Source organism: Heloderma suspectum, chromosome 5, assembly GCF_057233095.1.
Source record: "Heloderma suspectum isolate Gila_16-S chromosome 5, 16-S_ref, whole genome shotgun sequence".
NCBI lineage: Eukaryota > Metazoa > Chordata > Lepidosauria > Squamata > Helodermatidae > Heloderma > Heloderma suspectum.
This window is the reverse complement of record NC_139462.1, coordinates 229,233,391-229,334,506: the sequence shown is the minus strand read 5'-3', so window position 1 is coordinate 229,334,506 and position 101,116 is coordinate 229,233,391. Positions and strand designations below refer to the sequence as shown.

General features: G+C 48.3%; 1 protein-coding gene across 3 annotated transcripts; it reads left to right on the top strand.

Annotated features, from left to right (window-relative positions):
- Nucleotides 1-16,338: 16,338 nt before the first annotated feature.
- Nucleotides 16,339-98,754, top strand: ALS2CL (ALS2 C-terminal like). Of its 3 annotated transcripts, none has more exons than XM_084859484.1 (27): nucleotides 16,339-16,619; nucleotides 40,516-40,624; nucleotides 43,212-43,389; nucleotides 44,404-44,469; nucleotides 48,450-48,615; nucleotides 54,276-54,404; nucleotides 57,153-57,272; nucleotides 60,011-60,078; nucleotides 61,837-61,903; nucleotides 64,024-64,220; nucleotides 66,572-66,637; nucleotides 67,816-67,914; nucleotides 70,627-70,788; nucleotides 75,307-75,418; nucleotides 76,584-76,661; nucleotides 77,208-77,335; nucleotides 81,021-81,194; nucleotides 84,029-84,119; nucleotides 85,416-85,573; nucleotides 88,870-88,932; nucleotides 90,618-90,791; nucleotides 91,778-91,820; nucleotides 92,901-92,962; nucleotides 93,854-94,003; nucleotides 95,049-95,145; nucleotides 96,852-96,878; nucleotides 97,169-98,754. In XM_084859484.1, the coding sequence occupies exons 2-27, from the start codon at nucleotides 40,519-40,521 to the stop codon at nucleotides 97,421-97,423; spliced, it is 3,036 nt and encodes a 1,011-aa protein (XP_084715610.1). In that variant the 5' UTR covers nucleotides 16,339-16,619; nucleotides 40,516-40,518; the 3' UTR covers nucleotides 97,424-98,754. The 3 variants fall into 3 exon arrangements, with proteins under 3 accessions (XP_084715610.1, XP_084715612.1, XP_084715611.1); XM_084859485.1 differs by lacking the exon at nucleotides 16,339-16,619 and adding an exon at nucleotides 29,656-29,730; XM_084859486.1 differs by lacking the exon at nucleotides 97,169-98,754 and having other exon boundaries at nucleotides 96,852-96,998.
- Nucleotides 98,755-101,116: the final 2,362 nt, after the last annotated feature.

The window sequence follows — 101,116 nt, the reverse complement described above, 5'->3', positions numbered from 1 at the left end:
GATTCCTTTTGTGCTGCTTATACAGTTCCCATTTCTTCAAGGGTTTGCATACATGCCTCTCTAGAAAATGTTCACCATGACACAGATTCCACCTCCACCATTCTCCCTCCTCCTGGGACTCTCTAGGGGCAAACTTCTTAACAATCCAAAACAAGGACATGCATACAAGTATTACAGTACAATGCTCCATTTGTGTTCTTTTGTGGGCGTTTCGGAATGCAAAGAATGCCCAGTCTTTGTGTGGTCCCCATAAGCCGTTGCAAGGGTCATGTGACAAGAGGCAGCCCAGAGCGCATGTTCTAATACAGATGGGGACCCTCCGTAGTAAATTGAGATTCTCAGCATGCCCATAAAGATGGCCACTTCCAGACTGGAAACATCAAAATATTCCAACTAGAATGGCCATTATAGCTAGGGATGATGGGAATTGTAGTCTATGGATGGAACCAGGTTGGGGAAGGTTGACCTGGAGTAGCTGCCCCAACCTGGTGCTTTCCAGATGAAAGGTCCTTTTTTCCTGCCCCATTGAAGAACACAGAACACAGAATATGTCTTCCCTGGATCTGCTGCCCATCAATGCCACAGATCAATGTCGAAGTCATCAGCTGCCCATCAGTGCCAAAGTCATCAGCAACCTCAGGTTTGAGAATTAACAAAAGAGAGGCTTCTCTCTATCTGCTTTCTCCACACCATGCATGCTTTTAGACATCCCTGTGGTTTCCTTCATCAGGCTGCAGTCCTACACTCACTTACCTGGGAGAAAGACCCATTGAATTTAATGGGATTTACTTCTTAGACATGTCTAGAATTGTTCTGTTGGTTACCTTTTTTCAAAGCTAAAAATACCTGCACACAGACACACACACCCTTTACTTATTTATTATTTAGACCGCAATCCTATCAGGACAGGCGGACGCCTCCGAACTTGGAGGTGGCCACCTATCCAATGCAGGGCAGGAGCAGCGCAGAGGGGATCGTCCTCTCCGCACTTCAGCCACCCTGCATTTGTGGCTAGACAGCTGATTTCAGCTGTCTAGTGATGGGAAGTCGGAGTGGAGGGGATGGACGCTGGATGACGCATGCGAAGTGTTGCAACGTCACTTCCGCCCTTCCTGCCCTCTTATGAGCGATGAACATGGGGCCGAGGAGTTGGAGGTCAGTTCTCAGGGAACCAACCTATCCTATGGCCATCAAGCCACTAACTAGTGGCCATAGGACTGCACCCTTCATTTATTAAATGCTTCACAAATTTCTCTAGGTGCCGTACAATTTAAAACATAATCATAGCAATATAAAAAATACAAATAAAATCCCAAACAATTGCAACTATATAAAACCAATAAATATGTGAACACAGCAGAAGTGATATTACGAAATGCAAAAACTAAAATGCCCATCAGGTAAAAAGTTAAGACTACATTGCAGGGACTAAAGTTATAGGGCAGTATTGTAAGAAGAGCAGTGCTGGATCAGACCAAGGGTCTATCTAGTCCAACATTCTGTTCACACAGGGGCCAACCAGCTGACCGCAGGAAACCCACAAGTAGGACATGAGTGCAACAGCACCACACTGCCCACATGGACGCATCAGCTGCCCACAGGAAACCCACCAGCAGAAGTTGAGTGCAAGAGCGCCCTCCCACCCATGTTCCCCAGCAACTGGAGTACATAGGCATCCTGCCTGTGATACTGGAGTTCGCATAGAGCCATCCGGACCACTAGCCATTGACAGCTTTATCCTCCATGCATTTCTCCAATTTTAACGCCATCCCAAGCAATGGCCATCACAACATCTTGTGGAAGTAAATCCCATACTTCAACTATGCGCCACATGAAGAAGTCCTTCCCTTTACCTACCCAATGGTGGGGCAGTGCCAGTGCGAGCACTAATAGCATTACACTGGAGTAAACCAATGCCATCAGCACTTGCTAGCGCAAAGGGGAAAGCGGTGATTTGCCACTGAAATGGGTGCTTCCACTGTATGTCCATGGTCAGTCACCGCTTTCCTCCTTTGTGCTAGCAATGGTCAATGATGTTTGGTTTAGTGCAACATCATTAGCGCTAATGGTGTGCTTGTCAGGAGCGCCCTTGCTGCCTTCTGAAATCCTCAAGTAGCCAGAATCAGCACACAGACAAAAGGGCTCTTTTCCAAGGCTTTATTTCTATTCAACCTAATGGCTCTTACAGATGCTAATTGCTGGTGACTAAGTGGAAAACTCAAAGGAGCAGCCTACCAGGGGAGTCTAAGCTTCAGGAAGTCAGTTGGTCTCCATTTGGAGAAAAAGCGCGGCAACTCTCTGAACTTAAGGAGTAAGAGGGGAGACTCCCCCCCCTTTCCCGTGGGGCATCAGGGCGCAGCTGTTGTCATCATGCCAAGCAGGCTGAGCACCTCCTCTTGGCACCCGCAACCTCTCGCTTGTCTCTGCACCAGCGCCTCACGTCTAGAAGCTCAAGGTGTCCCTCCCTCTCCATGACAGGGTCACTGTCGCTCCCAGGAATGTGAGCAGGGGCAGGGCTCTCCCTCCAGCTGTGCCTCTGAAGAGTGAGTGGGTTCCTCTCCCACAGATTGTGTCTCTTCCTCAGAATCAGAGCTGTTTTGGGACTCTATGGGCTCAGATCCAACCCTGACAGTGCTAGTATTGGATACCACCCATAGATTTAAACACTAACAGTATTTTAAAAGCCTGGGGGAACAGAAAAATGTAGGATAGGAGTGTGGGTGCCAGATGAGCTCCCCTAGGACCGCATTCCAGAGGAGGCCCTCCAGCACCTTGGAGAGCTCCTTGAGAGTTCTGACTGCTTCTGACTGGAACCTGGTGCGGATTCACCACCCCAATGACACCGAAGCCACCAGCCTCCACCGCTGTGTACCCCTTCTTCATAGGGAAGCGTTCCACAACGTCCAGAAGTTTTGGACTACAACTCCCAGAATCCCTGACTGTTAGCCATGCTGGCTGGGATGGATGAGTGTTGACGCAGAAAACATCTGCATGGCCCCAATTTGTGGAAGCTCTGCTAGATCGGGTCAGTCACCCTTCTCTGCTCCATCTTTAGCTCTGCGCCACAACATCTCTTTTCGGGGACGGGGCAGGAGAGAGCAGTCCTGTACACACAATGTCCAAGATGTAGGCGCACCATAAACCAGCAGCACCCGGTGACCAGCTCATGTCTGCAGAGGAAGCCACTGTGAAAGGCGCAGAAGCAGGCCAGGGTGGTAAAAAGAAAGACGTTGGCAATTCCTAGGAAGTCTGGAGTTTCATCTCTCAAAATGTCTGTCTGTCTGTCTGTCTGTCTGTCTGTCTGTCTGTCTATCTATCTATCTATCTATCTATCTATCTATCTATCTAATCAAAGAAAGCAAACCCTTTGAAGGAAACATGTGCTGTCCTTAGATCTTCTCCTCAGGAGTGGGGATTTAAAATGGGATACAGCTTGGAACAACCTAACTGAAAATAAAACTGAAATAAATATTTCTATCGTATCTTCCTTGCATATGAGATACGTATACTGCGGCTTTCCAGAGAGTCGTGCTTGCCAGCCCAGAAACAACCAGCAATGCCTTCCCATGAGCAGGGATGCAGCACCGTCTCCTGCTCATAATGGGTATTGCAGCGGAGGAAACACCAAGCACAGGAGGTGGTTTTTCTCAGTTCAGAAACCTTTCACACATTTTAATTCCTGTTCAGTTCCCACTAGCAGGCAATATGCATGACTGAGAATGCAATGCTATGTATGTGTAGACAGAAAAACAGTCCCACGACTCCCAGCATTCCCCAGACAGCAGAGTTGGCTGGAGCATGCTGGGAGGTGTAGGGATTTTTTCCTGTCTAAACGTGCATTGGATTGCACTCTAAATTGCTCAGCTATTGATTTGTTCGATCCTCAGGAGGATTGAAGGAAATGTGATGGTGTTACAAATTTGTTGTTTATTCGTTCAGTCACTTCTGACTCTTCGTGACTTCATGGACCAGCCCACGCCAGAGCTTCCTGTTGGCCGTCGCCACCCCCAGCTCCCCCAAGGTCGAGTCCGTCAACTCCAGAATTTCATCCATCCGTCCATCTTGCCCTTGGTCGGCCCCTCTTCCTTTTGCCTTCCTCTTTCCCTAGCATCAGCATCTTCTCCAGGGTGTCCTGTCTGCTCATTATGTGGCCAAAGTACTTCAGTTTTGCCTTTAGTATCATTCCCTCAAGCGAGCAGTCTGGCTTTATTTCCTGGAGTATGGATTGGTTTGATCTTCTTGCAGTCCAAGGCACTCTCAGAATTTTCCTCCAGCACCACAGTTCAAAAGCATCTATCTTCCTTTGCTCAGCCTTCCTTATGGTCCAGCTCTCGCAGCCATAGGTTACTATGGGGAATACCATCGCTTGAACTATGCAGACCTTTGTTGTCAGTGCGATGTCTCTGCTGTTCACTATTTTATCAAGATTTGTCATTGCTGTCCTCCCAAGAAGTAAACGTCTTCTGATTTCCTGGCTGCAGTCAGCGTCTGCAGTAATCTTTGTGCCTAGAAAGACAAAGTCTGTCACTGCCTCCACGTTTTGTCCCTCTATTTGCCAGTTATCAATCAAGCTGGTTGCCATAATCTTGGTTTTTTTTTAGGTTTAACTGCAATCCAGCTTTTGCACTTTCTTCTTTCACCTTCGTCATGAGGTTCCTCAGCTCCTCCTCGCTTTCAGCCATCAAAGTGGTATCATCTGCATATCGGAGATTGTTAATGTTTCTCCCAGCAATTTTAACTCCAGCCTTGGCTTCATCAAGCCCAGCATGTCGCATGATGTGTTCTGCGTACAGGATGAATAGGTAGGGTGAGCGTATACAACTCTGCCGTACTCCTTTCCCAATCTTAAACCAGTCTGTTGTTCCGTGGTCTGTTACAAAGTAGCTGTCTACTATAATGCAGCATCACCTCTTTCCCCCTAATTTTAACAAGAAACTAGAAGAGTGAGAGGGAAAAGTGCATTGTACTAGGGGTGTATGAACCCCGTTACGTCCGGTCCAGCAGGGTCCCTGCGGATTCCACTGGAGCCTTGCCACATCCGCCCCTTCTTCTCTGCAATGGCTGTTAAGAAAGCCCTTGACAGCCAGTGCAGAGAAGAAGAGCCTTGGGGTCACCACAGCGCTCTCTCCCCAGGCTCCTCGAGAGGAAGCCAGGGCAAGAGCACTGGGGGCTGGGTGCCGCCGAGGCCCTTCTTTGCCACGCCAGCAGTTAAGGAAGCCCTGGACAGCTGAAGCGGGAAGGGGGGGGCTGCCCCATGGGAAATCCGATGGACGTGGAGCTGGGTGGGGTCGGTCCGCTGTGGACTTAGCAGGTCGGATTCTTTGCTCAGGATTTTGTAAGAAAAAAAGGACCAACCATTGAACCAGACCTAAGCCAAGGGTGGTGGTGGTGACTTTGTAACTGTTCTCAGCACCACCTCTTTGGGTGACTCTTCAGTGATTGCTGCAAAAGAGCTCCCAAGTGTTTGGCAATCCAGAAAACATTGTCCTCACTGAGAACTGGCTTTGTTTGCCCACTGAGAGCCAAAGCAATTAGGAGGGATGGAAGAGAATTTTGTTTGCTCCGCTTTTTTGAAGTGAACTAACTTGCTTGCACGTCCTGGCCTAATACGGAGATTGGAACACAGTTATCCTTCAGACTGTGCACTTCTGTGAATTTTGAGAGGACGTTCTTGGCGTGTGTACAGAAATGTGTATACTAGCGAAAATTACGTGCAGACATGCATATATTGAGTCGGATCCAGGTTTACACTGGATGAACTGTGCTGATGGGATTGGACTTCCCAGCCCCCTCCTTCCTATGTGTGTGCGTGGAGGGGGGGACAGGAGGATCCCCCCAAAGTCCCTTCCTCTTGCAGAAGGCAGATCCTGGATCCAACCCATTAGGAGAAGTTGAGCATGAAAATAAATTTGAATGTTTTGGAATTTTTAAAAACACTGAACTGATATGGACATTGAACAGAATGGGCTGAAACTCATATGGATCAGAAATAGATGGGCTCATCCATCCCTAGTGATTAGCTATGTACTCTTGAGACGTTATCCCATTTACTACGTAATCCCCAATTGGCTGGAATCACCGTGACAGCCAGTGTGGTGTAGTGGTTAGAGTATTGGATTAGGATCAGGAAACCTGGGTTCTAGTCCCCACTCAGCCATGAAGCTCACTGGGTGACTCTGAGCCAGCCATTGACTCTCACGCTCTCACCCTAACCTACCTTACTCCCCTGTATTTAAACGAGAACAACGAGCAATAGAGTGTGCTGGATGCAATGTCTTTCTAAACCAGAATGCTTCCTTCTCTTGTTTCTTTATTTGGAATTATAAACTTGTTTGGACTTCTTCTGTATTCTGAACATGACTCTGTCTAGATCTTATTTATTTATTTATTTATTACATTTATATCCCACCATTATATTTATATCCCACCATTGGGTTCTTTAAGGAACCCAAGGTGGCGTACATAATCCTCCTCCTCTCCATTTTATCCTCACAACAGCAACCCTGTGAGGTAGTTTGGGCTGAGAGACTGTGACTGGCCCAAAGTCACTCAGTAAGCTTCCGTGGCCAAGTGGGGATTAGAACTCGGATCTCCCGGCTCCCAGTCCAACACTCTAGCCACTACACCACACTGGCTCTCACTGCCCCAAAGCTAAAGGTCTCTTTTACTGGGAAAACCAGAACCTGAACCATATTAAGGAACTGCAATGTAACTGGGATGCTGACATTTTATTTTTTATTATTATTATTAAATTTATTAATCGCCCATCTGGCTGGTCACCCAGCCACTCTGGGCGATGTACAACATACAATAAAAACAGTTTAAAACAATAAAATTCTACAATAAAAACATTTTCTAAAATACCCTATCCCACCCCAAATGCCTACCTGAACAGCCACGTTTTTAATGCATGACGGAAGCTCATTAAAGAGGGGGCATGGCGGAGTTCCCTAGGGAGGGAGTTCCACAGAGTGGGGGCCACCACAGAAAAAGCCCTCTCCCTCATCCCCACCAGTCTAGCTGTCCTGGCTGATGGGACAGAGAGAAGGCCATCCGAGGCTGATCTTGTTAAGCGGCCTGTCTGGTGCTGCTGGAGGCGCTCCTTAAGATAGGCTGGGCCGGAACCATATAGGGTTTTAAAGGTCAAAACCAACACCTTGAATTTGGCCTGGAAAACAACTGGTAACCAGTGCAACTCCTTCAGCACTGGAGTGATGTGATCTCGCCGGCGGCTGCCTTTAATCAGGCGAGCCGCCGCGTTCTGTACCAGCTGCAACTTCCAAACTGTCTTCAAGGGTAACCCCACGTAGAGCGTATTACAGTAGTCTAAACGAGAGGAGACCAGGGCATGTACTACCAATGGGAGCAGATGGTCGGGAAGGAAGGGGCGCAGCCGCCGTATCAGATGGAGTTGATACAGTGCTGTCCAGCTCACAGCTGACACCTGAGCCTCCATGGACAGCTGGGAGTCCAAAATGACCCCCAGGCTGCGGACCTGGTCTTTCAAGGGTAGCCGTACCCCATTCAACACCAGGTCAACATCCCCCTTGTCTCCCACCGAAAGTACCTCGGTCTTCTCAGGGTTCAGCTTCAGCTTATTCCTCCCCATCCAGCCACTCACCGTCTCCAGACATTTGGACAGGGATTCTACGGCCAACCTTGGTGAAGATTTAAACAAGAGGTAGAGCTGCGTGTCATCCGCATATTGATGACACTGCACCCCAAACCTCCTGATGATAGCCTCCAGTGGCTTCACATAGATGTTAAATAGCATCGGGGAGAGGATGGAACCCTGTGGCACCCCACAAGTAAGTGGCCACGGGTCCGAAACCTCCTCTCCCAGTGCTACCTTCTGGTACCTGCCGGAGAGGAAGGACCGGAACCACCGCAATACGGTGTCCCCAATGCCCAACCCCTCCAGGCGGTCCAGGAGGATACCATGGTCAACGGTATCGAAAGCCGCTGAGAGGTCGAGGAGAACAAGGAAGGAGCATTCACCCCTATTCAGAGCCCTCCTCATATCATCTACCAAGGCAACCAAGGCCATTTCTGTCCCATGCCCAGGCCTGAAGCCTGACTGAAATGGGTCTAGATAATCAGTTTCTTCCAAGTGTGCCTTCAACTGCACCGCCACCACCCGCTCAATCACCTTGCCCAAAAATGGCAGATTTGATACTGGGCGAAAGTTGTTCAAAACTTGAGGATCCAAGGAGGGCTTCTTTAAGAGCGGTCTCATCACTGCCTCCTTGAGGGCTGATGGCATCACTCCCTCCTCAAGGGAGGCGTTCACCACCGCCCTGATCCCCTCACCCAGTCTCTCTCTGCAGCTCATAATGAGCCAACATGGGCAAGGATCAAGTAAGCAGGTGGTCGGCCTTACAGATGAAAGCACCTTGTCCACTTCATCAGGAGGAAGAAGCTGGAACCGATCCCACAAAACCGGTCTGCCACAGGCCGCCTCTTGCTCACTAACTGTATCCACAGCGTGCAGAGTAACACACCTAATCTGATCCATTTTATCTGCAAAGTGCCTTGCCAAGGCCTCACAGGAGGCCTTAGAATGCTCCAGTGGTTCCGGAGCCACAGGACCGACCAGGCTCCGAACCACTTGCCACCCTGTCTTCAGAAGGGCCTTTCCCCTCTGAGCTTAGCTGTAATCCTCACAGTAGCTGGTGGGGTCAGGGATGTACCGTTTGTGTAAAATCCATTCTGTCTGTGTTTTGCAGATTGTCAGGCACCTTTCATTCCGTCACCCACAGATCGATTGAATTAGATTTTTCCCAAAGTTGCGCAAATGCACTTTGTGTAAAAGCACATTTGCGCAAATTTGTACGTGCATAAATGTGCAAATTCCCCTGAAATGTGCATTTTCACACTTTAGCCTATGGGAGAAACGCACATTTTTGGCTGGCTTTTTAAACATTTTGCATATTTTTCCATGACAATTCAAGGAAGTTAGAAAAACAGTCTGCAAGTCTGCGGAATCTGCCCAATAGGGAAAAAGCCGGTCCGCTCTGCAGGTTGGATTCATGAAAATCCGAACTCATTTGGTTTCATTGTGGATTTCTCCACAATCCCTAGGTGGTGGAGGGAGTGTGCAGGGTGGACGAATTTTCCCAGCATCAGCATATTGTTCCTTGTAATGCAGAGTCTTTGGGGGTGGCTTGGTCTTGAATGAGCAATCAAGACCCATTCGCTTTCCCAAATTCTTGTCCCTGGTGGAGATGAAAACTGCTAGAACTGGTTTGTTGATATGGATCAACGCAGTTGCCTGCATTTTTGGACTCTCCTCGGGGAAGTGGCTATAGGGACTGCCATGATGAGTCCCTGCACCGCCAAACTGACGACTACACCACAGGATGGGGACTGAACCTGAGACCTCCTGCATGAAAGTTCTGTGCTTTGCCACTGAGCTACAGCTCCCCTCTAGGTCATGGCTCTCCCTCCTTTCCCTCAGATCATGGGCTTGTCTGGGAATTGCACCCATGGTCATCATGATAATCCTGTCCCCTGAGTTTAAAAAAAGGGGGGAGCTTGGTTCATAGTCCTTTACACTTTGTCAATATCCTCAGTATGTCACCGGCACATTTTGATCTTCTCTCTGCAAACCCATGAGGGCTAGAAAGTTGCTTGTTTGTTTTTAAAGCAAAAAACTAAGCCATTGCATGGACAGGGGAGGGAGGGAATATACACAAGTCTGCCAAAGGCATTTGCTTTCTAGGGAATTCAAATGCCTGCAATTTGATCTCCAGCATTGCTTTTTATCTCTTGGGCTGATGCCAGTTTGTTCCTAATTCTAGTAGCACAAGATGGGAGCAGAGGGGGTGTCAGTTCTCCACAAACTCATAATGCATCTTTGGGCAACAGAAAATGTTTCACGCGTGCCAAGTCTCTGCTAATCATCCTTTTGCACACACTGAGCTTTCCCTCCCCCTCCTCCTCCTCACAAACTCCATTTACAATCCATTTTCAAAGGATTACATTTCTTGCTGCGTCCCTCCGCTCGGAATACAGCTTGACTCTCGCTAAGGATGGAAACAGAAGCCTAAAATCCATGTTCTTTGCTGCTTAAAATGCCCTTTGCTGCATAGTGGTGGCTGAAACATCCCCCCGCCCCTCCATTCAGTGACAAATGTTGCTGAAGGATAGATCTCTTTGTTAAGAGAATGCAGGACCCAAGAAAGACTGAAGAGCAAACTACAGATGAAAGCATAAAAGTGGGCCAGGCTTTCTTGGTCAGTTGGCAGTCTTGAACGCAAATCCCCCACCCCCACCCCCACCCCACAACAGCTTACTTCCAAATCTGAAACGCTGATCAACCACAACTCTCTTTTGCCGCTGGGGATGATGGGGGAATGTTAAACTTCCCCACCCCCAGTCAGTTGAATGTCCCTTTAGATGTCCAAATCAGATCCCAGGAGGGATGGGTGAACCCGCTGAAGTCCAGTCCGGGGGTGTGTGGTCTGCTGTGGGGAAATCCAGGCCATTTGGTTTCACTGGAATTCTCTACACATTCCCACCAGATTTCACAAGGTGCCTTTCAATTTTTTAAAAAGCAGGGTCTGTAAATTTGTGGACTTTGGGAAAATTACGTATTTCACACCAAAGAACTTACATCTATGTAAACTGCAGCCATAAAAGCACTTTTACAGCAGCTGTGAATGTAGATGTAAGTATTTTATGGCCACAAATGGCATAAAATATGCAATTCATGGCCATGATTTTCCCAAGGTCCACGAATGGCAGACCTTCTCTTTCTAAAGCCAGGAAGCCATCCCACATGGGGTCCAGCCAGCACAGAGGGAAGGGGAGCTGGTCTGCTGTGGACCCCACAGGTTGGATTCTTGGGGATTTATTTGAGTCCACAGTGGATTTCTCCAGCATCCCTAGACCCCAAACCCTATTTTGACACATAGATGGGGCAGCCGCATACAACAGCAAGTGCGGCTGCTGCAGCCAATCGCATCTACTTTGCCCCTGTGGGAATGGGGGTAGGGCAGCCCACAGAAAGAGTGGTTGCTGACTCGGAGGCTCAAGGCATATCTACACTGCCTATTTAAGCCAGTTTCAGTTTCCCCATTAAATACATTCCCTCATTCTCCCCCCAACCCCACCTAGGGCCTGGTTTCCTTTTAGCAGCTTAAAAAGCTCCCAAGTGAAGCTTTCTCTGCCCTTGGATCTCCATGCTGGAAAAGGAGGCCTGTCTTCCTGATGTCCAACTACTAAAGGTGTAGGAGCTCTCCCAGTTGAAAAAAAATAAAAGGTGGCAACCTTGCGTTCTAGCCATACAGCATTAGGAGATATCCCTCACAAACACAGACTTTTTGAGGAAGTAATTGGCTACCTTATTTATTTATTGAATGATATCCCACCAGCTCTGCTGGCAGTTTACCTAATTCTTTTTTCTCCCCTCCCCATTGCCTTTTCCTTGTGTGTCTTTTTTACATTGTAAGCCTGCGGGCAGGGACTGTCTTCTTTGTTCATTGATTGTAAGCTGCTCCGGGAGCCCTTTCTGGCTGAGGAGTGGGATAAAAACACAATCAATCAATCAATCAATCAATCAATCAGTATCCCACCCCTTTACCCAAAATGGCACTGAAGGAAGCTAACAATAATAAAAGACAGGTTAAAAGCAAGGTATTTATGAAAAGATAAGGCTGTCAATGGCTACTAGTCCTGATGGCTACATGCTACCTCCAGTATCCGGGGAAGTGAGCTTATGTACACCAGTTGCTGGGGAACATGGGCGGGAGGGTGCTGTTGCACTCCTGTCCTGCTTGTGGGTTCCTGTGGTTGGCCACTGAGTGCTGGACTAGATGGATCCTGGGTCTGATCCAGCACGGCTCTTCTTATGTTTTTATGAGGAGGAGGACTCTGCAGGTCCATCTTCATATCAGCGATTGGCTAGAGTGAGTAAATGTCACATGACAGCATCATGCAGGAAGGCCACATGATGCAAACAACCAATTAAAAAGGGGGTTGGGCAAATCCATGGAGGAAAAGCTTATCAATGGCTACTAGTCCTGATAACTATATGGTGCTACCTCCGGTATCAGAGGCAGTGTGCCTATGTACACCAGTTGCTGGGGAACACGGGTGGGAGGGTGCCTGTTGCGCTCATGTCCTGCTTGGGAGTTTCATGTGGGCAGCTGGTTGGCCACTGTGTGAACAGAATGCTGGACCAGATGGACCCTGGTCTGATCCAGCAGGGCTCTTCTTATGTTCTTATGTTGAATGGGGCTAAGAATTTCACAGAGAAACCTAAACCTTAGATCAGCCTTCCCCAAGCTGGTGCCTCCAGCTGTGTTGGACTGCAAGTCCCATCATTCCCAGCCAGCACAGCCATTGCCATCCAACACATCTGGAGAACACTAGGTTGAGGTGGAGAACATTAAGCCTGAGGGCCAAATTCAGCCCTCCAGGGTTTCCAAGGTGCCCAGACATTTTTCCTCCTGTCTGCCAATCATTTGACGGTTTCCCAGTTGCTGGATATTTTTCCCAACATTCTAAAAAGTTCAAATGCCTCTCCTAAGCCGCAATTACGGACAGTAAGAGCTTTAAGCTACAATCTGCCATTTTTTGTCATGTTTACCTTTACTTCAGCCTCTCCCACCACTGGAATGTGGCCTTTGAGAGCTTCTCCATAATTTATGTATTTATTTAAAACATTTCTTGGCCACTTTTCAGGGAAGAAGCCCTCCCAAGGCCACTCTCAGAAGTAAAATACATAAAAGCAGTTAAAATATTAAAAGCGATAAAAACATAAACACAATAAAAACAACAATAAAACCCAAGAATAAAGCCAGCAACAACAATAACAGCAGCAACAGCAACAACAGCAGTCATGATGGAGCATGGCAGACCTCCGATGGCAACTTGTTCCAAAGGTGAGGGGCCACTGCAAAGGAGGCCCTCTCACATGTGGTCACCCATCTGACTGCTCTAACGGGTGGCAAATGAGAAGGGCCTCTCTTTCTGATCTTAAAGTGTGGGCAGGCTGATATGGGTGAAGGCCATCCTTCAAGTCATAATTGAATTTGAGATTACAGTTCCCCACCTCTGGCTTAGAGGGTCAGGAAGAGGGTGGGGGGGTTGTATACCTTCTTGAAAGGCTTGCCCCAGGATGGCAAATTTGGTTCACAGCACAATCCTATACATGTCGACTCTGGAGTCATCCCTATCGCATTCGATAGGTCTTACACTCTGACAAGTGGTGGAGGGATTGTTGCAGCCATAGGGCCTGATCCTATGCATGTCTGGACAGAAAAAATGTCATGGCTGGCTGAGGAATGCTGGGAATTGTAGGCCATTTTCTGTCTAAAATATGAATTGGATTGTACCCTAAGCTACAATGTGCTGATTTTTTTTGTGTATTTTCAGCCCCACCCCTTTTGATTTTGGTCACGCCCACCACTGGCATGCGGCCCCCCCGAGCTTCTTCGAAATTGAACTCGGCCATCAGGCTGAAACAGGTTCCCCATTCCAGGTCTGGGATTACAGCCTTACTGGCTGGGGTTTCTGTAACAGATGTCCCTGGTGAACAGTGCCCCAAACTGGAAGAGAATACGATTGCTGAGAATTCTTCCATCTCACCCTCCACTCATAATATACAGGATCCCCATAAAGCAGAAGTAGGATAACCGTAATTTTTACTAGGTTTGGGATCTAGGGCAGAACTTGAACAGAACCAGAACAGAACTTGAACACTCCAATGTCAGCAGGGCAGTGAGTCTGCTCCGAGTTTCAGTCAGAACCACTCAGAACTCTCAAGGAGCTATCCAAGGTGCTTCACACCTTAGATATCACCTTCCGAATTCTGACTGGTTCCAACTGGAACCCAGAGCAGATTCACTGCCCTGCTGACATCGGTGCCACCAGCCTCCACTGAACAGAATCCACAAAACAACAACACCGACATCCAAACCAGGATGCTGGGGTTCAAACCTATCTGGAAGTCAGACCCACTGACCTGAAATCTCAGCCCCTAGGGGCAGGCTGTATTCCTGTGGTAGCGAAGAGAGTGCCCTCTGGACATTCTCAAGGATGCTCTCTTTTATTTCACAATGCCCTGTGAAATCCTCTTCCTCTAAAACGCCACCCCGTAGCACTGGGGCATCTACAAGCTTTCTCTCGCAGCTCAGTCATGAAGGCCGGGAGCTTGATTTCTGAATACAAAGAAACGGCCCTGACCCGGACGCATTCCACGCTTGGAGAAGGCGACCCACTTTGGCTGAGCCTCTGGCTTCTGTATCCTTTTCCTTAGTGCCGGATGCCAAAGGGGTTGGCTCAGCTCAGCAATGCTGCTGGGTTGCCTTGAATGGGCCACTGCCCCCCCGCCCCGTGCCTTGACAGAAGATGAGAAGAATGATCGCTTTCTGTGCAGCCTTTGGCAGCTTTGGGTCCCTTGCCGTTCAGCCTTTGGGTCTCTCCTCTTACCTGAATCATCTGGCTCCAGGCAGTTCTGGAATAACACAGCAGCAGGGAAGGAAAAAGGGGTGCCGAGAGCGCTAGACCCATGTCATCGTCTTTCCCCCCTCTCTGTATCTCTCAGCTGTCTCGCTCTCCCTCTGCAAAGCAGAACCTCGGAGGGGTGGTTGACGGATGGCCAGCTAGCTCTCTTGTCACCCCCGCCTGCCATGCGACATCTGCCAGCGATGGCCACACACCCTCCTTTCGTCTGCAGCCTCAAATGCAGCCCTGGGGAGCCATTAATTAATTCATTAGGCCGGGTTCGCTTACAGGCAGCTTTGGTCTGTGGAGCTGCCAGCAATGGACGGGGGGCTGATCTCCCAGGCTGTGGTGGGGCGAGGTTGCTGGCAGAGGAGAGTCTGCTGCTGCTGTTACTACCCAGACTGGGCTCCCTGGAGAGCAAAGTTATTCACTTAGTAACAGGCCTGCTTTCTTTCCAGCGGATGACTGGGTCCGGATCACCTGGCGTCATCCTCCTCCTGACGGTGCGGATGGGGGGAATGAGAGATGTTTCTATGAACTGCAGCGAGACATCTTCTCTTCAGTTTTGGGAATAGCCACTCGCCTGATTACCAGTGGCAAGCCGCAATTACCTCCAGGTGACCAGACTTGGATGCTGCTTTTTTTCTTTTTCTTTTTAAAGGTTGGTTATCTTTTTCCCTCTTTCTTTTCCTTTTTTACATTTAGGAGGGTCAGGAAAAATAGGAAAAAGAGCTCTAGGAGGCCGTGGCAGGAGGGAGAACACCACATTTTGACTTGATTTAAGGTGCAATGCTAGGCATTTAGACAGAAAAGAGTCCCACAGTTCCCAGCATAACCCCAGCCAGCCATGCTGGCTGGGGAATGCTGGGAGTTGTAGGACTTTTGTTCTGTCTAAACATGCATAGGATTGTTGTACCCTTAATGAGCTAACCAATCTTCAGCATCAGAACTCTGGTAGGACCAAATAGACTTCAAGTTAAATGTAGGGATGTCTGTTGGTGGGAAATCCCACCCTTTGGGGACTTTGTGGATTTCTGAAGAGCCCGGCCCCTGACTTGGCTTGCATTTGTGAGCCAAGCTGTGGGTTTCTTCCTGGAATCAGGGAACGTGTGTGTGTGTGTGTTGGGGGGGGGGGGGGCGCAAATTGCTACTTCTGCAAAAAAAATCACAACCCTGGAAATCTGCGAACTATCCCGACTCAGTGCAGCCATCCCTAGATAAATGCTATTGCACTCTCAGTAACACCATCTTTCTTACATTCTTGGCTTGGGCAGGCCCCAAAATCAATTTAGAAAGAAATCTCGACAGCTCGGCTTGGCAAGCTTTCCCCAATCTCTTGATAGAGCATTATAATTAAATTTTGTGTTTTAAAAATGTACTTTGTAATGCAAACCATGCTGCCCTTGTGGTGTTTTTATTTTATTTTTTTAATGTTCGGGTGCACCATTCGTTTAGCTACCGTTGTTCTCTCTATCCTCCCTTTTGTCTGTATATAGATGGTTTGGGCACAGACCTGTTTATCCTCTTACAAAACCCTTGGTGTAATTTGGATCCTAATATTAGACCCGTCACCCACTTCTTTATTTTGTTAGTGGTGTCATGTTGGTGCATTGTTTCCACCGCTTAATCCCTAAATCAGCCGCCGACCCAGCCCCCTCCAGATGTGTTTGGCACAACTGGAGGCGACTAGGTTGGCAGAAGGCTTCCCTAAATGAACGCTTGCTCTCTCGAATTTGAAAGCCGGTGCGGCTTCCTGCCAAAGGCCTCCTCCCGGTTTGGCAGCCATCCAAGCCGTTTCCATGAAAACCAGGAATGTCTTTGCAAAGCATCATGGGACGCGGGGATGTGCCTCTTCCTTGGGAGCTTGGCCAGTCCCCGAAACCAAGAACAGACGAAGGGGTGGCCAGAGCAACTTCCGTCAACAACTTCGGCTGAAGCATGTGAGTGAGGAAAGAATGCTAGGTATTTCTGCGGGGGGTTGTGAACCAGGGAGGAAGAGAGCAGGGCCCGTGGTGCCTGCAGAAGCGCATTATGTGGAGCCCGACGGACGCTTGCTTTCAAGTAGCTTTGTCGGCGTTTCTTGCAAAGAGACAACATTCTAGCGGAAAGTCAGCTGGAGAACTTTGGCTTCTGAGTTGTCAAGGAATTGTTGTTTTCCCTGCGAGTGGGTAAGTGGTGTTACGGCCTTTACAATGCTCAATTTCATCTCCCTACATTCTTTTTTTCCATTCAAACATAAAAGGAAAAGGATATAGCACAATAAGAGTTGGAAGTTGATCCAATATTTATTATTGTTATTGATTGCAGTCCTAGACTGCTGAGGAGCCGAAGCTCCCTGGGCAGTTCACTAAAACAAAACTTTAAACCATGAAATACGACAACATAGTAAAAGATTATTATTTTTTTTAAAAAAAAAAAACTCTTAAGTTTAAAACAAATTCAAAACCAAAGAAAAAAACAGAGTAATCGCCAGCAACATTGCAAAGTTCTAAAAATGCATGAACACACTACAATTGCATAATATGTTTCTCACTTTTATGAAGGTTTTTAAAATATTTTTCCTATCTTAAAACTTGCCATCAGTTTATTCTTCTCTAGACATCTTGAAATAACTCAGCGTGATCACATATGCATTGTTCTCTCTGTATTGGGTTGAGTGAGTCATCTGACAAAAGCTACAAATAACTTTCTGGTTTGATGACTTTGAAATGTTTGTTTTTTATATATATAGCTCTGTGTGTCACACTTTGCAGAGGGCAAGTTGACAGATCCCTGCCCCAGGGAGCTTACAATCCCAAGTCTGACACAAGGGAGACAAGAGACAAACTGTAGTGAAGTGGGGGCAGGAATAACCAGGGAAGCAATACAGATTTGTTCTGGATGCATGTGCTTAGGCAGTGTGGTATAGTGGTTAGAATGTTGGACTGGGACTTGGGAGATCTGGATACTAGTTCCTCTCAGTCTAGTCTACCTCACAGGGTTGTTGTGAGGATAAAATGGAGAAGAAGAGAACAATGCAAACCAACTTGGGTTCCTTGCAAGAGGGGAAAAGGTGGGATAATAATAATAATAATAGGCTTTGTTACCAGCAAAGTTACAGGAAGCCAGGCTTATCCAATCTGGTTACTCCAGATGATTTGGACCACAAATCCCATCATCTCTGTCCATTTGCCATGCTGGCTGAGGATTATTGGAGTTGCAGTCTAGCACATCAGAAGGGCACCAGACCGGGGAAGGCTGGTCTAGGAGGAGACAACCTGATGCCCTACAGATGTTTTTGTTTACCACTTTCACAAGCCCCGGGCGTCATGGCTAGAAGCATAGAACAGTAGGGTTGGAAGGGGCCTACAGGGCCATCAAGTCCAACCCCCTGCTCAATGCTAATAGCCAGAGATCATGGGAGTTATAGACCAAAACATCTGGTGGGCACCAGGATCCCTGCCCCATTCTAGTATCCTTACTCACTTTACACACTTACCTGCTGTGTGCCTGATGGAAGGCTGACCAAGAGAAAAGGCGATGGGTTTCCGTAACAGCAGCGACAGTTGCGTCCTCCGGCCACAAGAGGCCGCTCTTGCAGCTTGCCCCAGTGAATAGGGTTCTCTGGCTGTGAACCGGGATGGGTCAGACTTTTGTTTGTCTTCAGTTTTGATCAGAATTTAACAAAATTCGCAAAGTTCTTCATATTCCGGTCAAAAAGAACGTGAGATTTTAAAAAATCAAATGTGGGAGAAATCAAAGCTGGCGGATTTGTCCGTGCAGGCCCAGGGCTTTGAGTGCTTTGCTCTTAAAAGGGTGAGTTTGGATCACTGCATATTCAGCCACATGAGTGCTGAGTTACGGCTGCCACCTGTTTTTTTAGACAGGCTCCTCATCCATGGCTGTCAGGTACATCAAGGTCCCTTTCATGCTGGAAATAGCTGCACCTATTGAATTTCGCCAGTGCACATGGATGAGCATTTTGTTTCCATTCATTTTCAATAATAATCTACCAATATTTGCAAAGTTCTTCATATTTGGGAGAGAAAGAACTTGAGACTTTAACAATACGAATGTGGGAGAAAGTGACACCGACAGATTTGCCTATCCCTTTCTGTAAACAAAAGGGGAATCCAACCGGGATTTGACTATATATCTCTCTGCTATGTAGGGAGGCATCAGAAACTCTCCTCATTGAAACTTCGCCCTGGACTTTGGACTTCTAAATTACCTGGCCTTGTTGTTCCCAAAGGAGAATGGTTGCATTAGGAATCCTCCTCTGATTCCAGCATTAATCTTAGAAATTCTCTTAGTTAGACCAGAGCTCAAGAGGAGTGGGACACAGGATAGAGCAAACATCTGAAACAACAAAGGAGCTAAACAGGGAAAACCTGTTCATCCCTAAACCTTGGCAAAAGCCACTATGGTGATGTTTCCTTCTCCTTCCAAGCTCTGCTCATTTTCACCTCCCTTTCCGGGTTTCTGGCTGCGGAGGGCTCTGGGTAGGTAAAAAAAGAAAAGAAAAGCCGCCGCCATTTGTGTTCCTTCTTTTCGGCCGTCTTAATCTACGTAAATATTTACGTAGACTGTGACGGTGAAAATAAAGGGGAACGCAAATAGTGTAGCGGGTGCTATTTGCGTCCCTTTTTCATCCACCGTTTTAGCCTACATAAATCTTTACGTAGGCTAAAATGGCGAATCAAAAAGGGACGCAAATAGCGCCCGCTACACTATTTGCATTCCCCTTGATTTTCGCCGTCATAGTCTACGTAAATATTTACGTAGATAAAGACGGTAAAAAGAAGGAACGCAAATGGTGGCGGCCGTAGCTGCCGCCATTTGCGTATGCGTTTTTTTTTTTTTAACTCACCCAACCACGATAGGCTACGTAAAGATTTATGTAGCCTATCACGTCTTTTTTTTTTACACAAGCCTGGACTGGAAATGGCGGTGGTGGCAGCCGGTTGGAAGACCGGCCGCCGCCACCGGAGCCGCTGCCACCCGGAAGATCTACCCCACGTGACTCTCATCGGGGGGCAGGCCGTTTCGCCAAGGAGTTCGGGGGGCCGAATGTACTGGCATTTGGCCTCACCGAGATCCGTGGCGGAATTCTCTGACATCCCTACAGAGGAAGGATGTTTGTACTCAGTCTCCTTCCATTCCCAAAACCGTTATGGGAAGGGCGTGTGTGTAGAAACTGACTTGGACATCTTGCGGTCCCAGGGCTTTTGCCTATCCATTGGCCCCCACTGTTGGGGAGCATTTCCTGGTGGCGTGCGGGAAGCATACATGCATGCACAGCTCTCATTAGGGAAGTGTGGGCTGTGTATGGGTGTATATGGGAAGGGGGCAGTGGAGGCTGATGGCTTTGATGTCAGTGGGGCAATGAACCCACTCCGGGTTTCAGTCAGAACCAGTCAGAACTCTAAGGAGCTATCCAAGGTGCAAAGCCACCAGCCTCCACTGGAAGGGGGTGGCTACCTTTTCAACTCCTGATAATTTTCTGCAAAGTTAGCGGATGGCTACCATGTATAGAGACACCCCCCCCCCCAGTTCCTGCCAAACTTCTCATTTTCGGATGTCCTTTTTTGGCATGCAAACACTGTATTCCACTAAGATGTTGTTGTTGTTCAGTCGTTAAGTCGTGTCTGACTCTTCGTGACCCCATGGACCACAGCATGCCAGGCCTTCCTGACCTCTGCTCTGATAAATAACACGGCGGCTTGCTGCCCGGGCTTTGTGGGGGGGGGACGCTGCAAGCCCCTTAAGGGCTAGCACTGTGGAGAGCCTGTCTGTCAACACTGATTTGGGACTAAGAGGACTGGGTGCCCATTCCTAGAATTCCTAGCACAGGAGGGGCTGTAGCTCAGTGTGAGAGAGCACATCCTTGGCATGCAGGAGGTTCCAGGTTCGATCCCCGGCTTCTCCAGGTAGGGCGAGGAAGGAATCCTGCCTGAAACCCTCGAGAGCTGCTGCCAGTCAGTGTCGACAATACTGGGCTAGATGGGCCAATCGTCTGACTCGGGATAAGGCAGCTTCCTCTGCTCCTAGAACTGTGTGGATGTGGTGGAGGTGGCTGGCGTCCTCCTTCTCTGCCCACAAGGAGCTTCCAGTGGAATAAGCGGCATGCCTGGCAGCACATGAGGGATGTAAGCCACAAGGTCTTCTCAAGGTTGTTCCTTCCCATGAGTTAAGCAGCTGTTCCTGCTCACTGACTCGGCACGGCTCCTTCAGCAGTTCTGAGCCTGCAAGCCATCGCTGCTGCGCTTCCAGGAGGAAATAAAAATAGCGCATCCGCAGCGTGGAAAATTCAAGGTTGCTTCGGGCTGCGTCAAGGAACCAGAGAGTCCCAGTAAGGGAAGCTTTGGGGCTGCCTGTTTCGTGTGTGTGTGTGTGTGTGTGTGAGAGAGAGAGAGAGAGAGAGAGAGAGAGAGAGAGAGAGAGATTTGTCGCTATGTGTGGGAGCTCATCATGCATGATGCATGTAATGTGTGGATCACATTTGACATGGTCCGCTGGGGAGACTTGAGTTCCAGATGCTTGCTCGCCCACACAACCCACTGGGTGACTGTGGCCAAGTTGCTTGCCGGTCGGACTTGCCCAGTGGTGTCATGACAGTCCCCATAGCCACGCCGCTAAGGGGAGTCCCAAAATACAGGCAGCTGTGTGAATACCTATCAACAAACCAGTTCCAGCAGTTTTCATCTCCACCAGGAGGGTTGTTTTTTTTTTTGTAAACCTATATGGCAGGGGGCCAAATATGGACCACCAGTCAGGCCCTCCAGTTGGCCATCCCCTTCCCCTGGCCCCATCCCTGGACCCCCAACCGCCAACCATTTGGGGGTTTCCCAGCTTTCATGCAGTTTTGGGCGGGATAGCTAATACTTTGGAAGACAGAAACAAAATTCAAAGTGATCTGGATAGACTGGAGCGCTGGGCTGAAAACAACAGAATGACATTGAACAGGGAGAAATGCCAAGTTCTGCACCTAGGAAAAAGAAACCAAATGCACAGTTACAAGATGGGGGATACATGGCTCAACAACACAACAAGCGAGAAGGATCTTGGAATTGCTGTCCATCACAAGCTGAATATGAGCCAACAATGTGATGTGGCTGCAAAAAAGGCCAATGCTGTTTTGGGCTGCATTAATAGAAGCATAGCTTCCAAATCCCAGGAAGTACTAGTTCCCCTCTACTCAGCTGTACTTAGGCCTCATCTGGAGTACTGTGTCCAGTTCTGGGTGCTACATTTTAAGAAGGATGCAGCCAAACTGGAGAGGTTCAGAGGAGGGCAACAAAGATGATCAGGGGACTGGAAACAAAGCCCTATGAAGAGAGACTGAAAGAACTGGGCATGTGTAGCCTTGAGAGGAGAAGACTGAAGGGAGACATGATAGCTCTCTTCAAGTCCTTGAAAGGTTGTCCCAGAGAGGAAGGCCAGGATCTCTCCTTGATCATCCCAGAACGGAGGACAGGGAAGAATGGGCTCAAGTTCCAGGAAGCCAGATTCTGTCTGAAGATCAGGAAAAATGTCCTGACCGTTAGAGCAATACGACAATGGAACCAATTACCTGGGGAGGCGGTGGGCTCTCCCACGCTGGAGGCATTCAAGACGAGGCTGGACAGCCATTTGTCAGGGATGCTCTGACTTGGATTCTTGCATTGAGCAGGGGGTTGGACTCGATGGCCTTCTAGGCCCCTTCCAACTCTACTATTCCCCCCACTTAAAAGTTGAAAGGCCTCTCCAAAAGCTAAGTTCCTGGCAGTAAGAGCTTTCCACTGAAATATGCTAATATTTTGTTACGTTGGCCTTGCTCTTTTAGCCTTTGGCCCCACCCTCCACTGGAATGCGGCCCCCGAGAGCTTCCCCAAAATTGGGATTTGGCACTCAGACTGAAAGAGGTTCTGCACTTCTGACCTAAGGGGTCTTGATTGCCCATTCAGGACCAAGCCACCACAAAATGCTTTGCATTGCAACAGGGATATGCAAATGGGAAATACGTCACTAATTTTTACTTCCCAATGTTGTTTAACATCTATATGAAGCCACTGGGAGCGGCCATTGGGGGAGTTGGAGCCAAGTGCCATCTATCAGTACGCTGATGACACACAGCTCTGTCTCTCTGGGACATCTGAGAGGCTGTGCAAGTCTCAGTAATGGGCTGAAGAACTCAGTAATGCGCTGGATGAGGGCCAATAAACTGAAACTGAATCCTGGCAAGACGGAAGGCAGTGGGCGAGAGGTTCCCGAGTCCGGGAGATAGGCTCATTGCCTCTTCTGGATGGGGTTGCACTCCCTCTGAAAGATCAGGTTCGTAGTTGGGGTTACTCCTAGATCCATCACTGTCGCTGGAAGCCCAAATGGCCGCTGCGGCTCGGAGTGCCTTCGGCCAGCTTCGACTGGTTCACCAGCTACAGCCTCTCCTGGACAGGGAAAGCTTGGCCACAGTGGTATAGGCACTAGTAACCTCAAGACTGGATCACTGCAGTGAGCTCTGTGGGGGGCTGCCTTTGAGGCTGCTCTGGAATAGGGGTGGACGAAAGTCACTTACCTGTCCTTGAAGCTTTTCGCGGTGGGGGGGAGGCGCTTCGCTGCTCCCCCCGCAAAGTTCAGGCCGGGGGGGGGAGGCTTCCCGCCTCGCCCAGCCGAAATTCAGGCTGGGGGGGAGGCTTCCCGCCTCGCCCGGCTGAAATTCAGGCCGGGGAGGAGGCGCCTCGCCTCGCCCGGCCGCGAACTCAAAAGTTTTTTTTTTTTTTTTTAAACACCCCCGTGATAGGCTACGTGACGATTAACGTAGCCTATCACGGCTAGATCTGCAAAGTCAGCCGTGATAGGCTATGTTAATCGTCATGTAGCTAGGGATGGCGGAGAATTTCTCCCCGAAACTTCGGGGGGCCGAGCGCCAACGTGTTCGGCCCCCCGAACAAGTTTCGGGGAGAAATCCTCCGCCCCCCTGCCCCCTGCCCCCCCCCCGGGACGGGACTTACCTTCCCTGAATGTCCCTCCCGGCGGCGGGTCCGGCTGGCGGTTTGTCCGGTGTTCGAGTGGGGCGGGAGCGGCAGCCGGTCTTTCGACCGGCTGCCGCCCCCGCCATTGCAATGAAAGAAAAAAAAAAAACAACGTCCCCTGATAGGCTACGTGACGATTCACGTAGCCTATCACGGCTGACTTTGCAAATCTAGCCGTGATAGGCTACGTTAATCGTCACGTAGCCTATCACGGGGGCGTGTTTTTTTTTTTTCTTTCATTGCAATGGCGGGGGCGGCAGCCGGTCGAAAGACCGGCTGCCGCTCCCGCCCCGGACGAACACCCGCCGAACCGCCGGCCGGACCCGCCGCCGGGAGGGACATTCGCCAAAGGTAAGTCCCGTCCCGGGGGGGGGGTGCGGGGGGCGGGGGGGTGCGGAGAATTTCTCCCCGAAACTTGTTCGGGGGCCCGAACACGTTGGCGCTCGGCCCCCCGAAGTTTCGGGGAGAAATTCTCTGCCATCCCTACTCTGGAAGCCGGAGCTCGTGCAGAACGCAGCAGCTCGGCTCTTGCTGGGAGCGGCCCCTTTCCACATGCAACTCCTTTGCTGAGGGAACTGCACTGGCTGCCTATTCACTACCGGGCCAGGTTGAAGGTTTTAGTACTCGTGTACAAAGCCCTAAACAACTCGGGACCAGGATACCTGAGAGAGTGTCTTCTCCCTTACCAACCTGCCTGCTCTCTGAGGTCATCGGAGGGCTTGCTCCTGGTGGTTCCATGTGGACCTATGGCCTGACTGGAGTCCACCTGGAGAAGAGCCTTCAGCATGGTGGCCCCCTTTCTTTGGAACTCCCTGCCGCTGTAGGTCAGGCAGGCAGCAACACTGTGCTGACTCCAGCACCTCCTGAAAACAGCACTGTTCCAGAAGGCATTCCTTAATTGACCAGTCACGGTTTCTATTGGTATTCTGTTTTGTTTTGTTTTTTAAATAGCATAATTTTAATCTGGTATTTTAATCTTTTTATCCTTCTACTGTTTTATCTCTTGTGTTCACCGCTCCAAAATCTGTTCTAGATATAGAGCAGTATATAAATATTATAAACAAACAAACAAACAAATAAATAAATTTTCAAAGATGAGGCCCCAGTGCTGTATCACTTCTGGGCACCCCTCCTTGAACTGTGCTATGGAAGGATCCTTCTCATGTTGTGACAGTGTGTCTGTCTTCCCTTTCTCTCCCTGTCACCCATACTTGAGTTTGGGCTAGTCAGTCTATGAATGTTCTGTCCAAAGTTACTGCTTTGGGGCTGTAAAGTGTGGAGTGGCCTGGATTCATAACCCATCAGAGTGTTGGGGGATAGAAAGAGCCTGTTGTTAGGGCTCCCTACACCTTTTTGATGCCAAGGGCAGCAGTGGGTCACTTTTGCCAAGCCACATTCTCTCTTGAGGGGGAATTCTCAGTGGCCGCAGCGGGATGATAAAAGAGTTTTGAGTCTTTTGGCCAACGGTGCGGTTTTGACCAACAGTACAGCTTTTGTCCAAAGGGTTCTGGCATGGTGGGCTCAAAGAGCTGAAATGAATTTGCGTGGGGCTAGAATTCTCTGGCAAATGTTTTTCTAAAATGATAATAATAATCTTTCTCCTAATCCGAGCCTTCCTCAGCATTCCGAATAATGGATGCCCTTGGATCAGGGGTGAGCAACGCACAGCCCATGTGCCACATGCAGACCCCCTGGCCTCTGTATGGAACCCGCTGCTAAATTTGCTACTTTATCAGCAAAAAACACGTTGGGGTTTGCCACCGAAATTTGGCAGTGGCAGCGAAAAAGGCCCATTTAGCTTCAAAACGACGGTAAATAGGCCCTTTTAGTTCTTATTTATTTTTTATACTGCCATTTTAAACTTTTATTTTGAACCTTATCATCTTGTATTTTATGGTTTTAATTATTGTAAACTGTCCAGAGAGCTTTGACTATTGGGCAATATAGAAATGTAAGAAGAAATAACAACAACAACAACAACAACATACATTTTGTGCTGCCATCACACCACTCAATGTCAGGGTCAAGCCATCCATTTTCTTCCTGCCCCTGACGCTGAAGTTTGGCAGCAAAGTTAGTGATGTTGTCGGTGTGTGTGTGTGTGTGTGTGTGTGTGGAGGGGGGATGAAATTAGCCCTCAGAACCCTGGTGGTTGCCTCTCCCTAGCTTAGGTCTTAGAGATCCAAAGGCTGGGCCCATCATTCAGTGTCCAAGCAGACATTTTGAACACAGGAGGATCCTAGGTTCTAATTCTGAGCATCTCCAGTTAAAACATCCCCAGCCACAAGGCTGGGAGAGGCTGTAGCTTCGTGGCCATGCACGTCTGGTGCTACCTTGAGGATGCTGCAAGAGGCCAGAGGTGATGAGCCAAGGATGCAGGGGTGGGTTGCACTTTGAACAAAGGATGTCCAACTGCTTTAAAGGGGTGGCTCCCACCTTCATGCATGCACATGAAGGTACACTATACTGGATGATGTGGAGCCTACTGTCTGGACTGGCAAGGGATGGGAGAAAACATCCCAGAGAGTTTCGGCTATTGGGCAGTATAGAAATTAGCGCCATCCTTTTTTTCTTTTCTTTTTCTTTTCTTTTTACCATTCTCATTCAATTGGATAGAAAAGAAATTGCCTTCAAAAAGAAATTCAAGGAGAAGAAATTTCAGAGAAATTCTCATGGGTTGGGTTCAGGGTTCTTGTGCTTACCATACTTAGGAGGTGGCCAAGGGGTGTCCGCAAGTGTCCTGTCTTTCCTTGTATAATCATCTCTGGCAGCCTGTAGCCTCCTCAGCTTCCCACCCTTCAATTAAAGCCCAGGGGGAGACATAACAAAACCATTCCTGCCATAGGGCTTTTTCAGATCAAGAAGCGCAGGCAGCCTGGGAGGCTGCAGAGCAATGGGGAGACGTGTGATAGAAAGAACAGAGACAGACAGACAGACAGACAGACAGACAGAGCACCCTTCACAATGATCAGGTAAGCTCAAAAACACCACCAAAATAAATTATAAAATGCCCTGAGAATGATGCAGAAAAATGGAAACCTCAACACTTGGGCTGAATCTACACATAGCAGTTGTACCATTCTCATACCTGGGGAGGTGGCGGGCTCTCCCGCACTGGAGGCATTCAAGATGAGGCTGGACAGCCATCTGTCAGGGATGCTCTGACTTGGATTCCTGCATTGAGCAGGGGGTTGGACTCAATGGCCTTGTAGGCCCCTTCCAACCCTACTATTCTATGATTCTATGGTTCTATAATTATGGATGCCCATCGGTATCATGTGTACCAACAGTTACAATAATTGTATGATAACAGTATAACTGCTATGTGTAGATTCAGCCTTGCAGTGGAAGCAGAACAAAAACCCTTAGGGAAAAAAAAGAAAGGACCTGTGTACAACCCCGGCCAATTGTGAGTCCTATCTGTGAGAAACTGTTGGAGAATTTCTCCTCCCTTTGGAGAAATTCGGTGAAAATTTCGCTCCAATTTCTCTGCCCACAAATACTCTGGAGGACTTTGAGAGGCCATTTTTGCCCACAGCTCTAATAGAAAAGTAATCAAGAAAGAAAGAAAATAAATAAACATAGGATGCTTGCACTTACTGGAATTCTCCGAACTTCAATGCTCGGTTTGGCTTGCTCCCATTGTCACAAGTGATCTGTTTTCTGTTCATTAAAACAGGAAAAGTGTGCACTTTTCAAAAGTGTGCACTTTTCCTCCATTGACTAAAGAGTGAAAATGTGATTTATTTATTTTTAAAGTGTGCATTTTTCAAACGTGAATGCCAGTTTGTGAATTTGCAAACATTTTTGGACATGTTCCCCCATTTGTGTTTGAATTTGGGGTTGCATTTTTGAATGATTTGCGAACTGAAATGAAATTCTTGTACATCCCTAAAACTGGCTCCATTTCTTTTAAAACACACACACACACACACACACACACACACCTGTTGGAATTCTGTCCCCAGACAGAAGATAAAATACTCTCAGGCGGCTGAAAAAAAGTTTTTAGTATTCCCATCGCTGTTCAGAAAAGACTTTCCTTCCTCAGGGGACAGTTAACTTTATCCAAACATGTTGCAATTCCCCCCTCCCCAATGGTTCTCTTGTCTTAAAATGTACAAAATAAGCATTGGTCGTAATAAAAAAAAAAGTTTTTCAGGCATCTGAGAATATTTTCTCTTCTATTTTGGGACACATAAGTGCCTTCCCCCCCTTGCTGTTTCCTTACATCTTAAATTCTGCCCATCCTGATTTTCTCTCCTGACCGTAGACTTCAGAATTACCCAGTTCTGTTTGTGGTGCAGCATCACTAAATCAGGAGGGGATCTGCCAATCTTCCATTACATTTCTGGTCGATTTGATACAGAGCGCTGCGCATGCAGAAAACTCCAGAACATTCAGTTCCTCCAATAATTCATCCCTATCTTCCCTGCCACCTCTGATGTACATTACCGACACGTATGCACATATCATAGAACATTCTGAAGGATCGTAACATACAAAGGTCACATGCAGAAAGGTAACATACTACTTGGGCCGGTAACATGAGCCTTCTTCAGATGTTTGTTCATCCACATGATCATGGCTAGCATCATGGGTGGGCCTTGTGGGCACTTCCAAGGCCCACCCGCCTACATGGGGCCCACTGCCAAACCCCAGAGCCTCTTTGCTGCTCCTCTTCCTTGCTGTTGCTGCCTGTTCACCTGCTGTCTCTGAGCGTGCAAGCGGTGACCAGAGTGATGAGTTGAGTTCGTATCCTCTACTTGTCTTCCATGCTCCATCTGGTCAAGTGTGGCCAGAGAGGGATGGAGATCAAATGGGCGGTCACAGTGATGGTGGTGAGAAGAGCAAGTGTCTGGGTATCCTGTCTGGGGATGATTGGAATTGTAGTCCAGCACATCCAGAGGGCACCAGATTGGGGAAGGGTGGTAAATGGTGATAGGTCTGTGATGGCCCATTCAGAATGAACATGCATATGCCAAGCCAACCAGCAACCCTCCGTTGCAGCCCTACCTTTCCCAGCCCAAAAGTGTCTTGTGTGGTACCTTAAAGACTACTGTGGCATCAGCTTCCAACGGATGCATGAAGTGTTATCCTAAGTTGGCACTGGTGTGTGTGGGGGGGTAGAAATGGTAAGCAGTGAGGCCAGATAGAAATGAAATGGGGGGAGGGGCCAAACTGTGATGATTATATTACAGCTTAATAAAATAAGCACAGTGAGCAGTGTTGATAGCACCAACATTGTGGCGATGATTACTTAACACCTGTCTTGGGATTATTTTTTTTTAAATCACACCATTATCCTGATTCAGGCCTCAGGCAATAAAATTGAACTTGATAAGCTTCATTCAGCAGTTTCACCTTGGAGCCTCCCTTTGACGTCCATTCATTCATTCATTACGTTTCTGTACTGCCTAATAGCCAAAGCAATTTAGGTGGTTCACAAGAATACAACACAATAAAACATGAAAGAAAACCTTCAAAAATAAAACCGTTTGAAAAAGTGAAAAACAAACAACAATAAGCTACCAGTCCAGGGCCCAATAAAACAACTCACGTTGTTTTGGGGGGAAAGCCCCATTATATGCTGTCAAATGCCAATGAGTAAAGGAAAGTCTTAACTTGGGGTTGAAAAGATGAAAATGTTAGCACCAGCCAAGTGGACCTCACTGGGGGGAGCATCCCACATTCGGGGGCAGGGGGCTGCCACAGAGAAGGCCCCTTCCCTTCTTGCCATCCTCTGAACCTACCTTGGAGGAGGCGCTCAGAGGAGGTTGTAGTGCACAGGTAAGTTCATACCAGAAGAGGTCATGTAGAGTTCCTGCACTGAAGAAAACCCTCTGTACATTTCTCAGGCAGTTTCATCAGACCAAATTCTAAGAGCATGGCAAGCCTGCAATATGTAACCCTGACCTCTATCTCCCCAGGTCTTCCTCTTTTTTAAAAAAAAAAAAATTCTCACCATCCACTTTGCATGCATGCGCCTGTCACTTGGCACATGTTGCCAGAGAGCACTCCTCGTTGTCTGTAAACAGCAGAAAGCAGTGGATGTCTGGGTGGAAACTTTGTGCTCAGGAAGGTTTCCTAATAGTACCTCTGGACTGTGTGTGTGTGTCATCCAGGAAGCAGGCCTGGATCTATACCCAAGCAGAAAGGGAAGTCTGGCTGTGGGAGGTGAAAGGGAGTGGTGTCAGCAGCTCTTAATGCGCCAGCTCAGGAAAGCCTTGCCAGAACTGCTCAGAGGCTCTGGCTGCGATCACACAAACCATGTTGGCTTCAGTATAAGGTAAGTCTTCTGGGTTCTTTCCCCCTTCCTAGATGCACTTATTGCTGGTTAAGCCCCACTTTCATCTGCATCTTACGCTGTTGTCATTCAGGCGCCAGTTAAAGATGTATTTATTTGTACAAGCTTTGGGGGTACAGGCAAAGGTTTTACCTGTTTTCTGGTATTGATTGTGATGGTTTTATTGTGTGTGTTATTATGCATTTGTTATTTTTGAGTTATGATTTTAATGGCATTTGTTGTGTTGTTTTTATATGGATTATTAGCTGTCTTGGGATCCTTGCATGGAAGGGTGGGATAACAACAACAACAACAATAAAAAGCTGTTTTTTATTATTATTATTATTATTTAGTTCTCACCCTGTTGAAGGCAAGGAGCCTGAAGTTTCGGCTCTGCTGCTTATGAAGTAACAGTACTGTGGCTGTGGAGCATGTGCAGAGTGGTGTTTGCACATCACTGGGTAATGACCGATAGCTTCCATGCTGATGGAAATAGGCACCACATCAGATGTGGACTCAAAGCGGGCTGGTTTATCTAATCCTAGTGGGTCCTTTTTTGTTATTGTCGTTTAACTTCTAAAAAATTTCCAGTCAAACGTGCATGTGGTTTGTTTGTTTGGTTTAGGTGGGGTGGGTTGCTATAGACTGATGGAGCTGGTTTACAGGGCAATCTGTTTTAACCTGCAAAGCCTTATGCATAGCTTGTGGGGGTGGGGTGGAGAGAGAAAGAGATTTGGGCTACAATCCTATGCATGATTCCCTGGGAATGAGTCCCGTTGCACTTGTGTGGCTTAGTTACTGCTGAGTTGACACATCTAGGTTTGCACTGAGGAATAAGACTGCATGATTCTACCAGAACCTGCTCAGAGGGAAGAGAACAACAGGTCCAAGAATGTATGGTTACAAAGTGTTGCCTCCAGTGTTAGTCCAATGGTAGATCCATTGAAATGAATGAGACTTTGACTAACTTTTCATACAACCTAGACTATCTACCTGGTGCCTTTCAGATGTGTTGGACTGCAACTGCCTCTGAAAATGGACATTCCATAAAGCCATCATGCCTAATAGCCATTGATAGACCTACCACCTCCCCTGCTCCAAACACACAATGGATTTTGTCTCATCCCCTTTTTTCCAATCAGTCCAAGCTAGTGACCATCACCACATCTTGTGGCACGGAATTCCATAGATTCTGCATTGTGTGAAGAAGTCCTTGCTTTGGCCTATCCGAAATCTCTGCCCCCTTCATTTCCTTGGGTGAACCCCATTTATTTATTTATTATTATTGCATTTATACCCTGCCTTTTTTCCTCTTGCAAGGAACCCAAGGCAGCTTACATTATCCTCCTCCTCTCCATTTTAGCCTCACAACAACAACCCTGTGAGGTAGGTTGGGCTGAGAGTGTGTGACTGGCCCAAAGTCACCCAGTGAGCTTCCATGGCCGAGTGGGGACTAGAACCTGGATCTCCCAGCTCCCAGTCCAACACTCTTACCACTACACCACACTGGCTCCATTTCTATTTCTATTTCCATTTCTAGAACAGCCTTCCCCAGCCTGGTGCTCTCCAAAAGGTGATAAAACCTGGTGCTCTCCAGAAGCAACATTGGCTGGGCATGATGGGGGTTGTAGTCCAATACATATGGAGAGCACCAGGTTGGGGAATACTGTTCTAGTATTATGGAAGAGGGAGAAAAACATCTCCATCTGTTTCCCCCCCACACACTATTTAAAATGTTATCACCTTCTACCATGCACCTGAGATGTACAGTAACACCTTCCTTACCACTTGGCAGGATCATGCACATGATGAAACTCCCATGGGCTGTGCAAATTCACTCTGGGTAGTTTGGTTGTCTGTCTGAAACTCTGAGATCTATGCAGGATCAAATACAGTTTGCGCCAAGAACGTTGCAGGGTTCCAGGTGGCAGTGATGACAACCTGCTGAAAGGGTAACGTTGTGTCTTTTTCCTATTGCGACGCATCAGCTGCCGGGGCACCAAAGAGGTTTCCCAACTTCCTCTGGGGCATTGGTGGTTGTGGAGTCCAAGAAGCTGGTGGGTAATAAAGTGTTGCACCAGGGTGTTGCATTTTTTAACGTGATTCAGTGGGTGGATTTTCTTCTGATGGTGTGTGGACACACTAGGAGGGGGAGCTGGAAAATAATTTCCTGCAGGACAGATTGAACCATGCATGGTCTGTGATTTTGTCTGCCACACTTTCAGTCATCATATAGCAGTTTGCTGTGCAGCTACCTTTCTCCAAGGTTCCCACTCAGCTTGTAGCACTCACTCTCTAATGCAGGGGTGGGCAGAAAGTTGAAACAGATCTCCTGGTGGTTCTCTGGCAATTTGCACTAGATCACCGAAGTTTTCTGATTCCTGATTGTTTAACATCAATAGCAACAAAACGGGAAGAATCCAATGTTAGTCCTACATAGAGTAGAACCATTGAAATGAATGAGACTTATGCCCCATTCATTTCAATGGGTCTGCTCTAAGTACTAACACTGGATACAAGCTTCAGGATGAATTTTTGTGTGAAAGGGCTTCTAACTCAGTTCTGGTACTCAAAACCTATCCCTGGGCTCAGAATTCTTTAATTCTAGGTGGGTGTGTTTTTTGCACCAGACCTATGCAGAGGGGACGGTGAAATGTGGAAGTTCAAAGAGAGCTTGCTTAATCAATAGATTGGCCTTCCTCAATCTGGTGCCCTCCAGATGTGTTGTACTGCAAATCCCATCATTCCCAGTAACTGGAGTGGGGAGGTTGGCCTACAGATGCAGAAGAATGTGGTGGTGGACTCCCAGGGGATTGTACCACCATGATTTTGGTGGATCATGGGTTTTCTAGTAAAACAAAAACATTGAGGGGTTGGACTCGATGGTCTTATAGGCCCCTTCCAACCCTACTATTCTATGATTCTGTGAAACCCTCTCCCCTATGAAAGAAGATTACAACAGCTGGGATTGTTTAGCTTGGAAAAAAGGAGGGTCAGGGGAGACATGATAGAGGTCTACAAAACTATGCATGGTGTGGAGAATGTGGATAGGGAGACATTTTTCTCCCTCTCTCAAAATGCTAGAACCCAACAGGGTCATCCTATGAAGCTGATTTGTGGGAGATTCAGGACAGATGAAAGGAAGGGCTTCTTCACACAGTGCATAAACTATGGAATTCGCTACCACAGGATGTCATGATGGCCACCAATTTGGAAGGCTTTAAAAGGGGGTTAGACGAATTCCTGGAGGAAAAAGCTATCAATGGCTGCTAGTCCTGAGGGCTATGTGCTACCTCCAGTACCAGAGGCAATGAGCCTGTGTACACCAGTTGCTGGGGGACATGGGTGGGAGGGCGCTGTTGCACTCATGCCCTGCTTGTGGGTTCCTGGTCAACAGCTGGTTGGCCACTGTGTGAACAGAATACTGGACAAGATGGACCCTTGCTCTGATCCAGAAGGGCTCTTCTTATGTTCTTAAACAGAAAAACCAAGTAGATCTCCCCAAAACCTGAAGTCTACCCACCCTGACCTTGTCTAGTCCATCTCAAGGTGGATCTTTTTGAAGTTTTTATTCAGGTTCCAATACCAATTGTTCTGGAGCAGACAAACTCCATGCAAAGTTGGAGACAACCAGGTGTCTGCTTTTCGCCTGAACGCTGCAGATTTCCCCTGTTGGAGTGACGCAGCTTTGCCTGTGTTGAAACTTGTTTTTTCCCTCCTCTTTTTCTTTCTCTTGAACTGGAATGAAACCATCCACCATGTAGAGAATTTCTTCTTTTCCTTGGAACTGTGAGATCAAGGAAACCAGTCTACTAACCCACACAGTGCGTAAATAATAGATGCCAAGGGAGTTAGTCATAGTCATAAGGGGAGGAGTGGAGTTTATGTAACCTAGGACTATGCAGAGAGGAAGATGAAATGTGGAAGCTAAAAGAGAGCTTGCTTAATCAATAGATTGGCCTTCCTCAATCTGGTGCCCTCCAGATGTGTTGTACTGCAAATCCCATCATTCCCAGTAACTGGAGTGGGGAGGTTGGCCTACAGATGCAGAAGAATGTGGTGGTGGACTCCCAGGGGATTGTACCATGCAAGCAAGCAAATTTTGACCCTTTGGGCACCCTGTAGCCACTACGGACACCATTTTCCCCAGCACCCAGGGTGTGTATGTGTGTGTGTGTGTGTGCGCACGCGCATGTCTGCACACTGCCACGTTTGTGTGTGGGTTCCTGCCATGGGCATTTGCCCATAGGGGCAAGGGGGTGCAACTGCCCCCCCCGGAGTCCAGTCATGAAGTCATTCTGAGAGCAGCAACAGTGCCGGCCCATCTATTGCTAGGGATGTTAGAGAATTCCGCCACAGATGCCAGGGGAGCCAAATTCCAGTGAATTCGGCCCCCCGGAATCCATGGCGGAATGGAGCCCTCTGCCCCTCCACCCCGCGAAATGGAGCCTACCTGGCTGTGGCTCCGGCTGCGGCTTCAGCTCCGGCGGTAGTGGCGGCAGCAGCAGCGGCGGCTCCGGCTGCTGCCGGGCTGCTGTGGACGCAAATGGCGGCCATCATAACGACCGCCATTTGCGTCCCTACGCTGGCCCCATGATCGGCTACGTATATATTTACATAGCCTATCACGGCTAAAGCAAGGATGCAAATGGCGTCTGCTACTCAGGACGCCATTTGCATCCGCACCAGCCCAGCAGTGGCTGGAGGCCCCGCTGCGGGTTGGCCCACCTAGCAGCTCTGCGGCCTGGCCGCGGAGCAGAGCTGGCCAGACAGGATTCCGGGGAAGAGGAACGGATCTCCTCCCCCCCCCGTCGAGGATTCCGGGTCAGGATGTACGAAACACCTACCTGGCTCCGCGCCGGGCAATCCGCGGTGGGGGGGAGGCACTCCGTCCCTCTCCCTCGATGGGGGGGATGCGATCCGGTCCTCCCCCCCAGATTCCTGCCCGGACAGCTCCGCTCCGTGGCCAAGCCGCGGAGCCGCAGGCCGGCTCCAGCCGCCCGCAGCCGGACATCCAGCCGCTGGGCAGCCCTGCAGGGACGCAAATGGCAGCTGTCGTAGCCGCTGCCATTCGCGTCCCTGTATTTAGCTGTGATAGGCTACATAAATATTTACATAACCTACCACGGCAGGGGGAAAAAACCCCAGCGTACGCAAATGGCGGTGGCTAGCGCCATTTGCATATGCTGTTTTTTTTTCCCCCTGCCGTGATAGGCTACGTAAATACTTACGTAGCCTATCACGGCCTCCGCAGGGATGCAAATAGCTTCCCTGTGTTAGCCGTGATAGGCTACGTAAGTATTTACATAGCCTATTACGGCTATGAAGAGGAGGAAGCGAATGGCGTCCGCAGGACAGCCGCCATTCGCAAAGCAGCGCGGACGGGAGCAGGTAAGTGCTCCGTTTCGTGCCCTTTTGTGGGTTGGGGGCGGCGGGGACTTTGTCCCGCACGCCTTTCATGGGTTGGGAGGCAGGGGCTTCGTTCCGTGATGGATTTCGGGGGGCCGAATGCACTGGCATTCGGCCTCACCGAGATCCGTCGCGGAATTCTCTGACATCCCTAATTCCGGGGGGAGGAACGGGTCGCCTCCCCCCACCTGTGGAACCCGGCGGAGCCAGGTAAGCGGGTTTTTGTACACCTCTATCTATTGCTGCTTTCAGTTTCCAGCCATGTGGTCCAGGCTCAGGACAGACAGGAGGTCAATAAATAAAAGATGGGAGTGGGGGGATGGTCTCCAGCTTAACTGCCCAGCTTAACTCGTGAGGCAAAGAGGGAGTAGTGGGCAGCAGCACGGCCAGGCCGAAGCAGCTCCATTCCGAGAGTGGCAACAGGTCCTTGTGCTGCGCAGGCCGGCCCCATTTGTCTCTATTCTCCATTTCCCCGCAACACAGGTGAGGCCCAGCCAGGGGAGGGCATTTGAATAAACGGGGTGAGACACCATTGAGCTCAGCTGGGAGTGGCTGCGAATGGTGGAATGTGGGCCTGGAAGGGGCAGTGAGGCCGGCTTTCTGGCAGGCCCAGCCAGGCAGTGCTGTGGCCTGTTAGGCCCTCGGTTTGGTAAGCCCTCGTTGTTCCACCATGCAAATGGTGGAATTTTAGGCCCTCTGCTAGGCCCTCGGTGGCTGCAATGCCAACAGTGGAATGTGGGCCCATACTAGGGTAAATTATGTAGATTGTTGTGAATGTAGATGTTTTGCACTGCAGCTCCCATCAGCCCCATCCAGCATGGCCAGTGGTCAGGGATTGTGAGTGTTGCAGTCCAACAACATCTGGAGAAGTGGTTGCCCACTTCTACCTTAGGCTGTGAGATCATGGCTTGATTCAGCCTGGGATCTGCAATTGGGGAATAATAATGCTAACCTACCTTGCAGGGTTGTTGTAAAGCTTGCATGAAGGTCAGGAACATAAAGCACATGAACACCCAAAAGCTTTGTATTAAATGTTAAGTACTTATATTCATTGGTGCTGGAGAAGACTCTTACGAGTCCCCTGGGCTGCAAGGAGGTCAAATCAGTCCATCCTAAAGGAAATCAACCCTGAGTGCTCATTGGAAGGACAGATACTGAAGCTGAAGCTCAAATATTTTGGCCACTTAATGCGAAGAGAAAACTCTCTGGAAAAGACCCTGATGCTGGGAAAGACTGAAGGCAAAAGGAGAAGGGGACGGCAGAGGATGAGATGGCTAGATAGCATCACCGATGCAATGAATATAAAATTGAGCACACTCAGGGAGAGAGCGCAGGACAGGAAGGCCTGGCGTGCTATGGTCCATGGGGTCACGAAGAGTCAGACAAGACTGAACGACTGAACAACAACAAAAACTTATATTCATAGGGGCTGAAGGGAGAATGAAGGTCATATAGTCAAGGCTCTGTTCATAATATAAGGAAAGGGTAGTAAGCCCAGTTTAACCCTTTGTTTTCCCTTCCCCAGGTGCAGGCTGCCAGGTGATCCATAAAGCAGCTTTGTTTCTTCAACAATTTATTAGTTAAAGTTTCATTGACAAAATAAACAAACCCAAATTAACAAAATTAAGAATGCTTAGCTGAGGTTCTGAGAGTGGGCAGAAAGAGCTGATCCTCCTCACACTTCCTGAGATGGTTCTTTTTGGTCGTGGCCCCATATTTGTGGAACTCCCTCCCAAGTGATATACATCTGGCTCCATCAGTAATGGCCTTCAAATCCCATTTATTTGAAGCTGCTTTTAAGTTGAGAAGCTGAGCTGATTTTCTGAGATTTAGGGCACAATCCTAGGCAGGTGTAGACAGAAAGACAGGCCTACAACTCCCAGCATTCCCTAGTCAGCATGACAACAGCATGACAACAACGTTCTGTTGTTCAACAACGTTCTGTTGTTCAAAACAACAGAATGACATTTAATAGGGATAAATACCATGTTCTGCACCTAGGAAAAAGAAACCAAATGCACAGTTACAAGATGGGGGATACGTGGCTCAACAACACTACAAGTGAGAAGGATCTTGGAATTGTTGTCGATCACAAGCTGACTATGAGCCAACAATGTGATGTGGCTGCAAAAAAGGCAAATGCTATTTTGGGCTGCATTCATAGAAGCATCACTTCCAAATCCCGGGAAGTACTAGTTCCCCTCTACTCAGCACTGGTTAGGCTTCATCTGGAGTGCTGTGTCCAGTTCTGGGCACCACACTTTAAGAAGGATGCAGACAAACTGGAGAGGGTTCAGAGGAGGGCAGCAAAGATGATCAGGGGACTGGAAACAAAGCCCTATGAAGAGAGACTGAAAGAACTGGGCATGTTTAGCCTGGAGAAGAGAAGACTGAGGGGAGACAGGATAGTGCTCTTCAAGTCCTTGAAAGGTTGTCACAGAGAGGAAGGCCAGGATCTCTTCTCGATCCTCCCAGAGTGCAGGACACGGAAGAATGGGCTCAAGTGACAGGAGGCCAGATTCCGTCTGAACATCAGGAAAAACTTCCTGACTGTTAGAGCAATATGACAACGGAATCAATTCCCTAGGGAGGCAGTGGGCTCTCCCACACTGGAGGTGTTCAAGACGAGGCTGGGCAGCCATCTGTCAGGGATGCTCTGACTTGGATGCCTGCATTGAGCAGGGGGTTGGACTTGATGGCCTTGCAGGCCCCTTCCAACCCTGCTATTGTATGATTCTATGAATGCTGGAACTAGTAGGATTTTTTTCCCTGTCTAAACATGGTTAGGATTGTACCCTTACCGGCGTATATCCCTGCTGTTGTTAAATTTGTTTTCTCAAGTGATTTTAGCTAGTTTTATATGAGCGTGCTGCTGGAGCAGGAAGTGCTTTCAACTGCCGTTTTGAAGGCCAGTATTTTATTAGAATGGGACTTGGTAGTTTTATGTTTCATCATCTTTTTATGCAAGCCACCTTGTGAGGGTTTTTTCTTTACCCTAAAAGGTGGGATAGGAATATCGTACATTAAATAATTAAATGAAATGGCAGTTGCTGTGAAAATTCCCCATTTTGCGAAAACATTCCGTGTGTATGCTATTTGGCCGCTTCGTAGGCTTGTGCATTTCCCATTGCATCATGCCCGGCTGTGTTTGACTTCCTGCAAGCAAACTCCTAGCAGACTTTAACCGGGTTGCGATCTGTTGGGGTTTTTGCTCTTGAGCCCCTTAACAAGGGATTTTCTTTTTCCTAGCAGAAAGGGCAGACCTCTTGTCTTCTCCCGCTTGCATTTCTGTTGGTGGTGCAGCTGTCAGCCCTTCCAGGAAAAAGTGCTCTCGAGAATTTGCATAAATGTCACTTTTCTTCCTCTTAGACTCTGCTTTCCCCACTGCAAAGAAGTTCCCAATATACTCTTCATGGCAGAAGGGGGGAACGGGTGTCTGTTTACCAGCAGTCCAGGATCACAGAAGCTCCCTTTTGCCCCCCAACATTACTCTACGTCAGTTACGGTGGTTTATGACATTTAAAAATTTCAGAATATTTAAGTTTCAGACAAACAACAATAAATACTTGCCACCAAAAGATTTGCAGGGTGGGCTTTGAGGAACTAAAACCAGCAGTATCCCTAGCGCCCCCTGCCGCCAAATGCTTCTGGGGATCCACTTCTTAATTTTTTATTAAGTGTATGGGCTATATAGTGTATATACTGTACTGCTGTTGCCACCCAGAGGTAGGTTCCAACCAGGGCTGGCACCAACATCGGACATTTTGGGGCAGCTGTGGAGGCCACAACAACCTGGCAGGGCCCACTGTTGATGCCTGCCTTGGAGCCCCCATATATATATATATATATATATATATATATATATATTCCTGGCCCAACGTTCTGAGCAGTTGGGTCTGGCTGCCATTTTAATTTTCTACAACACCCAGATCTCTGGGTGATTTTGAAGTAGTTCGGTAAGAATGTCTGACTCTGAATCATTTAACAGTGACAACACAATGAAGAAAGCTGATGCTGCTTGTGGTCTAGGATGGCCAGGTGTCCTACTTTACAGAGTAGAGTAGGTTTCTTCTGTTTGAAGGTATCAATTTGAAGGGCTGACCAGTCCAAGCCCAGTTTAAAGAGAAAGCTCCATTACACGGGAGAGCAGGGGGCCTTGAAGTTGCCCATTCCCAGTTAACTCCCGTCCCGAGTCACCGTATCATACAGTGACTCACAACAACATGGAAGAAAATGTACATTCCTGACAGTTTGGTTTTGTTCCACAGAGTCCTGTGTTTCTGGACTTGTCTTCGTCTTCTGGCTTCTGGGATGATTCAGATATTTCCAGGGACTACTTGAGGAAGTCCCTTCTGGTCAGACATAAGCTAGGAACTTAAAATATGTTATGTATAACTTGATTTGCTCATAACATTAACCATCTGTGGTATTAAAAGTATACGATTAAAGTATCATTTATTCAGATAATAATGACAAATTTACTGAGTTCATTTTTTAAAGTTTGCAGATATTATAATAGTTTTATGAGCAAACCATGTTAAACATATAACTTTAGGAACATAAAGGCTGCGTTACGTTCCTAAGGTGGCCTTCCTCACCTGGTGCGCTGCAGAAGTTTTGGACTACAATGCCCAGCATTTCTGGCTGGCCATGCTACATGAGGCTGATAGGAGTTGAAGTCCGAAATATCTGGGGAGCACCACGTTGGGGAAGACTGTCCTAAAGCAACAAAGTGGCTTCAGGTTTGTGCTAAACAAATTGCTTTTTTCTCTATTTTCCCTCAAACGTCCATTTTTTTCACACACACACAAAACAAAACAGGAAAAGCCCCCTTTTGGGTTGTGTTGCTTAGTGGCTGGAGGCATGGGCCGTACCCAGTGGGGCCACTGCACCTCCGCCTGGTACCGTTGTGCTCACGGGACCAACTACTTGTGCAACAGGATGTTGGTGCTTCTAAAAATAACTCTGGAAAAGAGTGGAAATGCTTGTTTCCGGATTGGGACAGGTCAGTGGAGCTCCCTTCTGCATACTCCATTGACCTGCCCCCGTTCCAGAAATTTCTGCTGATTTCAGGTTCATGTTAGAAGCACAAAAGCCCCGCTGATCGAGCAGTCACTCTTGCGAATGCACAGGGACAATAGGATACTACCCCATGTATCAACACCCCCACCATTCAGTCCCATCTTTAGGTGGTACAGTATTGTCTTCCGCCACCTCCCCTTAACCATGGTGAATCGTTACATTGATACAGAGGTGAACCATGGTTCAGCAAACCACGGCTCACAACCAGGGTTCAAACCTGGTTTCAGAGAACGCAACCGAGTGGCTGACCTTTGTCGCTAAGTCAGACTCTTTGGATTCCTCCCTGTTCTTCTGTAGGACATGAGCATCGCAGAAGTGGCTTCCTCGCTGCTCAGGACAGAAGAGACATTCTCTGCCTGCCTTGCACGGATCAACAGCGTCGTCCTCAAGCCCCTGCTGCAATCGGGTGAGAACGGGGTGGGCGGGGGGCAGAAGTGGCGCAAAGTTTGTGTCTTTAAAACTGTACCTTTGCACGTGCTCCTACAGTCCCTGTTCATTAGGGATGGCATAGTGCTCATTTGTCCCAGGAAAATTGCTGTCCCCAGTACTGACTTTAGAGGAAATGGAGGGACACCTTCTAAAAAAAAGTTAGCTCAGCCTTCCCCAAACTGGTACTCTCCAGATGTGTTAGACTGCAAGTCCCGCCATTCCCAGAGCACCAGGTTCGGGAAAGCTGTTTTTAGCTAGAGCTGTTTTCACATCTGTGGCAGATTTCTTCGGATTTCAGCTCCCTGTCCCGGACATGTCTGTGTGTGAGTCACCTGGAGCTCTCCTTCGGGTGCCCCTGCCAAGTGCAGTGTGTGGTTGGTGGCCAGAAGAGAAAGGGGCTTTTCTGTAGAGGCCCTTCAATTGTAGAATGCCTTCCCCAGAGTGGCCTGCCTGGTAGGGTGGCCACTGACGCATCATCACACACACAAAAGGGGTCACAGGTTTGCATAAAATTTGCATATGCGCATATATAGATCTCCGTGCACATTTAGAAATAGAATTGCTCTAATTTACATAAAAATACAGTACATCTCATAAAAAGTACACTAAATCTCATCTCACATAAAAATACATACAAAAGTACATACAAAAGGTAATACATACAACTACAAGTACATAAAAACACAGTACATCTCATCTCACCATAGCAGGTAACGTGTGTGTAGGGCCAACGAGCAATGCTCAAGATCCCTAGGGTTCTCCGAACATTTTCTTATTTCTCCTTCATGCCTGATTCCCATTCGCGTTTGCAGTCGCCACTTACTCTGAGTTAATGGGAAACTTGTGAAAACTGAACAGCGATTGAACGGGAGATTTGTGCAAATCTCCCTAAATTTGCACAAGTTTTGTAATTTCAGCAAATTTCCTCCGTAGACTAAAGCGGGGCCGGTCCAATCTATTGTGGAAATGTGCGCAAATTGAACTGGGAATCAGGAACAAGACGAACGCGAGCGTGTGTTCAACCATTTGCAGATGTCTTTGGCATACACATGCTCAAGTTCACATTCAGGCTTTGGATGCGAAGGCTTGCATTTTCTGTGAGCAAAAATGAAATTGTCATCCATACATCCCTACGAATGGGCAACTTCAGGGCCTCCCTGCTGTCCTATGTGACCATTCTTTCTCTTTAAACCAGATGTAGGCTGGGTAGCCCTTCAAATAAAGGACTGTCCTCTGTAAAGTACAACACAGGCCGCCCTTCTGCTTGGCTCTTCTTTTGATGTCCTTCCAGTGCCAAGCAAAGACCTTTTTCATTTTCCCAGGCCTTTTAAACTACTTCATGGTTTTATATTCTTTTAGCCCTGGATTTTTGTTTCTCAGCCTGTCATTTTAATTGATTTAGTGCTGCAAGTTCTCCTTTGCTTCTGCGCTCTGTTTTTAAAGTGATATTAAAATATATATATACTGATATCATTAGTTGCATTTTACTGTTTTTTCTGTAATTTTGTTGGTTTAATCCCTGTAAGCTACCCAGAGAACTTTGGTTATAAGGTGTCCTATAAATTATATAACTAAGATTGCGACCCTGTGCAGGCTGGAGAATGCTGGGAGCTGTACTGTAGGACTTTTTTTTTTTCTGTCGACACATGCATAGGATTACGCCCTAAATGTGGTGGCAGAGGGGTAGACTCAACTAGTCATGAAGGGATCTTGCCCATGGGGCAGATTTTTCCAAATAATGAGCACCTGAGGTGTTCCCTAAATGAGAACTGGGAATGAATAAATCAATATGTTGAATAAGAACAGTACATATTTTTCTACTTAAGGAAATGTCCTGGCATCCCATCTAATTTTAGATGCCCAGCAGCTAAGAATAAAAGTCATCATCATAAAAAAAAACAATTTAAAAAGCAAATCAAAACATGGGGGTAAAAAACAAATAACCTAAACAAACTGGGATTAAATCAAGACAGGGTAGCAGATCTTAGAGCCAAAGAACATGGAGAAAGGAAAAACAAGTTATTGCTCAAAACTGCTCCGTTGCGGATGGAGGCCTAAATCTGCCTTGAAGCATGCTAGCTTCACTTTGCCTGTGCCATCTCAACCAGATCCTTTCCACACACCACCCTCGCTGCCTTGCTGGGAATCACCCTGTCCCTGCCTTGCCCATCCTTTGGCAGAGTTCTCTGTACCTGTCCCCTGTCACTTCTGGAAAGTTGTATCATCGGCAGGCATTCCCGGCCCCACCAGGCTATGCTGGAGCAAGGGTATTCTAGTGGAAAGGCGTGATGCAATTTGACCCTGGTGCCCTCCTGGTGTGTTGGACTACAATACCAATAGCCCCCAGTCAGCAGGATGGGGATGATGGGAGCTGCATGAGACAATATCTGGAGGTTGCGAGGTTGAGGAAAGCTGTTCTCAGTGGCCGTCGCCCTCTCTGCAACAGAACCTAAATGTTGGTACCTTCATCGCTCTGCCCCTGTGGGTTCTCAGGTGGCTAAAGCATTTCCATCCTGTCCATTTTTCTCTCCCTCTTGTCCTGACTCCTCTTTCCTCCTCTTCAGGTTCCTTTGAGAACAGGAAGCTTTTCCTACTGCTGAATGACCACTTCCAAGTTATTTGGGACTTGACGGAGGAGAACTACAGAACACTTAAGCAAAACCTCAGCGCATCAGAGTCCACCAGCATCCGTGAGATCTACCTGATCTGGAAAGTGGACTTGTTCCTTAATACTTACATTCAGTGAGTACAACAGCAGCACTAGCATTCCAGGGGGTGTGTCGGATGCTGCCTGCTTCACCACCTTGGTCCCACTTTGGTCTGCCCTCCTGAGCAAACTCTGTAAAAGATCCATGAAGTGTCTCCAGCGTTGCTTAAATCCAGTAGAGCTTAGACCCAAAGTGTTGAAGCTCTTTCAGCCCGAGGGCTGAATTGCATTTTGGTTAAGGTCTCGGGGCCCACATTCCAGGGGTGGGCATGGCCAAAGATAAAAGGGGAGGGGCCAAAAACATCAGCATTTTTTAGCTTAAGGCTCTTAACTGCAGTAACTATGCCTTAGGAAAGGCACCTCTACCTTTTAGAATGGTAGGGGAGGGGACTGCACAAAAGCCAGGAGTTCACCAAGCCATCAGTGGTTGGGGAAAGGGGCTGGGGCCAGGAGAAAGGGGCGTGGCCATCTGGGGAGTCCTGGAGTGCCAAATTGGAGCCTCAGGTGGGGCCAAAGTTTGCCCCCGGGCTTGAGGTTGTCTTAAGGATATCCGTCATTGGACATCCTGCCCTTTTCGGCTCAGTGGAATTCTGCAGTGTGCCTGACTCGGCTTGCATTTGCGAGCCAAGCTGCAGGTTTTCCTTGACCCCTGGGGACCTTTTGTGCATGGGGGAGGGGGATGTTCGCCGCAATTTGCACAAATAGAGATTTACACAAATTGTGGCTGACATTTGTGCAAATTTGCATAATTTGTGCAAATTGCGGCCTTACTTTGTGCAATTTGCACAAATTACACAAACGTGCACACATTTCAGCCATAATTTATGCAGGTTAAAAAAACACCAAAATTTTGCTAAGTGGCCCGACTCGCTGCAACCGAGTCGGTCCAGTTAGCAGAAAACAGACCAAAGTCTTGGGGGCAGAACCAACAAAAACTCGTTGAGCTCCACCCCCCAAGAGAATTCCTCTGCCATCCCTAGGTTTTGCACGTCCGACTTGGACACATAGCCTGATGTTTGTCCATTTTGTTGTTGTTGTTAAACAAATAGGTACTTTTCCACTTTTGCCAGTTGTGTTGTAGTCCGAGGTTTTGAACACGCTGCCAGAAATAAAAGGTGAGTTGTGAATGAGGTTCAGCGAGCTTTCGGCTGTCACTGCAGACCTGGGAATCTCTGACTGAGTGGTGTTGGGGGCTGCTGAATGCCAGCTGAAGTGTCTCTCGAGATTGGCGTTTTGTGGATCTTTGCCACCAGGCCTCTTTTGCAAGGAAGCAGGGTGGAACAAATCGTCTCTAAGGGTGGGGTTGGAGGGAGGGATTGCAGCAAGCTGCCACTTGATGTGTTGATGTGTTTCGAAAGAGCTTGCAGAGTAAGGGGTGGTTTTGGAAGCAGCCCTGCAGAACACCTCTTGTAAAGAAACAAAACAAGCCGGGCCTCAGTTCAGTGGGAGCGGAAATGAAATCTTTCTGATATCTTCAATCAGTTTATTTCGGTCTACAGACCATAACACACACAATACCTAAAATACAAATATATACAAATACAGTTCATTAGTTTGGTATTACTTCAGTTATAACCCGAAAGGATATTCATAGAATCATAGAACAGTCGGGTTGGAAGGGGCCTATAAGACCATCGAGTCCAGCCCCCTGCTCAATGCATATTGCATGATTAAAATGACAAACTAAGAATTATAAAAAGTGATTGCACACTAAAAGAATCCATGGCCAGTTAAAAGCTAAGAATACATAGAAGCTCATACGTAGGTAAAATCCATGTTCATCCATCAATAAAATAGTGCTCCCTAAACTTATCTCTGCTTTAGCGGTTGCAGTCTACCTTTAATGGCCACAGCTAGAAATTTGGCTACATCCAGTGTGGCTCCAGGTTTAACATTTGCCAGAAGAACAGAAACGTAAAAGTGATATTGCTGATCCGCTGGCCCCATATTTTGAAACGGAAGGATCTGGATTTTACCTGGTAAAATTCTGTTCTGCAAACTGGAGGAACGCCCGTATGTTTTAAAACCTTTCTGTAACTCTGTCATCATCATCATCATCAGATAATATTTTATTATTAAAATATTTTGAAAATTCTTTATAAGATATTGAATAATTAATAAGATATTTAAATTTTATTTATTTATTTCATTTCTATACCGCCCCATAGCCGAAGCTCTCTGGGCGGTTCACAAAAACTAAAAACCAAACGGCACACAATAAAACAATATAAAATAGATAGAACATTAAAACCGCAATGTAACAATGCAGCCACAATAAAACCTAGCAGCAGTGCAGGAGTTTAAAATACAGTCTTAAAACAGCAAAGCTAAAAGTCTAGAAAGCTAAAATGCCTGGGAAAATAAAAAGGTCTTCACCTGGCCCTGGAAGGAATACAGTGTAGGTGCCAGGCGAACCACACTAGGGAGCTCATTCCACAGCTGGGGTGCCACAGCAGAAAAAAAAAATATTTTATTATTTTAAAACAGCAAGTCAGTCTCTAGCATTCTAAGTATAAATGGCAGCCTGAAGAAATGAGACATAAACTCTGGATGTCTCAGTCTGTAGTAGTCATACTCATCGACATGTAGGTTGAAAATTATGGAGAATGGCCATCTGTCAGGTTTGCTGTAGTTGCACCCTGCATGGAGTAGGGGGGTGGGTTGGATGACCTTCAAGGTTCCTTCAGACTCTATGATTCTATGATAGGGATGAGTTAAATGCAATGGAGGCTGGTGGCTCCAATGCCAGTAGGGCAGTGAATCTACTCCGAGTTTCAGTCAGAACCAGTCAGAACTCTAAAGGAGCTATCCAAGGGGCAGAAGCCCCTTGGATAGCTCCTTTAGAGTTCTGACTGGTTGTGACTGAAACCTGGAGTGGATTCACCAGTCCACTGACATCGGAGACACCAGCCTCCACTGGTTCTGTGAGCTTGCTTCTGGCGAGTTGGACCATTGCATCATCTAGCCTGGTCTTGTCTACACTGAATGGGAGTGGCTCCCCCTGGTCTTCAGCAAAGGAGCCTTTCCCACCCTGCTACAGATGATGATGAAGATGAAGATGATGAAGATGGTGAGGATGATTTGGAGATGCCCAAGACTGAAGCTGTGATCTTCTACATGCAAAGCATGTGTTCCACCACTCAGCTATGCGCCTTCCCCATTTATGATGTTCCCATGCCTTTTCCACCATCATGCCTGACTAGGGATGGGCGGATTACTTACCACGTTCCGGTCCGGGTGTCTGCTGTGGGTGGAGGCGATCTGTCCCTCTCCACAGAATCCTCCCCTGGCTGGCTCTGCTCCGTGGCGAGTCCGCGGAGCCGCCGGTCGGGCCCGTCCGCAGCCGGACTTCCGTCCACTGCCAGGCTGTGGCCGCAAATGGCGTCTGGCGTAGCGGCCGCCATTTGCATCCCTGCGTTAGCCGTGATAGGCTACGTATATATTTACATAGCCTATCATGGCAAAAGGCAGGGACGCAAATGGCATAGCAGATGCCATTTGCGTCCCTGCTCTTTGCTGTGGTAGGCTGCGTAAATAGTTATGTAGACTATCACAGCTAAAGTAGGGAGGCAAATGGCGGCCACATACCGGAGCAACCATTTGCGGCCACAGACCGGGGCAGCGGACGGACCGAACCGGCCGAGACCAGGTAGGGTCCGTCCCAGGAAAATTTCGTGGGGTGGTGGTGGGGAGTGCTCCGTTTGGCCACGGACTCCGGGGGGCTGGATTCTTTAGAATCTGGCCTCACTGGAGTCCGTGGCGGATTTCTCCGCCATCCCTATGCCTGACCAACATGCATATGCCTCCCTTTTATTGTGTGTACACGTGTCTGTGGGGAAGCCAGGGCTCCTTAACACATGTGATCTGACTACCTGCGCACAGCTTTTCTTATTCAGAAAGGTTTTCTGTATGTGTCAGACCTGGTCCCAGTCTGCAGGGAGCTAGAGCCTGTGACACTGATCCGGAGTCAGAGAGGGACGTTGTGAAACCTGGCCCAGCCATGGGAAGCCGAATGCCTGAGAATCTAGTTCTGCTAGGCCTCACACCTTGTTACGAGCCAGGAGATAGTGAGAGCCAAGATGCTGGTATGGCCTGTCTCCCACAGCTGGGAGGCCCCTGCTTCTCAGCCAGGGATGTCTTCTGTGGAATGGGGCAGCAAAGGGATGACTCTGCAGGTCAGGGGGCTTCTGGGGTGTGCCCTCAGATGTCAACTTAAGAGGGTGGAACAGAGGCGTATGGTGAGATGTAGTCTGTGTTTGCGAGCAAAGTTTCCCCGCCAGGATCAAATGTCTGCCTGTGATCTTTAGCAGCCGCTCACCTGTATTTAAACATGATCAATAAACAGCAGAGTTTGCAGGATGCAATGTCTTTCTAACCTGAAAAGCTTCCTTGTCTTGCTTCCTTGTTGGAACTATATAAGCTCATTTGGACTTCTGTATGCTGAACCCAAGTCTGTTTGGGTCCTTTGCTGAGAAACCCATAGACTGAATAGGGAACTACGTTGTGATCTGGTCTCTGCTGATCTTTATTGGGACTGTAAAGGCTTAAAGCCAAGATTAGGGTGATAAAAGCTTTGCTGAAAATTGTGCCTCAGTATCAGAAAGTCAGGATTTGACAGTATGGGAGCAGCCTTGGGATGCCCCTGCCCCCACTGCATGTTTTCTGTAGAACAGCCTTCCCGAATCATGATATGTAGTCCAACATATCTGGAGGGCAACAGGATAGGTAGAATCCTAGAACCAGAGGGCTGGAAGGGGTCTACAAGACCATTGAGTCCAACCCCTTGCTCGGTGCAGGAAGCCCGATTCCCAGGCGGTCTCCCATCCAAGTACCAACCAGGGCTGACCCTGCTTAGCTTACGAGATCAGACGAGGTCAGGCACATCCAGCTGGATTTTACTATGTGTGATCACATCCCTTTTCTAACCTGGGGATTGGGAACCTCTGGCATGCAGACAGAATATGGTTCACGGGGGCGGGGGTTACCCATCCAGCCTGCCAGGTTCTTCCCCAGGCCTCACCTTCTCTCCTAGCAGCAGGTGAGCCTCACCTCCTGACAATAACCGGTTTATCTCGCTGATTTTGAATTGTTGTAGCGAGGTCTGGAGGTCGCACAAGCCATCCCTGCATCAACTCCTTGAAGATTTCTCCCCAGATACCTCCATAGCGGTGGCTCTCCATACCGTGCTGCATAAACCCTTCCGGGATCACCTCCAGCAATACAGCCTTGTCTTCTCCAAGCTCAAGGAAACAACTAACCAGGTACCAGATCTCATGATCAGCCAAGAGACTTCTCTGTACTAGCTTCTCTAAGCAGCAATAGTAGGGAGGAATTAAATGTCTGCATTCTTTTTAGGGCTTTATTGAAAGATCTCCTGTATTTTTTATTTTTGGGAAGCCCCCCCCCCACTTCCTGAATTTTGAGTGTGTTCACTGCCCTGCTCTCTCTCTCTGTGTCACTCTTTTGTTTCCCTGTTGTTACTGCCCCATCTTCCTCAATTAGTCACCTTGGCAATCTGAGCCCATTGGGAATCACATGTTGAATGGGGCCATGTCAAGCAGCCAATTAGGTTTCACTACATGCTAGTCACTGAGAACAAATGAAGCTGGGAAAGGAAGGGCAATGCTTCCTGAATCAGGGAAAAAAATTTATGGACCCCTGCTGCAGCAATTGCCAAAAGCAAGTGGCACTTTTCAAGGTGGCTGTAGAGGTTTGCAAAAAGCATCCCCACCTCAATACTGGCTCAGCCCACTAAAGGAAGCCAACTCCTTACTTAAGGCTCAGCTTTGATCTGCTGCTTGTTGGAGTGACAGACAGACAAGCTTCTCTGGCTTCCAGCCCAAGCAACACTTGGGGGTCTCTGTAGTCCTGTCTTCCTTTTTTGGGAAACCTGACTTGCCCAAACCCTGTAAAGACCCAATGTATAACCTAGGTCTCACCTGTGCCCAATTATGCTCAACCCTCACTACTACAGAGGGAGAACAACACGGGAGCTGGCCTTGTGTATGATGCTTTGACAAAGTGACATGGCCATGCAGTGCCTTAGTTGCCCTCTTATTGGTGTGAACTGCTCATAAGTGAACCCCATGCATTTCAGTATATGGCACATAGCCACACGTGTGGCCATCTAATTATTTCTTTGTAATGCAGTGACTATGTTGCATTAGGACTGCCTGCCTACCAAATTGGCCTGTGACATGGTATGGTGGTTGAAAGCACCTATCTTGCTGGCTGACCAGGATTTCACCTGGGATGGGCCAAAAGCCAAATCCAATCCTGCACATGCAAAGTGAATGCACACAACTTGCCTTGGCAGGGGCTGATGGTCTCATAATTCAATTGAAATGTTTCCCCCTGGCAGCTGCCACATAAAAGGAGAGTTCTGAACTTGTTCAATAGGGGAAATGTATTGTTCAAGTTTGTTGAGATTCTTCGAATTCTTCCTCAAAGCTCATTTTGTCTTGTTTGCATTCCTGAATGAGAACATCTTTTTTTTTCCAATTGAGAAAAATGCAAATTTTTCCATCGTAAAAAATGTGCATATTAAAAAGTGCACAATTTTCCCAGTAAAAAATACACATTTTTTAAAATATGCATTTTTCCTGACCAATGTGCATCGCCCGCCCCCCCAGGCTAAAGCATGAAATTGCTGATTGGGGTGGGCTGGGGAAACGAACATATGCACATATGTGCACTTCTGAAAATGCACATATAGGCATTTCCACAAATGTCCACTCTCCAACTCAAGTTTGGGAAATTGCAAAAAATTCCTGAGAATTACATTCCTGCTCTTACATTTGGGGCTGCAAATGAGGCATGTTTGCGTGATTTGACAAAAGGAACTACATCCTCATACATCCATTATTGTTTTTGTTGTTTGCCTAGATGCCTTTCTGATAGGGATGTCAGAGAATTTCGCCACGAATCTCGGGGAGGCTGAATGCCAGCACATTCGGCCCCCCGAAATTGGTGGCGGAACGGTCTGCCCCCCCGCCCCCCCCCAGGACGGGTCTTACCTTGGGAGGATCTTCCTGGTGGCGGTGTCTCCGGCGGCAGTTGGGCGGTGGTTCGGCGGTGGTGGCCGCAGCGGCCGGTCTTCTGACCGGCTGCCACCGCCGCCATTTCCAGTTAAAAAAACAAACAAAACAAAAAAAGTGATAGGCTACGTAAAGATTTACGTAAACTATCACGGCTATTTATTTATTTATTATTAAATTTATTAATCGCCCATCTGGCTGGTCACCCAGCCACTCTGGGCGATGTACAACATACCATAAAACAATTTAAAACAATAAAATTCTACCATAATTTTTTTTTTTTTAAATACCCTAACCCACCCCAAATGCCTGCCTGAACAACCACGTTTTTAATGCACGACGGAAGCTCATTAAAGAGGGGGCATGACGGAGTTCCCTAGGGAGGGAGTTCCACAGAGTGGAGGCCACCACAGAAAAGGCCCTCTCCCTCATCCCCACCAGTCTAGCTGTCCTGGCTGATGGGACAGAGAGAAGGCCATCCGAGGCTGATCTTGTTAAGCGGCCTGTCTGGTGCTGCTGGAGGCGCTCCTTAAGATAGGCTGGGCCGGAACCATATAGGGTTTTAAAGGTCAAAACCAACACCTTGAATTTGGCCCGGAAAACAACTGGTAACCAGTGCAACTCCTTCAGCACTGGAGTGATGTGATCTCTTCGGCGGCTGCCTTTAATCAGGCGAGCTGCCGCGTTCTGTACCAGCTGCAGCTTCCAAACCGTCTTCAAGGGTAACCCCATGCAGAGCGCATTACAGTAGTCTAAACGAGAGGAGACCAGGGCATGTACTACCGATGGGAGCAGATGGTCGGGAAGGAAGGGGCGCAGCCGCCGTATCAGATGGCGCTGTCATCTGATACGGCGCTGTATACAGCGCTGTCCGGCTCACAGCTGACACCTGAGCCTCCATGGACAGCTGGGAGTCCAAAATGACCCCCAGGCTGCGGACCTGGTCTTTCAAGGGTAGCCGTACCCCATTCATCACCAGGTCAACATCCCCCAGCTTCCTCTTGTCTCCCACCAAAAGTACCTCGGTCTTGTCAGGGTTCAGCTTCAGCTTATTCCTCCCCATCCAGCCACTCACCGTCTCCAGACATTTGGACAGGGATTCTACGGCCAACCTTGGTGAAGATTTGAATGAGAGGTAGAGCTGCGTGTCATCCGCATATTGATGACACTGCACCCCAAACCTCCTGATGATAGCCCCCAGCGGCTTCACATAGATGTTAAATAGCATCGGGGAGAGGATGGAACCCTGTGGCACCCCACAAGTAAGTGGCCACGGGTCCGAAACCTCCTCTCCCAGTGCTACCCTCTGGTACCTGCCGGAGAGGAAGGACCAGAACCACCGCAATACAGTGTCTCCAATGCCCAACCCCTCCAGGCGGTCCAGGAGGATACCGTGGTCAACGGTATCAAAAGCCGCTGAGAGGTCGAGGAGAACAAGGAAGGAGCATTCACCCCTATCCAGAGCCCTCCTCATATCATCCACCAAGGCGACCAAGGCCGTTTCTGTCCCATGCCCAGGCCTGAAGCCTGATTGAAATGGGTCTAGATAATCAGTTTCTTCCAAGTGTGCCTTCAACTGCATCTCCACCACCCGCTCAATCACCTTGCCCAAAAATGGCAGATTTGAGACTGGGCGAAAGTTGTTCAGAATTTGAGGACCCAAAGAGGGCTTCTTTAAGAGCGGTCTTATCACTGCCTCCTTGAGGGCTGATGGCATCACTCCCTCCTCAAGGGAGGTGTTCACCACCGCCTTGATCCCCTCACCCAGTCTCTCTCTGCAGCTCATAATGAGCCAACATGGGCAAGGATCAAGTAAGCAGGTGGTCGGCCTTACAGATGAAAGCACCTTGTCCACTTCATCAGGAGGAAGAAGCTGGAACCGATCCCACAAAACCGGTTTGCCACAGGCCGCCTCTTGCTCACTAACTGTATCCACAGCGTGCAGAGTAACACACCTAATCTGATCAATTTTATCTGCAAAGTGCCTTGCCAAAGCCTCACAGGAGGCCTTAGAATGCTCCAGTGGTTCCGGAGCCACAGGACCGACCAGGCTCTGGACCACTTGGAACAGCCTCCTGGGACAGCACTCTGCAGACGCGATGGAGGCAGCATAATATTCCTTTTTTGCTGCCTTCACTGCCACGTGATAGGCTGAAAATACAGCTCTAGCCCGTGTCTGATCGTCTTTGGAGCGAGACTTCCGCCACCGGCGCTCTAGCCGTCTCACCTCCTGTTTCAGAGCTCGTAACCGCGGATTGAACCATGGTGCAGTCCGAGCCCTGTTCAGGGGGAGAGGGCGTTTCGGAGCCACCCGATCTAATGCCCCAGTGATTGCGGCATTCCAGCCACCCACCAGGGTCTCGACCGAGTGGCCGTTGGCATGCCCCAGAGAATCCCCAAGCGCGTTCAGGAATCCATTTGGATCCATAAGACGCCTGGGGCGGACCATTTTAATGGGTCCTCCACCCCTGCGGAGGGGTTGTGGAACCGAGAAGTCCAACGTCACCAGATAGTGATCTGACCATGACAAGGGGGTGGTGGATATACCCCCGACTTCCAGATCACTCCCCGCTTCTCCAGAAACAAACACAAGGTCTAGTGCATGACCGGCTACATGGGTGGGCCCAGTTAGAATATGGTGCAGCTCCCAGGAGGCCATGGTCTCCATGAAGTCCCGAGGTGCTCCTGTGAGGATGGCCTCCGAATGTACGTTGAAGTCCCCCAACAAGATTTTTTATAAAGATACGTAAGATCTTTACGTAAAGATCTTTACGTAAGATCTTTACATATTTACGTAAGATACGTAAATCTTTATGTAGCCTATCATGGCTGATTTAAAAGAAAAAACAAACAAACGCGCGTATGCAAATGGCGGCGCCTCTGGCGCCGTCATTTGCGTTCCTTATTTTGGCACGTCTTAGTCTACGTAAATGTTTACGTAGACTAAGACGGCGAAAATAAGGGGAACGCAAATAGCGTAGCGTCTACGCTATTTGCGTTCCCCTTATTTTCGCCGTCTTAGTCTACGTAAATGTTTATGTAGACTAAGACGTGCCAAAATAAGGAACGCAAATGGCGGTGCCCATGGGCGCCGCCATTTGCGTATGCGCGTTGTTTTTTTTTAAATCAGCCATGATAGGCTACGTAAACATTTACGTAGCCTATCACGGCTGACTGCAGGGACGCAAACGGCGGCAGCTATGGCCGCCGCCATTTGCATCCCTGCTAGCCAGTGGCCGGATGTCTGGCCGCTGGCGGAGCTGGCCAGCGGCTCCGCAGAATCCCTGTGGAGCGGAGCCGGCCGGCCAGAATTTTGGGGGGGAGTGACGGAGCGCCTCCCCCCCGGCCAGAATTCCGGGGGGAGGGACGGAGCACCTCCCCCCCACCACGAATGTCACCCTTCGAAAAGGTAAGTGACTTTCGTACATCCCTACTTTCTGAAAGACTCAAGGTGATTTACAACAAAACTAAAACATACAAAATTTTAAACAGCTAAAAAACAATTATCAACTGAAATCCCAATATCCCATAAAACAACTAAAACATCAGTAACAACCCTGAACAACTCTTCTGATGCATTAAAGAGCCTTTCATATGCCACTAAATGCCAGGAATAGAGGAACGTTTTAACCTGGCCTCAAAAAGATAACAATGGTAGTGCCAGGTGGGCCTCACTGGGGAGAGCATTCTAATTTCAGGGGGCTACCACTGAAGAAGGCCCTCTCGCTTGTTGCCATTCTTCAGACCTCCCTCAGAAGAGGCTCTCTTGCAGGGCCTCAGGTGTTAATCATAGCATCCAGGTAGGTTCAAACCAGGAGAGATGCTCCTCCAGGTATTGTGATCCCAAGCCATGTCATGAAATGCTATGATTTTTCTCCTGGCAGTGCTCAGAAAGGGAAGCAATAACTGCTGCTGCTGAACAGTTCACGAAGCTGCGTTCATTCGCAGGCCAACTCTTGGATGAAGCTTGTCTCACCAGAAGCCTGTGGAAGTCCCTTTGCCACAAGTTCACGGTGCGTGGTAAAGCGGGAGCATGGCCGGGAGGTCTCGGGGACGTTTATGTTTTCATTTACCTTATTGAAACCATTTCTAGATCGCTCTTCAGCAGAGCTTCCAGCATCCAGGATGGTTTACAAAAACAAGATCAAACGAGTTAAAATTCAAATGAAAGGTAAACCATGTGGATTGGATTCAGAATCAGTCATCCTTTGAGTAGACCTGTTGAAATTGATGAGACTTGTGTTAGTCATGACAAAGCTAAGTTCTATTGATTTCAATGGGTCTACTCTAAGTATGACTACATCTAGAGCCAACTTTTTTTTTTTTTTTAAACACCTTACATTAGCAGTACTTCCTATGGGTAGGAGAGGGAGAATCCAAAGCAAAATAACCCATTTTTCCTAAGCCCTTCTACTGGACGGATGGAAGGTGATGCTGTGGGAGGGTATTTTTCCCCTTCCCCTGCACCCTTGGGAGCACTAATTCCCTCCCCACGTTGATTCCAATGGGAGGGAAATAAATTATGGCAGCTCCAAGCCTGGTGGAATTTCCATATATATCCATTTGGGGCGGGGTGGCAGGGTTGGGTACTATGGACCCATGGCCTCTCCAGCCGCACCTCCTTCTCCCCGACCCCGACATTGGAGCACTGGGCATGGCCCATTCCCCAGCCTCACAGAGGAGGCTTATGAGGCTGGATTCCCCCTTCCAAAGGTGAGCCTCTCTCTCCGCCCATGGAGCAGGAGATACGAACAATCCTATGGCCCCCACAGTGACCTCCTAGGGACCATGAGGTTGCAGCCATAAAGGCCTGGGAAGTAGGGATGGCGGAGAATTTCTCCCCGAAACTTCGGGGGGCCGAGCGCCAACGTGTTTGGCCCACCGAACAAGTTTTGGGGAGAAATTCTCCGCACCCCCCCGCACCCCGCCCGGGACGGGACTTACCTTTCCCAAATGTCCCTCCCGGCGGCGGGTCCGGCCGGCGGTTCGGCGGGTGTTCATCCTGGGCGGGGGCAGCAGCCGATCTTTCGACCGGCTGCCGCCGCCGCCATTGCAATAAAAGAAAAAAAAATGCTCCCGTGATAGGCTACGTGACGATTAACGTAGCCTATCACGGCTAGATTTGCAAAGTCAGCCGTGATAGGCTACGTCAATCGTCACGTAGCCTATCACAGGTGACTTTAAAAAAAAAAAAAAGCGCGTACGGATAATGGCGGCCCCCATAGGGAGCCGCCATTCCCGTTCCTTATTTGGTTGCTGTAGTCTACGTAAAGATTTACTTAGACTACGGCAACCAAATAAGGAATGCGAATGGCGGCTCCCTATGGGGGCCGCCATTAGCGTACGCGCTTTTTTTTTTTTTTAAAGTCACCCGTGATAGGCTACGTGATGATTGACGTAGCCTATCACGGCTGACTTTGCAGATCTAGCCATGATAGGCTACGTTAATCGTCACGTAGCCTATCACGGGGGCGTTTTCTTTTCTTTTTTTAAACTTTCAAGTTCGCGGCTGGGTGAGGCGGGAAGCCTCCTCCCCGGCCTGAATTTCGGCCGGGCGAGGCGGGAAGCCTCCCCCCCGGCCTGAATTTCGGCCGGGCGAGGTGGGAAGCCTCCCCCCCCGGCCTGAACTTCGCAGGGGGAGCAGCGAAGCGCCTCCCCCCCACCACGAACAAGCTTATAGGACAGGTAAGTCACTTTCGTCCACCCCTACTGGGAAGATTAAAAAAACATATTTGCCTGGCACCAAAAAGATAACAATGTTGGCACCAGACAGGCCTCTCTTGGGAGGAAATTCCACAAACAGGGTGCCACCACTGAGAAGGCCTCCACTCTTGTCACCACCTGCCTGTGAAGTAGGGATACAAATCTGCAACAAATTCAAAAGAGTTCCAATTTCTATTACTCTCACTGGCGCATTCCGCAGCGGACCAGCATCTCCCAAGTCATGAGGATTCTGCAGACTGATTGACTGGTTTTTCACTTGGTGGGGAGGGATTTGTGCTAATTTGCATTTGCGGATTAACTAATGTGGATTTGTGCATCTGTGCAAGTGTGCATTAGCGCTAATGTGCATTAGCACGAGTAGAATGACATTCTGGTTTAAAAAATCTGATTCCATCAATGAGCGGATGATGGAACAGAAGATGCCTGACAATCCAGGAAACCCAAATGGGAGAGATTTAATAAAATCCATACATCCCTACTGTTAAGGCTGCTAATGTAAGGAAGAAGAAAATGCCCATCACTTGAGCTGAATGAAGTAGCTGCGGGCAAAATATCCCAGATATATTTTGGCTATAAAGACCCAAACTCTGCAGTTGGAACAAGAAATTTGGCCTGCACATTTCCAGACATATTTATGTGGCTGGGTCCAGAAGGCTAGCGACTTCTCCCTGACTTAATGACATGTGATTTCAAGCTTCAGGTGAAACAAATCTGTCCTCTTCTATTTACACTGTTATTGACTCTAACATCTGAGATTTTAGTACAGCTTTCCCCAACCAGCATGCTCCAGATTTGTTGGACTACAGCTCCCACCATCCCCAGCTGGTCCTTGGCCAGGCTGGCTAGTGCTGATGGGAGATGTAGTCCAACACATCCGGAGGGCGCACGGTTGGGAAAGGTTGATGCTACCCTCTGCTTAATCAGGAGAGCTAGAAACTTAGAAATCTAAAGATGGGAAGTCCTCGGGATTCTGCAGAAGCCATTGAACTCTGCAGAAACTGTGGTGAGGAAAGCAACTTTATGGTTCCATGTTGCAGGATGACCTTTGTGTTCCTGAGAGGAGGCTGCTAGAAGACAGTCAAAATGTTGAAATCTTTTCCAGCACAGGGAGATCGGACCGCATCCTCCTCTTCAGTGACATCCTAGTGCTGATCCAGGTGAGAAGGTTCGACAAACCTTTGGTGACCGGCATTGTACAAGTGTCACCTGCAGCAAAATGTTGCAGTTGGGAGTGCTATTCAGGCTCCATTCCATTCCCTCTCCCCTTGGCAGTGGGGTAGTGGAGCCGGGGCACAGAGGGACACAGCGCTGGCACATTTTGATTAGCAGGGATGCTGATGTCATTTTCCACCCTCACTCGGAATCCCCTGTTCCTTCTGAGTTTAGCTGCAATCCTCACAGTAGCTGGGGGGAAATGAATTTTCCCAGCAACAAGATATTGTTTCTTGTTGTAATATAAAGTATTTGGGGGTGCTTCGGTCTTGAATGGCCAATACGACCCATTCGCTTTAAAAAACAACTGTGCCTGGTGGAGATGAGGGATGTTGGAGGAATCCTGTTGGAAGGGTGGAGCTGGATGAGCTTTCATCAGCTTGCCCCCCCCCCCGACTTTGGTTCGTCTTCTGCCAGCTGGCCTGACTTCGGCTGCAGCGAGTCAGGCCAGCAAGCAGATTTTTGGTGTGTGTTTTTTAATTTGCACAAATTACAGCCGCAATGTCCACAAGTTTGCATGATTTGCACAAATTACCCAAATTGTGACTGTAATTTATGCCAATTATGGCCGTAAGTTGTACAAATCTCTATCCATGCACATTGCGGCCATCACAAAAGAAAAATACACAAAAAGTCTCTGGAGTCTGGAAAAAAACCGGGGCTTGGCAATGCAAGACAAGTTGGGCATGCTGTGGAACTCTGGTGAGCCCAAAAAGGGCCAGATGTCCTTGTAACGGACATCCCTAGTGGAGATGAAAACTGCTAGAACAGGTTTGTTGGTATGAATCAACATATTTGCCTGCATTTTTTAAAAACTTTTCCAGGGGGCATAGCTATTGGGATTGTCATGATGAGTGCCTGACCTTCAAAATTTGCCACTACACCACTGGGCCCTGGTTCCCCCCCCCCCTTAATCAGCATTCCATGGTCACTAAGCACACTAAGTTCTCATCGGGCTGTTCTATGAGATCCACTCCCACCCCCATTAGGTTTTTTTAAAAAAAGAAAAAGGAAAAAAAAGATTGTTCTTCTGCAAACTTTGGTGCTCCTCCAAGCCTGCTAATACCTCCCTCCTGTGCATGGGTGATGCTGTTTTGGTAACATAAGCAATGGCACTCACACCCTGAACTTCATAAATAGAGGGAATGATGACTTAGACAGTGGAATTCATCTTCTTTTGAGTTACTTAGAACTCAAAGTTACTATGAAGGGCTCTGTAAGACCCATTACTACTCCCTCAGGGAAAATGGTGATAGCAATAGCCCCATTGGCTTGTATTGAATTTATTTTATTATTTACTAAATCACATTATAGAGTGCTTGACTATATCTAAAAAGACATCTCAAAGGGGTTTACAACATTAAAGTTTAAAATTCAAAATATCCAAAGTGAAAACATTTAAGAACAGAGAATACAAAACCTTTTCTCCTTCTTTTTAAATCCCCAATTACAACACTGAAAATCGAGACCTGGCAGTCAACAAACTGGGCAGCACAATATGTCAGGGAAGGCCTGGGTAAAAAAAGATAGGCCTTTAACTAAAACATTAAAACTGTGGTATATGCCTAAAACATACCACAGTTGTCAGCTCCTGCATACCAGGGACGAGGGCATTCCACAAAGTGGGTGCCACCATGGAGAAGACACGTTTCTGGCTTGCCTCCAGATGGCAATCTGCAGGTTGTGGTACAACCAGCAAGACCTCCTCCGATGATCTGAGTGATCAAACGGGTCCATATCAGGGAAGGTGATCCTCCAAGTAACCCAAACTGTTCAGGGCTTTATATGCCATTAGCAAGGCTTGGCTCAGTAGCTAATAGGTAGGGATGTCCATCACTGGGAAACCCGGTTCTTTTTTGTGAACTGCCCAGAGAGCTCTGTCTATTGGGAGGTATAGAAATGAAATAAATAAATAAAGTAGAAAAAAAAATTCACTCAACGGAGTTCTGCGGCACGTACGACTTGATTTGCACTTGTGAGCCAAGCTGCAGGCTTTTTCCTGAACTTGAGGAACTGTTTTGTGCACTTTTTCCCCCTGCGGGTTGTGCAGTTTGCACAAATTTCTGAGCAATTTGTGCAAATATCTGAAATTACAGATGAATTTGTGTAAATTCAGCTGAATTCGTGTAAATTCAGCTGAATTTGCACAAATCGTTTAGACATTTGTGCAAATTGCTCAGAAATTGGCACAGATTGCAGAAACTTCGGCTGGGGGGAATGCTCAAAATGCCCAGAACATCCACGAACTGGCACTGCAGCAGGAACCAGAACAAAGTCCAGGTGTCCAACCTAGGAAAACCCGTTGAACTCCACCCCACAAAATGAATTTCTCCAGCATCCCTACTAATAGGTAGCCAGTGCAGTTGCTTCAACACCACTATATGTGCATGGCCAGTCACTCCACTTGGCATCTTGGCTGTGACACTCTGCCCCAGGTGCAGCTTCAGGACCAAGCACAAGGGTAGCCCCACATAAAGCACATTACAGTAATCTAAACGCTGCCCAGGAAAGGGTGAAGTTGGCATCCCAACTGAAGCTTGTAAAGTTGCTGAAGATGGGAAGCACTGGTGCTTTACTGGTGTGCTGGGCCTGACCTGCTGTGATCAATGCTCTGAAACTGTTTGCTCTTCTGACTTCTCTCTCTCTCTCTCTCTCTCTCTCCTAATTCAACAACATTTTCTAGGGGAACAACTTCCAGAGTTTTGATCTGAAGCTCCTGTGGGTAGACGCAACCTCCAGGGAAATGGGAAAGTAAGTGAAATCTCTCAGATTGTGGTAGTTCTATAAAACAGTGCAAGTGTTCAAAACTCTTTCATTTTATCACCTTGGTAATCCATACACAACATGCAAGGATTCACCCCGTATTGCGTATGGAGAGGGATGAAACCGGGCGGCAGGGGTTGGCCTACTTAGAGCCACATACTTAATATTGTGGCTGGGGCTTGATTTAAACAAGGGACTTCTGTCTCCTTCTAATGAATGAGGAAGGATTTGGAATTGGGCAAGATTGAATTTAGAGCTTATCTTTAAAGTGGGGGGGGGGGCTGTCAGCTGTGGGAGAGCTTGCTAGAGACAAGGGAGGCTTTGCCAGCCTCTCTTAACTTGAAATGATACTTGGGAGCATGGGATTTTAATTTCCTTTGCATCCAAAAGTGGGAGGCACAGAAATCCCATACCCCCATACTCCCAAACCATTGTTTTCTTCTGAGGACCATGAGATTATCATTCTTTTTCTTTATCGTTTGTTCTTTATCCCTGGAAAATTTGATAAACAAAAAGATGGGTCCCTGCCCTGAGGAGTTTATAATTTTAAATTTTTGATGGGGTGGTGGTGGAGGAAATGGAGGAGTAGAGAGACTGAGGCAAGGTAATGGGAGGAGAATATGTGCTGATGCAGTTACGCAAACTTGTTTCGATTCAGGGGGGGTTGGGCATCAGTAGGGAGCAAAGACACACAGGTTAAACCAAAGACATCATGAGAAATGGGGGCAGGGGAGGAAGGGGCTTGAAGGAAACAAGAGAGTTTCCTTGGACTAGTTCTAGGTGCTACACTTTAAGAAGGATGTAGACAAATTGGAGCAGTTTCAGAGGAGGGCACTGAAGATAGTCAGCAGTATGGAAAGCAAGCCACGTGAGAAAAAGGTTGATGGAACTGGTTAGATTTTTGCCTGGTGTTGAGACGACTGCGGGGATGGTCCTCGAAGACCTCAAGGCAGTGGAGGCTGGCGGTTCCGATGTCAGTGGGGTGGTGAATCCACTGCAGGTTTCAGTCAGAACCAGTCAGAACTCTAAAGGAGAGATCCAAGGCACAGAAGCAGTTGGAGCCACCAGCCTTCATTGCCTCAAGGGCTGTCATGGAGGAAAGGCCAAAGACATGTTCTCTGCTGCCCCAGAGGGCAGGACTAGGTCTAACGGGCTTGAATTACAAGGGGTTGATTTCGGCTGAACATTGGGAGGGTAATGTGTGTAAGAGCAGTTTGACAATGGCTCCAATGACCCAGAGGGGTGGTAGGCTCTCCCTCGCTGGAGGTCTTCAAGAAGAGGCTGGACTGCCATCTGCTGGGGAGGCTCTCTCTCTAGCTTTCCTGCATGGAGAAGGGGGTTAGACTAGAAGACCTCCAAGACCCCACTCCAACTTTATGGTGCTATGTAGAAGGTCTGGGAGAGGCGTCCGGACATAGGTGGCAGCAAAGGGAAATAGATGGAGTAAGGGAGGAGAAGACCTTTGGATGGCTGAGGGTGGAAGAGCTGGAGGCGTGACTAGGCCTTTGCCATTTCCCTAAAACTCATCCAAGTGGGCGCAAGACAGGCCTGTGGCAACTCCATCTTGAAGAGACTGTAGCGCGACATCTGAATGTTCCGGTCCTGACCATAGATCTGTGGCATCCACTGGAGCAGCTGCCTGCTTCCAACTCGGACGTGGCTGGATGGCTGGTTTTCAACATGGCTGCTTGGGACGAGGATGACGTTTTCACTAAGCGGCTCTTCTGCTTGTTGTCTCTCTCCCAGGCACACGCTCCGCGTTGGCACACCGGAAGAAGAGTTCTTCCTCTTGGCCAAAGAACCTCAGTCACAGGTAAGTGGTTGGCTGTTCACACTGGCTGGAGACCACGTGACATGATGGAGGAGCTACAGTTTGTTATCCACTTGGAAAACGGGGTGCTTGGGCGTGGGGGGGTGGATTTGTATCCAAGGTGGTTGTATGGGGGGGTGGGATCTGAGCCCTGCTTCCTCCTCCTCCCCACCCCTCCTCCTTCCCTGCTCTCTGTTGCTTTTGGTCAAGGGTAGGCAAACCCACACCCACCATATGCTTTGGACTACAATGCCCATAATCCGTAACCATTGGCCATGCTGACTGGGGCTGCTGGGTGTTTCATCCAGATTGAATCTGGATCCCCTGCACTGACAGAAGTGGACTTCCCCACCCATCCTTCCCGCAACGCCCCTCTGCCTCACCCTCCGAAAATGCTACACAAGAGTCAGGAGACCCTGCTGAATGGGGTGAGCTGGGCCAGGAGGGGGGACCCCCCAAAATCGGGTGGAGGGTCCTTGCAGGAGTAGAGCCCTTCCTGGATCCTGCCTGATGCTGCTGCTTTGGGGGCTTTTTCTTCCCAACCTAGGTCACTTCTGGTACCAGGGCTGGATTGGGGGAGGTACCCCTGAAGTGAGGGAGAGTGTGGGGAGGCCAAGCCAGGGGAGTGGGGAAAGGGTCCAGCCAGTGCTGTCTCTAGAGCCAGTGTGCTGTAGTGGTAAGAGTGCTGGTCTGGGAGCCGGGAGATCCGGGTTCTAGTCCCCACTCGGCCATGGAAGCTCACTGGGTGAATTTGGGCCAGTCACAGACCCTCAGCCCAACCTACCTCACAGGGTTGCTGTTGTGAAGATAAAATGGAGAGGAGGAGGATAATGTATGCCGCCTTGGGTTCCTTGCAAGAGGGAAAAGGCGGGATATAAATGTAATAAATAAATGAATAATAGAGTTTTGAGGGCCCGTGGCCAAGACACCCTCTATGGGCTCCCTTCCTCTATGAATTTATCTTCTCACCACCATTGTCACCAGCTGCTCCTCCTCCTCCTCTTTCTCATCATTGCTTCCACTGGCTTCCTTGACAGGCAGAGAGCCAATGAGCTGAATTGGCTGCCTAGCTGAATATGAGCCAACAATGTGATGTGGCTGCAAAAAAGGCAAATGCTATTTTGGGCTGCATTAATAGAAGCATAGCTTCCAAATTCTGGGAAGTACTAGTTCCCTTCTACTCAGCACTGGCTAGGCCTCATCTGGAGTACTGTGTCCAGTTCTGGGTACCGCACTTTAAGAAGGATGCGGACAAGCTGGAGAGGGTTCAGAGGAGGGCAACAAAGATGATCAGGGGACTAGAAACAAAGCCCTATGAAGAGAGACTGAAAGAACTGGGCATGTTTTGCCTTGAGAAGAGAAGACTGAGGGGAGACAGGATAGCGCTGTTCAAGTCCTTGAAAGGTTGTCCCAGAGAGGAAGGCCAGGATCTCTTCTCCATCATCCCAGAATGCAGGACACGGAAGAATGGGCTCAAGTTCCAGGAAGCCAGATTCCGGCTGAACATCAGGAAAAACTTCCTGACTGTTACAGCAATACGACAATGGAACCCATTACCTAGGGAGGCGGTGGGCTCTCCTGCACTGGAGGCATTCAAGATGGGATGCTCTGACTTGGATTCCTGCATTGAGCAGGGGGTTGGACTTCAAGGTCTTATAGACCCCTTCCAACCCTACTATTCTATGGTTCTATGGTTCTCTGAGCAAGTGGGCAGTGGCATCTACTGCTCCTCCTTCTCACCACCACTGTTGTCTGGACCAGAGTGAGAGGCAAACAGGTTGCAGTGGGGAAGAGGAGGATCAACTCCAGGGGGCACTTCTGAACAGGCCCCTCCTGGGGTGTGGGCCCTCGGCAGGTGCCCAGCCATGCCTACCCTTGACGCAGGCCCCTGGGTTAAGCTCACCCCCATGCTTCTTGGTGTCAAAGCAGGCCCCATGCCCTCTCAATCCGGGAATGGCCCAGACCTGGGACAAAGCAAAGGCCTCTGTGTTTGTCACATTCTATCAGTTGGTGTGGAAGGAGTGTGAAGCAGCTCTGGGTGACACAAGGTCTGGTACAGGTGTCTATCTCCGCTCCTGCTGGTCTGGTATCTTCACAGCGATGCCCCTCTTCCTCTCACTAAGGTCTTGTGGCAGTGGAAGCTGAATCGAGCGGTGTGCCAGGCTCTGGATGGGAAGAGGGATTTCCCCCTGTGGGGAAAGGCTGGCGAAGGCAGAGACCCGCCCCTCTGCCGCTTCTCCACGTTCACTTTCAGGGGCGAGGGCAGGCTCAAGAATGCGGCCTATGAAGGAGAGTGGCGTTTGGGTAAACCACACGGCAAGTGAGTCTGCACCTGTATTTTTTGGCGTCCCACCCCCTTCCTTTTTACTACAATTCTAGTTAGAAACACAGGAAGAGAGCATAGGAATGAGCATCTCTCTCAGTTTTGCTTTCTCCTGCATTCATTTTTTAAAAACAAATCTCCAGCTCTTTCTCTCCCAAATGTGAAAAGCTGAGAATTTTGCTAAATTCTTACCAAAAATGAACTGAAACAAAATTTTCACCCATCTGTACCAGGCAAATTCAATAGGGACCGCTATTCCCAGCATGGAGAGGACCAAGTTGTACCTATCGGCAGTACAGCTGGTAAAGATGAGGAGCCTGCCAGAAAAAAAAAAGAGTTGGCAACCCTAATTCAGCAATCAGCATCACAACCATGGCTGAATCCACAGGGATGCAAATCCAGACTTCGAAGAGCTAAGCGCTCAAAGCCCTCAGCCTGCATGGCCAACTCTGCCAGTTTCTCCCACATTTGAATTTCTAAACTCTCAAGCTCTTTCTTTCCCAGATATGGAGAACTTCTGCAGATTGGAGTAAAATTCTTATCAAAACCAAACTGAAATTCTCACCCATCCCTATGGTGTGATGGCCATTTTAGATGGCCATCACACGGGCCAGCTAAAATGCCTTCGATGGGTGGTTTTGGCCTAAAGCCTGATAATTTTCATCCCTGCTCCAAACTGTGTGGCCTGCTCAAACAGCGCATCTTGGGGACTTTGCTCATGAGTGTGCAAGCGATTCCTTGTTGTAACAGACTTGCAGATGCTTTAGAAAATGTGGTTCAGCTGATCTGTGCATGAATGTATATGTGTACAGTTTCTGAATGCAGATTGCATCCCAAATTCAGACATTTAACAGGAAACAATTCTGTGATCATAGGATATGGACAGATTACTACAGTTCCAGAGCTGCGGGCAGCCAATTATTATGGTTCCACAGCAGTGCTTATATTAGGGGGAAGGGGAGTAAGTGGGTCTTAACTAAATCCACAGGCCCCATCCCCTGACTCCCCTACAATTTTAGTAGGGATGGACACATTTGTCAAGTTTAATTTCGCTCGGTTTCTCATTTTTCCAATGTTACGGTCGTTCTGTCCCGGTTCCACATCAGTTTGTGATCCCCCCCACGCCCTAGCCCCCAAATCCACATGGAAATTTGTATGTATTTTTGGTAGCATTTCTCCTAATATATGTCTTTTTGTATGTACTTTTGCAAAAGTGTGCACACTTTTGTACTCTGTTTTCCAAACATCAGCATTTTTCCCATGTGATTTCCCCCTGATATAATGCATTTTGGTGTGCTGTTTCCCCAAATGTACACATTTTTCTCCACACTGCATTGCAAAATTCAGAAAAGCACAAGTATCCCAGTATAACTACATTTTGGTTTGTGTGCATGTTCCAGAAGTGTGAACCCAACTAATTTCTCACCCATTCCTAAATTTTAGTGAAATCATGTCCTACATAGCTTCTAAAACATCAGCAAAGAGGGACATAGAAATGGTAAGCGGACTGCCCCCACCCCCGCTCCTGTGATTTGAACACTGTTCCACAGTCATAACCACAATCACATTTCCCCGGGAAGGAATTCAGCATCTGGCAATTTAGCCCTTGGTCTCTTGTGTTTCTAGTCCTTATGGCTGCTGAGATAAATGTGAAAATATCAACATGTTTATTATGGCTTTCTAAGGTTTTTTTTTTAAACATTTTATCATGTTTTTTGTTATGACTTTTATGTTCTGAAATTTTCGGAGCCCCCCTTGGTTGGTTTCAGAAATGTGGTATAAAAATACAGTCAATCTAACCAGCCAACCAACCAACCAATACACAAACTTGAAAGTAAGCCTGATGAAATTTCTAAAGCCAGAGGTTGTGTGAAAGATATTCATTAGTTGGGATATTAGGTTAAATTGTGTGGGTATCCTCTGTTTATTGTCTGTATTATATTAAACTTGTGCAGTGTAATAAGATGATATAATTAAAAAGTTGGGGCGGGGGAAAGGCAATTCAGTGATTAGGCCTCCAGAAGCAAAACATACCTGGAAGCAAGTATTTGTAACATGCCTTTGCCTCTGTGTAAAGAAACGTGTCAGGAATTGGATTTCTAGCCTCTCGACTCGAGTCAAGCCTTGGAAGGAAGGAAGGCCTTTTATTGGCATAGCTTTTCCAGATTTTCTTCTTGGTAGTTAGTGGCTAGCGACAGATGTCCATTGGCCTTCCCCAACTTGACACCTTCCTGATTGGACTACAAGTCGCATCATCCCCAGCCAGGCCAGCTGCTGTCGCTGTTAAAAATGTGACGCTGCTTCACTGCAGTGTTGCAGCCACTGTAACAGGTCTCTTCACTTTGCAGGGGGACGCTTAAGTGGCCAGATGGCCGGAACTATGTCGGAGACTTCAAGGAAGGCTTGGAACATGGGTAAGGAATGATGCTTCCCACGTAACTGCTAGTTCCTTGTCGGGAGTCTTTCTGTGGGACACTTAACCAATGTGTGCACGCGCACCTGTGCAAAAATGCCACATGCAAAATATCTTCTTAACCGCACATACAATCAAGATGGTGCTTTGCGGTGTCTTATCAATGCCCACGTATGCACTGGTAATGCGGGGACGGGGGAGAGACTCGAAGGAACAGAGAAGTGGGGAAGTGGGCACAGAGCATGTGCAGTGCTCTGGGCCTGATCTGGAGATGGAAAGGGAAGCGATGGAGACGGTCACAGGCAGCGCTTCCACTTCAGAGATCAGAGCAGGCCATTCTAGCTCCAACATCTGGAGCAAAAATCTTGGGATGAAGTGGATTTTGGAAGAATCCCAGGTTTGTGGAGGACTCCTCGAGAAGACCCTCCTCTGTCCATGCGCATGAGTGATGATAGAGTGTGTATGTGCATGGGAGGGGAGGGGCATGGGGAGGTGCATCAGAACATCTCAGGATGTGTGGCTGCCTGCCTGCCATGTTCTATGGGTGCTTGATCGAGTGGGGGGCTGGTGGCACTGATTTTGGTGGGGCTGTAAATCCATTCTGGGTTTCAGGTAGAACCATCCAGAACTCTAAATGAGCTCACCAAGGTGCTGAACCCTATCCCTGAAACCCAGAAAGCCATCAGACCCCACCAAAATCAGAGCCACCAGCCTCCACTGCTTGGAGACATCTTTAGCATGGTCTTAAGAACACATTCCCAGCAGCACAAGAATCCCAGGCCCAAACACGATCTGTCAAGCTCCGTCCGCAGAACCTGAGCCCAGGACCAGCAGCACTCAGACCAGTGGAGGCTGGTGGTTCAGATTTCGGTAGCACTATGAATGCACTCTGGGTTTCAATCAGAGCCAGCCAGAACTCTAAGCGAGCCATCCAAATTGCTGAACCTATTTTGGGGATAGGGTGCAGTGCAGCACCTTGGAGAGCTCCTTTAGAGTTCTGGCTGGTTCTGACTGAAATGCAGAACGGCTTCGCAGCCCCACCGAAATCGGAGCCACCCACCTCCACAGGCTTGATCTCTATAATTAGGAAATGGGGAAGCTTGTAGGTGATGGCGAGGCCTGATGGCACGTCCTCCCTTCCACAGGGATCTTTTACAGATAGCTCTTTCCTGATTGCAGGTTTGGCATCTGCCTGATCCCCCGTGTGTCTGAGGACTGCTACGACTGTTACAAGTGCCACTGGAGGGAAGGCAGAATGAGCGGCTACGGGATCTGCGAGTAAGCAAACCTCATGGAACAGCTGCTTCGGAAAGGTCATCTCTGCCTCCTTCTCGACTCAGCGCCCACCAGGGGATTAACAATTAACCACCAGCAGCCATTCCAGCAGGCTGCAGCAGAAGGAGATGAGATGGGGAGCAGGGCCTTTCCATCAGCCCTGCTGAAAGACCACTTGATTTTTTCCTCTGCCCTCCCCAGCCATTTTCCTTTTAGTGGCGTGTCTTTCTAAATTGTCAGCCTGCAGGCAGGGAGTGTCTTGTTTTTTCAACTGCATTGAAGCCACTCTGGGAGCCATTTTGGCTGAGGGATAGAATGTTTTGAACAAATAATAACCATTTGTAATGGGATGGGGGGGTAGGCCAGATTAAACCTGAGTGCCCCACACACTGCAGATTGCACTGTATGTTCCTAAATCCTATTGAGGCAGCAGATATGCTATCAGTCTGCAGCAGAGGTAGATGGGAAGCAGGGCCATTCCATCATCTCTGCCGAAAGACAAGCTCCATCGGGTTCCCCTCGCTCTGAACTGTGTCCACCTGGTGTAAGGCCCCAGGCCTGTAAGCAAGCTAACAGTAGTTTAGAGAGGCTTAGAGATCCATAATGCTCTCTGCCTTAGTTCATTATTAAGTGCAATTTCCTTGCAAGTGGGCTCCTTGGCTTGTAAGACGAGTCAAAGGCCGATATGGCCACCTCAGCATATTCCCTGCTAACGAGCTCTGGTGCCGTTTATCTTATCAGTGTCTCGGCTAGGGATGGTGGAGAATTTATCCACGAATCTTCCAGAGGCTGAACACCGAGGCATTCGGCCCCCGAAAGTGTTGGGGAAATTCTCCGCCGGCCCCCCTCCCCCACCCCGGGATGGGACTTACCGTGGCCGAATGTCCCTCTCGGCGGTGGGTCCCGGCGGCAGTTCGGCAGCGTTTCATCGGGGGCGGGGGCGGCGGCTGGTCTCCCAACCGGCTGCCGCCACCGCCATTACAAAATAAAAAAGTAAAAAAACAAAACACACACCCGTGATAGGCTACGTGACGATTTACGTAGCCTATCACGGCTAGATTTCCAAAGTCAGCCGTGATAGGCTACGTAAATCGTCACGTAGCCTATCACGGGTAACTTTGGGGGGAAAAAAAGCACGTACGCAAATGGCAGCGGACCATGGGCACCGCCATTTGCGTTCGTTATTTTGGCACATCTAGTCTACGTAAACATTTACATAGACTACGGCGAAAATAAGGGCAACGCAAATAGCGTTCCCTTATTTTCGCCGTAGTCTACGTAAATCTTTACATAGACTAGACGTGCCAAAATAACAAACGCAAATGGCGGCGCCCATGGGCCGCCGCCATTTGCATACGCGCTTTTTTTTTCCCCCCCAAAGTCACCCATGATAGGCTACATGACGATTAATGTAGCCTGTCATGGCTGACTTTGGAAATCTAGCCGTGATAGGCTACGTTAATCGTTACGTAGCCTATCACGGGTTTTTTTTTTCACTTTTTCTTTCGCGGCCAGGGAGACGGGGCGCTTCTCCCCGGCCTGAATTTTGGCCGGGCAAGGTGGGGCGGGGCGCCTCCCCCCCCCCGGCCTGAATTTCGGGGGGAGAAGCGAAGCGCCTCCCCCCCACCGCGAAGCAAGCTGCGGGACAAGGTAAGTCCCTTTCGTACATCCCTAGTCTTGGCTGTGCCTGGGAAGTGGAACTCTGTTTGTCTTAAAGATGCAGGTGTCCGTGCTGGGAACCAAGCACTGTTAGGCTATGCTGGGAAAGTTGCAGATGAACGCTAATTAACACTTGCTGCTGTCATGCTGCCTCACTGCTAACATGTATGGTATAAAACCCATTGTACCCCTTGGCTCTGTGTTCAGAGAAGCTGTTTGATCCAGTCATTGGGTATGCCTGTGTGCTGTAAGTACTCAATAAAGTCTCCTTGTAAATAAGCCTGGATCTGGCTTATCACTTTCTCTGCACCTCCAAACCTTAGCAGCCCACGGCCGGGGCATACACCTGGCCATTATCACAGCTATTACTTACTTTAAGAATTGGTGCTCAGTGTTGCTTTTTCCCTCTTCCCTCTGCATCCCTTTTTCCTTTTGTGTTGTGCCTTTTAGATTTTAAGCCGGCAGGCAGGCACTGTCTTGTTTTACTGATTGTACATAAGCCGATTTGGGGGCCTTTTCGGCTGAAAAGTGGGGTAAAAAAGCTTTAATAAATAAGTCACACATAATAAACCTGGGTTACACTGCCCAGGGAATGAATAAAGTGCTACTAGCCCAGTTCAAAACTTGGGAGGAAATATCTGGGTGGGATTCGCACAGAGTAGGGACACTGATATTCTTCCCATCCAATTAAGCAACCATAGTCCGAAGGGGGCAAGTAGCATCTGATTGTTTATTTATTTAATTTCTATACTGCCCAATAGCCGAAGCTCTCTGGGCGGTACACAAACATTAAAACCACAAAGTACAACATAAAACAATATCATATACGAAAGCTTAAAACTACAGTATAAAAGTGCAACCAGAATAAAACCTAGCAACAATGCAGAGATTTTAAAATACAGATTTAAAACAACAGAGCTAAAAGGCTAGAGTGCTAAAATGCTGGGAAAATAATAACAATAATAATAATAATAATAATAATAATAATTATTATTATTATTATTATTATTATTATTTTACAAAATAGCAATTCCATGTTATGTGCATTTTTCTCAGGTATGGCAATGAGATGGTCTACAAAGGATATTTCAAGGAGGACAAGCGTCAAGGTTTTGGCATCTTGGACAACCCTTCAACCGCTGAGCACCCATTTAAGTACACAGGGCACTGGGAAAATGACAAGAAAAGTGGCTATGGTGTTTGGGATGACAAGGAGAGGTAAGGCAGCCAAAACAGACCAGAGCAGTTACTTTTTAATTTTTATTTTGAACCACCAGAGATTAAGGGGGGTTAGAGAGGGTGTACAAATAATCATCATATGATTAACAATAATCATAATATTAATAACAGTAATAATATTAATAATATTTGTTGTTCAGTCATGTCCGACTCTTTGTGACCCCATGGACCATAGCACGCCAGGCCATCCTGTCCTGCGCACTCTCCCGGAGTGTGCTCAGGTTCATATTCATTGCATCGGTGATGCTATCTAGCCATCTCATCCTCTGCCGTCCCCTTCTCCTTTTGCCTTCAGTCTTTCCCAGCATCAGGGTCTTTTCCAGAGAGTTTTCTCTTCGCATTAGGTGGCCAAAATATTTGAGCTTCAGCTTCAGGATCTGTCCTTCCAATGAGCACTCAGGGTTGATTTCCTTTAGGATGGACTGATTTGACCTCCTTGCAGTCCAGGGGACTCGTAAGAGTCTTCTCCAGCACCATAGTTCGAAAGCATCAATTCTTCGGCGCTCAGCCTTTCTTATAGTCCAGCTCTCACAGCCATACATTACTACTGGGAAAACCATAGCTTTGATTAGACGGACCTTTGTTGGGAAGGTGATGTCTCTGCTTCTTACTATGCTGTCTAGGTTTGCCATAGCTTTCCTCCCAAGGAGCAAGCGTCTTTTAATTTCATGGCTACAGTCACCGTCTGCGGTGATCTTGGAGCCCAAGAAAGTAAAATCTGTCACTGCTTCCATTTCTTCCCCTTCTATATGCCAGGAAATGATAGGGCCAGATGCCATGATCTTAGTTTTTTTAATGTTGAGTTTCAAACCAGCTTTTGCACTCTCCTCTTTCACCCTCAACAAGAGGCTCTTTAGATCCTCTTCGCTTTCTGCCATTAGGGTGGTATCGTCTGCATATCGGAGGTTGTTGATAATTCTCCCAGCAATCTTAATTCCGACCTGTGATTCATCCAACCCAGCATTTCTTATGATGTACTCTGCATATAAGTTAAATAAGCAGGGTGACAATATGCAGCCTTGTCGTACTCCTTTCCCAGTTTTGAACCACTCGGTTGTTCCATGTCCGGTTCTTACTGTTGCTTCTTGACCCTCATACAGGTTTCTCAGGAGACAGGTAAGGTGGTCTGGTACTCCCATCACTTTAAGAATTTGCCAGAGTTTGTTGTGATCCACACAATCAAAGGCTTTCGCGTAGTCAATGAAGCAGAAATAGACGTTTTTCTGGAATTCTCTTGCTTTCTCCATGATGCAGCGAATGTTGGCGATTTGATCTCTAGTTCCTCTGCTTCTTCGAAACCCAACTTGTACTTCCGGTAGTTCTCGGTTCGCATACTGCTGAAGCCTAGCTTGTAGGATTTTGAGCATCACCTTGCTGGCATGTGAAATGAGCGCAATTGTGCGGTAGTTTGAACACTCTTTGGCATTGCCCTTCTTTGGAATTGGAATGTAAACTGACCTTTTCCAGTCTTGCGGCCATTGCTGAGTGTTCCAAATTTGTTGGCATATTGAATGCAGCACTTTAACAGCATCATCTTTTAGGATTTTAAATAGCTCAGCTGGAATACTGTCATCTCCACTAGCTTTGTTGTTACTAATGCTTCCTAAGGCCCACTTGACTTCACTCTCGAGGATGTCCGGCTCAAGTTCAGTGACCGCACTATCATGGCTATCAAGGACATTACTATCATGGCTATCAAGGACATTAGGATTTTATTTATTTTATTTATTAAATTTATTAATCGCCCATCTGACTGGTCACCCAGCCACTCTGGGCGATGTACAACCCACCATAAAACAATTTAAAACAATAAAATTTTACCATAATTTTTTTTTTAAAAAAATACCCTAACCCACCCCAAATGCCTGCCTGAACAACCATGTTTTTAATGCACGACGGAAGCTCATTAAAGAGGGGGCATGACGGAGTTCCCTAGGGAGGGAGTTCCACAGAGTGGGGGCCACCACAGAGAAGGCCCTCTCCCTCATCCCCACCAGTCTAGCTGTCCTGGCTGATGGGACAGAGAGAAGGCCATCTGAGGCTGATCTTGTTAAGTGGCCTGTCTGGTGCTGCTGGAGGCGCTCCTTAAGATAGGCTGGGCCGGAACCATATAGGGTTTTAAAGGTCAAAACCAACACCTTGAATTTGGCCTGGAAAACAACTGGTAACCAGTGCAACTCCTTCAGCACTGGTTGAATATAAAGGAAGATCTTTCCTGTATAGTTCTTCTGTGTATTCTTTCCACCTCTTCTTAATCTCATCTGCTTCTGTGAGGTCCCTGCCTTCTTTGTCCTTTATCATGCCCGTCTTTGCACAAAACGTTCCCTTGAGATCTCCAATTTTCTTGAAGAGATCTCTAGTCTTTCCCATTCTGTTGTTTTCCTTGATTTCCTTGCATTGTTCATTTAAGAAGGCCTTCTTGTCTCTCCTTGCTATTCTCTGGAACTCTGCATTCAGTTGGATAGATCTTCCCCTTTCTCCCTTGCTTTTTGCTTCCCTTCTTTCCTCAGCTACTTGTAAAGCCTCCTCAGACAGCCACTTGGCTTTCTTGCATTTCTTTTTCTTTGGGATGGATTGAGTTGCTGCCTCCTGAACAATGTTATGGACCTCCGTCCATAGTTCCTCAGGCACTCTGTCTATCAGGTCTAATCCCTGAAATCTATTCCTCACCTCCACTGTATATTCATAAGGGATATGATTTAGGTCATACCTGAATGGTTTAGTGGTTTTCCCTACGTTCTTCAATTTCAGCCGAAATTTTGCAAGAAGCAGCTCATGATCTGAGCCACAGTCAGCTCCAGGTCTTGTTTTTACTGACTGTATAGAGCTTCTCCATCTTTGGCTGCAAAGTACATAATCAATCTGATTTCGATATTGACCATCTGGTGATGTCCATGTGTAGAGTCGTCTCTTGTGCTGTTGGAAAAGAGTGTTTGCTATGATCAGCGTGTTCTCTTGGCAAAACTCTATTAGCTTTTGTCCTGCTTCATTTTGTATACCAAGGCCATGCCTGCCTGTTATCCCGGTGATTTCTTGACTTCCTACTTTAGCATTCCAGTCCCCTATGATGAAGAGGACATCTTTTTTTGGTGTTAGTTCTAGAAGGTGTTGTAGGTCTTCATAGAACCGATCAACCTCAGCTTCTTCGGCATCAGTGGTTGGGGCATAGACTTGAATTACTGTGATGTTGAATGGTTTGCCTTGGATTCATACTGAGATCATTCTATCATTTTTAAGATTGTACCCCAGTACTGCTTTTCCCACCCTTTTGTTGACTATGAGTGCTACTCCATTTCTTCTAAGGGATTCTTGGCCACAATAGTAGATATGACGGTCACCTGAATTAAATTCGCCCATTCCTGTCCATTTTAGTTCACTGATTCCCAAGATGTCGATGTTCAATCTTGCCATCTCATGTTTGACCACCTCCAGCTTACCTTGATTCATTGATCTGACATTCCAGTTTCCTAAACAATATTGTTCTTGACAGCATCGGATTTTCTTTTCACCACCAGACACATCCACAGCTGAGTGTCCTTTCGGCTTTGGCCCAGCCACTTCACTCTTTCTGGTGCTACTTGGAAATACCCTCTGCTCTTCCCCAGTAGTATATTGGACACCTTCCGACCTGAGGGGCTCATCTTCCAGCGTCATCTCTTTTAGCCTTGTGATACATTCCATGGGGTTTTCTTGGCAAGAATACTGGAGTGGGTTGCCATTTCCTTCTCCAGTGGACCACATTTTGTCAGAACTCTCTGCCTTGACCTGTCTGTCTTGGGTGGCCCTGCACAGCATAGCTTATGGCTTCACTGAGTTACGCAAGCCCCTTTGCCACAACAAGGCAGTGATCCATGAAGGGGATTAATAATATTAATAATCACAATATTATCATTCTCATTATCATAATATAGAGGTGCGCCACCCTAGATCCCACTTAGATTTTTCCAGTTATTGTGTATGCAATTTCAACCCCACCCATACGTAGAGATGGAGCCAATGAAAAGCAGACCATGAGGTCCTGCTGTGGATTTTGCCACTATCCTACTCTCTCCTTTGCCTTCCGTGGTGGGGAGGGGCACCTTTTGCTGGTGGACAGGGCTGGAGCCCAAACTGGGTGGGTCACCCCTTTTCATTTTCTGCTGCCCCATTTTTCTCCCTCTCCCTGTTCCTTCCTGCCCAGTGGGCTGCCAGGGAAGGGACAGATCGCTCTTGCCAGAGGTCTGGAGTCTCTGGACTGATAGTATGCAGAGTCCCTTTGAAATTGGGCCAAGGGCTGCAGGTTGCCCTGCCCTGTTTTACACAGAAACAAGGGTAAGCAGGGAATGCAGAAAGTGGCTTCAGATCTTCCTGTATGTACTGTTAGTAACAGCTGCTCATTTATGCATTTATGAAGGCCTGGTGAAAGTATGAATCTTCTCAGTTGTTCCTCAGCTGCTTGTGGCCAGGCCAGTTTAGGGTGAAACAGAGGAGCATATTTTATATTTTGCTATATTTCAGAGGGGAGAGGTACATCGGGATGTGGCATGAAGACCAGAGACATGGGCCAGGCATTGTGGTCATGCAGTCCGGTGTGTGCTATCGGAGGACTTTCCACATGGATAAAATGGTGGTAAGCACAGGGAAATGGGCATCCTCGGGAGAACTTTCTGAGCTCTCCCAGAGGCTACCAACATGTTCGTAGCCTCCGTTCAATGCTTTCTGTGGTCAAAGTGCTTCACATAAGGAATCTTCACAACATCCTTGTAAGGTAGCCCATCTTCATCAATAATAATCATGATAGTAGCAATAATGATCATGATGATGCTTTTATATTGTGCTCTCTACGTACATGGTGCTTTACGAAGAATGGCTGTGACAGATCCCTGCCCCAAGAAGCTTACAATCTTAAATAGACACAGGGTAATGCAACTGAAGAAGGGAAGGGGTAAGTGGGGGTAGAGGTAAACAGGGGAAAGATTCGTGATTACTTCAATTGCACATACTTTGATATGGTTAGCATGAGGCAGCCTTCGTGGCTTGGTGCCCTCTGGATGTTTTGGTCTACAGTTCCTACAGTTCCTGAGCATTGGCCAATGCTGGCTGGGGCTGATGGGAGTTGAAGTCCAAAACATCTGAAGGGCACCAGGTTGAGGAAGGCTGACACAGGCTTCCCAGAAAAGGTAGGTTTTGAGGAAGCATTTGTTGGTGGGGGGGGGACAGGGTTGGGACTGAGAGAGAAAGTGTTGTCTAAGGCCACTAAAGGGCGCAATCCTATGCATGTTTAGACAGAAAAAAGTCCTACAACTCCCAGCAATCCCCAGCCAGTATGGCTGGCTGGGGAATGCTGGGAGTTGTAGGACCTTTTTCTGTCTAAACATGCATAGGATTGCAACCTTAGTGAGTTCATGGCTGAGGTGAGAGTTTCTGTGGATATGTTCTTGCCCTTATGGCTGCAAATAAATACTTGACAGTGTACAGCCATTGCACCCAATCTCACTAGCCAGAGGGGAGGCCCAACTGAGATTGTCAAGGGTGGGTCCATTCCCTTGCCTGGCAAATTGGAATTGCTTGTGCAAAACAATACAAATGGCACAATGGTGGTAGTAGTAGTAGCAATCTGGGTTGCATAAGGTATCCAGGTTGTAGGATTCCGCTTTCCTTTTAGTACAGGCAGCCCTAGGATAGTAGAACCCTGTTCCACCTCTGGGAAAGCAGGAGAGTTGGAATGCGAAACAAAGAGAGCTTTCACTGAGCTTTTTGCTACCTGGTTCTTCCTCCCCCCCCCCCATCTGTAGGGATCTGGGATTCTTCTCCTAGAAGATGATTCCATCTACGAGGGAAACTTCACGAGAGACTTGACTTTTGTTGGGAAGGTGAGTGTGAGCTTGGCATGTCCTGTTGACATAGGAACATAAGCAGAGCCCTGCTGGATCAGACCCAGGGTCCATTTAGTCCAGCATTCTGTTCACACAGCAGCCAACCACTTGCCTGTAGTGGGTAAGCCTAGGCCCTAAGTTGGACACGAGTGCAATAGCACCCTCCTGGTCCTGGGCTCAGGTTCTGTAGATGGAGGCTGCATTTGGGTCTGGAAAGCTTGTGCTGCTGGGGTGTGTTCTTAAGACCATGCTAGAGATGCCTCCAAGCAGCAGAGGCTGGCGTCTCGGGTTCCTGTGGGGCAGTGAATCCGCTCTGGGTTTCAGTCAGAACCAGCCAGAACTCTAAAGGCACTCTCCAAGGGGCTGAACCTATTTTGGGGATAGGGTCAACAACTTGGATAGCTCCTTTAGAGTTCTGGCTGGTTTGGACTGGAACCCAGAATGCATGCACAGCCCCACAGGAACCCGAGACACCTGCCTGCCCTGCTGCCGTGGTCTCTAGGTCAGATCCAGTCTTAACATGAGCTTTCTGGATGGTTTTAGGGAAAGCTGACATTCCCGAATGGCTACACGCTGGAGGGCACATTCAGCCACAAATCAAGCCAAGGCTTACAGACACAAGGGATCCTGAACACCTCTGGAGAGCAGCCAGATGACACAGTAACCAAAGTGTAAGTCGGGGTGTTGGGCATCTGTCAGCCCAAGGGCTGAATTCCTTTTCTGAGAAGCTTGGGGGAGGTGACATTCTAGTGGTGGGCCAACTGCAAAAGGGGTGTGGCCAACTGCAAAAGGGGCAGGGCTGGAGGCAGAGGGGTGGGGCCAAAGATACCAGCTGATTTTAGCTTAAAGCTCTTACCGCCAGTAGAGGCATTTCGACCAGTTAGTTAGACCACTTAGTTAGAATGGCTGGAAAAACTGCACAGAAGCCAGGACATCACAAAACAACCAGTGGCCACTGGGGAAGGAGGCATGGCCACGGGTGCTGGAAAAGTCTGGTGTGACTTACGGCAGAGTTGCCTTATGCAAAGCAAGCGTAGTGACACAGCATTTAGCATCAGAGGGAATAAACGCAAGCTACCGCCAGTTAGGGATGTACGAATCCCCTTACTTCGCCTCCACGGTGGGGTCCGCTGGGGGGAAGGTGATCCGTTTCTCCCCCCAGAATCCTCGACAGGTGGGGAGGCAATCCATTCCTCTCCCCCGTGAGCCGAACTGGCTGGCTCCGTCTCGGCTCCTACAGCGCTCTCCGGACGCAAATGGCGTCTGCTACGCCATTTGCATCCTCCTTTCTTCTCGCAATAGGTTACGTGTCTCTATTTATGTAGATACTTACGTAGCCTATCGCATGAAAAACCAGAGATGCAAATGGCATCCACTATGCCGTCCGTAATAGGCTATGTAAGTATCTAAGTAAATAGAGATGTGTAGCCTATCACGAGGAAAAACGGGGACGCAAATGGCATAGTGGACGCCATTTGCGTCAGATCACTTACTTCCGGGTTCTGCACAGACAGCAGAACGAAACCGGCTGGGGGGGGATATTCAGTCTGGAGAGGCACAGGTAAGTGCGTTCGTTCCACCGCAGACTTCAGGGGGCCGAATTCGCTGGAATTCAGCCTCACTGGAGTCCGCGGTGGGTTCCGCGGACATCCCATTCCCTGCTGCCAGTTCAGAAGAACTTGATTTGAACTTCAAATCAGCTGACTGTAGCAGTACTTTTATACACATCATAGCATCATAGAACAGTAGGGCTGGAAGTAGGGATGTACGAAAGTCACTTACCTTTTCGCAGGTGGGATTTGCGGTGGGGGGGAGGCGCTCCGTCCCTCCCCCCGGAATCCTCCCTGGCCGGCTCTGCTCCGTGGCAGCTCCGCGGAGCCACCGGCCAGGGCTGTCCGCAGCTGGAGTTCCGGCCGCAGCTGGGCTGCTGCGGATGCAAATGGTGGCTGCTGTAGCGGCCGCCATTTGCGTCCTGCCAGGCTGCCGTGATAGGCTACGTAAGTGTTTACGTAGCCTATCACGGCAAAGAGCAGGAACGCAAACGGTGGCCACTATGCCGTTTGCACCGCTGCTCTTTTTGTGATAGGCTACGTAAATACTTACGTAGCCTATCACGGCAGCCTGGCAGGACGCAAATGGCGGCTGCTACGACGGCTGCCATTTGCGGCCGCAGCAGCTGGCCAAAAGACCATCTGCCGGAGCCGCCACCGCTGCCACCTCCACCCCAGGTAAGTTTCGTTCTGGAGGTATTCTGCAGGGTGGCGGGGGGTGGGAGGCCGTTCCACCACGGGTTTCGGGGGGCCTCACTGAAATCCGTGGCGGAATTCTCCGCCATCCCTAGTCGGAAGGGGCCTAGAAGACCATCGAGTCCAATCCCGCCGTTGAAGAAGGCCGTTTAACACAGTTTAACTACAAGCACCCTGTAAAGCTGGGTGTGTGATTGTACGCAAGTGAAGCCATGAGATACGGTCCCTTGCTTCCCTCAGGGAGAGAGCACATGTTGCCTTTTGCAGAGGCGAAGGGGAACGGGAGGGAGTAGGAGGAAGGAAGCGATGAAGTTACAGGAGAACAAGGGGGGAGAACAAGACATGGGGCTGTTGATGCAACATGTTCTCTGTCTCCCCCAGTGTCTGGAAGCATATGGAGTTGTTCCTATTACACAACAACAGGAAGTGGGTGTGGCCTCCTGGGGACCCCAGGTCAGCTGGATTGGGACCCTGGGCCTGAGGGTCTGTACCCCTGTTGTAAGTGGAAGGGATGGCTTATTAACTGGAGTTACTCTCCCAAACAAGACCGGGGAGGGCTTTGGCCAAAAGCTCACTAGTTGTGTCCCCTGCTGTGATTCTCCCCCACCCCCAGTTTACTGGGAGTGGCTGCTAGGTGATTCCATGTATGTTCCCAAAGGAGCCTTCCCCAGCCTGGTGCCCTTTGGCTGTTTTGGACCACAGTTCCCATCACCCCTGACTATTGGCCCTGCTGCCTAGGGTTGATGAGAGCAGTGGCACCTGGTGTCTCCAGTTCTGCAGGGTTTTCTTTACCACCAGCCAAAACTGTAATGGTGCTATCTGAGGTGCTGTACGCATTTGGGGGGTGGGGCTCAGCACCTTGTGTAGCACCTTTCCGCATCTTTAGAGTTTAGGTGGTAACTAAAGTTACCACTAAAGTTAGGTGGTAACTAGAGGTAACCCCTCCAGAACTGGAGTCACTGGCTGCCACTGGATGGGAGTTGTCATCCCAAACATCTGGAGGGCACCAGGTTGGGGAAGACTGGTGGAGACAGCACCATCTCTCTGGATCCCTGTTAGCTCCCAAATCTGTCATTTGGACTAGAGAGCCAGTGTGGTTTAATGGTGGAGTGTAGGGCTCGGAAGTCTTGGGTTCAAATCCTCACTCAGCCATGAAGCTCACAGGGTAACCGGGCCACATTCTCTCTCGGCCTTAACCTTTTTCACAGGGTTATTGTGATGCTGGAAATTTGGGATGGGGGAAGAATAGATGTGAGCTTTGAGCTCCATGGAGAGAAGCTGGGGGTATCAATCTAATGGGAACAGCGTCGCCCAGGAACATTCCGTGTGTGCTGTTTGAATCTGGGTTGGCTCTCCTTCACATAGGGATGTGCGAACTCACCCCCGTCCGGGTTCTCCGGACTCCTGCCAGCCCCTGCCCCCACTTGCCGGTCCCTGGACTGCGCTCGAGCCCCTCCCACTCTGGACGAGCAGCCCACACTAACCCCAGTGGCCTCGTAGAGCTCCGTGGTCACCATTTCTAAAAAAAATAAAATGGTGATCACAAAAATGTGCATGTTTTTGTATGCCCCAAAATGCGCATTTTTGCAAATGTGCATATTCTTATGTGTGAAATGCGCATTTTTGCTAAGGCATAGAGTGCGTGTACGAAAATGTGCATTTTTCGTAAAATATGCATCTTCGTGCATACACAAACATGTGCACTCACAAAATGCACATCCTCACATACATGAATGTGCACAATTGCAAAATGTGCATTTTCACATACACGAATATGCGCAATTGCGAAAATGTGCATTTTTGCGTGTACGCAAATTTGAGCTTTTTTGTGATCACAGTTTTATTTCTCAGAAAATGGTGACCGCAAAGCTCGACAGGGTGAGAGCAGGACATTTGCTGAGCGTGGACGGGGGCGAGCAGGGGCAGGGGCTTGGCGAATGGGGCTCTGGGGTGTGGGCAGGAGCAGGTCCGCCAGATTCCCGGGCTGAATTGGGTGCTCGTGCCATCCCTGCCTTCACACATGCAAGATGCCCCCTTGCTTCTGCAGCCATCATGTGCAAAGTGGGCCCTTAGCAGCCCAGCCTGAGGAACCGATTCTCTCCTTGTGCAGCCAGCTAGGTCACATGGAGTTCCCAGTGGAGAAAAGGTGGAAAGGCCTCTATAGCCAGTTCCTGGAGTTCATCTGCTCAGGGGCTCAAGGAGAAATGGAGGAGTCTTTCATGGGGTTCCATGTGCAGACGAGCAAAGAGCTGAGGAAATCCCAGGAGTACCTCTTCTGCCACAGGTGAGGAGGAGGGACCCAGGGCCGAAGCATGCGTGCGGGTCGGTTAACAAAAAGAACCAGTAGATTCACCACAGTGGAAGCACCTTGGAGAGCTCCTTTAGAGTTCTGCCTGATTCTGCCTGAAACCCAGAGTGGATTCACTGGCCCACTGACATCGGAGCCGCCAGCCTCCACTGATTCACAGGGAATTGTCCCTCTGAACAGATGAGTGTTCTAGGATCAGTGGATCAGGGCCCACTTTATTTATTTAAAGCATTTTTATCCCACCCTTCAGTCAAAATGGCTTCTTGAGCGCCTGCAAGGATAAGAAATAAGACACTCGGCCTGCAAGTTTACAATCCAAAAGACATGACACAAAAGGAAAGGCGATTGGAGTGAGGAGGAGAGGAAAAAGGGAATCTGGGCACTAGATTCCTAGTTGCAAAGTTCAGCACGCATCTTAACACAGAGGAAGGGTGGCTGCTTCCTGTGGAGTCCTTGGCACTGGCACTTTGTAGGAGAAGGGGAGGGGAGGATCCCGCATGATGGAGGGTCCGCTTCTGCTCCTTACTCTCCCTCTGATAGCGTCAGCAGAGTCGGTTGGTGGCAGGAGGGGCTCTCGGCTGGAGATGTATTCTGGCATGGTGGAGGGGTTGCCTGACTGCTGGTTTGCTCCTATCCCTGTTAATGATTGTTTCCATCCCGTTCATATGTATGGAGATGATGGTGTCGCATTGTACGATGCGGGACTCAAACCCACTTCCTGTGGAGAGGGAGGAAGCTGAACAGCAATTTAGCCTGCCAGTGAGGCAAGCAGGGGGTATCCAATGTGTCTTGGGTAGGAGCCAGATTGGAGTGAGTGACAGAGCAGCTCAGACGTTTCTGGAGATGGCTGATCCTTAGGGGGCTCTAACTTGGAGGTGGGCTGCATGTGTATCCCTGTGCCTCCGTCGTGCCTGTTCGAGGTGGAAATGGGAAAATAGGAATAGTGGGGTGTCCTTAGCACAGGAGTGCAGCACAGGTTTGGAAGACTAGGGTACCAGGACCAGAAAATAATCCTCTCTTTGTCTCAGAGCTCAAAGTTGTGGAGGATACGTCAGTTGGTAATGCTGGCTTTCAGGAACCTCCATGTTCAGAAACAGTGTACCTCTGGTGTAGCAGTTGCCAGCAGTGTACCAGTTGCCAGGGCCAACAGCAGCAGGAGAAGGGGAGCACCTTCACACTGCTTGTGGGCTTCCTGCAGGCATTTGGTTAGCTGCTAGGGGAAACAGATGCTGAGTTAAATGAACCCTTGTGTTACAAGAGGAGCCAGCTGGAGTAGTCAATACTGGGCTTGACAGACCAGTAGGCTGAGACTCCGTATAAGGCCTCGGCTCCCCCATATGGTGCCTGTGGGTGCCAGTGTGCCCACGGAAACTCCCTTGGCATCTGCCAGGCTTCCTGCCTGTCCTAATGCTTATTCTATTCCTTATATGTTCATTCTATTTTCTTTTAACTGGGAGGCTGCAAAGGAAAGACGCTCCAGCTCCATCTTTATTTGGGTTCATAAGTGGCTTTGTGTTTGGGAATGCAGGCCCTATCTCTGCGTTGTGCTTAGGTTCTTGGGCAAGTTGTTCTTCTTTTTCAAGTCTCACCAGTTTGCCTTCTGGGAATTCTGTGTTTGGTGACCACCGCCATCCCACGGCAGTCATTTTATGACTGGGCAAGCCCCCCCACCCATGGCAGCCATTTTTTGAGAGTACCCACAATGCTCTCTCAAAATTGCGAATGCGCCCACTGACCCCAAAAGTTTGGGGACCCCTCGTGTAAGTCATCCTCGTAAGTCTCCTCCCTACCAGGGCAGCCCTAAAGCTGGGCCTACCCCTTAGCCCGGCCCCTTCCCTGACATCATCCAGTCCTGCCGCCACCCACTTTGATTTTCTCCATGCCTCTCTCTGCACTCAGAGTGGTTCCTCCACATGTCAGTCAAGTCGCCAGCTTCACGTGCCCCTTGTCATCCTGACTGGGGCAACGAATTGCATGTGAAGCTGAATCCGTGCTGTTACAATCACTGAGAGGAGCCAACAGCAGGCACTCCTTTCTCCCAGGGTGTAGGGCTTGGAGGACGGGGCAGCTACGGTGGGCTGGATGTTTCCCCTCCCTGCTCTTCCCACTGCTTCCCACTGCTTGGGTGGGTGTGGCTCTGAAAATGGAAAGCCTGCCCCTAAAACCTCTTGTGCAGATGACAAGGGATGGATGTCTGTGTTAAAACCCACTACGATGGTCCACCCCATCTCTGTCCTAGCTGCAGGTACTGCACTAGGGATGTCTGTCACTGGGATATCTGTTTCACTTTTGGCTTGATCGAGTTCCCCGGTGTGCCCAACTCAGCTCGCATTTACAAGCCAAGCTGCGGGGTTTTTCCTGAACTCAGGGAACGTTTTTCATGTTTTAATATTTTTTTTTGCACAAATAGGGATTGCAGCTGCAATTTGTGCAAATCTCTATTTGCACGAATAAAAAAAAACAGAAAATCCATGAGCTGGCCTGACATGATGCAGACTGAGTCGGGCCGGTTTGTGGAAAATGGACTGAAGTCCAGGGGGCCGAACCAAGGGAAGCTTGTCGAGCTCTCCCACCCCCCACAGATTCCTCTGACACCCCTAGGTGCCACGTTTGCCCTTTTACATTGTTGCCACAAAAGCAGTGGTTTCTGGCCTGTTATCCGCAAACCTATGAGAGGCGATACCAATCTGTGACTGCTTCCTCTTGTACCTGTGGATGGCAGATCTTTTTTAAGGCTATTGAGGAAAAAATGATGCGTACATGTAAACTGCCACTATGGTCATCCTGTTCTGTTCATCTCTGCTCTCTAGGGGAACAGAAGAAGCTCCTAGGAAGGTCAACATCCTTGAAGAACTGATTGAACACCAGGAGAAGGACGCCCTGCAAAGCTACTTGGAACAGGTATGGCGGCTATGAGTGCAAACCCCACAGAGAGCTGAACGGAGGCTAGTTCTTAGCTTTAGGCTTCCGTGTCTAGGGCAGTGGATCTATCTTCAGTGGCAAGCCCTAAGGGCTTCTGCCATCAGTGGATGATTTCTGCACCATCCATTTTGGGGATAGGGTTCAGCACCTTGCATAGTTCCTTTAGCGTTCTGTCTGGTTCTGACTGAAACCCAGAATGGATGCACAGCCCCATCAAAATTGAAGCCACCAAACTCCACTGACTCCGACCGAAAGAGGTTCGACACCCGTAAGAAGAGGGGGATCTTTGTCTGTTTTTAACATTCTTGTGAATGGGGAAGCTTGAAGAATTTCATATTTGTGAATTCCAGTGCAAACTGACCTGATTGGCACCTCCCAGACCAATGTGTGGATTGCAACATCATTATCCTTGAGATTTTGCATTTCCACATATATTTTGATGCAGCTGTCGGCTCACCCCCCCACACACACACGCACACACATCACCATGTATTTTAATATGCATATTTTCAGCATAAAATGTGTTTAGATATGTACATAGTTAGATAAAGTATGTTTATAAATGTATATTTTGGGAGAAAATGTATTTAAATATGTCAGGTGTGTCAGCAGCCGCAGACACGGCCGCCATTCGCAAAGCAGCACAAACGGCAGAAGGTAGGTGCTCCGTTTCGCACGCCTTTCATGGGGTGGGGGGGCTGGAGGGCTTCGTTCTGTCATGGATTTCGGGGGGCCGAATGCACTGGCATTCGGCCTCACCGAGATCCGTAGTGGAATTCTCTGACATCCCTAGCATGGATGTAAATGGCATAGCGGCCGCCATTTGCGTCCCTGCGGAGGCCGTGATAGGCTACGTATATATTTACGTAGCCTATCACGGCAAAAGGCAGGGACGCAAATGGCATAGCCTCCACAGGGATGCAAATGGCAGCCGCTATGGCGGCCGCCATTTGCGGCTGGTGCAGCCCAGCAGTGGACGGAAGTCTGGCTGCGGGCGGCCCCGGCCAGTGGCTCTGCTGAATTTTTGCAGAGCGGAGCTGGCCGGGGAGGATTCCAGAGGGAGGGACGGAGTGCCTCCCGCCCACCGCGGACACCCCGGATCGGAAAGGTAAGTTCATTTTGTACATCCCTACTTGAAACTCCAGGGAATTGTTGTGCATCTGTCTCCCAGTAAGAAAGGATCAGGCCTTGTTTACTGTCTCGCCGTGTAGCTATACTGTGCTCAGCTTTGCAGTCGACCTTGATTTTAAGAAGCTTTGTTTTCCTGTGCTGCAGGCACTGAAGTCTTCCTTGCACCCCTTTGGAAAGCTACTGAAGGCTCTGACACTGGCATTCCAGGCCACCTACTCTGGGATTGGAGCAAACAAACACCTTCTGTCTATGGCTCAAGAGGAGGTCAAGCATTACGCAAAGAAAATATGGGGATTCTACCAGTATGTATTGCACACTGGCATGCTCTTGCTTTCACACCATCAGCTGTGATGAGATCATTTTGCATCTGAGCTCTTGTAAAGTTTATCTCATGACAAATTGCCAGTCAGCTCTGTTAAGGATATTTTGGGGATGAAAAATCAAATCAGATAAGGGCCCTGTATATGCAGATACGTAATGGTGGTGCACTGGAACACCACTGGCTTTTATAGGGTCATTATCACCAGGAAACTCCTGGTGGTATTGATAGAAACTGAGCCAAAATAGCACCACTTAGAAACAAAAGGAAGGTGATAGCATCCTAGGGGAGACCGTGAGATTTGCAGAAGTACAACAAATACTACTTAAAACCTCAGGGGAAGGGCCAGCATCAACAGTAGGCATGGTTGGACACCTGCCCAGAGCCCACACCCCAGCAGGGGCCCACTGACAAGAGCCCGCTGGAGTTACTCCTCCTTTTCACCATTGCAACCTGCTTGTTCACTTGCCTCTCGCTCTGTCCCAGACAATGGTGGGGGTGAGAAGGAGGAGCAGGAGATGTCACGGCCTGCTTGCTCACTGGCTGTTTGCCTGTCAAGCAAGCCAGTGACAGCAATGACAAGAGAGAGGAGGAGGAGCTAGAGAAGCAGGTGACAATGATGAGGAGGAGGTAGACTCATGGAGAGGGGGCAGCGAGGGTGTCTTGGCCAGGGGGCCTCAAAAACCTGGAGCCAGCACTGCATAGGAGGTGACCCCTCCCCCAAATAAAAAAAAATAGCCCAGCTAGGTCTGAACATTCTCAGTGGTCATGGAATGTAGGGATGTATGAAAGTCACTTACCTTTTCGACGGGCCGGGGCTGCCCGCAGCCGGACATCCGGCCGCTGGGCAGCCTTCTGGAAAAAAAACAACAGCATACGCAAATGGCGGCGGCTATGGCAGCCGCCATTTGTGTTCCCTTTTTTTTTGCTTTTTTTTTAGCGCCCACTACGCTATTTGCGTTCCCCTGTTTTTCGCTGTAATAGCTTACGTAGATATTTACGTAGGCTAAAACAGCGAAAAAAAGGGAACGCAAATGGCGGCCGCTGTAGCCGCCATTTGCGTACGCTGTGTTTTTTTTTTAGCTTGCCGTGATAGGCTACGTAAGTATTTACGTAGCCTATCACGGCAAAGGCAGCTACGCAAATGGCGTGGTGGCCGCCATTTGCGTGGCTGCCTTTGCCGTGATAGGCTACATAAATACTTACGTAGCCTATCACGGCAGCCTGGCTGGACGCAAATGGCGGCTGCTATGGCGGCCGCCATTTGAGTCCGCAGCAGTTGGCTGAGAGACCAGCTGCCGCCGCCGTTGGAGCTGCCACTGCCGGAACATCCACCCCAGGTAAGCTTCGTCCTGGGGGGGATTCCGTGGGGGGGAGGCCGTTCTGCCACGTCTTTTGGGGGAACGTGGTGGAATTCTCTGCCATCCCTAATAGAATGTTGAGTATCCCTTGGAAAAGAGAAACAGAAAAAAACTTGGGGTGGATGGAATAGGGTATCCTGTAGGAGGACACATATGGCTGGCTGGCTGGCTGGAAACATGACCGCCCCTGTTAGGAGCAGGAGGGTACACTTCAGCATCAGCATTGTGATTCTGCTAATAATATTCAGGATTGTTGGCATATCAGTGGTATTGAATTATGGTAGGATGGTGTGTGTGCGTGCACATGTGTGCATGCGCGATTGGCTTGCATATACTCCTTACTTTCCTGACCTTTGAGATGGAGCATATCCTAGGATGCCATGTGGTGGACAGCTCAATGAAGATGTCAAGTCAACCCAGTGTGCGGCTGCTGTGAAAAAGGCAAACTCCATGTTAGGCGTAATTAGACAAGGAATGGAGAATAAAACTGCCAATATCAGACTGCCCCTATACAAATCGATGGTGCGGCCACACTTGGAATACTGCGTACAGTTCTGGTCACCACACCTAAAAGAAGATACTGTAAAACTGGAAAAAGTGCAGAAAAGGGCAACTAAAATGATCAAGGGGCTGGAGCATCTCCCCTATGAGAGAAGGCTACAGCAGCTGGGATTGTTTAGCTTGGAAAAAAGGAGGGTCAGGGGAGACATGATAGAGGTCTACAAAATTATGCATGGTGTGGAGAATGTGGATAGGGAGACATTTTTCTCCCTCTCTCAAAATTAGGGATGGACGAAAGTCCCTTACCTGGTCCCGCAGCTTGCTTCGCGGTGGGGGGGAGGCGCTCCGTCCCTCCCCCCGAAATTCTGGGTGGGGTGGGAGGCGCCCCATCCCTCCCCGCCAAAATTCTGGCCAGGGGGGAGGCACCCCGTCCCTCCGGCTGAAATTCTGGCTGGGGGGGGGAGGCGCCCCGTCCCTCCGGCTGTGAATCTCGTCTCCTGCCGGGATGCAAATGGCAGCGGCTGTAGCCGCCGCCGTTTGCGTCCCTGCAGTCAGCCGTGATAGGCTACGTAAACGTTTACGTAGCCTATCACGGCTTACTTTAGGGGGAAAAAAAAAGGTGCGTACGCAAATGGCGGCGCCCATGGGCGCCGCCATTTGCGTTCCTTATTTGGGCACATGTAGTCTACGTAAACATTTACGTAGACTAGGCGATGATAAGCCAGGTCTTTAAGGGCTGTGGAAACAGGACAAGGAGAAGATGGGATTGGAGTAACATTGCAACAAAGTTGCAAACAAAGGGAAGCCGATAGCGTGGAAACATGCTGCTGGACTAGATGGACCCTTGGTCTGATCCAGCATGGCTCTTCTTATGTTCTAGGCTTCTCCTCCCTAAACCTTCTTTCCTTTCTAAGAGGGACACCCTGGAGATTAAGGTGGGGGGCGGGGATTCCAAAGGGGACCTCTCTCTTTTTAACAGGGAATTCTTAGCCTTCTTGCCAAATCACCATTCCCAATATTCTTTGGCAGACAACACACCAGTTAAATGATGATAAAACTGGTCTAAGCATATAGTGTAGATATAAATTTTAGGGTCTGGAGGTTGAGCATCAAGTGGACCAGTAGGTCTGTTTTTTTTTTTTTACCTGATTCTGCTAAATAGTACATGCTAAACTGGTCAGTCCATATTTTGGGCTACCTTTTTGGGAACAAACTCTGCAGTTCCCTAATTTTGGCTAGATCGTGCAGGACTTTGCTGGAAAGACAGAGAGTGTACATGTCTGGGAATTCTTTCTGTTAATAATTCTGCGCTTTCTGTTTCTAGTCGCTGGGGATGTGGGGTGTGCGTGTGCATGTTATGAGCACCCAATAATGGTCTTCAGCTCAACCTTTTTGATTTGCTGTTAACACCTTCCAGGGGCTTGCTGCATCTTGCCATGGAGGTCAAAGGCCAACCATCAGCGGAAGCCATGAAAGAAAGGTAGCCCTGTGGCATTTTTTTATTGATTTGAGAATACATGTGTGGCCTTTCTCCCTCTCCCACTAACAAGAAATATTAGGGTGCATTCCTATGGCAGCCAGACAGTGGCTAGACTGCCATAGGATTGTTCATTTTCCAGGAACCGACCTTGGAGCCAGCACCCCAGGGTCGGCTCCCAGAAAACCGCCTCCCTGCCCCCATGTAGGTAGTGCAATTCATCCCCGGCTCCATGCTCGTAAGAGCAGTGCAGAGTGGGGGAAGGGGGGGGCATTCCTGGGAGCAGGGAGCAGATGGCAGACGCACCGGTGCTTCTACTTCCTATGTGCAGTCCAGCCTCCCCCCCGCCCCACTCCAAGCTGCCTTGACTAGACAGTCAAAGTTAGCCATCTAGCCACAAATGCAGGGTGGCTGAAGCACGGAGCAGAAGATCCCCTCTGCCCACCCTGCACTGGCTAGTCAGTCACTTCCAAGTTTGGAGGGGGCCAATTATTCCTATTGGATTGCGCCCTAAATCATTGATTTTATGGGGGCCATCACTCATGCATGACCGAGTGTGTGTTATGTTTTTGCTTTGCAGTTTGATTCTGCTTTGCTGTTTTTGCTTCGATAGCACAGTAAGGCAGCAATCCTATGCATGATCACACAGACAAATGCCTTATAACTCCCAGCGTTTCCCAGCTAGCTATGCTGGCTGGGAAATGCTGGGAGTTGTAGGATGTTCGTCTGTCTAAACATGCATAAGGCTGTGCACTAAAAGTCCATGGGTCTTTACATGGCAATATGTTCAAAGACAGGTTTCCCTGTGGCCACACCCGTCCCCCGCAGGGATCCTCAGGGGGCCACACTCTCTTTTCCCCAGCCACCTGTCATTTGGTGTTTTCCCAGCTTTTGTGCAGGCCCCCGCCCCCATTCTCGATGCCTCTCCTGCTGAAATTGAGTTACTGGCAGCGAGAGCTTTGAGTTACAAAATGCTGCTATTTCCCCCCTCCCCATTTGCCTCTGGCCCTGCTCACTACTGGAATGCAGCCCCTGAGGGCATCTCCGAAACAGAATTTGAACCTTGGGGTGAAAGACATTCTCCACCTCTGCATTGAACGCTTGCAGTCTAAAGCTGAAATCAGAGATGCACCTTGAAGTGTTGTTATCATCGTATGGGAACCACCTAATTTCAGTCAGGAGAGGCAATGTGGTACGGTGATCAGAGTGTCTGACTAGAACTGGGGAAAGCCATATTCAAAAATGTGTGCATCCATGGAATGCACTGGGTGATTTGGGCCAGTTGTGCATTCTCTGCCCCCCGTCTATGCCTGCTGCCTTCCCCCCATGCCTGCCTGCCTCTCTCTACCTCTCTGCCTGCCTGCCTCTCTCTCTCTCTCTCTCTCTGTCTCTCTCTCTGTCTGTCTCTCTGTCTGTCTCTCTGTGTCTTTCTGTGTCTTTCTGTGTGTGTGTCTGCCTCTCTCTCTCTCTCTCTCTGCCTGCCTGCCGCTCTCTGTCAGCCTAACCCACCTCACAGGGTAAGGACATAAAGGGTGGATGGGACGGACAATGGGATTTTCTTGGAAACAGCTGGATACGTGCCTTAGTAATACTTTAAATTTTAAAAAACAGGGCTGCATCCATGAAGTGGACTCCCGGCTGTTGGTGCAATGCTCTGACCAGTTGATGTTGCTTTTCCTTTCATTCAGTGACCTCAATGGACCCAGTCTGATCCTTGCCCTTATTCTTCCATGCTTCTATCCGGAGCTCTTGATGTTGTACATGCTGTACCATGAAAAGGAGGATGACCTTTACTGCCAGGGGATAGTCGACCTGAGTCTGTTTCCTGATATTAAGCTGCTGGAGTTCCTGGAAGTCCAGAGGTCAGCTGCCCTGCCAATAGAGATCCTTCACTGCGTCGGTTTTTTTACTCATCCCATCTTCGGCATTAGGGCCAATATGCAACAGCTCGAAAACAAGCCAGATCAAAACTAGCTAAACAACATGTGAACTGTTATATAAAAACAGGTTAAAATGCAATAAGATCCAAAGGTCAATCCAGGCCAACATCTGGGAAGCCCATAAGTAGTAAGGCTTGAAGGCATTTGCCTCTTCCCACAGTCTCTCCCCAGGTGTTCAGTGGCATATGGAGGGATGGATGAACCTGTCATTTTCGCTTCCTCCCACATTCACATTTTTTTTCAATCTCAAGTTCGTTCCATTTTATTTATGAAGAGATGTGCAGATTCTGGTAAGTACTTATCAAACACAGAGCCAATGAAATCTTCACCCATCTGCACCGGCCAAATTCAACAGGTACAGCTATTGTAAGAGCTAAGCATGCAAAGTTCTCTGTCTGGATGGACATTCCATTTTTCAAAAATCTCAAATTCTTTCTGCCCTGTTTATGAAGAAATTTGTGAATGTCAGTAAGTTCTTACAACAGAATGAACCAAAGCAAATTCTCGCCCATCCCTAGGCATACATGAATATTCCATTTAGCCATCAGTTCATGACTGACAGTCATTGATAGTGTGAGGCCTTGTCCCAGTTTGGGGGGAGCTTTTGAGAAACTCAAAACTTTTCAAGTGAGCCTTAAACACATACACAGCCATGAGGATAACGAATTGTGGAGATGGAGCCAGTGATAGGTGGGTCAAGGTATCCACAGTTTTGGGTGTCCCTTGTAGAGGCAAGTTTGGTTCCTGGGTTCAAAAGTATGTTTTTAAGTTTGGAGAGCTTTTTCTTCTTTTTGGCAATAAATGGCTTTTTGGAGCAGTGATCTCTGAAGTACAGGTGAAATGGTTTTCTTCCACCTTTTTTGAAGATGTCTGACCCTGCTTTCTCCCTCCCCACACTATCATTTCAGACACTTCTGGCCCCTGAAAGATCTTACACTAACAAATAACCAGGTAAGTTGTCCCTCAATTCGATCCCGCTGTTGGATTAAGCATTCTCTCTAGAGGCAACAGAATAAGACAGTACCATTCTAGGTGGTAGGGGGAGGGTACCATTTTGTAACGCTCCCTTGTGATAAACTCCCTGCACATAGCAAACTAGCACGGCAAAGAGAGGGCTGGGCCAAGATTTGCATTCTCCTGCATGTTCCAGACCAGGCCACAACTTTCTTCCAGTGAGATGGAACAAACACAAAACTTTGTTCCCAGCTTCTGAGGCTGGAGGGGTGGGGTGAAGGGAACAATTTTGAATGGAAACATGGCTCGAGGGGAAAGACTTAACAACTCCTCCCTAGCAGTTCCCTGATTCTGGAGGGTTTGTGTTACTCTTGCCACCCTGCTGGTCCTCTCCTGAAGCTGCCCCTACCACCAATCCCCAGCCTCTGTGCATTACATAGAATCCCACTCCAGGCGAGACATTAGCCTTGTGGAAATATTTTCAGTCTCTTCCTACTTGTTGAAGGATGGGGTGGCAATCACACTATCAGAATAGCTGCCCAGGCCCTTATATACCTGCCCGGACCCTAAGGCCATCTTCAGAGGCTTTCCTCTGGTACCCCAAACAAATGAGGTAAGGCTACTAAAGAAAGGGCCTTTTGTGTGGTGGCACCGCAGTTGTGGAATGATCTTCCCAGAGAGACTCGCCTGGCGCTTACATTGTGGTCTTATCAGTGCCCCATGAAGACCGTTATATTTGCCCAGGCTTTTTAGTCCTTCAGTTTTTTTAAAATGTATTGTTTTGTTCTTAGATCTTTACACTGCTGCTGGCTTGTGCTGTATTTGGTTCTTTTCTTTTAAACTTGTTAAGATGTTTATAGTTTATCCTGTTTTGGGCTTTTAACTTTTGTGAACCACCCAGAATGCTTTGGGTACTGGGCAGTATAGATGTGCAAATAGTAAGTAAATAGGTGGGATGGTTTTCCACGTCTTACATTCTCTGTAGTTAGAAATAGTGGACTTTTTACACACCCAAGATCCATCTCTGGTTTCATCCCCCCCCCCATGCTAACATCTGTTCCTTCTTTTTTTGTTTAGAGACGATCTCTTGTCAAACACCAGTGCTTCCTTTCTGCTACTGAATGTCTACAGAAGCTGATGTAAGTTGCTATCTGTAGGTATGCAGAGTGTCCTACCCCACCCAGGGGAAAACCTAGCAGCACCAGAAATGTATTTTATCTGATGCTTTTACTCTTCAGAACTGAAGGCAGTATGTTTGGTTCACCTATTTATCCTCAGGACAACCCTCTGAGGTAGGCTAGGTCACTAGGCAGGCTTGTGAGTTTCACGGCTCAGTGGAGACCTGAGCCTGGGACACCTTGGCCAGGCTCTGACTTTTTCTAACTGGAGTATCACACTGGACCTTGGGAAAGACTGAAGCCGCTGCAGCCTCCTGGTGAAACGCTAACCCTCCTCAAACTCTGCGATTCCCTCTCAAAACCGCTCCACCCCTTCATGCTGCAGATTCCTAAAAATTGGGATTTTGTGGGGGAAGCCTAATGATTGTTGGGGGCATTTGGGGGAGGGATCACTGCTGGGAATGAAAGGCTTAACCCTCCCCTCCCAGCATGCTGTGACCCTGCGCCTTTAAAAACCCCTCCATGCTACAATCGGGCTTTAAAAAACATAATTAAAAGCCCCATTGCCATACAGTGGGCACTTTCATGAGGGGAGGAGTGAGTGTGAGTGTGTGTGTGAGAGAATAGGGTCTGGGCAATCACACTGTGGGGCACATGTCTACAGTGGATGGCCCCTGACTTGCTTGCCCAGAGTCAATTTGGCCCTTGGGCCAAAAAAGGTTCCCTACCCCTGTCATAGAGGCTAGTGACTTGTCTCTTTGCCAAGACCCTTGATCCTGCATCCAGTTCAAATTGCACACCTATCATAGGAACAGCACCGCTCCCTGTCTCCCGAGCACTTTCATTGTCCTCTCGTTTGGGTGTCTCAGTCTAAGCTTTGCTACTGTGCTCACGGCTTCCTTGCCTTTGTAGCACTACCGTCGACCCACGGGAAAAACTGGATATTCTCCAAAAGACGTACGAAGAGATTGAGAAGACGATCAACCGGGTGCTGGGAAAGGAATATAGCCTGCCAATGGATGACCTCTTGCCTCTGCTGATGTATGTTGTGACACGGGCAAGGTAGGTAGCAGCTTCCCTCTCCCACGTTTTCGGAGGTTAATGGAATCTTAATCTTTTCAGAGCATAGTCTCAAGGCACATGAGGCAGCCGCTTTGCTGAAGCTAAGCAGGCCTGGGTCTGGTCAGTGCTTGCAGGAGAGACCGCCTGGGGACCACATGTAGCCACCTCGAGTTCCACCATGGAAGAAAGGTGGAATATAAATGTAATAAATAAATGAATCTGGATCCAATCCTACGTCAGCTACCCTTCACATAGCTTATTTGACTGTCAGGTGGAGTTGCCAAAGGACAACATATCCAGATGTTCAGAGGAACCTAGGAGAGTCAGAGCATTGTTCCATGTAGCCAATGCTATCGCCAGCAGCCTGAATCAAGATAATGGGGGCTTACACTGTCCTGGAATTACCATGATCTGCACTTTTTGGTTCAAATGTTTTCTCCCTGAATATACACCTGCCAACTGAGGATAATATTTCACACATTTGATGAAGTCCATGGAAGCTTGTTGTTGTTCAGTCGTTCAGTCGTGTCCGACTCTTCGTGACCCCATGGACCACAGCACGCCAGGCCTTCCTGTCCTGCGCTCTCTCCCGGAGCGTGCTCAAGTCCATATTCATTGCATCGGTGATGCTATCTAGCCATCTCATCCTCTGCCGTCCCCTTCTCCTTTTGCCCTCAGTCTTTCCCAGCATCAGGGTCTTTTCCAGAGAGTTTTCTCTTCGCATTAGGTGGCCAAAATATTTGAGCTTCAGCTTCAGTATCTGTCCTTGCCATGAACACTCAGGGTTGATTTCCTTTAGGATGGACTGATTGGACCTCCTTGCAGTCCAGGGGACTTGTAAGAGTCTTCTCCAGCACCACAGTTCGAAAGCATCAATGCTTTGGCGCTCAGCCTTCCTTATAGTCCAGCTCTCACAGCCATACATTACTACTGGGAAAACCATACTGGGAAAACCATGGAAGCTTATGCTGTAATAAATTAGTCCTTAAAGTGCCCTGTTCTAACGTGATGGCATCCCCACCCCACCCCACCCACCCCTTCCTAGCATACAACATTTAGGAGCAGAGATTCACCTGATCAGAGATCTGATGGACCCAGCAAATGAAGGAGGCATGCACGATTTCCTGCTTACAGCACTGGAGGTAAGGAAGGATTTCAATAAACACACATTTTGGGGCTGCTGCAAGGGTAGATGAGAGCCCTGTTGGGTCAGGCCAAGGGCCCATCTAGTGTCCTCTTTCCTATGATGGCCAGCCAGAGGTTTCCACAGGCAAAGCAGGAAGGCAGTGGCCCTTTGCCATAATGGTTGCTATGGAATCCCCAGGGTTCAGAGATGGTTTAGCTCTGAGACCTGTTTGCTCTTCAGCAACTAGCTCAGTCTTGTCTACACGAGGGGTGTTGAACCTCATGTCTGTGGGCCATGTCTGTGGGCCATGTCTGTGGGCCATGTCTGTGGGCCATGTCTGTGGGCCATGTCTGTGGGCCATGTCTGTGGGCCATGTCTGTGGGCCATGTCTGTGGGCCATGTCTGTGGGCCATGCCCCTTTCACCTCCGACTGTTTGGTGGTTTCCCAGCTTCTGTGCATTTTTCCCCCCAATCTAAAAGGTTGAAATGCCTCTCCTAAGGCTTAGATATGGTGTTTTCTTATGCTATTGTATTTTACAGTTTAGGTCTTGCTTTCTGACCCTCCCAGAGAGCTTTGACTGTTGGATTGTGCAGAAATGCAGTTAATAAAATAGTTACAGGCAGTAAGAGCTTTAAGCTAAAAGATGCTGGTATTTTTGGTTTTTAGCTCCACCCCTTTTGCTTTCAGCCCCACCCACCACTGGAATGCGGCCCCCAGGAACTTTTCCACAAGTGAATTCGGCCCTCTGGCTCAAAGAGGCTTGACACCCTTGGTCTACTCTGACTAGCAGCAACTCTCCCAGGTCTAGGTCTTTCCTAGCCCTACCTGGACATTCCCGGGATTGAGCCTGGGATCTTTTGAATGCCGTTGAGTGACAGCTGAGCATGGACCTAGTTTATGACAGAGTCGGGTTTACACTTGTGCATGCCTTCCCAGAGCTGTGCTGCTGCCTGATTGACAGCTCTGTGGCCCTCCAGATGTTGTTGAACTCTTCACTTCCATCACCCCAAGCCCCATGGTGAGGGATGAAGGGAACTGTAGTCCAAGATCAGGAGGGCGAAGGCCACATGTTCCCCATCCCTGGACTAGAAGCAAAACCAAAATCACAGTAAGGTATAGACAGTCTACGTACGTCCTGCAGTATGCTCAGGAGTGGATCTCGTTCGTACTTTAGGCTTGAGGTGTAGCACTTGCCAAAAGGTGTGGGTTCAATGGGGGTAGCCAGATGCAAAAGAGGACAGGACTCCTGCACTTTTACTAGTTGTGTAGAAGAGGCTGAAATTACTTCTCCTACACAAGTAGTAAAGGTGCAAGAGCCTTGTCCTTTTTTGCATCTGGCCATCCGAATACCGATCCCACTTGTCACACCACATGTTATCTGTTGAACCTTGATTGCTGAACTGGGGCTCAACTCGTGTGTTGGCAACCTGATTGGTGTATTAACAGGGTTCTCTCTGGCTGGCCTTTGTTGCATTCTATTTTTATTACATTTCAATACCGCCCAATAGCCGAAGCTCTCTGAGTGGCTCCGGTACACACCTGCTGCAAGAGCCTTTTTGGGGTGGGTGCATGGGTGTTGACAGGTGGGTTGTTCTTAAGGGACAGTACACAATCCAGGAACGGTGAATTAATGCCATACAGGTAGCTTCTAATCTAAGAATCAGACAAATGAGTATCAGGCTTTATCACTGACTTTCTCTCCCTGCTTCCACTTCCTCCAGTCATGCTATGAGCTTATCCAGAAAGAGGTAAGACTCCACCCAAGCCGGCAAGTGTTACATGATTCCTGAAAGTTGGACACCCGAAGGCATCGTCCTTGCATGCTTCAACCAGCCACGGTGCTGAGGCTTCCATTACCATCATGGAAAGGGAGGGAACTTAGAATTGTTGCTGCTGGGGGCGGGTTGGTATTTGTCTTTCCTATGGGAAGCATGTTTGGTTTTTAGCCCACAATTTCTTTGAAATTGACATAAGAGGTGTGTGGACACAAGGAGGTTGACTAGATTCTGTATGTAATGCTCCATTTTCTGTGTTTCAGTCATATGCAAGGAGCATTCTTCTATGCCTGAACAGAGGACTTAAATTTTTTTTGGAGGGGAGAGGTAATCCTGGCCTTGCAAAAGCCAGAGGTTCTTGTCAATCCCTCTGCAAACTGGAATTTGCCACCTTCAATCTTGTTTTGGTCAATGCAATTTTTAACCAAGAACTTTATAACCTTTTAGTTCCCATGACATGTTCCATTTTCCCCCCTCCACTGTTTTTTAGGATTTCCTTGCCATTTTGTGCTTCGTGAAGTGACTCGGGCAGGAGTTTTACTATAGTGTATACTGCTCCGACATCATGGTAGAATAACTGGAAGTCACTTTGGTCAACATTGTATTTGTGGTATAACCAGTTGCTGGAGCATTTTGATTTGTTTCGATCTTGTTGGCGAACCTATGTTGAAGGTTAAAATCCACTTGCTTTAACTTGAACTCATGGTGAACTGTCCCTTGATTGACTTGGCCCACCATGAATGTAATGTCACACAGTTGGCAAACACAGTCTCCTCCCTGCCACTTGCCATCATAAGAAACACATGCAATAGTAGAATAGATAAATGGTTTGCTTTTAACCTTCTTTCTACTAGGCATACCATTTATTTAAAGCTGCTAACTTCCAGTTTTTATTACCTTTACCTCCTCTCTCACTTAATGTCAAGGGCAGACCATTTATTGGATTTATTTCTGCTGATAGAGCTGCACCCAATTCTCGGTTGAAAACGCAGCTCAAAATGTAGCATTTGGGGGAGGGTGTTACTACAGCTGAAAGCTGTAGTTACACAGTATATTGACTGGCTGGATTTCATTCATGGGCTATGGACAATTTTCTCCACCCTACCCCAACTCTGCTCTTTATGATCAATCGCCATCTCTGAAAAGAGAAGGCAGGACTCCCAGGCTGTGCACGTAGGCAGTTGAAACTCTTGAGCAGGTCCTTGGATGGAACTACAAGGAGGGGTCACTATTTAAACATACTGTTGCAAGAGAAGATTTTAGAGCTCTTCTGGGCTGTGTGTGTCCGGGCTTTTTAAAAATTTCTCCATCGTGACTGAATCGCTCAATGGACCCCAAATTCTGCATTGATGTTTTTCTACAACAGACCTGGTTGTAGAAAAAGGGAACTGACAAGTTTTACTATAAAATGCATAGCCTCCATTTATGAGGTCAGATTTGGGACAATGACAGTCCTGGCAAGAGATTGGTTTAGTGCACCGTCTGAACTCTGGGGGTCAACTGGGTCTGAAGTGCTAGCCCCTTTGAGTCTCAATGGCATAAAACAGTTGCTTTTAAAGCAACTAGAAGTGAAAACACTAATTTTATCTGAACAGCATAACAGTTTATGCACATTTTTAGGATTCACTAAACAATGGATATTTATGGGGGGGGTGTTAATAAGCAGATACTGCATAACATCCTGTATCACTGCCTCACTTATGGTATAAAATACACTGGGTAAAATATTTAATATGCTAATTTGAGATTATTATAAATGACTTTGCATTAACAGAAATCTTGTTATGGTGTTCTGGAGATGGATAATTTTGTATGATCTGAATAAATGAACTTGCCTTAACTGACTCAGACCATTCTTCTATCTAGTGTAGCATTGTGTCTATTCTGAGTGGGGTTGTATGAGGAATTAAGTCTCTGAATTCTTATCGGAAATGTCCTGTTCCAGACACCTTGGACTAAAGTTCTAACAGATTTTTTGGACTTCTCCAAATGTTGAGGTCCAGTTTTTGGCAGTTTAAACATATCCAAATATTGAGAGAGAATGCACATTTATGTATGTATTTTGAGACTTTAAAAAAAGCTTGGATCCAGACTTAAAGTCATATTTAATCTAGACCCATTGAAATCAATGGGGTTTTACTCTCTATTAGCATGTCCATTGAATCAACGGGTCTCCTCTAGGTATGACTAAGGCTGGATCTAACCCAATATTTGCAGATTAATGCAGGAATGGAATTAGGGGTTAAAAGATGTGAAAGTGGTACAGATGGGAAATGGACTTTCCCTGCTATTAGCCAAAATTGTTTTAAGTATTCTAGGAAGTGGACCTGGGTTTGCAGAGTACTTTATGTGCACTGAATATCTGTGTTGTGTCACCTCCTCCCCTTCGCTATTCAATTCTTCCCTGAAGTTCTGGGCACTTGAAATTACGTTGCATAACATCTAAGTACAGTAGGAAGGAATTTAAGACCATTGTGTGTATTCTTGGGAGCAGCGGTTATTGTATAGTATGATGGTCCTATCAGACAACCTTAACAAGCAACAGGGTTCATACAGGGTCAGGTGCTATGAAGGACTTTAAAGTAGTGGTACTGTCCAAATCTACATTTTCATGCTTAGAAAAATGAATCGGAGCTGTTCTGCTAGTGTAACAGGTACAAACGTTCGTTGCTGATTTGGATTTCAAATCTGAAATGGGGAAGGTACTGTCCCACCTACACTTGTGTGTTTGCCAGCAGCAGGGTAACTAAGGGAGAAAGCCGGGGGGGGGGGGAGGGTATCTTCTCTCTGCTACATGTCACTCCGATTGCCAGGCAGGAGGAGCACTGGGAAATGTAGTTCTGCAGCCATAGCAGTGTGCCAAGCATCAAAGGAGGACCAAGACACCTCCCTGCCTTTCTAGTACCCTGCCACTGCAGAAGCAGCAACTAAGCTAAAAGGGGAAACTGTTTATGGGGCATGAGGGATCAGACATGCTTAGCCTCCTAATGACATCTGGGAGTCTGACAGCATTCCAATTGGGCTCTGAATTGAAAGAGCTGTTTTGAGTTTAACAGGATGAGTTCTCCCCATTACTTCTTTACAAGTGAAAAGCAGCATTTTGAATTGGTCCCCAAAGGCAGACATAAGAGCCACGTTGGCTCAGACCAAACATTCTGAGTCCAACAGTCCAACATTTTGATCACACAACGGCCAACCAGTGCGAATGCTCCAGAACTGAATATGCTCCCACCTCACAGTAGCAGGCAGGCACTGTTCTGAGTCACACTGAGGGCGTATTTTGAAAAAGTACCAGTTGTTAAAAAGGACTGTACCAGGGCGAAGCTTCCAGACCTTTTACCGTACAATGCATTGTGGCAGAGACTCCTAGAGATTACAAGGGTGTGGATGGCTGCAGCAAGTTCCTTTGACGTTAATGAAGGGTTGTGTCATTTTACCGGGTGTAATTTATAGACGGCACCTCTGCTCAGAGGTGACACTCGCTTCGCCAAGGATGCTCCTAGGCTACTCATGCATTCTAGTGGAGTGAGCACCAGCACATAACAAAACCTCTGCTCTCCACTGTGTTACAGTCACAGTGCAATTATACCCATCTACTCAGAAGTAAATTCCACTGGCTTCAAGGGGACTTATTCCCAAGTAAGTGTATAGGATTGCATCCTTTGCTTCAGTTACTCAACCTTCAAAAAAGTGCTACAGGAGGCAGCTCAGTAGCATCAGCACGTGGACAACCAAGCTTAAGGTAGCCTTCACTAGTGGCCACAATGGCTGGATGGTGAGAGCTGTAGTCCAATGCATCTGGAGGGCATGAGGTTGGGGAAGGATGTACTAGGACAATCTCTCCCCTAGTAGCTCCATATCCAACTGTGAGAACAGACTTTCACTATACAGCATCAACCACCATCGGGAATAATCAATTTGGAAAACCTGTAACCATTCAGACACAGACCTTTATACCCCTATGCACTTGCTCCAAAGGCAGTATCATGTGACCTACAGTGACAAGAGATGCTGAGAAGAAGGGAGAATCAGGAAGGAATTGCCTCTGATCTCCAAAGATTGTCCAATAGAACTATTGGACAATAGCTGTCTCCATCCCACAGCCAGGCTGCCAATATATTGGAGACAGATGAAGGAATTGCTCTTTCATCATATGTTTGATGTATTGTCCCCAGAAGCCTAGCTAGCCTATAATGACCAAGATCAACCTT

Excerpts from the sequence above, each read along its gene's own strand:
- ALS2CL (XM_084859484.1), top strand. The coding sequence starts at position 40,519 with ATGAGCATCGCAGAAGTGGCTTCCTCGCTGCTCAGGACAGAAGAGACA. Across the intron at positions 64,221-66,571 it reads TTGGGTAAACCACACGGCAA|GGGGACGCTTAAGTGGCCAG; the intron begins GTGAGTCTGCAC and ends TTCACTTTGCAG. Across the intron at positions 95,146-96,851 it reads TCCTGCTTACAGCACTGGAG|TCATGCTATGAGCTTATCCA; the intron begins GTAAGGAAGGAT and ends CACTTCCTCCAG.